At 40.5% G+C, this 117,725-nt stretch overlaps 2 protein-coding genes across 9 annotated transcripts; both read right to left on the bottom strand.

Annotated features, from left to right (window-relative positions):
- Positions 1-361: 361 nt before the first annotated feature.
- Positions 362-40,831, bottom strand: LOC102689806 (ubiquitin carboxyl-terminal hydrolase 15). 5 transcript variants are annotated; one of them, XM_006633818.3, is made up of 22 exons: positions 40,705-40,831; positions 37,174-37,301; positions 35,723-35,853; positions 31,288-31,414; positions 28,626-28,771; positions 23,266-23,327; positions 19,532-19,618; positions 17,000-17,144; positions 16,144-16,317; positions 14,927-15,085; positions 14,366-14,590; positions 13,836-13,919; positions 13,653-13,747; positions 12,875-13,063; positions 11,142-11,254; positions 8,714-8,989; positions 6,788-6,858; positions 6,431-6,546; positions 5,240-5,389; positions 4,759-4,862; positions 3,590-3,678; positions 362-2,268 (listed from the first exon to the last, which is right to left on the bottom strand). In XM_006633818.3, exons 1-22 carry the CDS (start codon positions 40,791-40,793, stop codon positions 2,053-2,055), a joined length of 2,976 nt encoding a protein of 991 aa, XP_006633881.2. In that variant the 5' UTR covers positions 40,794-40,831; the 3' UTR covers positions 362-2,052. The 5 variants fall into 5 exon arrangements, with proteins under 5 accessions (XP_006633881.2, XP_015208775.2, XP_015208777.2 ...); XM_015353289.2 differs by lacking the exon at positions 19,532-19,618; XM_015353291.2 differs by lacking the exons at positions 35,723-35,853; positions 37,174-37,301; positions 40,705-40,831 and adding an exon at positions 32,456-32,563.
- Positions 40,832-43,656: 2,825 nt separating this feature from the next.
- On the bottom strand, positions 43,657-91,523 carry slc6a13 (solute carrier family 6 member 13). Of its 4 annotated transcripts, XM_015353286.2 has the most exons (16): positions 91,287-91,523; positions 90,371-90,532; positions 80,741-80,979; positions 76,455-76,589; positions 71,672-71,812; positions 70,535-70,622; positions 69,353-69,485; positions 68,251-68,385; positions 63,465-63,568; positions 62,793-62,917; positions 61,911-62,023; positions 60,919-61,056; positions 59,620-59,722; positions 58,667-58,767; positions 57,734-57,904; positions 43,657-54,035 (listed from the first exon to the last, which is right to left on the bottom strand). In XM_015353286.2, exons 3-16 carry the CDS (start codon positions 80,934-80,936, stop codon positions 53,871-53,873), a joined length of 1,848 nt encoding a protein of 615 aa, XP_015208772.1. In that variant the 5' UTR covers positions 80,937-80,979; positions 90,371-90,532; positions 91,287-91,523; the 3' UTR covers positions 43,657-53,870. The 4 variants fall into 4 exon arrangements, with proteins under 4 accessions (XP_015208772.1, XP_006633882.1, XP_015208773.1 ...); XM_006633819.3 differs by lacking the exon at positions 90,371-90,532 and having other exon boundaries at positions 91,287-91,522; XM_015353287.2 differs by lacking the exons at positions 90,371-90,532; positions 91,287-91,523 and adding an exon at positions 81,196-81,539.
- Positions 91,524-117,725: the final 26,202 nt, after the last annotated feature.

Genomic DNA, 117,725 nt, shown 5'->3' with positions numbered 1-117,725 from the left:
CTTTTCAAAAACAAATGCTTCTGAAATGTATAGTAGGAAAGTGATTACCATGAGTACTGCTTTACTGTACATCAGGTCAGCGGTAAACATGAGACAATCCTATTTCACATTTCTAAACCAAATTAAATAAATGCAAGGTCAGCAAAAATACATGCTTAATACTGAATACTTGAATAGTGATCTGGCTAATTAAACTCAGAATGGATTTGGTTTTCCGTCAGAGAAACCCCTCTGTACCAACCAAGATTTTCTAAAGAAAACCACGTTTTTTTGTTTTGGTTTTTTTTTGGAATGAAAGATTCTTTACGGTTTGTGGGAAAAGAATAAGTAAATAAAAGCAAATAAACAAACACACAGGAGCAAGGCTTTGCATAACTTTATTGAAGTCTGTATATAAATAAACATGCACATTTCAAATGTAAACCCAAGTGAACTCAAGTGCAGCCAAAATATGCCACCCCTGTCATGCGGGACAATTTTTTATTAACTATACAAAATTTTCCAAATCAAACAGCATCCTCAAAACACCAGGAAGAGAACACTGGCAAGACTTATGAGCTACAGAGCAAAGCCTTATATCCCATACATCTTACTTTTTCCCCAGTTTAAATACATTGCTTTTTTAATGCTAACATATAAATAAATTAATTTACCAAAGGCGCACTCACAGAGTGAACTCTTTATATACAATATTTATAGCCTGTTGAATTTCACATCTCACTCAGTCAGATAAATATTTGAATTCCCTCCCAACAAAGATCACTGTTCAGAATCTTGCAAGTGGATTACAATAAAGCATTTACTTAGGTATAAGATACATTAACAGTACCCCAGCATTTGTATAGCTACTAATAAAGGCAATAAAATCCCAAACTCCACATACTGTCCATCCAGCCCCCACCCAAAAAAAAAAGATCTAGACTTACAGATGTATGGAAGGCATAAATCAAAACAGATAACACTTCACACATATTACCAATATCCTGGACCTCCATTTCATGACTAATTGATACTAAATATGGAGCTAAATGAGATTTGTGTGCAACGGAGCATGCGGATGGTACTTTCACAATGCAAGAGCTATGGTCTGAGATTACAGTAAGGCTTTGGTGACTTCTAGTAGGATCGCAAAACAAAAAATCTTGTATATCACCACCATTTATAATCTCAAAGCCTCTACGCTGAATGTTTTGAGGGATAAGGGTAACGGAGCATTTTGGATTAACCACATTTATTTCGCTACACCTCAAGGGTGTCATATACTGTATGTAGCAGAATCAACTTCTACGTATGTATAAAGTACACCGGGCATAAGGGGCCAGTTTGGGTAGAGGAATTTGTTTCAGTTATAACAGCAGCTTATACAAAAGAACACAACTGTAGTAGCATACACAACACAGCACTGAGCAGCAGTGTCCGATGAAGCACACTTTCTACTACAGTTTAAAGGCAGCTTTCCTTAGCACTAAGCCTGAAGGTGGGTGAAAACCCTCTGAGTGTAAAACATTTGCAGTACGCGTGGCACTGGATTACCTACCAAATGGGGTGATTGTGCAAATCTAGTTTCTGTTTGACAGTCCAGCAGTTTCACCACAGTAAGTAAGAACATTTCTCAGTGCTCAGTTGGAGTATTTACAAGGCAAAAATAAAAAAAGCAATATGCAAACACCTGCCCCTCCCCTAGAGACTGTAAAATAATCACACTGGTGGGGGGAGAAACGCACAAACCTGCCCCCATCTTTGAATCGGAGACAGAGATGTATGCAGCGTACACCCTGTGTGTTTGTAAGTGCTCTGCGGGCTATCATTATCAGCGCATCTTGATGCAGACGATCTGTCCACTATTGAAAAGAAACGTATGCATTCTAAAATCAGGGGGGAAGCGAAACAGGAACGGGCACCCCGAATGCCCAGATTGCTCAGTGTCTCTTGGCTTGTCGCACTGTTGAGGGAACATTCCGGCGTCAGGGCAGATATCTCCCGGCGGTGGAGGAAGGGGGGTGGGAGGGGCATTCTCCGACTGTAGCTCCGGAGGCCCCCCTTCCCACCCCCTCAGTTGGTGTGCATACAGATTTCGTTGTTGAGATCGTGCTCGTCGTTGTCGTTGTCATTCTCGTTCTCGTTCTCGTTGTCGTTCAGGTCCTCGTCGCTCTGAGCAGCGGCGCCCAGAACTGGGGGGGCCGGCTGGTCTTCGCGGTCTAGTGCAAAGTATCCAGTGCCACTAATCGTGTCCTGCCTCTGGTAGAAGAGCACATAAGCAGCCTTTGACTAAAACAAACGCACAAAAAAAAAAACATTAGTTTTTTGACAGATTTTTTTCCCCTCAAAGTACAGGAAACAGGTATTGTTTAGGTGGGTAGCTGCGTCAGCCTTCTTCAGGTGTGAGAGAGACAGGGCAGTAAGCAAAGGTAATGTAGCGGGAGAACAAAGGCTGGGAGAGAGGAGGAGCGAGAGGCGGGAATGCTGGTTTAGTGAGAGAAGTGGCCCAGGGATTGTAGGTATTGTTGTATGCTAGAGACTGCACTTTGGATACTAAATCGCCAAAACCTTGTTTTTATGCATGTTAAATCTTAAATTCAGGATAAAGTGAATGTTTACCTATTTCACGTGATGCTAATTTATCAAGAATCGTGTATTACACCGACAATAAATAGGATATTAAAGGGAAACTCCTATCAATGGAAGTTACACCCCATACTGGCTGATATGAGTCCATTGGTTAGTTTGACCAGAAAACGTATTGGGTTGGTCGGGAGTGTTGAAATTGCTACGGTGCATTTTCACATTGCTAGTCACATGGCAATTTTTTCCATAATTGCAGTGTGGGCCTGGGTTGTGTCACGAGGCAACTGTAACCCAAATTCCCTAAAAACAGAGGAGAGTGAGATATGTAGATCTCTGGACACAGTTAGCCATCAAAGCCAGGCATTTTTGGACATATCGAAAGACCCATGGTGCAAAAAAGTAGCACCAGTCAGAGGAGCAGCATCTATCGCTGACGTCACTACAAGAATCACTATTTTGCTAAAAGCTAAGACCAACTAGGAATGGCATGGTTGTGCAGTGGTTAGCATTGCTGCCTCACAATGCTGGAGCCCTATTCCAAATCTGGGGTGCTATCTGTGTGGAGTTTGCATGTTCTCGCTGTCTGTGCGTGGGTTTTCACTGGGTAGTTCAGTTTCCTCCCACAGTCCAAAGGCATGCCGGTAGCTTAGAGTGTGTGTGTGTCTGTGATGATCTGTATATGTCTGCCCTGTCGTGGACTGATGTCCCATCCAGGGTGTATCCAGCCTTGCGCCCACTGCTTGCCAGGATAGGCTCTGCAGTTGTAAGATGGATGGATAAGACCAATGTACTGCAATCCTACTCCCAGAAGCTTGCTTTCCAATAAGCACTGCTGCTTAGGGATTCTCCATTGCAGTTAACTAGTGACATGACCCCCTAGTGGCACTTGGTGATGATCTCCCTTTATTCTCACGTCTGAGTGCATTTTCACCTTGTAAATGCATGTCCCATCTGGGGCTTTGTGAAACAACCAAAAAAATCTATTATCTCGCCTTTTATGTAAGGAAACCCAACAGAAACCTACCACTATCTGCTCTTCAGATGCAGGTGAAACACTGCTGTCATCAAAGTAGTACCACTTGCCATCATCCTTGTTTTTAGCAAAAGCAGTATCTGAAATAAAAACAAATAGTTAGCACATCTTTCAGTTCTTCCTATGTTACAGGCAACCTAGATAAGGGCACAAATTACATCTAGTGACTGACTACTGTAGATTAGGACGCTATTATAGTAAAATAGTATCTGGTAGAATATGTGATAGCTTGGCTATGTGCAACACTCATGTTGATCCTGATGCAAAAGCTGCTGTTGGAAAAGACTGATGCTTACATCACGGACATGGACGCACTGGGGGGAAACTGGAAAATTTATTTTCTGGGGGGATGGGGTGCTCATTGTATTATGTCAAGCCCCTGTACTTCAGTTCTCTGAGGTTAAATGCCAAGGACAATCAAAATGGAGGACACAAAGCAAAGCCTGAATCAAGAGCTGAACCACGGTAACTAAGGCTGATATTCAACCACAGCAACGTCTACACTTCGTGTTTAGTGAACGGAGTCAGGGTTTTGCACAAACTGCTGAAATGAATGTCTGGAACTAGTTGTACATCACAATTTGGAAATGCAGAAAATTGAATTCTACTATTATGTACTGAATTTGGCATGTTTAGTAATCAGAGGGTAAATGAATTGCACAAACTGAACTAACAGTGCTGAAAACCTGAAAACTATGTTTCTATCAACCGCTGCATCACCTACACTGTGGAAATGCATAACTTGAGCCTGTGTGTATTTAGCATTTTGTAGTGTAATGTCAGGTAGTCGGGAATAACAATCAGCTAAATAGCAATACATTTGTTTTTTCCAGGAATGCAAAATGATTAGCAACTGTTGTTCTTAACTAATTAAGACTTACACATCTCTACAGTTAAAGTTATTACAATATTCTTCCAACAGTATTACACTTCTAAACTTACTTGTCTATACCAACAAAAACAGGAATACCCAAAACACATATGTATTCTATTTTTTTAGGTACCATATAGAAGATTGTGTCAGAACACACTTGAAACTGATAGTGACCTTTACACAATGTATAATCTTGTCTGTGGAAATGAAATCAAAAAGTGATGATACCAGATTATCTGAAAAGCAAACAAAAAAATCGAAAAAGTTTGAAATGAAGAGGTCTTACAGTGTCCACCACCCATTCCTCCATAATGGTTAGAAACAGCAATCAGATCATAACGACAAGGACCAGCATTCGGGTTGATCAGGAACTCCAACATATCCAAATTACTGTGTAGGAATAAAAACGAGTGTTAAAACTATCTATAAACCAATATGTACCACCATTTTGTGTTTCATTTCTTTTTGGCTTCTATTAAAACATGGTTATTTCATAAAGGGGTATTTGCTACTATAGATTTTGGTCACAGTAAGATTTCTTGTGCATTCAGCCCGATACACACTTATACAATAATTTTTGTAATACAGTCTTTATGTTTACTTGAGTAAAATACCTGCCAGGGTGCCAGGTGAACTGAAAAACTGCAACTCTAGCGGACAATCAGTCATGAGAGAGAAACGAGCTTCATGCCATACTTTAATTCCAAAAGATCTGCATCAAACCCACACTGTAATACAACAAAAGAGAACTGTCTCCCGTTCAATACCTTATAGGGAAATCCACCAGGGAGTCCAGCTTGTCCCTCATGTAGCGGCTATAGGAGAAGCGCTTAAGGTGCACCACCAGCACAGGAGGCAAGGACCATAGATCCAGCTTCTTGGTGGCTTGCTGATGCTGTTTGCAGTTTGGACAGTACCTTTAAAAGAATAAGGCTGAATTTAATTTAGCCTTCATTCCACTCATGACAGAAAAGAACTCAGATTGACATACGCAGCCTTATTTTCTTTAGGGAAAGCAACAAATTTGCCATATAGCCCTGCGAAAGCTTTCTGAATTTAGTGCGCACGTATTGACTGCGCTCCAAACATAACACACCCAACAGAGCAATTCAATGTGCTTCTTATAACACGCGCCCCTCGTGTCACCCTGTATATAACCTGCAATTTAACTCGTGATATAAGATAAGGAAGCCACTGGAGATGTTTTAACCAGCAATATGTGATGTAGTACTGCTCCCCTAAGTTACAAAAAGGATAAGGGTGCAAATCCAAGCCTGAAAGCTGCAGAATTCCTGTTTGTTACGGCTGACGCAGCTTTTAGTAAAGGAACAAGCAATAGGTTTATTACAAGCTGAAAAAAAGAAGAAACACAACGTTTCGGCCGTGGAGCCTTCTAGTAGAGCACCGTCTAGTAGAGCAATTTTTCCTCAGGAGCCGTGTTCTCTATATTTGGAGTGGACTCAAAACTCAGAAAGCTAACGTATGTCCCACAGGGATAAGTCGCTTTCACGCGGCTGTATGGCAACTATGTTGGTTTTACTAGAGAAAATACCACTAGCTTTTGACGTTACATACCAAATAAGACACAGTGGCTACTAATGAGCTCTCACCCTGCGGGGTCCAGAGGTGAGGTTCTCACTATCTCACCTGCAGCCTGACTGGAGAATTAGTCGTGTCTGTGTCATTTTCAGGCTATCTATAATAACCGTCTATGTCACATAGACTAAACTAGTCTCTTAACTACTACCTTTTGGATTGCATTAAAATCTGCAGTAAGATCTTCACAACATAATATGGGAAAAAAAAAACAGGACTGGGGAAGTACTGTAAAAAAGCTAACAGATGCAGCTAATCAACACTAAACGTGCGTTGTAATAGTTCCTATTTTTCCTTTGAAGAAATCCATATGACAGGAACGACGGAGATGTCAAAATCTACACGGCGCAGTTTGAACTCACCACGGATCTTCTGCGCCTAGTTTCTCCTTTGTAGTGAAAAGCTCGATGCAGTCTTTCAACCTGAAAAAGGCCTTTTTCTGAGGCTTGTATTCCATGCTTTCGTGCTTCTCAAAGTCCTTTCAGCAAAGAAAAATAAAACAGACTTCCTTTAATTTTACAGTACAATGTCACTGCCGGAAAAACACAAAAATAAGCCCATCTTAGGAACTTTCATATTGTTTGGTGTGCTGACTGGGGTGTGTGTTTTTTTGCCATTTTAAATTATAGCTTAATGAACCTTTGCGACAGTAGGCCTCTTGATTAAAGAGAAAATGAAAATCTTTCCCGCAGAGCACATGTCAGGTTCTCCGTGCTCACCTCTGCTGCACACTCATCAAAGTATTTGCTCTTCATTTCAGGTTCCCAGTCCAAAGAAAGATATGACCTATCTGTTAAAAGAAAAGAGTGGGGTGTAGATATAAGGTCTCGCATTCAAATCTGTGTCCATTCACTTAATTAACTTGAAATTGACAGATTACGCAGATCAAGGACATTTGGCAGTATAGGAAGCACTACCAAATACGTGGTGCTGTAGAAACTGGTGCATACTACATCAAGAACACAATGGGATATTGGCTGGCATGCCTCTAGACATGTATTAACAGCACACTGAATTATCAAGCAGTCAAAAAGAAGAATAAGAATAAGAATAAAGCCAAAGTGCACCAGTAAACTCAGATTAACGAAGCCAATTCTGAGATATCTGAGTTTATTAGGAGACCATGACTGGTAAAGGCCTGAGGGAAATTTGGTCAGGGCACTGGGGTTAATATTCCTAATCTTTTCACCCTTGGATATTTAATCTTCAAGTCAGGACCTTGGCTTTAAGTCTCATCCGAAGAACGGCGTCTTCTTTGCAGTATATTTGCAGTCCCCCTCACTACACTGGTTATTAGGACCCACACAGACCGCAGGGTGAGCACCCCCTACTGGCCCCACTAATGCCTTTTCCAGCAGTAACCTTAGTTTTCCCCAGGAGGTCTCCCATCTAGGTACTGACCAGGTGCACACTTGCTGAGCTTCAGCGGGTTGTAACTTGTGAGCTGCAGGGTGATACAGCTGCTGGCCCTTAATTCCTATTCAGTGCCGGCAGACTTCCCTGCTACTGGAAACGGTCACTGCTGTCTATAAACTGTTTTCCATCTCTTCTGAAACTTCCCGAAAACCGGAACAGTCTCTCACTACCACAGGTCGGCCACACAAACTCCTTTTAAAGTGATTGCTGATTAGGCAACCATTAATGAATGAGGGGTATCTAGTGCAACTCCCCCCAAAAAATTCCATGGAGCACTCTTTATAGTGTTTACACTACAACCTATCCAAAGTTGCCGACCATGACAATGCGAAGCTCGATCTTGATCTTCCCCATACAAAACTCCTTCCATCCTCTTTGAGGCGTGCGGACGAAGACACATTTTTCACTGTCCCTGGGACTGTGGACCCACTACAGTGTCACATCCGAGCCCAGGCATTCACCAAGTGCGATTTATGCTGTGTGCAGTCCTGCATTTTGGTTTCCTAATGTTTGCTGAGGTTTTGCAGCTTCAATCCTGAGAGATCCAGGCTTCCTTGAAGAAGCTGGTCCACACGGTTTGGAGACACGAATGATATAGTGAGCTCCTGGCAGAGCCTGTCAAACCCTTGTAGCAATGTGGCACTCTCAAGGTAGGATGGCACATACTCAGCACAGACCATTGCATTCCGGCTCAGTTGACTATAAAATCTCCTGATCTTATTTTCTGGCTATATGAAGAGGTGAAGGATCAGGTAAATCACAGCATCTCTGCTCGAGCCCAAAGGCGCAATTTGCGACAGTGGCCATTTCCAGGGCCACGCTGATATCCGATTCAGTTTTTGGATGTGAGGGCTCATATAACATTAATGCAGTGCCACCTAGTCAGGACCTGATTTCCCTGATGCTATTCACATGCTTGCAATCCCATCTTCATGCTGAGCACTGTGAAGTTCAAGGAAAACTGGACAAATGGCTAGCAATGTCTAGTTAAAAAACAAACACTGACAGGGTGTTAAAACATCAAAGTCCTTATTCTCCTCCCACAAGGAATTAATCACATATCCAACCTGCCCACAGATATAACAGCATTCCTGATTACCCGATATTTCGGTCTGAAAAAGAAGTTTGAACATAAGGCATTGTATATCATTTTCTTTTACTTAAAGTTTCACCTAAGCCTGGAAAACCAAAACATCATCTTTAATTTTAGACTTAAAAAACACACTCACCACTTAGTCGAAGATGCCCATCATCAAATCTAATCTGCCTGGGCTCTTCCTTGATGTAGGTGAAGTCTGTTTTCCCCATGTTATTAAACTGGAATGTGAAAAGTCGTTTTTTGTGCCCCACGAACTGTTGGCCTTTGCATATCTGTTCTGGACCAATCCCATTCTCCAAATCATTGTCTCCGCCTACAGATTCCTCCGATTGGCTGTTGTCATTTTCAGAAGGAAGCTCCTGATCTTGGCTGGATTCGTCATCCTGTTCATCCGTCTCCATCTCACCTGCAGTTTGACCAGGGAATCAGTCTTTTCTGTGTCATTTCCATTATACGTCAACAGTAGCAAAGAAACAAAGAAAAACTTCAGCGTAACTATCACCCTCAGAAGCTGGATGCAAACACCTATACTTTGGAAAATGAAATAATATAATATAAATGATATATAATTATCATTCTTTACAGACATGCAGCATAAAAGCAGAAAAAAAGGTTTTGACATCACTCTAGCTTGGTGTTAATCTTTTGACTGTTCCAGTCTCAACGGAAACAGGGAAACGTAGTTCAATATTCCTTTTAACAGTCATGAGATAAAGGCTGGAGAAAAACTTTGAAGCTTTGAAATGCTTTGATTACAGCAAAAAAAAAACTAATTATGACTCAAATGAACTTAAAAAAGTTCTTAAAACACCCCAAAAAGTACAGTTCACAGGAGTTACTCGAAGCAAATCTCTATTGTGCATTAAAAGGAAAGTGCACATGCATTTAAAATATTGCAGGAAAACAAAAGCTTTCAAATATCTTATTGTTTGCGTTTCTAGTCTCTTTACTGAGTGTATGCCTTGCAAAACATTATTGGACATTTATTTTGTGACATATAGCCAATACCAAAATAACCACTCTGGCAGATTCTATGGAACCACTTGGGAATCCAAATATGTGATACTGTTAACACATTTTGTATATACAGTACTAGCAGCTCTGATTTAGTTGTGGATGACAATGTATTATTACCACATCTTGAACCAAACCTCTAAATTCACCCATGAGCTACCTGTAGATTCACATCTGCTTAATGCAGGTGTTTAGCACAGCTCTAAATTTTAATACCCAACTCTAAACATAAAAAAGCTCCTGGCAGCACAACAACAAAAGTTTAGGTACTGCCAATGAAGGGGTATGGATAAAAATGTGGCGATAAACAGAGAAGACGACAAGTTATCTCTTGAGACCCAAGCCTTTGCAAGATCCATAATACATAAGACTTCATTCCGGTTTCATCACTGAATTTCATTCTGGCTTCATCACTGTCTAACTCCAAAATTGGAGTTCTTGGGTCATGAATGATTAAGTGTTACTGAAGGAGTAATAAGTAAATAAGGTGTAAGTAATGAGTAAAAGTCAAAGAGAAAAGAGCATGATGACCTGTGACTTAACGTAAATGACACAAACACATTAAAGATATTAGAGATAGTTTGCCCTTTTTAGATCATTTTCTGAAAATGCAAGAATTTCCACCATTACAGTAGATAATTATAGTGAATATAGTTTCTCTCTGTGGTGTTTTCTTTGATGTGTTGCGAAAAAAGTGCTCATTAAGTTTCAGGATCTTTTTTTTTGGCGATTTTTCTTTTTTATTATTAAAACACCTGAAACCATGTTCCCCTTGCCATTTACCCAAGGTTCCAGATTTCAGAACAGAAAGTCTTTTCTGTTTTTGGATTCCATTTACCACCTGCATTTATTGTCTTGATGTACTGCAAACAATCCCACTGGTATTTAACAAAACTGAAGGATTTTCTCATCAAATAATCGGTTTAAAGCATTCTAAATTGAACCACGTTCAATAATATTACACAACAGGACCCTGAAGGAGTATGGAATTGGCTCAACAGCCTTGATTTTGAAGCTGAAACCCTTCCTTCCTTCACGAAACAGCTGGAGGAGATCCTTGGATCAATTAATTACTAATTACCAAACAGGCCAGATTAGCCGAATGGCTTCCTCTCATTTACAATTGTTCCAATGTCCTAAAATGTACAACAAAAAAAAAAAATACCTGGCTCATGGGTTTCAATTACCCAAAACCATTCCAAGGACATTTTAATTTTTTCTTAAATTTCTTGAATTTCTACTTCAGCCTTACAATGGCTGCACAGCCCCTGAATACCAGATCTCTGGTCTCTGGTCACACGTCTAGGTACAGAGGTACCTAGGTACAGAGAGGTGTTAAGCGCACTACCTAAACAGAATAGAAGCTCAGACAACAAAACGAAAGCCGTACAACCTCACAAGTTCAGCCCTACAAATCATGAGGGATGTGGTGCAGTCGGCATACAGGCAGTGCAAAAAAAGAAGTCAGAGAACTTAAAAGACTTGTTACACTGAACCATTCCACTCAGAATGGAGCTTGAACGGGAGAGAGAAAGAGCACTTACTCGGAGAGCCTTCCTCAAGTAAACCATTAGTGCCATTGCTGTTGATTCCATGGTCTTTGCAACAAGAGGTCTCTTCCACCTCCTCGTGTTCAGGAGAGGTTCTAACATAGCGGCTGTAACAAAAACACATTCCTCTCTTTAAAACTTCGCTGCCACGCCTCAGGCCGTCCCTGACAGAACAGCTTGAGCTGTGGTTTGACAGCACAATCTCTTGAAAACAAATATTCCGGGCATTACCCATGCCCGGTATTCACCAGAAATGTCCAAAATTGCAACTGCAGCTGCCTTCCAATACGTCTGCTTTTCTCCCCCCAACATTAATAATCTGTTCCTATAAAATTTCATATAGTTTACTGTTATCTAAGAATAATTACAATAAAATCTAGTAATGTTTTGTTGGAAATGTGAATGGGGTCACTTGTATTCGCTGATAAAAAAATTTTTTTCTTTCACATTTGTTCCCCAAAGATGTCGGAAAACTGCTGAAAGTGAAATTCTGTATTTTTTTTGCGTTTCTGTATTTGGCTACCAATGAAATCAGCTTTGCTACGTTTGAGCGAGTGCTAGGCTTTCAGTGCTTCTGCAACTAAATGGAATGATCCAGCGATGTTATGATGACTGTTGGATGGTTTCAAACGAAACGTCTGTGTCAGACAAAGTTAAAATTTTCTCGATCGCAAAGAAATCAAATAATGCTGAGACATTAAAGTTTACAAAAGAAGAGGAAAGTTAACTGAAGCTTGAGTTACAAACTTCTGTGCCTCACAGCTGCTATAGACGAGCATATTTGGGAGTTTCTTCAAATTTTTAGGGCACAAGAATGTTCTCTTCAGAGAATGAAGTACTGTGAAGTTTGACAGCCTCATGTTGTAGTATCATATTGTATGTCTTTTTTTGCTTTAGTCTGCATAACCTTTCATCTACCGAGAAAATCTTGCAATTTTGTATTTCTGTTTATTGTTTGTGGTCTTGATCCTGGTTTTCTGACCCGACATGGCTGCTTTTCTTTTCATCAATGTCTTCAGAATATTAGAAACTGCAACATGTCGCAATATGTTAATGATAAGCTCCAAATAAGAACTTCAAGAACCACATTTACTAATAAATAAATCCTTCTTCTTTTCACCAAACATTGTATATAAATTATCGGTGTTTAAATTACAGACTAAAGTCATCTATTTACTTCTAGACAAATAATCCATCAATCCATTTTCTAACTGATTCTTCTATTTCAGGGTTGTGGGAGAGCCAGAGCCTATCCCAGCAAGCAACAGGCACAAGGCCAGGTACACCCTGGATGGGACGCCAGTCTGAACTAATCTTCCAAAAATCATCAATCATAATAAGCTTCTGGGCTAATTTTCCCAGAAGCCAAATAATTCAATTCAATTCAATTTTTTCTCATATAGCGCCTTCACAACAAGGTTGCACCAAGGCGCTTAACAAATAACCTACAAGCATGTCTTTGGACTGTGGGAGGAAACTGGAGCTTCTGGTGGAAACCCACAAAAAACTTGGGCAGAACATACAAACTCCACACAGATAGCCCTACCGGAATTGAACCCCGGGGCCCCAGTGCTGTGAGGCAGCAATCCTAACCACCCCCAGAAAAATGATCATCTGACAGAATGACCTAAAAGTACATAAAAGGCATGATACCACCAACCCTTTGATCACAATGGTGGAGAACGAATTACTATCAGCAATAACCATAAGATCCAGTAGGCACACACCACATTCTCATGAGCAGCATATTATAGAGCTTGTCTTCACTCAGGTGGCGTGGCACAGTGATCAGAAATGGCTGTCCAAACAAAGGCGAGCTGGTGTGGTTGTAGCCTGACTGTCGGTACTTCTCCCGCAGATGAACAGGGATGACAACGTGGTCGGTGTCCTCGGCCCGATTGATGGCTATTTCAAAGCTACAAAGAAGAAAAACTTTGGAAGAAATCGCGCTGACAGAGCATTTCAGAACAAGAAAAAACAAAACACTCATCTCGTCGCACAACGCAAACAATACATAACCGGGAAAAACGCACCAACCCATCACAGCAAAACTGCAGTTCTCCCTCCCTCTCTCCCTCCTCCCTTGCCTAACCCCTTCAGCGGAAAAAAAACAGCAATGTGAACGAAAGACGAAGGCATTATTCTCCTAATCCGTGAGGAGCTGAAGGTTTTCCAAATCTGGCAGCAATTAAACAGCTCCTTTATGAGATACAGATGATTAAAATCCAAAGTAGTAAATTCTAAATCTGAAACAGTCAGCATTCTCTAAAGAACAGCCTTTTGTTCTGTCAGAGCTACCGTAAAATGTGCACAGGCATTAAAATACCAAAATCAAATAACTGCACATCTTAAGCTGATAACCACAAGAAAATCCGCAGAACACACTATGGCTGATGCAGTTTTACACACACAGGCGTCAGATCCCCTTTTCTTTAATATACGATTCCTAATTTTTAAGCAGTAGCCTTTAATTCCTTAATAAAGCACAAAAGCTCCCATACTTACACATAAATGTCATCCCGTTCCATGATGCTACTTAGATTCTCATTCATAGCAAATATTCTATGAAATCGGTGGTTGTAGATGTCAGTTACAATCATCTAGAAGGAAACATGGCAGAGTTACATTAAAAAGAGGTGGTTTCCAATTCCACTTTATTTCACCCAGAGTAAAAATGCCAGTTCTTACCCTGTCTGAAGGTACACCTGATAAAGCTGAGAGAGCAGTGCAGAGGTCAGAAATGTACCCAACTTTAGGTACCACAAGCTTGTACTAAAAAGAAAAAAACAGAAAAAGAATTATGTCTATTTATGCCTGATGAAGCATTACCATATATTAATAAGCTTTAGCCAGAAAGTGCAGGACAGTTTTAAAAAACGGTTTCTTCTTGCCTACAAAGAACATCTTCAGATCCAATTGACAGAATAGATTTCAAAAGAAAACAGACTGCGTTAACAGATAATCTCTCACTTCCTCTTCAGTCTTTTCCATTGCTATATTTTATTGACAGTTGCATCCTTTACAGCACTAATTTAGTAACGGTAGATCGATGAGAGACACTGGGTGCTCAAGAAGTTAGTTAATGGTGGGTGAATTGATGAAGGAGAAAGAAAAATATTCCAAAATCGCCACATATTTATTATACAGCAACAGCACAACAGGCTAAAGACTCTGCAAACATTTTATCAAGATTAAGACCGGAAGGTGTACAACTGTACCTGCATTATTTTTGCGAGGGGATCCAATCGCACAAGGTAGACTTCAAGAGTCCGTTCTTTCTTCATGGGCAGAGGGAGTGTCAGGTAACAGAAAGGGTCAAAGGTCACGGAGACCTTGGCGCACACGGGACAGACTAGCGTGGATTTGAAGAGCCCATGAAATATATCCACAATGATGGAGTCATTCCTCTTTATATGATTTTCCCAGGCTTCTTCAGCAACAATCTGTAGAACCACACGGAATGTAATTACCAACCTTTTTATTTATTTTACTTTATTGGCCCTATACAATTTCTTGCATTAGGAATTTGTCTTTTCGCAGACCCCAACTTGCTCTCCATGAGACACACAGACAGGGAGAGAAGCTAGGGGTCAGAGCACAGGGTCAGCCATTTATACGGCGCCCCTGGAGCAGCTGGGGTTAAGGGCCGTGCTCAGGGGCCCAAGGGAGCAGGATTCCTCTTTGAAACCGGCAACCTTCCAGCCACAGGCGCAGATTCTTAGCCACAGAGCCCTCGCACCGTATGTTACATACAATGAAAATATTTTACATAAGGTCACCTTATCAGGCCTCCCCTCTGCATCCTTGAGCTGGATGTAGGGCTTTTTTCTTATCCTGTTAAGATCTTCGTGTAATCCATCAAGAAGGAAGGCCAGGAGCTCGTGGGAATCTTGCTGCTGGTATCCTGAAAACTGAGGTGCAAACCCGCCAACTTGAGTCTGCAATGAAAATGCCGAGTTTGCTTTCACCGATCTGGGTGTATTTTCAATGCCAACATGAGAACCGACCCTACAAGCTAGGTGTGGTAAACGAAAAGTGGAAACGTGTGACACTCTCCGAACGAAAACCTATGCAAACAAAAGTATTCGTCTGGAAGGAACATCAGAAGCAAACTATGTGAAACAATTGCAAGACCACCTGAAGGAGTCTCCGCCTGCATTCATCGGGACAGGATCGAGTGAGGTGATTCAAAACCAGGTACGGTATTCCCCCTCCCAAGCAAGCAACTGGACACATCACATCTGTAATCATTTTCATCGCAGGTCCTCAGCCAATATAATTGTACTGGCAGAGCTGATGAAGCCTCCCAGGTAAATCATTCACTTTGAAAACTCATGAAACAAGCTACTGTAAATGAAAAGATGTTTACTTGGCCATTATATTTTAGTGCTATTTTTTTTTTGTTTCCCATAATACACTTGTGTGCTCATGTACTCATTTCTATCAGCTACTTGACACTTAACCAGGAATTCCAAAAACTACAACACGGCACTTCTCAGATTGGATTGTTGAGTGTTCAAAACAAACAAGGGTTATATATTTGTGATATGTCCACTTGGAAAGTATTGCGTGTTTCACTCCAACATCCCCGTACAATATTCGGGTTGGGGACACCATACTGTAAAAAGGCACTGTGGCGTCCTTTCTCTGGTCATTAAAAATCCCAAGAAAGTTCTCAAAAAGAGGAGGGGACCTTGGTGCCCAGTTTCCCCCTGGCCTTTACCAATCATGGCCTCCTAATAATCCCCATCTCTGAACTGGCTTCAACACTGAGTGGAGTGTCCAGAAAAGCATTATATAAGGAATACTACTACTACTCATAATAATAGTGTTGGATCTGTATAATCTGATCCTCTGTAACATGAGTGCAAATTCAAAACACAAAATAAACACAACACAATACACTGGATAATACCCCTTGGGTCAACACCTAACAAAACGGAATAAATTCCAACCTCTAAGGTAAGCATTATATTAACAGAAAAGAACAAAGCACCTTAAAAGGCCTTGGAGTGACATAGCTGTATTTTCCTGACCATATCTGCTTGATCAGCTCGGCATACACTTTCGCTATTTCGCCTCGCATTCCTAGAGGGTTGTCGATGTTTAGCTCTTCCTGGTATTTGTCTTTTAAAAAGTATTCAGTGAGCGGAGGTATATTGCTTAAACACTGCACAGAAACAAAAGAAAACAGGGTGAGAAAAGACATCAAATAATTCTGCAATGCAACAAACACACTGCACCAAAGCTCGAATTAAATACCTTTCTACCCTAGAAAGAGATTTACGGTATTTCTCATGTCCGCACAGAAAAGGAAGACACATAAGCACGAAAACTAAAATGAGACATTTGGATGTATTTTGCCACCTACAGTAAATATAAAACATGCTACTACTTCAGTAGTTCAAATGTAATTATCTGGTAACTTCAGAAATCTGCTGAATTCTACTCACGCTGAAGGGATTTACAGTTCAATGGCAAATGTGATAGACTTTCCAGGAAGTCTGGTTTGGTCTAAATTTCCAGGAAAATCCTATGCCTGCTGAATGTTTTAATATATTATGCCAATAAAACTGGCATAATCACAAGTAAACCAAGTAATTTAGCAAATCCCTCCTGGGCCTAAAGAATTTCTTCCTTCAAGGACATTTAATAAGTGAATTCCAACATAAACATTCTACTTTTGCTAGATGACCACAGAATATTGTCAAGTAAATATGAAAAATTCAAACATTTTCTGCATCTATTTTACAATGAATTATCACCGTTTTTGGGTTTCTATCCCCGAACAAGGTAAGAACTGTAGCAGTTTAAGTCAGAAACTCGGAGGCTTTAAAGACCAAAACACCTACCTGGACTGCCGAGTTCATAAAGCACGTGTTCCCCAAGTTACACAGGCCACACAGGCCAGGCAGCTCATTGTGTCTTCCTGGCTCTGGGTAATCATAGCTGTTATATGGAGGATATGACGGGATACAGTAGTTTGAGTTTTTTACACTGCAAAAAGAAGGAAAACGGCAATTGACATTCAATGAAGGCCTGGAAAAAAAAACCCATTAACTAAAACAAACCCAAGACATCTGACATGTACCAGAACATTTGTTTAAGACCATTCAACCATTTTACCACAACACTATTAATAATGGACACCGGCAAATCTGCATTACAAAGACAGGTGTGATGCAGGAAGCAGAACTCGGCTGAGAACATGGAAAAAACAAGGCAACATATCCAAAGATGGTGATAACCACAGTAGAAAAGACCTAGATTGAATACCAGACCTCAGATAACAGTGCAAAGATCTCTACCATTGATTTAGAGGAGTGGCTTCACAGCCTACTCTGTTCTCCCTCCGGCCATCTAACTGTAAACATTCTGACTTTAGGCACCACCAGCAGCATAAGAGCATCTCATTTCAGTTCTCTTTAGGTCCTAACATAATCAAAGAGTCCCAGCTGAGAGACTCCAGAAGTGGAGAAAAGAGCGTGCCTCGGTTACAGGTGAGACTGTTGTGAATTCGAGGCCTGTGTGACATCACTGTCCTAATGCACTAAAGATTCTATTTATAGCTGTACTGCTAAGACAGCATAATCTAGCACTGCCTTGCAGGAGGCAAGCCTGTGACGGAATGAGAGACTCGCAGAGGGAGAAAATGAGCAAACATAGAGCCGGGAATACCAGATCTCTGCATCCCCCTGCCTTTAGGAAAACTCATTTTTCAGGCATCTTGCAACCTAAAATAAAGGCTGCCTGACATCCGGTGATTTATACAGTGCATTTGTAAACCCACATAATAAGAGAAAATATTTTCCACTTAGCTCTTTATTTTGTGGGTTCTCAGCAGAAGCCAGTTATGAAGCTAAACACAAAGTTGAAAAAAGGTGCAAATTGAAAGCATCCAGCCAAATTTTAAATGTGTCGCATTTTTCTACGAAACGCACTACGGTTTTATGGCAGCCTCTAATATATATTGAGCAGAAGGGCAAATAAAATATTCTTTGAAGGTCACAGGCACTGCAGAGAATATTCAGTAGGATGGGAGAGAGAGACCAGGATATGGTGTCAGGTGTCAGAGAAACAGGCTGAGAAATGACCAATCTGGCAGGAAAACTACTTATTCTGCAAAAATTCTGTTGTGTTTTATGTTAATGTCACAGGTGTTTTCCTGTAACTTAAATTGTCATAATGCCATTACATTTATTTTAGGTTTCATAAATCATATTTTATGTTATCACATATTATTAAATGTTAAGACACCAGATTCAATTATAAACCATTGTGTATCTCATGGTTTGCAGATATCGATCTTCCTTACTTCAGATCACCAGTCCTTGTGGCAGATTCCCGAAAAATTCATTTTTGAAGGCAGAAAATCTCAAGAATAAAATCTAGATGAAATGTGTGTCAACATAATGGTGTAATATTAACAATGCTCCTCAATCTGAAAATAATTTCTACTAATGAGCAGGGAACAATAGCATAATACCAACTCTGTTCAATATGAAACTATTAGGATGTAAAAAAACATCAGACAGTATAATAGTCTGTACAGATGAATGAAGTGAGGGAGTTGCACAATCTGAGCAGTGACTGAGCAGTTTGGTACCCTAAAGGACATGTTCAAATTCTAGCTCTCTCATCTCAAAGGACATACCCTGGAAAGTATTTTCCAATGAATAGATGTTAAATGTTCTGTGGTACTGTTTAAAAAAAAACTATTTATTACAGAAGCCAAAGGAAAGATAAGGAAACCAGAACAGGATAACTCAAGACAAATTTCAGTTCAATTATGTGATCTAAAAGATACTGCCCTTACATTTTAACCGCAATCAAGAAACACAGGGACAGCAACACTTTTAAATACTGTAAAAAACAAAACAAAATAATATTGTGTAGAAAACAGTAACGCCAGCAATCCAGAAGTAGGATGTCAAGGACCTTTTTACTCTCCTGCTCATGTTCAACCAACTGATATTTAGATTTTTGCTTGTTCACACCTTAAAAAAAGAGATCTTCCTTGCATTCGTTCTGACATCCCAAAACAAACCAGATGCATGAAAGAAAACATAAAACATCGATGGACATGCCTGCTGACGCATGCTGGCTGCAGCACTATGTATGACACAACTAAATCCACACACACAAGTCACACATAGACAGCAAGCAGACACTTGAAAGGCAAGTGAGAACAATCCCAGACCAATGTGAATGACTATCAACATGCGCGCAAAAACAGCAGGGGACCACAAACACCAACTCAGGCAATGTTCGGTTTTATACTCCAGGACCAACGCGGCGCTTTTGTAGAACGCAAAAGTAAAAACCATGCTGGCGGCCCACTACAATCACACTGCCCCTTCATGCCGGCTCTGACAGGTGCTTACTTTCTGTTGTTGAAGCTGGCATAACTGTTTGTGAGAGATGAGGGCGAGATCTTTGGTAAAGTTGAAAGATTGGAGGCACCTGAAGCCCTTCGAAATAATAAAGATGTTCAGTCAGTGACGTCCTTCGAGCCATGTCGACGGTGAGAGAGCTCGTTCACACAAGTTCATGAAAAGAAAAGTGGCCGTCACAGCAAATGTTCAGGAAAATGAAAGATGGGGTGACAGAGGGATCTATTTTTTTGGGGGGTACATTCCCTTCTTACACACAAGCGACCTGGACAGGCCCATCGTTATCAAAGCTCTGTTAACTTAGCGTACAGACCACAGATCATCTGGTACAGGTGACTCCTAGAGCGAGCTTGTTCGATTTCTTGTTACGCTTTTAAGGATAAAGGCTAAAGGTAGGGGCAAAAACCCAATTTAAAAATCTAAGTTATGGGGCTTCTGGGTGGCTCAAAATAACAAAGGCCTTAGCTCTAAATGCAGGCTATATTGACTGCACTGAGGCTATATTGAACCAGATGACTATACTGGCACGTCTATACTGAGTGTGTGGGAGTGGGAGGTGGCAGGGGTAGCAATCCTGAAACTTGCCAGGCTCTTGCCGTCTAGCATTCCTACTACTAAAAATAATATAGAGCTTGGATGATGCAACAGCAGCCAAGGTGCGCCAGTACACTCACCACACTTCAGCTATCAGTGGGGAGCAGGGCAGAGTGAAGATTCATACCCGAGGATTATGAGGAGGCGATGAGTTATAAAGGCTAGAGAGACATTTGAGCAGGACACTGGGGTTAATACCACAAATCATTTCAAGAAACACGCCCCGGGATTTTTAATGATCACAGAGAGTCGGGACCTTGGTTTTCCATCTCATCTGAAGGATGGTGCCTTTTTGCATTTCAGTGTCCCCGTCACTATACCGGGGCATTAGGACCCACATAGACGTCAAGGTGAGCCCCCTGCTGGCCCCGCTAACACCTCTTCCAGCAGCAGCCTTAGTTTTTCCCAGGCGGTCTCCCATCCAGGTACTGGCCGGGTTCACACCTGCTGAGCTTCAGTGGGGCTGCCAGTTGTGAGCTGCTGGGTGATATACCTGCAGGCTATATGGACATCAGTACAAGATGCACCACTCCCCCGTGTTGGCACTAACTCTCCTGCCAGGCACTATAGAGCTTGCAACATGACAACGAATGGTTCTGCAGGCCTTTGTGTTAAAGGAGTATGTCTGCAGGAGCTATTTTTACCCCAGCAGGTCTGGGAATCAGAACTGGGTCCTAAAGCAATTGGCGATTCCACATTAGGTCGTGTATGTCAGACAGAAAACGACTGCTGATTGCAGACCTTTCAAAAATCATTAAATCATAACATCAGTGAGGAAGTTTGAATTTCAAAACGCATTACAGAAGTGATTAAATAATTTCCACATTATTCTGTTATGTAAAAGTATTTGATCACTTTTGTATACAACAGCTTTGTAAGAGAGATCCCAATGGAACACTGGAAAACAGCTTCATGTTCCACAGACTGAAGGATACTGATAAAAGGATTGAGATGCACTAAATGGCTTCTCTTTGTCTGAGAATTTGGGTTCATTAGAACATCAGAAAGGCTACAGTGCCACCACACATGAAGATCATCTGGCTCTATTTCTCTATAGCCAATACTGAACGTTCAGGGGCCAAACTGAGCACTGAAAAGTATGAAATCTTCATGAAAGCTACCCCAACAAGAAAGGGAGAATTTAGATTAGATTAGAGCATCTATGCATGGTACTGACTGACAGGAAAGCCTTCCAGGAATTAACTTAACCTCCCTACAGATATAAACCTAAATAAGGTACATTTTTTTAGGTCACGTCCCTGGTAATAAACCAAGAAATCGAGAAAACGTTTAGGATTTTTTATTTCAAAATATGAGGAAAACAGTACATTTGGTAGGTGGTGCCAAACAGGGAGATCCAATATATTATTCTAACATTTAACTGCTATTCCCTGTTGTACTGAATGAGGAAACGATTCTACCGGTGAAACAGAACTGCTTGAAACATTGTTGATAATGTGGGACTAATATGTATTTCACTGACAAAAAGTCCTGGAAATATTCTATTTTCTAACAAATCCTTACGAGTAGAAATATTGTACAAAAAAACTTGCTCTCATTATATAAATGAATCCTTTTGATGGTGTATGACAGAAACTCATCATCTTTCAAGAGTTTCTAGAACTGCTAAAAAAAGCAATTTACCATTTCAAGACAGGTGACTTCCACCTGTACATTCCAGTGCGCATCTCATTTTACTCAATCTCATATTATGTTACCTTGATATCTATGAAATGAGCTGTATCAACTCATTTTCCCTTCTTGTCATATCACAAAAAAGAAAGATCAGAACCAACCGTTAACAGGAAAATGTATGAGTTACTTCTAAAGTTTGTGAGATCTGAGCCTATTCAGTAAAGGTCTGGCTCACGCCAAGATCCAGAATGGTCTCTTATCTGTCTCTCATGAATTCCACACACCTGCTTCTTAATTCTATTTTCAACAAATGGAGATAATGGTTTCAGGAAGACCCAACTTCTTTTTGAAATAAAACCTGTCTAAAACCTTCTCAGTCCACATATGATGTAATGCTGCTAATGAATGCTCAGATATATCGTGATTCTCATGCTATGTTTTATTTGATTAACCCTAGGTAAATGAATCTTTTACCTGACAATCCTAGAGTAGGAACTTCAGTGGGAATTCTGTCTCTGTAACTAAGAACTTGTCAACCACTTTGGTTTCATTTTGAGACGTAAGCTCCCTTCTTGGGTGTTCCACTACAAATGCTTACAGAGTGTCCAACGTAATAGAGATCAATATATTTAAATGCACCCTTGATCAATACAATGTAAATCTTTTGCATTACCCACAATTGTGGATTGGGTGTGGCTGAACTTACAGGATGTTGAGCAGGCATGAACTGTTAAGCAAGATCCAATCAAATCAATCTGAAGTGCTTTTACCAGTTTGTCTGGACAAACCAAGAAATAGGCTTACGAGCTTGGAATTATACCCAACAATGTCCCCCAAAACGGCAATCACTAAAGCAGAATTTAAAACGAAAAGAAAACCAACAGTGGTGGACGTAAGACTAATAGAAACAGTGAACATCATTTTCAGAGACCTAGTGTAGGACAGTCTAAATGGGAGTTACTTAAATTATAAGTTAAATAATAGTTAAATTAAGTTAATCACCATAAACAGCGGGCAGAGCAAACAACCTCACTCAAGGCTCACTTCCTTTTCATGAAGGGCAACTGCAGACTTGTTTCAGAGTGTTAATGAAGAAACACATCCAGGCTTGGCTGCCAATTAGTAACCCATTTCCTTCAATAAAACAAAGGTTTAAGTGTCTGGTCAAAGCTGGTTTTGACTGTGGACTGATCGGATCAACTGGTCTTTCCACAAGTTGTAGATTTAAAAAAATAAAGTCCGATAAGCTAACAATTTCATGTTGCTGTATGTGGGGTCAAACCATCATTAATAAATAAGAATAAACCCAAGACACTGAAAATGTGTTCCTTGCACTGTATCTAGCGCTATGTATAATGGAAGAACCTATTTTTTTCTGGACCTAGACAGTATCCCAGATGTGAATCCAATTAGTGTCACTCTGTTGGACGGATGTGTGTGTTTGTCTCATCAGAGATGTTGGAAGCTGTACAGCAAAACCACAGTCACAAACTCACTTGGTTGCTGAAGAACCTCTCGGCCACGTTCCATCCTCATTTTTTTGCTCTATAACAAGAACCTGCAAGGGAAATCATTACTTCATAAATCTTCCACAAGCATTCGTCTGTGTTGAGAACGCATTTGTGGAAAGCAGTTCACTTTGAGCTTAAATACAACAGGTACAATATATGGACAGTTCCTCATGTTCAGTTTTTTATATTTTCTGCCAGTTCACCCACCTTGAAAAGCTACAGAGTGGAACAATTTGTTACTAGTTGTAAGGATCGAGTGCTGTTTCATGGCTTAAACAAAATTACTTTTACTTTTAGGAGATGACTGATTTTCTTGAAATCCTGAAGCTGTCTATTAAACCAGCTGTTGACATTAAAACAAATTACTTATTTTGGCGAATGAAGAAAAGGTCAAAGTTAGCTGAAGCAGTGGACTACAGGAGTAATGAACAGTCATCTTGTGATCTCTCATTGTACCATGAACAACCTTGTCTTAAGCTGAATAAACAACATACTAGCTCATGAGCTGGTAAAAAGCTGGCAGGCCAATCAAAAATAACTGAAATTGAGGAACCTGGAATCCATTATAGACCTACAAGCACCAGCACAAAGTAAGCCTGGGTACAAACCTACAATTGGCACAAAAACATCAAACAACCGAAAGCTTTGCCAGCTTACGTTCTGTAAAAATACACTATAAAATCTACTTTCAGACCGACAAGCAAAAGAAAAAACAAGATTCTACCGCGAATAAACTGTAAACTTCACCAAAATAAGTTTGCAAGGCCACCTCGTGTGACTGGAAGCCCAGCTCTGCTTTCACACACCAGGGCCAGCTAGCAAAGCCATAGGCTGCATGGTCTTCCCTCCTGTAAGTTTGTGCCAACGAGGCATGATTTTCACTTTCTTCTGCAACACACACAAGCCATGCAAACAAACAGTGCCCCCTAGAGGCCTGGAGAGAAAGTACAGGAACGGGATCACTTGGGCAATCCGAGTTCTGCGAATGAAATCAGTGCTTTCAAGCTACTTTAGCTGTAAGAAAATAAAGTGATAGCAAATTCGGCTGTTTTGAATAGTGCATTAAAAAACAATATGTTATACAAAAGCAGTCTCTACCTATCTGAGAAAATGGCATCAGATACATTCTAAATAAGCAAGACTGCCTTTCAACTCATCTGCTGCAGGTGGGAGGTTTTAGAAACAGATCAAGTGTATATGAAACATTTAATGTACATTAACTTAAGCAATAAATACCTTTCACAGCATATCACTCTGCAGTTGTCTTTCAATTTTTTTCTTGCCACTGTATACAGTATGTAGGGCCTAATCTCTCTGTTAACAGGTACAATTGATGTGCAATTATCAACAAACTACCAGAAACCACAGTGAAAGGCTTTTCCCGATTAGGCAATAATTAGGCTAAATCAAATCCTAATTTGCAAAGCCAATACATTTTGTTTGAATTTTTTTTGAATGTTTACATTACAATATGGATCTTACAAATGCGATATTGTCTTTCCCACAAAGGCCTGCTGTCTGCTCAGACAGAATAGAAGCCACAGTGTTCCAACACGGCATACAGCAGACATGACTTCATTTTTCATGAAGTAATCTGAACACAACTACGTATAAAGTAATACAACTATAGATTCAATTGTCCAAACAACACATTCGACATACCACTGTTCTTAAAAAAACACAGCTATCTCCTTCACTCTTGTCCAACCAGTCCAGAACAGTTTGCAATTTACTTGGCCTCAGTTTTGTGGAGCTGAGCTCTTACTAGGCTAACCAGTTCCCTCATTTACAGTAAATACTGACATAATTTGGTTTCAGAAACATTGTGGTACATATAGCATGCAAGGCTTCAATGAGTTTCGAGTTTCGCTTCCCCTGTGGCTGTTTGACCAGCTCTTAATATGTTATTAGTTAACAATGCTCACGCACATGTGCCAATCCCTCTTTATCAAACAATACAAAGAACAATCTGAAGTTTCTCATGAGCCCACAAATATATAGTCTGCAATTCTATCTCTTCCTTGTCAGACCTATACAGAAGTCATTTTGGTCAACTGTGCAAAAGCCTAATGGTAAATGCTCATTAACTTTAAAATGTCTAAACGAAAAGAGTTGGGTGTCAAAACCCATTATGGCTGTAACAATAAGGATTTTTTTTTGCTTTGCTGAACTGTTTTTCATTCATCGCTATCAGTGGGGATATTCTCAAATGTAAGTCCGGTACAAAGCAAGAGAATCAAAACACTTTGTTTTTGTGACTTAAATTTAAAAAACTCAGACAGGTATTTGTCCAAAACAGAAACAAACACAGATGGAAAGAACCAATTTTGTTTTAAAAAAAAACAAGCCTACTAGAAATGGGAATTTAGGAATGGCAAACATGAAGAGATAAAAACAACCCGAGGTTTTTACAATGGAAAAAGTAACATACTGTACAGTATGTTAATTATATATCAGTTAATAGAATATTTTGATTATCAGAGATACAAATACAATCACGGGAATGGAGACAAAGCAAACTACGTTCACACTAAGAAGAATTCCTCAAGTGAACTGCCAGGCACATACAGAAGGCTAAACAATTAAATGGGACCACATAAGTCTCATTCACTTGCCTCTCCGGGCTTGGTTATTCCACCAACAGCTATGACTGTAGTCACGGATAGCCATCACATCCCACTGACACATACCAATTCCCAATTAATACATGACAAAACTAAATAGAAATATTAAATACGACAAGAGCAATGTACAGTTTTGTAAGACGTCATGCCCGAACAGAAGAGTATTTGCCCTCTTCCAATGATGTCCCATTTTGCTGAATTACATGTTATATTTAAATAATAAGTACACATGATTAAATTGAAATCAAAACCTGAATGCTCATACTGAATACCTTTAAAAGAAGTTAAATATCCGCAAAAACTGCAGGACAAATCAAGAACTGTATGTTGATTGCTAGGAGTATGTTTGTAATGGCAAACCTAAATTTGTTCAGGGGCGCAAAAAATTCTTTTACAATTCGTTTGTTGAATGATCTGAGTGGAATAACAGAGATTCACAAGATGTCTGATTCTGTAAGATCCCTCGGTCAGGCAGGGAATGTCAGGCACAGATTCAACCATTATTAAGAACTGGAAGTCGTACCCGTCCACCCTGTGTCAGTCTGCGTGACTAATTCTGAAAAAGCTAAGGCATTCAGTAGCTGAGTGGGAGTTGTCCACAAGTCACCACTTAAGTGATATAGCAAATGTGGCTAAAGGTTTTGTTTCAGATGACACCAGATTGGAACTTTGTGGTCTAAATGCAAAGTGGTACATTGGGTGCAAAGAATCACCCAGTCCTCAACATCACTGCTGTAAAGGCATGATGGTGGCAGTATTATGTTATGTCAGCACCAGGGCGTGGGAACCATGAGGGGAAAATATACAGAGCGAAGAACAGGCAAATTTTAGAGCAAATCCACTTTCAGTCTGCAAAGGAACCACAAATGGACAAAAAATTACCTTTCAGCAGGACAATGACTCAAACCAAAGGGCTGAAATTCTGACTTTAATTCTACTGAAAATCTGCGTCAGAATTAGGAAAATAGCTGTCAATCAACGACCCCGAAACAATGTGACAGAGCTTGAGTAAGTTTACACAGCAGAATGAGGTGCAAAATTGGTAGACTTTTCCCCCAAAATACTTACTATTCCCACTATGTATGCAAACTGCAGTTTTCCCTATCATTTAACCCACAAAAGTGTTTAGTTTGAACATTGTTTTTTCATTAAATATTTTCACTTTTCGAAATATGTTTGCACTATTTGTAATGATTTGTTTTTTGGGGGGCAGATAAAGAGTGTTTGGAGTTGCACAGGAAATAGAGCTCCTCTTTTACCATGCTGTAATCGAGAGCGTTATTAGATATGGTATAACAGTCTGGTCTGGTAATTTATCAGTCCAGCTAAGATAAAAAATCACCCATCTTGTCCAAACAGCAATGAAGGTTATGAAAGTGAAGCAGCATTCTTCCTTGAAGACAGTTTTTGAACAATTCGTGATTGGACATTCGGATCCTTTTCATATCCTTCATTCTGAATATCAACTTCTTTCCACTGGACACATTTTAGAGTTCCCAAATGTAGCTTAAATAGATCAAAATAGTCATTTGCTCCCTTATCTATTAAAACCGTTTATACAAATACATAGCAATTGGATCAGTATAAGCTGTTTATGCTGTAACAACTACAGTACGTGTGGTAAGGGCTTTTTTTTTTGCAATGAGTTATGCATGTGCAATAGTGGTGGATAGCCTCGATGTTTGACGTGTCTAATGAGATGTACAGAAGCAACGTGTCTCCATACGACTTCCACACTAGGGGACAAAGCTTAGCTTATCTTAATTCAGTAAATTGGAACACCATTGATAGGGGGTGAATACTATAATATACAGTGCATTGAAAAAGTAATCAAACAAAGAACGCATTATTTCCAAGGTACAAATGACATGAAGAACCTTTAAAGTTCAATTGTTTCTGAAATTGGCTAGCTAGCTCTCAACGATGGGGAAAAAAGTGTTTTCTTGTTTGATTCAGCTTGCACACTTAGTACTGTATTAAAATCCGCGATCTTTGTATGTCCTAGGTTGCATGCTTAAAGTGTTTGGCTAGTAATACACTAAAATACACTATTTATATCAAATACACTATTTTAAAAGTTCAATAGCAGATTTGCCAACCACTTCATCCAATTCAGGGTTGCAGCAAACAGTAGGCGCAAGGTGGGACACACCCTGGATGAGACGACAGTCTACCACAGGGTCCACACAGACAGACACAAACACAGGGTGACGTACCACCATGTCTCTGGTCTGTAAACCAGAGCACCCTGGGGAACCTCACGTGAACATGGGGAGAACATACTATAGAAACCCCATGCTGACAGCACCCCAGGCCTGGAATTGAACCCAGGGCCCCAGCACTGCGAGGCAGCAATGCTAACCACTGCACTACCATGCCGCCCGTATTTAGTATCATGATCTTTTTTGTTGCCACAATTAGTGTCACGTTCCATCAAGATTTACTTGACCTAATGCATGACAATGTAACTTCCATTCACTTTAAGAAATGGTATTTGTTAATACTTCTTATCTTATACAGTCAAAACCCTAAAATAGCAATATCTATTAATTGTGTAGTAAGCTTTTGGAGTTAAGTTTAGCCTTGGGTTTCCCTTAGCGCAAAGCATTAATTACCATTAGCGTTTTTCACACTAATACGTGATGAGACTGAGACTGTAAGCAAATGCCAGACCAGTTAAGCATGCAAAACGCTTTCTGAATGCAGCGCGGCCTTGTTTACCTGTCCTTGGTAAAGACCAGCGTCCTGAATAGTGCTGTCAGGCTTGGTGAGAGGCTCAAACGTGTTACTCATGTACTTGTTCCACAATCGAGTTTCCTTTTCATCGGGGATGCTAAACATTTTCCTCATCTCCTTTTCTATAGTGTCTGAAAAACAAACAACATTTCCAATGTATTAGTTATTGGGAATTATGACATCTCAGCGCTTGGATATCCCCCTACGTACAACTGTTGAGAGGGTCTTCATGAACTTTGTACACACTTTTCCTGCTGACACTGCGGTTTTTTAGAAGGTATTTTAGTAGTTTGAACTGGAATGGAAGAATGCTGCACGCCAGACTTACAGTACTAATATAATTCTATACTGTGTTATATTGGAACACGCGCTGCAAAACTAAGTAACCAGTTGTGTTTAAAGAAATTATCTTTGGCAAATAGGGAAGATGAAGATGAGTGTTATTCTGGAATCCTGCCAATCTGATAAGCACAGGGTAGTGTGATAGATAACAGAAACATATTTAAGGACTGTAATCTCTATGAGAAACACCGAGCATCTCTGTGTGTTTCTCTCCCATGCACATGGGAAAAAAAAATTACCTTCTGAGACGGACTCCTGGTTGTCTTTTAAAGGGGAGCAGAAACGTTTCTCTGACAAAACTCATTCATTTGCTTTTTAATGCTCCAACAAACATATTAGCCCGAAAAAGGGGGATTTATGAGCACGCTAGTGTTCATGAGTGTTTCGAAAAGGGGTCCATAGATCCAAAGATGATCTTGAGTAGTTAAAAAATAGGTATGTTTTTATTAAGAATGTCAAAAGTGTGTAGTAAGTCACTGAGAATGCAAACCAAGGGAAGATGGGTATAGTGTTTAAACACCAGTTGGAAAAGGTGGAATTGGACACGCTACCGATGGGCTAAACAGGTTTGATCAAGCCCTTGTCGAGACTCATCAAATACACAGCATAATGATTCAGAGGCCATATTATTTGGATTATTTTACCTGCTTCCACTCAGTTGACTGTCACCATTGTCTGGCCATATTCTGTATAAATGAAGGGTGTTGTCTGTGTACTAATGCTAATAAAAATTAACAAAGCCTTAGCATCACCACCTGAAGCCTTATTACTGCAATAGAGTTGAATTTCCAGATTTTAGCAGATTACCAGATTTTTGCTGTGCTCAGAGGGCTTTTACAGTCCTACAACTGGGCCAAACCACACGCTCTGCACCACACCTTCATGAAATGTATCTGAGGCGTGACTCGGGCACGCTCCAGGAGTGTCCCAGAAACATTCCATTACAGTTATTCGGAAGTGCTATCCAACATGATGAATCGGGAAATTGAAATGTCAACGATGCTGTGCCCGGATTAATAGTTACGTTGCCACTGTTGGCCTTCAGAAGGATAATGGATGGGGCAAAGTTAAGTAAAGGTCCAAGGTGAACAACCAATGTAATTTCATCATCTGAAAGTGTTTCTAACAAGAACGTTCCCAGGTCAGAACAGTATGGGTCCATTCAAGTAAGGTACGCCTGTGTATGTGAACAGAACCTGGTGAGTCCACATCTACATGTAGCTCTAACTAATATGAAAACAACAAAGCACAGACTGGCAGGCACTGTATCCGAAAAGCAGGTGCCACATAGAGGCTGGCATTCATATTCACATGAATCTATCTCATTATACACCTGTTGAAGTGGGATGAACATTCTAGCGTATAACCTGTGGCTGACCCCTGCCTACACAAAACTGCGCTGAAAGAAATTGCAATCATGCGTGTGCTACCAAGAAGAGGTCTTTAAAAGGGAACTGCAGTCCCAATTTCTCAGATTGGTTATTAAATCTCATTGATGGCATAGAAAAAAATGTATACATTTCAAATGAGGCAAAAATATCGAACTTTGTGAAAGTGCTGGAAGTCGCCATGTTGGCACAGAGATTAAAGCTAGAACTGCATTTCTGAAGTGTTTTTACTCATACTTCTAAATTCTAGCTCATAACTCATATCAAACAAAGGGGCATTCTTGCCTTTTTTGGTATTTCCTTAGTAGAATATGAATGTATTTGTCAGCGAAATGCAACTGCTGTTGAATTTTCATGCAAGCATTAGTGTCTTTAAATCTGTACCACATAAAAATGTTCTAAACAGGTCATAAGAAATTAAACATGAGAAAAATGTTCAGCCATCTCTTTTGTCATGACCTTTTTAGAGCTTTTTAAAGGTCTGCACCATTATTACTGGATGTGTTTTTGTCAGTTGTATCAGGAGAAATCTGTCCGAATTTGACAACTGTAGTTGTCATCAATGTAGCATCTGTTACAGGGCACTTACAGTACCAAGTCATACTTGGTAGTGGCAGTGTCTAATTTCCATTCCACTTGGGGTTTAATGACTTCATCTGAATCGACATTTCACCAAATTAATCTGTTACCACTGCTTTCAGATCTTGAAGAGTTAAATGTAAACTTTAAGAGTCATATACTATTCTCTATTCTTATCTGATTGTATGGTAATTGTATCGAGAAATACACTACTTAAATTACAGCAATTTTCCTCTAAAACAGCTTATTGGAGATTTACAGAAAGTTGAATTTATTCTAACTTACACAGACATGATATACTGCATATGCCACCATACCTCGCAAAAGATCCCTCTTACCTATTGTGTCTGCTTTGCTAAATCGTCTTGTTACAACGTTGTCCATGTGGCCATCTTCACACAATTTCAGCTCTGTGAGATATACCTCGACTTTGCAGTGCTTTACAAACATACCCTGCTCAACAACCTGCAAAAAACACAACACCAACGGGAATGACATGAGAAAGAAAATAAAACTCTGTAAAACTGCAAAGATTGTGATCTTTTCTCCTGCTATTGACGAAGATTTTGTACCCCCATGTCAGAACAAATGTTTTCTAAAAACATTAAGTGTTTTGCACATTGAGTCTCAAATGTAGTGCAATTTGGCACTTTAGATGTTCTAGAAAACAAAAGTGTAATATCTCTTTAACACAAAAATCTATTTAAAATGACAACTACAGCATCAAAGGGATATAAGTGCTGTAAGATATATCATAAAGCAGGAGATATCTGATATACCAAGACATCAGTATATCAGTAACTGAGGCAAATTTTCCTCATGAGCCATGCAAATCTGATGTACAAAACCCCTTATGTAACTCAACCCAAGTTCTCACATACCATACAAAATGGCAGAACAAATGTCAAATTCACTACTTAAAGGCATAATAGTTCCATTTCCCCATGATGATATGAGTGTAATTGTAAAACATCCAGCTCAGTGCCTAACATTAAAAAATACTTTATTAAAATTAGATTCTTGGTGAAATTTAAGGCACACACAGCTTGATCCTACCTGGTTTTAATTTAGAAAAGAAAAATACATCAGTCTTGGTCTTTAGTAACGTGTTTTCGATCCTTTTCAGCCAACGACACTCCCCTGATATAGAAAGTCTCAAGATACTTAATTTAGCAACTTAGAATGAAGACAGCTGTAAGGGTCAACCCAACCTGGTCCATTTTAGCAAAGGATTACAAAGCAAATGAAATAAAATCAGTCAGACTTACACCTACTTGCCTGCCTGCTACAGCTACACGCCAAGATTTTAGCAAAACCCTCAAAAAACATGACTGTCAAACTACAAACCCCAACGCACAACACTTAAAAACACATAACCTCTAACGCTCATTTGAGTCTGTCCTCAGCTGTTGTTTCACACCAAAACAAGGTCACTGAACGACCTGAGCAGATCAGGTTGCTAAAATCCAAACAACAAACATGGAAATTAGTGCAATGAGCTGTCACCTGTGTTTATAAGAACCAAAAAGGAAAAATAAAATACACCTCCATGGTATCTTGTAGGTTATTCGGCGTAGCTTTTCTGTCATCTAGACTGCTCTGAAAATAGAAACATAGCAGCTATCTGATACCCCTGACATACATGGCAAAGGGGGAGGATCAAATTGACAGAAAAAAAAGAAATGGCTACAAATAATACAAACTAATCACGCTGCCAGTATAGAAGTATCATGAAAATTCTAAGGGGCTGGTTCAGTTTATATGTTGAAAGAACATATTTACACTTGCCAATTTGAAAGTGGGGGCCCTTTGAGGAGACCCCCTGTATAAACTGTATGATGGGTAGTACAGTGATGCGTTTGTTGGCAGTGCTGCCAGTCAGTGTTGGGACCCTGGTTTCAATTCCTGGGGTTCTATGTGCCATGTGCTGGGACGAGCTACGTGGGACGAGCTACGTGGGACGAGCTACGTGGGACGAGCTACGTGGGACGAGCTACGTGGGACGAGCTACGTGGGACGAGCTACGTGGGACGAGCTACGTGGGACGAGCTATCTGTGAGGAACAAAACCAGGTACTCTGGTTTCGACAAATAGTCCAAAGGCATAAGCATAGGTTAACTGGCTTCTTGGATAAATGCATCATATAGGTCCTTTATCAAACTGAAGATTTTTTTAAAAGATTTACTTTAAAATGGCTTATTTTTCTAGAAAAATAAGCCATCCATCCATTTTGTAACTGTTTCTCCCAATTCAGGGTTGCTGGGGAGCCAGAGCCTATCCTGGCAAGCAATGGGCACAAGGCAGGATACACCCTGGATGGGACACCACAGGGCACACACACACACCAAAGCCAATTTTCCCAGAAGCCAATTAACCTCCCAGTATGTTTTTGGAATGAGGGAGAAAACCAGGACAAAACCAATGCAAACATGGGGAGAACATACAAACTCCACACAGATAGAGCCCCAGGTTCAGAATTTAACCAAGGGCCCCTGTGCTACAAAACCCACAATGCTGCCCACTGTGCCACAGTGCCACCCACATATGGGGCTGAAACAAAGTTGTAAATAAAACTACCCAAAAAGCCTGAGAATCACCAAACGTATGTTTGAATAGCTTCCTTCTCGTGCGTCTCTTGATGGTGCTTTATGCATTATAATGTTATGAATGCCTGCAGTTTTCATGGGGAAAGTAACCTTTTAAATGTCTGCGATTTAACTTTGAAACCTCCTTAACAGTACAAATCATATTTTCCAAGGAAATGTAAGTTACAGTTTTCAGCATTATGAATTTTAATTGGCTTAAAACCACTAGCGTGGAGTACAACTGACACTTGATGTTACTACTAAAAGTATGTTCCAACTGCAGTGTAGTGCACCCTCTATTGGTATCAGAATATGTGACAAGGCTAAAGGTACTATTGTTAAATATAGTGCTTAATTTGGCCTGCCAAACACTTTTCAATTAGATATTTGACAAAAGTTATGCTATATACTGTAGTATACTGAAGATGAAGGCTAACATGTAACATATCACAATTATCCCCTTCTTACCAAATAAGCAAGATTTAGAACACGAAATTCAGTCCTACTTAATTTGTAACTTTGCTGACTGGTTTGGCCAACTGAAATGAACACAATTTCAGCTGCACATTGGCATACTGAGAAAACGATTATTAGATTAGGTGCACGGCAAGATTTCTAATGAAACAGTTTAAATTCACTTCATTAGATACGCAAATACTACCTCTTTTAATTACACGCACAGTCACAAAGCCTGCTCCACTGTGTGCTTTTTTTCCCCATTAGTTCCGAGAATCTGATACAGCTAGCTGACAGTATTGAACCAAATACATCTGCTGTCCTAAACACAGCATATATCATTTTCTGGATTAACGGAATAAAAACTCAAGCTTGAAATAAGAAACAGAAGACTGATAAATGGAAACTTTTACAAGATCTGTAGGTTATTTGTTCAGAACATTGCTGAAGAGGTGTTCAGACAGGAGGGAAAGTTCTCCAATATTATAACAGACTGCAATGACCACCTTGCTACGTTTCTACTATTTATAATAATAATAATAATAATAATAATAATAATAATAATAATAATTGCTTACACTTATATAGCGCTTTTCTGGACACTCCACTCAAAGCGCTTTTCTGGACACTCCACTCAAAGCGCTTTACAGGTAATGGGGACTCCCCTCCACCACCACCAATGTGCAGCCTCACCTGGATGATGCGACAGCAGCCATAGTGCACCAGAACGCTCACCACACATCAGCTATCAGTGGGGAGGAGAGCAGAGTAATGAAGCCAATTCATAGATGGGGATTATTAGGAGGCCATGATTGGTAAGGGCCAACGGGAAATTTGGCCACTACGCCGGGGTTACTCTTTTCGAGAAACGCCCTGGGATTTTTAATGACCACAGAGAGTCAGGTCCTCGGTTTTACGTCTCATCCGAAGGACGGCGCCTGTTTACAGTATAGTGTCCCCGTCACTATACTGGGGCATTAGGACCCACATGGATTTATTGTAAAAAATAAAACAAAAACGTTAACAGTTCCATAAATTGAAATGTTTCTTTTATGATTCGGATCCAGATAATGTTTATTTTTTCTTTACGAGTGTGGCAAGCATGGTGTGGCCAAAAATGCATTATTAATATAATCTAATAGGTAGGGAATCTCTGTTTATTAGACAGATTAAATACTGTATTTACTCGAGTACGGATCAAAAAGGCTTACACATTCATGACTGTATCGAAGAACTTGATCTCAGGCTTTCATTTTTTTTTTACTTTGAAGGGCTTCACTTGAACGCCTGGTTATTTCTATACCCTGCTGATTCAATGGAAACATCCGAATGAGTATTTTTTTGGTATTTACTCAGGATTTACTCAAGACCTACCTTTGAGGTACTTTGTACATGATCGTATTATGCAGCATCTCCCCTGAAAGAAGCCACATCAGACCCAGACTTTCTCAGAAAGACAAACGTGAGAGAGATCAGCAGATAAAGACTAACAGGATTTGAGCGGTTTGCAATGATGGAAAGGACAGTGGACAGTGGAAATGTTAAATGGCTGTGCATGTCTCTGAGAGAGAAGATAATAGGAAGTGTGCTACATTCTACAAACCTTACATATGCTATGAGGTGCCCCAATATAGATCAAATGCATAATTAATAGCAGCGAGTATAAAATGTTAGTCTGGTGTTTAAAAACAACAACAACAACAACAACAGCTCCGGGGTAGGTATACTGTACCTTGCGTGCTATTGGCTCTTGACTCACAGTCAGTCCATACCAGCTCACTAACTTATTCCAGCCCTCAGTGGGCACCAGGATGTAGTCCAGCTCATCGATGAGGTGTTCCTTAAGGGCCTGGGAGTCGCCATCTGTACGGCAGAGGGACAAAGATCAGATCTCCATCTTGGCCTAGTCTTCAATTCAGTTCACTGGGTTCATAATCCAAGACAAAGAATTGGGCGGAATTGAGTGGGCACTTGGCACTCATGGGACACATTGAAAAGCACATTATAAGAACGTACCATTACAATGGTAATCTGGGTTCCCCGAAATTGTCACTAGTACCAAAATGGGGTTTCGCCCCCAAATGCACCAGAGGCCCTTACACCACAATCCAGGGAAACAGGTATACAGTACATTGCCCACTCAAGGGCTGCACAGGTTCAGATGCTGGCGCACCTCTGATTGTCCACCTCTTTCCCAGTTCCCTCTGTTCTGGATGCACAGAGAGGGAGGGTTTAAACATTCTCTCGGGCATTGCTTTTGTGCATTCACCTAGCCTGGAAGGTGTTAATGCCTTTATACAAGTTACTGAGCACCAGTTAGTGTCCTCTGCTCAGTCCACCTTGTTAAATCCTTTCCCCCCTGTATAAAACGTCACTCACACTTAACAGGTAATGGGGGACTCCCCTCCACCAACACCAGTATGTAGCCCCACCTGGATGATGCAACAGCAGCCAAACTGCATCAGGATGCGCCCCACACATCAGCTCTCAAGGGGAGGAGAACAGAGTGATGAAGCCAGATCAGAGGTGGGGATTATTAGGAGACCAGGATTGTTAAAAGCCAGTGGGAAATTTAGCCAGGACACCGGGACAACACCCCTACTCTTTCGAGACAAAACAGTCAGAACCTCAGTTTGATGTCTCATCTGAAGGACAACACCTTTTTTACTGTACAGTATCCCCATCACTACACTGGGGCATTAGGACCCACACAGACCACAGGGTGAGCGCCCCCTACTGGTGCCACTAACTCCTCTTCCAGCAGCAAATTTAGTATACATTACCATGTTGTATTGGTCAGTGATTACTCCAATAATGCATGAAGTGCGTCTCCACCTGCCTGCAAAGTAACTAACTCGTTAACTAACTCATAAAGGTAATTTTGCGCACCAAAATTCATTTAGGGTGGTCGTAGCAAGAAGCTCGAATACTTACGAAGTCATACCCTTTCCATTTTTCATCCAAGTTAAAGATTTACTTCTTTGTTCGTGAATGTGCGGACTAGATTGGATATACAGTATAAGAAATATTCTCAAGAGTCGTGACCGCAAGATTTTAAAGCAACAAAACGTGAACACTGTCAGAATACTCCTGCAAGGCACTGTGTAAACACACTAGGCCACACGGCTAATTGGGAAGCACATCTCTGAGGTAGCCGGGAAAAGAACCGAAAGCATGATGTACCTTTGAGGAGGCCAGAGTTGTCAACGGGGCCAGGATATACATTCTGTTCTCCCATCTGGTATTTGTCCCAGCTGTCGAAACCAACATATTTCTTCCACTGCTTGAACCAGCGGCTATCTACTAAATACCTGTTAAAAAAAAACACAACATACTTATAAGTATTACACATTATTTTTTCCGATTATTACTTTGCTTGTTGAATATATTCGTTCAGCAACAGGATACTTAACCCTCCTCCTTCATGGTACCGTATGGACATCCTCCTTATTGTGCCGAAAAATCTAAAGATAGATACCAGTAAGAGCAAACTATGTTCTCTCTTATGGCTAGTAGTCCTCTCATTGTGCCACACTTTGATGAACACTGCACTTTATGTGCGTCCAAGTTAAACATAATCTGAGTTGAGATTTGGATTTCACATCCAAACAAACGATGTCTAGCTTTTCAAAGCGGTAAAAAAGTTAATTGCTGTCTCCCTCAGACTAGTTCAGCTCAGAGAACCAGTTTATTTCATTGAGCCCAGAAATGGCTCATGTCACGCTCTTCTTAAAGAAACATATCATTGCCACTGTGAAGAAATGATTCTACCGGTTTTAAGCAGATTGCCTGCATCAAACAGCTTGACTGTGCAAATTCCCCAGTCTATTGATTTTCAAAAGTCGCAGCAAATTTGGAGAATGTTAGGCAAAGCTCTGCAGCTTAGCTCTTAACACTGATTGGTTAAACTACCCTTGTCATAATGCTTACAGCACAATTTCAATTGGCATACCAGTAACTGGTATGACCACTGAAGAAGGAATTTTAACTGATTTTACTTGCTCTTATTGCATCAAACATGTATTTTATGCAACTCCATGACCTTTGCTTTAGGTGTTATGTGCAATACTCTATGAACAAGAATTGCTTCTGAAAATAATTCATAAAGCTATTATTGTATGTTTGGAGTACATCAGCCTAAAGGTATACGAAAACAGAGGAATTTTCAGCAGCCAGAGTTTTTGTCTCTGAGATACAGGAATCACATTTTCACAGGGAGTCAAGAAAAATATGTAAGGCTTGAAATAAGCAATCAAAAGTATCCAAAATGCAAAAAGTCTGTAGTCTGTATAGCTTCCAGCACATGTTGTTTCCCTGTGGCTGTACAGTATGTGGTTCAGATGTTTACATGAAAAGTGTCCTTTTCTCAAATGCACAAGCATGAAAGTAAGGAAATTAACTCCAGTTAAAGTTTTGTAAAAAAGTTTTTTTTTCCCTTTTTTACAAAAACCACGGCCACGAAGAACCACAGAAGCAGCTGGATTAGATCATAGGCTTGTAGAATGAGGCTTCCCTGTGCTTACTGAACTACAGTACACTGGAGATACAGCCCTGACTGCGCTAACTGCTGATCAGGAAATAAAGCTCCAATGCCTTCTATGACAGATGATGAGATCATCAGAATCAATACTACTTGAGTTACTAATTAGCTGTACTTAATCTCTTTCAGTTAGCTGCTCTTTCAAGGCAGTTGTACAGATCTGAAAACTCCTCATCTTTTCTTAAAGTATAAATGACCATGATGGTAGCTGTAAAAGGTGTGGATTTAACAGCAGCCGGTACAAACATTAGTCAGTGAATGATCATTTACCCAGGAACAGTTTGCGCCCAGGAATGATGTGTTGGGTTTGCACTAGACATAATGGTCAGCTGCTGGATCACAAAACCTTTTGCCCCATGTTTGCAGGAACATGCTCTGCTGAGATGGTTCTGCCACTCTATCAAACTGGCCAGATCTGTGGAGGGACTAGGATATGGAAACCCATGGACGTTTTGTCTCATCTCAGCCCCTGAACTCTGTAGCTCTTCCAAGGCTGTCGGTGGCTCACCCTGCCACCCAGTGATCCTGCATTATACAATACAGGATCACTGGGTAACCAATACCTAACCTGACAAGCAACAAGTGTGGGGCAGGGTACACCTTGGATGGGACACACACACACACACACACACACACACACACACACCAGGGCCAGTTTTCTCAGAAGGCGCAGTCTTTGGGCTGCGGGAGAGAACTGGAGCACTCAGAGGAAAAACCCACATGAGCATGTGGAGAACATACAAACTCCACACAGATAGAACCTTTGGAATTGAACCCAGGGCTCCATACAGCCATGCCAGCTACTGGCTCACCATGCTGACCCTCCATTCAACCAACTGTAGAGAAATTAATGTGTGCACTTGACCCAAATGAGGTTTGCCACGGCAGAGTGTGAATACTTATTCAATCAATACATTTTTTTTTGTTTTTGATTTTTCTTTGCACCTTTTACTGACATTTATTTTTTTTATTTTTTTTAGCTCACATATTTGAGCAGTCTAGATCAGACATACTGAAATACTGTCTTTAAAACAACATGCATCCATAATTTGTAATTCAAATAAATAGGAAGGGGGAAAGGAGGGGGTGAATAATTTTGCAAGGGAGGCTTTCCCACCACTGACAGCAAAATGTGCCCTAATAATAAGACTGCAGAAGAGCTCAAATGTAATGAACTGAACTTCCAGTTCTATTAAGATTATGTTCAAAGGGTCACAAATAAACACAGTATTTGAAACACCCAGGAAGTTCTAAAATAGTATGGATTATACACAGCGTTCAAAAATATCAGTTAAAAGTATTTAATACAAACGAAAATGACTTTTTTGGATGTATTTGCTCAATTCAAAACACACTAAGGCTGCCCCTTTCGGTATTCCAACTCGATATTTTCAATTCGGAATCTGCACTTTCATACTGACCATGTGCGACCTGTCAGTCAAAATACAAAACTCGGCACAGATCCACAACTGTGCAGAACCGATGACAATTACAAAAATCTCCACCTGCGATGCGTACTTGACGAGCGCTTTTAATTTGATAGCTTCTGAGAAGGAATTAGGGAAAGACACATACGCACAAATGTAGAAACTCGCTACAGTAGCTCGTATTTATCTCCTAGAACACAATGAATGACCAGCAAGCCGCAGCTTTCGTGGGAACCGATGGACAATCGAGCACCCTGTTCTGAAGCTTTCCTGAAACGGGGCACACGTTTTTCATCATGCAGGTCGTCGGACCAAGTGTGCGTTTTATGCTTATTGGTGACACTTGTAGATCCGATTGCGAAGTATTTCTGACAGGTGGCTGCCCTCGGCTCTCCGCCTCGCTCCTGCAGAAGGCGAGCAAGCTGATTCACTTCAAGAACCTATTTTAATCTCACCGGCCTCTCTCTGACAGCTACGGAGCCCCCAAACAGCAATCACGTAAGGGAAACTAAGATGTCACTCGGTGGCATTCCAAATGTGAACGACAAGGACTTTTTCACACCGGAGAAGTCCTAAAAGTGCCGGTCGCACTGTTCCCACAGCTAATCAGCTCCAGTGAGCCTCTTAAATGTCTGAGAACAGGGGCCATGCTTGCGGGTTTCCCACGGCCCCGTTGAGATGACAGCCCGTGCCACTGCTGTCTATCGCAAGCCACAGGGCTCCCATACAGCAACAGCCCCCTCTTACCAAGTGTCTCCCTTCCGCAGCTGTGTTTTCAGCAGCGCCGCGATCTCAGCTCGCTGGGTTTCTAGATCAGCCGCTCCGCCCTCGGCCATCTTTCCCTAGCAGAGCCCCGCTGCATCATGGGAAGGTCGACGTCACTGGCGTACGTAAGGCGGAAGGGGCTTGGAGGTTCGTGATCAATCTGCGACGGGGCTCTTGCAGGCAGTGACCCAGGGTGTGGAAAGTTGAAGTTGTGCCTACTTGATTTGTAAATCTTGATCACAGAGGAATCCTGTTAGCCGAATGTCCGTCACAACTTAATCTAAAAGTCTCCGAGAACATTTTGATGCAGTAAAAAATTGAACACCCCGCAGGGCGTTGAAATAGTTTAAAATTATATGGAATATCGCAAAACAGCTCTGAAGCCCCTCCTAAAAACATTAGTGAAGAGTGGCTGAACCGCTCAGCGAAGCCCAAACGAAGATTCACCTCCACCTAGTGCTAGAAAAGGGCATAACATAGGTCTAGTCAAGCCATTACAATCCACAAGAAAACTGATATTGGGTTGTGGCAAAATATTCAGACCCTCATACTGGTGAATTTCATGCCTTCTTAAATAAGCACCAGGTGTTTGACAACATTCCTTATTAATATACTACTTTGCAGCCCCAAAATGTCTCTTTGGTGAATTGAAAGGGGGCTAAACTTCACATTTAGAAAGTATACAGCTACTAAACCTTTAGCTGTTGTAATTCTTTTGATTTATGAATGCAAAAGCAACACAATTCAATTGTTAAGCGAATGCTTTGTATGCCAACTACAATTATTCGCGAATGTTTCTACAGTCCCACTGAGGGGTATGAGTTTCTGAGTTGATGGGCAATGACTATTTCAACCCAGCAGTAGGAATCACTAAGTGACACCATAAGTCTACCATAATGTAGTCATATGGTAATTGTAAGTAGTATATACAATATTAAATACCAGATAATATTAAGGTATTTTTCAGGGTGCAGTGGTCAGTGTTGCTGCCTGAATTCTATTCCGCACCTGGGGTCCCATCTGTGTGGAGTTTGTATGGTCACCCCGTGTTCGCATGAGTTTCCTCTAGGTGCTCAAGTTTCCTCAAGTTGTATTGGGTATTTAATCGGCTTCTGGGAAAACTGGTCCCGGTGTGAATGTGCATGTGAGACTGGTTGTGGTTGTGTCTGTTTGTGCCCTGCAGTGGATGGACATCCCATCCAGGATGTACTGTATCCTGCCTTTTGCCCGATGCTTGCTCTGATAGGCTCCGGTTTCCCCATGACCCTGAATTGGGAGATGCAGTTAGAAAATGGATTGATGGATTAAAGTATTTTCTTTTAGAATATTGCTCATCACAATTTTGTTATCCATCCCTGCTTTCTTCTGTTTTCTAAACTCCTTTATCCAGTACAAGGCCACAGGGGAAAGCAGAGTAAAACCCATAAACAGTTTTTGATGTTGATTATTTCTGCTCCATTTTTATTTGCTAAACTACAGTAGATTATTTTCAAAGCATCATGGATCAAGCTAAGAATGTATTTCACTTTGAGGTTACTTCACCAGCTCCACGTATAACAGCAGTTTATGTCCCACAGACATGTTACCTGTCAATGTATACTGATGGAAAAAAGAAACGCAACATTTTCTGGAATGAGAATACTGTAACGCATACGGCCACCATTGCAGGTTGTGCGAGCCGGCTTACTGGCGCGGTGACGTCACCGCCCTTCCCTGTGAATAGCAGGGACCACAGCCGTCGGGGTAACAGGAGATTTCCCTTTAGCTCAACTGGCTGGGTCCCTGTTGAGTGATGCTGGAGGCCCGGGTTTGAGTCCCCAACGGTGGGGGGCCGACCTGAGTTGGCAGCGGCGAGGGCGCATACCCCCGTGAACCCGAGAGTGCTACAATACTATAGTTATAGCTTATATCCTTTCACAAAAAGTTGCCAATTTGTTTTAAGCCCTCTGACCAGCAATACAGCTTGTGCAGTGAGGCATTGCAACTTGCCAATCACACGAAAGTTCGTTAGGTGCACTTTTACCCAACAAGGTCCAGGTGGAACAATGCCCGATCAGATCACCTTTAAAAGGGCATTAATTCAAAGCTTAGGTCACTGCAAGAAAAGGGCCACACTCAGTCAGTTTTCTGTGAATTCCATAATGCCTCGAATGTCACCAGAAGCAAGGGAGAGGGACATTGGCATGCTGCAGGCTGGCATGTCATGTGGCATCGTTGCCAGACACTATGGAGTAAGCCGCTCCACTGTGTCCCGACTGCAGAGAAGGTCTCAGCAGACCAGCAGGACAGATGACCATCCCAAGATCCGGTCGCCCTCGAGTGACCACACCAGAGCAGGACCGACACTTCAGACTGGTCCATCTGAGAGATCGTTTCAGATCTGCCACCCATACTGCTGCTGAAACTACTGGCAGACACAATGCCCGCATCAGTGACAGGACAGTGAGGCTCCATGCTCCTGGTCTTGGAGCAAGGCGACCTGTCAGAGGCCCTCTGCTCACACCTCCTAGACGTCACACCCGACTGGCCTGGGCCAGACAGAGGCTGCAATGGACTCGTCAGCAGTGGCATCAGGTCCTCTTCACGGATGAGTCACTCTTCAGCCTGTTCCATGCAGACGGGAGGACCAGAGTGTGGAGGAGGAGGTGTTGCTTTTCTTTTTGCCATCAGTATATATCTAATTTGTTTTGCAAGCTTACATAAAAGTCTGTTACTTTTAACCTTTTTAGGTTTTGCTATTAATTTAAGGAAATGTGTCGCAGAACCTACTCAGAAGCAAACAGCTACGAAAAGCTACCTGGAATTGTGTTTTTACGACGACTTATGTCACTTATTCTTATTCTAATTATTTTGAGTTGCAAATGTGTACTACTGTTGAAAACAGAGCAGGGTGTGGGAGGAGACGAAGCCAAACAAAATTCCACACACAATGAGTTGTTTTTAGAAATACATTTGTACATCTGCATAGTTTTCATTACACACTGTACAAATTCACAACACTGAATTTGTCATAATTATTCTGTTACAAAAATTAGTACAGAGTGCTATGCCAAAGAGAAATAAAATTAATCAACAGAGTTAATGACAATGGTGATTTTCACATTGAAAAGTTAAATAGGTAACTAAGTACACGAACTGGAAGAAGAATGTATAAGAAATTATTTTCCTAAAATCTGCATTTACACTTTTCTAAAATACAAGACCCATTTGTGCACAATTTTGTAAAGATAAGTTTGTAAAATTATAGAAAACCAAATCACTTGGAACTTTCCACAGGATATATCCACAGTGCCAAGATACAGTAGAGTGTGGGAGTCTGCAACTGTCCTAGTTAAATCATTATTTTATTTTAGTTTTTATATATAATATTCAAATATGTTTTATCTCTATCATACTGTAGATGTTGCTGTAAGCTTTTTGAATACTCTCCTCTTCAGGTGCAGATTACTATTTTGAATAGTAATAGGATGAAGGGGAGATCAGTTTTTATTTTTAATGTTTCCAAAACAATAAAAATCCATTAAAAAAGCAACTAATGCATTTGTTTTCTTTTCCTTTGCAAATTAATCATAAAAAATACTGACTGCTCTTAACACTCCCAAACACACCTTTTCTGGGATTTTGGCTTTGTTATTGTTTGACTACATTGTACAATATTAACTATCAGTAAGCAATGCCAATTAAGATAATACATTATTGTAAACAATCATGTCTTTTTTTCAGTTGATTTTTCTGTGTGCGTTTAACTATGTACATTGATCCTCTGCACAATACTCAGAAACAGACACAAGAGATCATCGAACTAATTTCCAGTTTAATATATACCGTAGTATTAGTTTGAAATATCTATTAGAACTTTTTGAACTTTCTATCACTATATATTAATAAGGTAAATACGTAGTAATGAAACGAGTTTGGATAAAGGAAGCTAGTGAAGTCAACTTCCTGCTGAGGATATGACTTTGGGGCAGCACCATAGCACAGTGATTAGCATTGCTGCCTTGCAGTGCTGTGGCTCTGGGTTAAATTCCTGGAATGCTATCTGTGTGGAGTTCTTATGTTCTTCTCTTGTTTTGTGTGGTGTTCCTCCGGGTGCTCCGGCTTACCCCCACAGTTGAAAGACATGCTGGTAGGTTAAATGGCTTCTGGGAAAACTGGAAAAAATTGTGCTTGTGTGTGTCTGTGTCTGCCCTGCATTGGACTGGAAAGGTAAAGAAAAGAAATACAACATTTCCCACTGTAGAGCCTTCTTCAGGTCTTTAACATCATTTGGGTAGTGTAGTATTTCCTATACTACTCTTCCTTAACTTCTGTAACATTTGCAACAGCTGTTGCTGGTAAGACCTAAAGTAACCTTATAACCTAAAAACAATAAGAACACATAACACAAAAACTATACCTTCTGTATATTTTTCAAACATTACTGGTCGAATGACAGTACTGCCTAGCTATGAAATGAAGCTGAATAAAGGACAAGAAAAGATTTCAGCAAACCAGACAGCTCCCAAAACTATTGAAAACCGGTGTGTGAACTCGTCAGTGTGGTTAACAAAAAACACATAAGCTGAAGTAACAATAGAGATATATTCACAGGTAACTGAGCAAAACCTGTGATTCTAAACATTGACGATTAAATTTAATTTGAGAGGATCCACACAGGATGTTTCCTTTGTAATGCATAATCATCGTGCTTATGTACTGTTATTAGTGTTGATTAATATTTCTTGATTCACCACACTGTTAATGATATTCACTTAAAAATTAACAATGTTTAACGTTAGTTTGCACTGAAACCCTGCTCAGCTAGCCACAGAAATGTTATTTCTTTGCTTCGTGCTGATGAGGGTGCTTTCAAGGCTGGTCATGTTTTGTACAGTACATCACCAAATACAATATACAGTAAAGCAATTCGCTACAGTTTTGTCACAAACTGTCCCCACTTCACATTTCAAAAGGTTCCTTTCCCAACTAAAGTCAAAGTGTAAAAAAAAATCCATTGCCGCGTCATGGAACACTTTTGGACAATTTTGCAAGCCCGATTTCCAAAATGTGTGCATTTTCTGTGAGGAGGCCTTGAATTAATCAGGGTGAAGGCCCTGATGTGGGTATTACACACAACGCCCAGCCGAACAGAGTAGGACTTTGTAAACCGAACCAACTTCCTGCCACTGAAAAGGCACGCTGGCCTAGGTGTGGAAGAGGAGGTATGGGAAAGCAACGACGCTGATTTGAATAGAAAATCAACTCATTCAATCCATGTGCCTCTTACCCTCTAAGGTCTTTTTCACAGCCAGAAGATAGTCAAAGAGGTTAAACTGCATTCAAAGCCTCGGTCCAGCAAAGGGTTTCATTTGCTCAGTGAGATTGAATGAAGGCCTGGCATTGGTGCCAACAACATCAATCTTGCTTCCATTAATCTTGGCCAGACCTTCAGATCTGGTAGTTCACAATTAAAAGATCAACAGGAAAAGGCAGTAGACCTACTGACTCGGGAAGAATGCTGTGGTTTACAGTTTTTTTTTTCTCCAGTAATTCATCAAACAAAAGCTATCCTCAAGGTTCCATCTTGCTTACTGAGCTTAAGGTACTTATGAACCCAGGGCTGCAGTCATAATTGAATTGAACCTGTCAGCTGTGTCTTCTATTCTATGTTTGATTTTTTTTTAAAAGCACAGATGTTTCATTTTTAATTCTATTACGTAGGTCTCCCATAGTATATGAAATATAATAAATATTATTTTTATTTTTTTTTAGCGATTTTGCAATATTGCTACTTCTTTGATTTGCTAGGCATAAAACATTCTTGTTTTTTGTACAGTATTTTAAAATCCTGGTTTTCAGCATGGTAGCAAATATCGCAAATCAGCACTTTTCTATTGGAATTTAATAGAATTATCATTTCATCATTCAATTCTTTTCAGAATTTTACATTCTAAACTACGAATGCTGGACAACTGGAATTCATTGTTACCCATGGTTGGGTAGGCAACAGTGGAATTGATTTTTAAAACACTTTCAGTGGAGTATCAAAGCTTTGAATGAAAGTAAATGTCCGAGCACAACTTCAGGAACAGATATACAGTACAAGGAGTTCACATTATCACTGTCAAACATCCTGATAACACCTTTTCTGTACAAAACTACTAAAAAAGAGGCTGTCTTACTAAACACAGAGGCTCATTATCTTGAGACATTTATGAACCAGACAAGGAGTTGGCAAGTAAAAGAGCTTGGATCAAAATGCTGTTCTACATTTATAGTACTATTTCACTGGATGTTCTGAATTGAACACATTGGTGCATCCATGCAGTAATTCTATGGTTAAATATGCACTGGCTTGCGAACTTACATATGCTTGTTTCTTTAAAAAAAAGTTTCAATAATTATCTTCCTAACCTTAGTAATTTGTTCTTGGTATGATAACCAAAAGGATAAGTAATTAATAAAATAATGATGTTAATAAAAGTAGTTAACAAGTAGTTATGCATTAGAAAGTCTTCAGAGAAATTGAACAACATAAAAACCCAGGGACCTCCCAGAATTCACTGCAACCATGCAAGAACAATACCAGACATCTGTGTGGAAGTTTCAAGTTTCAAATGGCCAAGTGGCCAAGTTTTGGCAGAATTGAAAGTGGTACCTACAGTAGACTTCCTCTCTAACCTGAATATTGTATGTGCATATTTGATCATGGGACTGTTTGGGAATCTCGTATTTGTCTCTGCAACAGCCAGTGGTACATTCTGACACATGTCCACACGTGTCAGTGAAGTCAACAAGTATCAACAGAGTATTATGTGTTGCATGTTGCTGTTATTTTATTTTTTGCACACAGCTGCTCTGATTTTCAGTACACTATGTCCAGGGTTCAGAACAATTTCAGTGCTCTTGCTTAGATGGTTGTTTGCCATGTCAGTTAACAATGCCAGTGGATTCAGTAGACTCAGGCAACCTATAGCTAATCAAAAAAAAAATTAAGCCATGACTACCATGTCTGTGGATTTGTAGACACTGTCCTGTTCGTATGTGCTTTCCTTCTCTCTTTACATTTTCTTAAGGAATCTTTTCAAAGCCATTTTACTGGGACTGGCAAGCAACAAAAATTGCACAACAAAAGAAAAATACAGATCCGGCCAGTCACAAAACCTTTACAACAATGTTAAGCTGAAAGTATCAGTTAATATTTTGGGATGATATTTAAGAGCCCCTTTTAATAGACCCTCCCCCCCAAAGGGCATAAACATCATATTATAAAACAGCTTTTCAAAGACAGATAGAACTATGCAACAAGAAAATATTTATCATTCCTTAATATTACAGTATGCATCATGAACCTTTCCTTCATTGTGCAAGAGTATTAGGAGTATTTTATTTAAAAAAAGAATTTTGCAAAATTATATTCAATGCACATTTCTCATAACAGCAGGGAACTAAAATTATACTTATGTTGTAAATGCACAGGTGAACACTGCTATTAGATGATTATAATTTGGTTTGTGTTATTAACATAAACGTTCTTCCCTATGTCTCATAGATTTATTATTCTGTTCTGTGGTTTTGAAAAATTACTCTAATGAACATTCTACTAAGCTACGTCTACTTAGTTCTTAATTCTACTGTCATTTTGAAGGTGGCAATGTAAATAATATAATTTCTTAAACATTCCATTGTACTAATAAACAACTTCCCTTTTATGAAGCATAATTTACAGATAAAATCCCTCTCCCATTCATCAGTTTGGAAAAGCTGTCCTCAGCAGAGAAAACTTGGTTCATTACAGCTACACTCTCACACTGACTTTACACTCTCTTGGAGGAAGGGTACCTAGTAATAACCCTAGTTCACAGACATGCATGGAGCTTTTGGGGGACTTTGTACATTTTGAAATCGACGGACACTTTTGTTTATTTTGAAATGTGATATAAACCTCGCTTTCAACTGCAGACAGACAGCTGGGGGTTTGCAAACAGGAAAACTGGAACATAAGTCACGATGTTTATTTTATTTTGAGGGACAAGCCTAAGACCTTTCAGCGTGTCAACAAAACAACACATTAGGTCCTGTGTTGGCAAGCCAGACACCTGTTCTTCATTAAAACAGCGCTGTGCTGTTTGTTGCAAACGTGATGAACTGAACTAGCCCTCATGGACTGCCTGTTCATTTGCTCCGAAAATGCATGCAAAGTCAGGCAAATGCTTCTTTTTGAAAGTGTCTCTTTCTTGAATTGACTATAAAGTTTGAGATCCACAGCCTTCAGTAGTTCTGCGGGTGAAGAAATGGGGCTGAATTCATTTGAGTTGGCACAAAAAATGTTAAAATCCCAGCGCTCACATTTGTAGATCTATTTGTCACATACTGTATGATGTCTCTTATTGAAATTCTATCATCATAGCATATGTTCATAGCAGTGTGTGGACTAGCCTATAGCTTGATCAGTCAGTGACCTGTGTCAATTAAAAGGGACACAGACACTAGATTTCTACTTACTGTTTTACAGAGAAAGTGAAGTAGCTCATGCAAAACATTAACCCGCTAAATCACATATCTGAAGTGGAAAATATATTTTTTTGTTGTTTTGTACAAATGCTGCAATTTAACCACATCCCTGTTTCTGATCAGTGGTTATAGTCACACAATCTAAGACAAGCAAAGACTTTTTGCATGGAACTTGAGAACTGTGCTGATAAATTCTTCATTTCAGGGGCATTTGGAGGTGATAAATTCCCAATAAGAAAAGGAGTAAATCTTTCACTCAATAATCACCATGCCCTGTTCTGTTACTGCAGTTCCTTGTATTTTGCACAAGGTCAATGAACAATGTGCAGTAGCCTAACTTATTCCTTCAGTAGAACTCATGCAGGTACAGTAGGTGTTTTGTATGGGTTGCAGTTTCACATTGCTTCATTGGTCTAAAGCTCCATGCTTGTAGGTACTCCTGCCTCTAAGCTACACTTTCAAGAATATCTTGCCTGATCAATGCCAATTTTGGGACATGAGAGAAGTATGTTGCTCCTCCTCTCTGTTAAACGGAGACATGAAAGCAGGTAGAAGAGATGAAAAACTCAAAGGAGCGTGACTGATAACAAGAAATTGCATTCATTGTTTATATATACATTTTATATATACATGTGTTTTTACATAAACATTCTGTAAAAGTAAAACTAATGAAACAGTAAACACATCAGATTTGATGCTGCTTTCTGTGTACTCCAAACTCAAGAAATTCAGAAAATGCTCCAAAATGCATAGTTTGGCTTTTTTAAACTAGAGCAGGTAGTTCATCCAAGTTGAGGCAGTGACTTTCAGTCTTACCCATCAGATAAATACCTGGTGAGTCACAGGGTAGAGGTGTTAAAGTAAAGTATTAGCTGTGAGTACCTTAAAGGCAGGTTCTTCTTTGTTCAAACTAGCTTTCTTTGACTGTAGTGAGTGTGTTACCTAGCTAAGAGATGTCTCAATTTTAATTAAATGAATTATGGAGTAAGCAGAAGCTGGCTTGTTAGGAAGAAATTAGACGGTGTTGGGGGAGTTTGTTTTAGGTTTTCAATTACAACTCCAATATTAATGAACAATGCCAGATGGAGTGGTCACAAGATATTAATTAATGGCATAGACATAGCTAGCTGAGAGCCTTGGAAGAATGAGATGAGGTTATACAAACATCCCTGGAATATACCAGCACACAGTAAATAGGTATTCTGGGATTTGACAAGGCTAGATCCAGATAGCAAATACTCCAAGATTTTCACTAAGTCAGTTCTTAAGGAAGGTTCAGTGGTTGTGGCGGTCTGTTCCATCTGTACGCAGTAGCTCCAGGTTACAGTGATAAATTTTAAAAATGCACTTTAAAATGATTAAAGTGCATTTTAAACAACCTTCCTTCCATATTTTTAGAACATTATAAAAAATCTGGGGAAGTTTATTTTCGTGTTGTTGTTTTTGACTGTCGGGTGTAAGTGGCCCCTCTGTGTGTAAATACAATATGACTCACATTGCAGTCAAATGATGTGGCAAACTTAATAACCTCCTGTTGATGAGTTACTGTATGTGGCTGATATACTGTAGCAGAGCTGCTTTCTAAGCTTCAGATGACCTTCTCTCCTTATGAAGAAGATAACGACTGCACCAGCACTGTCACCATATCAAATCCACACTGCCTACCATATTTGAGAAAAGAATTATCAGGTTTCTCACAGGTGAAATGGCATAATAAATGTTGAAAGCAATGAATGGGAGAGAGTTATTGCACAGGGCAGCTCTTGTAGTGTAGCACTGATTAAACTGTAAATTTACTGAACTATCACTGTTGTACTGTATTCTTTGTTTTTGGTTTACCTGTCTGTGTTGTGCTGTTGTGTTGGACCCTGCCCAAAAACATTGCCCTAAGGGATAATAAAGCTTGAATTGAATTCAAGCAAACATTCTGCTTTGTGCAGTAAAACGTCAATCTTTCATGCTAAGGCACATTTAATTTATTTCCAGACAAGTGCATTTGCTAGAATTCGTTATAATGGACTACTCATCCTCAAGCAGTGGTCAGGTGATGGGCACCTGTGCATTTTGGTACTGAATGATGTCCATTTTATCAAGGTGCAACCTTTGGTCGGTTTGCCATTATCACAGTCACTGGGTTGGCCGGCTAAGCAACACTCTAATCAATGTACCATGTTTGAAGAGCTATAGTTCTAAAAGATCTGTGCACCATTAATGACTCAAGCTGAGCAGAAGAGATATTCTAGAGGGGATTCTAGATCTTAACCTTCACTATCTTGAGAAAATACTTTCCATATGTGTCTAAGAGGGACACTCCAACTGTATACTATAGCTTTGTTGCCCGGACTTGTTACTCCATTGGTAGACTTGTGGACTATTTTACTACACGGTCGGGCCATAGAAAGGCACTTGTCACAGGCTCCACCTGTGTTTGTCTGACCGTTTCTCCCCATAGTCCATTTCTAAATCAGTTAAAGAGGAAAGAGAGGTTATCTAACCTCTAGAAAGGCTGGGATTCTGGGTTGGGATATCTTTTTCTACTTTCTTCTTTTTAAAACCTGCCCAGAAGCTAGTCTTCTCCTACTGAGACTTCCCAGTACCAAATAGTACCACATAGTACCCAGTCTGCTACGGACGCAAGATGGCCCTTATTCAGCACCTGTTTTAAAAACTGTTTTAAAAACTGTTTCAGGATTGCGATACACCAACCTAGAAGTGCCTCCAGTCAGAGAGCATAAAAGAGATAATCCCTGTAACACATGGAATCCGTGCAAAATGTGAGCATGAGATGTACAGGGATTGTTTACATTCTCTCACTCTTGTAACAGCTTCCTCTGGACTGGGATACTGGACCAGGTGGCTAGAATTAGGATATTCGCTTTGAGTTCTGAAAAGGGAAGAATTCAGGCAATGTGAGAGAACACGCTAGGGTACATCAGCAAGGAGGGACACAAGAGAACAGACAGTGGAGTCATCTAAATAGAAAAGTTTAAAACAAAGTTGTTTTGCCTGGTGGTTTTTTTAGCTTTTGTTTAAAAAAAAACCTTGGTTTTGGGGAGCAACCGGGTGATTTAAAGCTCCTGCTCTTTCGACATCCAGAAAGCTTATTTTAAGCCTTTGCTCCTGAACTGCGGTCAAAGTGAAAATCTCACGTGATATTCTTTTCTTGTTGCCTGATTACTGAGTTGGCTGATTCAGCCTAAACAGTAAAATGTCCGTTCCTGCTTACTCCTGATTTTTAAAACTGTTTTTAAGATGTCCTTGGCTCTTGAGATATTTGCTTAAATTGGAGATTCTTATTTACTTCTGTTTTTCCATTATTTACAATTTTGTGGATTCTTACATGCTATATACAGTAGAAATGAAATATATATACTTTCACTGCCACTTTTTTCTAGATATTGGAATTTCATATTGGAATAGCGGAATTACCTCTGGATTAGCATTCTCGGTAGGATATTTTTAATGTTTAATTTGAACAAGCAGTTTATGTGTTTATTCTGCTCTTTTTTTCTGGTAATGCCAATGATAATGAACTCTCATTTACAATGATGACTAGCACCCATTAAAAAAGACTGGGAGACCCCTTTACATACAGCAGGTGGGGCAATCTGGCAATCAGTGGATCAACCTAAGTGAAATACCTTGCTTACAGCTAAAACATCCCACCCAGGATCTTGAAGACATTTTCTGCTGATTCACAGTTAGCTCCATATGTCCGCTAGGGCACTGTTTCATTAGTGGCTTGTTTCTTGAGAACCTAAAGGCTTCTGAAGTCACCTGAAGAGACAACTTTTCCTTCCTCAATCAAGAAATATTCGTTAATGACTATTAGCAGGGCTTTCTTGACTTAACAAAAAAACACTACTCTGTTTTTTTTTGTGCTCACGCCAATTAGTACTTAAGCATTCCGAAAATGGATTAAGGTACTGGTCAATTTTTTTTCTTCTTAAATTTGTTTTGCTTTGTCATATGAGTTGTTGGAAGTTATTATCCCCAGTATAAATGTCAATATTCCATGAGTTCTGCCTCTTTAGTTTTGGTTACTGTAAACTCTCACACAGATGTCCATTTATGCTGCCTGACACAATCAAATTAAGAAAGCTGTTAGTATGCTTTACATAGGAAATTAAGGATTAATGAAAACATTTTAAGCTTGTAAAATCTTTTAAGGAAACACATTCTTGGAAAAAAAATGAAGAACCACCTGATTCTACACTGCTGTACAAAAGAAAACACAGATAGTTTGCCAGGAGCATTCCTCAATGTCAGGTTAATTTTGCTGGTGATCTTGTCAGAATACCAACATCCAACGCAATTCAGTTCACGCCTAAAATCACAAAAGAAACACCAACTCCAACCAAAGTCCGAAGAGTTAAAGAAAACAAAGCCAAACAAGAACACCGCAGACTTCCAAGAAACCAAACTGGTCCAACGTTGAGCTTCCAGACACTGGCAGGTTACGCCATTAAAAATTATCAGTTAATAGAAAAACAAGGACAACAGTAATAACGTGTGCTGCTACAAAAGTTATAACAAAACTTCACAGGTGTGGTGCGTTTGTTTCTGATTTTTGGATGGCAAGTTTGAGGTATCACGTGGGTGCAAATGGACCCCTGCCCAGCAAAGCCAGGATGGCCACAGTTGACAAGAGTCTAGCAGACGGACTCCTTTTCGGGAACAGGGAAGTACCCCTCCCGCGTAGGTTCTCCAAGGGGTTGCTGCAGGCCAGTCTCGGGCGCGAAGATGGCCAGGAGCTTCTCCTGCTCCTTCTTCGTCTTGGGAAGGTCGTCCGAGGGTCTGATCAGCTGCTGGATGCGCTGTGAGGAAAACGGAGAGGAGGGCTTTAGAAAACCCGGGGAGGGGGAAATACGCGCCGTTTTTCGAGGCCGCCAGTTGACGGCAGCCGTGGGCGTGTCTCAACCAGAGTTCTCCCGGTTCCTCCCACACGTTGTGGGCTTGCGTGCTTTTGGTGGCGTTTTAAAGGGGAACTGCTGTCCCAATTGCTCAGACCGGTTAGTAAATCGCGGCAAACATGCAAACATTAATGAGTTGACGGTACTGAAAAAATTTCAAACTAAGCACAAAATCATGAACTTTGTGAAAGTGCTGTAAGTCGCCATGTTGTTGGAAAGCCCTGGTCTCGCCTCGGGTGAGAGCAAGAGTTTGTGAGAAGTGTGACGTGAAGCGGCCCTTCCTGCTCATTAGTCACTCTAATAGGAGCACACTAGGAATGCGAGGTACGAGTGAATAAGTACAGGATGAGCAGCAGACATTTCACTGCAGAAATTTTCCAACGTGATCTGCATGCAGAGTTAACAAGTAAGTAGTATTTGTCGGCAAAACCCTCGACAGAGAAATTTCTATTGGACTAAAAGAGGGGTACTGTATTCACAAGCCTGCTTGTTTACACTGTAATAAGGCCTCTTCATGTCATCGGACGTTTTGTTGCCTTATTCTAAATCACAGAATATGGAGCTGTGCATAGCTGGAAATTTCATTTATTTTGTGATGTAAATTGACAGTTCTACAAGTTACTACAGCATGTCCATTTTACTACTATTGCAGTTTTAAAATGCACTGCTGATTCTTTCTAACCCCCGAAATATAAAAATAGCACCTCTGAGTTCGGGATGTTTTATTGAACAGCTCTGACGAGCTCAGACTTCCACTGGGAGACCGTACAACCTATGGTTCCAGCTCTATAGTCTCCCTGGTGTAACCACTTTGCCCAGGAGTTGACACCTAACCCTTTCTACGGTTTTTATACAACCACTATTTTCACATCTTTTTCTGGTTGCTCCTCTCTACCAAGATTATTATACAGCCCTTTCTGGGTATGCTAAGGATAAGAAGATTTTCTTATGCGACATGGCTCTTTCGTAATGCACATTACTTGTCTTATCACAGTTGCTTCCTCATCAACAGGGCCAACGCCTCAGACTACACTGTTTTTGCTGACTCCATCAAAGCAGGACTTACACTTCAGATTCGTCTTATCGGTTCCTTCCCTGTACAATAGGATTTCAACACAGAGTCTGTATGTTTAGCAGCCAACTTTATCCAAATAACTTTCATAAAATACCTCCTACTTCTAAATATGCACCGATAAACTGGATAATAAACCTCTTTGGGATTATAAAATAAGATATAAGATGCTGTCTATCTTTCCATTTAAAAGGGAGGAAATTTGTCTTTGGCATCACAATACAAAACAACAAATAATGGCACTCAACATAAAAAAATATGAAAACAAACAATAGCTCTAGACATGTGACAATATACACACATCTCACACATCGCCCATATTACACTACCTTCACATACTGTATAAACCGATAGCTCTGTACAGGAAATTTAGTTGTGTTTCATATATCGACTACACGGGTGAAAAAGGATTTCTTCTATACCTTTTTCTTGGTCCCGACTTTTTGAAACATTATACCAGAAGGTAGCAGTTGGAAATGGGGATTAAGGGGATGGGAAGGGTCATCAACGACCAGCTGGTCTTTCTTTTTCCAACTTGAAATATAATACAGCTCTTTAATCTGTTTCTGTGGACGACAATTTATTTTACTAGCAATATTAACAATTCTGGCCCATGGTACTTTACTCTTAACACTCAGGCTGCCATACCACGCCGTGATACCAAAAATAAGCAGCTTTCTACTAACGCTCTATAAACTCTTGCTAAAATGTTTTGACTCACCCCAAACCCCTTCAGGTTCCAGAACAAAAATATATGCTAACTACCTTTCTTAATTAATTGGTATTCTCTGCCAAGTTTAAAATGTTATCTATTACTGTTCCTCAGTATCTAAGACACTGGCCAACCTCCTCAAGCTGATTAATAAGGGGAAGAGGCTGAGAATATAAGATACTACTATCACAGGTAGCCAGTTCTTTGGTTTTATCTACATTAATATGAAGCATGCTTGACAGACACCACCTTTCCAGTTCACTTGTCCGTTCAAAGTCATTCTCCACCACTCTTATTGTGCTTTTGTTCAATTACGTGGTGTAGCAGCACTAACAGCGTGACTCTCATTTATTCCCAAAAATAAACTCCACTCGCATCTCTCCTCAATGGATCCACAGTCTGTCTTGATTGGGTCTCTGACTGGTCATCTACTTACAGAGCTGTCCTCCTATCGTTGCTCTGTAAAGCCTCTGCCAGCTACTCCTCACATAGTGCAGAAGACAATCCTGCTTTTTAACCCAACTCTCGTACTGGAGAATTTTCTCATTTGGTTGCTGCCTCTACTAATCGAGGTTCCTTCCCATGAATTCTCAAGCTCGCCTCTGCTCACTGCTGTTTCCCAAGCCAAATAGCCCGCCGCAGTTTTAAGCGGGAATATGCCTTTTCCCACGCTTCTTGATCTTTGACTCTGCGTTTTTGGAGGGTCTTTCATTTTCTTTTCCTCCGAAACAGCATTTGTCAGAGCCTGACAGAGCCCTATTCAACCTGGATGGTCCTATTTGGCCATTTTTCAACACAGCCATAAAAAAAAAAACTTTCTCTTGCACAGCCTTGACTTCTCTGACAAGGAAGCAGTCGCTATCACGATTCTGTCTTCTGAGTGTACAGTAGGTGCACAGAGAGGATCTCCTCTCTGGGAGCCTCCTAAATACTCTTAGTGAAAGGAGAAGCACCTGAGTGGTGATTTATTTTCAAGTGAGGTATTTCTTTCACTGAATTCTCATCCATAAACGATCCTTTTACATCCATAAACATGTGTGCCTTAATGTGGGGCCACAAGTCTCTTTATGACACTGTCTTGCCACACTAAGGCAAAGACAAAAGCATTATTTTCTCATCCTGAATGAAATACGTAATTATTTTTAAACATGATGCACGTGTTAATGTAATGTTTGAATGAATAAACTGATCGATGGAAAACCTCTTTTTAGATTAAGTAGAATTGATGATACCACCACAATAGTCAATGAATCAGGGATAGTAGTTTCATCACATTGGTGAATGACATGCACAGAATAAGGCAGAATAAAGGAGAAATAAGTACGGCCTGTTGCTTATTTGGCTTGATAATGTTTATTCGTTTAATTTTGCTCACTTTCCCTTCTCCAAGCACGGGTGTGGTTCAATTTTGAAAAATACAGCACTTTCACAATTTTGAAATTTTGACTTTAAATATTGAGATTTCGACATCTAAAACTTGCTTAAGCATGGCAATTTTTTTCGTTTGCCATACTTAAGCAAGAACGAATGTCTGGTATCGCATTTAAATCTATACTTCTGTATATATTTCTTCTTAACACTACATTCACAAAATATTTTGATACTCTTTTCTAAACCTTTCTGAGTGACATGGTATTTCAAGGGTCATTTTTATGCTCAAAGACATGAGCCATGGGATCATCAATCATGTTTCTTGGAAAATGAACTACAGTAATCTCTTCAACAGATAATGAGGTGCTTGGTCAGTTTCATGCGTTAAGGATCTGCTGAGACACGTCCTGGCAATTTGACTTCGATCACATCTCTTCTTGTCCTTACCTGTCGGAAAGTGCCCTTTGTGGTGATGATTTTGAAGATAATCCACAGTGGGATACAGACCATTGAGGAGAGGGCTAAGAGCCAGCCCAGGCCATACCCCCACCATGGGTAAACATACACATTGTTGTACTTCAGAGGTGTGTACTTGATAAGGGAGAAAGCAAAAGTACCCTGGAAAAAGAGAAGAACAAGTTGTTACAAACCACTTGTTGGTAGGTTGGCTAACTTGGTCTCTTATTTGGTTTTAAGCAAAGTCCGTGCTCGCTGTTGGTGGTCGTCAGGCAGATCTTATCCCACTTTCTGTAGTGATAAATGGACAGTAGAGAGTACATAACCTCCTATCCCCACTCGAATTCCAATACTAATCCGTTGCAGAGTGACCCACAACCATGCTAACTGTTTAGTTTTAGGTTAAAAAATACTGACCTCATCTACATATTATTGTCCTGAGAAAGGGAGCTGTGAGATTTGTTCATATTGACATTTTACGACGTTTTCTACCAAAATGGTTACCCCAGTTGCTCACCATCAGACACAATGGTTTCATGTTTTTTGAAAGATTTTTTTGATATGAAACCTCCTGCCAGTGGATGAACTCTAGCTGTGGTTTCTCAAAAAAGCTACATACTGTACTGTTTGTCTATACAGACATACTGACAAAAGGCACAGATTTCAGAGTTTCTATACCATAATTTTGATAATTTCTGAGTTCATTAAAATGCTACCCAGCACACTGACAATGGCCTTGAAGATTGGTTTTTGCTTGTTCATTAAATGTTAAACCAAGAACTGTTAGGTTGATTTTTTTTTTATTTGTTTAGCAGAAATGATCACCCACGACTGAAGATCTGGTGTCTTTTTGTTAAGCAGTTCAGAGGCATAGGTTTGTATAGCTGTACAGTAAAATTGAGCCAAGCTCCAGAGCATACTCACAAAACAGACTGCAGGGGTGAAAAACAGCCAGCAGTACTTAATCACCGAACTGGGCCGGTAACCAATCATGTCCTCAATGTTGTCATAGAAACGGTCTGCACCTAAAAACAAGAAAAAGTAAATGTATTAGAACGACACAACCAAATTATGACACATTTTTTTTAATTGTTAATAATAGAGTGAAAGATAAAACTGTGAATTAATACAATGCATATTTTAACTTGAATGAACTGTAAATACAGGGTGATTCTATTAATTAATACCATTTTTTTCTGTAACATCCCCAAAGGAATCAGAAGAGGTACTACTCTCCTGAAAACTGCCAGGCCAAATGCACGTCACCACTAATTTATCCTTGTAGAGGATATACAGTACATCTGTAATACAGTACATCTGGGATAATGTCACCCCTTCAAAACCACGGACTCAAGGGAGCATTTTGGTTGGGTTTTATAAATTGATGTATACCTAATTATCAAGGCTAGTGAAAGTGTTATATACTGAGATAACCTGCAGCATTAATGCTGGGCTCCAATATTTCCTCCTTCAAAACAAAAAGAGCAGAATTTGTGTTCTGCCCAGGAAAAATGTCCAAAAGTGCTGTTTTACTTCCTTTTACCATTGCATAAGCTTAAATAGCCATACAGGCGGGTGGGATATAAGGAGATGGCTTTTAAAATCACTGCAGCAAACATAAGGGCACCGATAACTTCAAGAAAAAGGAACTCAGGTGACACAAGGCAGTGTTCAGTCAGCCGTGAGACAGGATTGTGGGACATTTCCTGCCACATACTGCGTTTGAGCACATGAGTTGCGCAGTAATTTAAACTATCATGTTTCACAGGGCACAAGTGGAGCGGGAAGCTCAGATTTCCCCCTTGAAAATAATTCAGTTTGCTCTAATAATTTTTTTTTACACATTCCCACATAGTGCAACGCAGCGAAACACTCACCATAAACCCACGCAATGCACACAGTTTCAAAAATTGCCACAAAGAGGAGACACATCCCACTAGCTGCATAGTAATCAAATAACTGGAAGACATACATTCCTCCCTGCAAAGAGAATCACACATCAGTGTAGCAGTAGCAGGAATTGCAAAAGAAATCCAACATACATACTGTAGATATTGGGCAATAAAATGGAATAACTTTAATTGCTGTAGCATAATCCCCTATGGTTCTCAGTACTGGGTCTGGAGTACTCCTGTTTATGTTGGTTTTTGTTGCATCTGGGCCCTTAATCACCTGTGCTATTTGCTCTGCTTGCTTGTTTGTTTAAGCAAGGTTTTATTTTGCACCCAAGCCTCAGTTTCAAAAATACTCGAGTCTAGTGCCTCTCTGTCCTGGCTCTGAGTAACTTCCAGGCATTTTCTTAACCACAGGCAAATTTGTTCCACTATTCCCTTTGAGGCCTTTTTCCATTTTCCTTTTAATCTCTTAAAGAGCTGAAGGAGATCTGTAACTGGTAGAAACCCCTGTAGTAATTAGCGGGTTTAAGGACTGCTGCCGCTCCGGAGTGTTAGCTGAAATATAACAAATTGGGTTTAAGCAGGAGGAAAATCATTGACTCTCTGGGAGCTGTCTGATACGGTGTCATTCATACCTGTAGCTGTTCGTCACGGACTGATCATCTATTAAGAGCTGTTTAAGGCAAAGGCATTATTTGCAAGTAAAGGAGAGACTGTTAAAGTTTGGTGTGCAGAGCTCGTTGTTTACACTGTACCTTAACTACAATGTTTTTGAAACCACTAAGTGCTGAGCAAGCAGGCAGTTTCAGACACTAATTAGCACTAGTGATTAAGGGCCCAGCTGGAACAAAACTCAGCAGACACATGGTCACTACTGGACCAGGATGGATGAATACAATGTAACCAGAAAAACTAGGTTTCCAGACGTTTCCATCATTTTACAGCAGACATTTCTAAATTCAGCAGCAATTCACTTTTAAAAAATGCATTTCGGGAGATAATAATACGTCAACAAGTAATGTGCTTTTCTCAAATGAAACTAAGCCTCAAGAATAGGTGATGAAGTTTTCCGAAATGATCATCAATGAACTCCATTATACATTAACACCCCCAAAGTTACTATACATGACACGAAACTCAAAAAGCAGCTTTTAGCGTATTTTGCAACGTAGAGAGAAGTCAGAACAATTAGGGAGAAGCTCACAGGGACACAGACTACCTCTTGCCTTATTTATGCTTGGAGGCAAATAGCTTCTCTAGTAGAGGCAAGCAGGACCCTACCTCAGTGAGCATGATGAGGCCCATGATGAAGGACACCACAGCCACGGCTAAGATGAAGAGCTCTCTCCGGTGCCTGCGGCGGAAGACTGATGGGTACATGTCCACCATTGCCGTGACCAGACTCTCCACGCACACGAACTGCGTAAGGGTACCAAACAGAGGGATGAGCTCCATCGCCACACGCAGGATGAACACAAAGTGAGTCCATGCCTTCGACTGCTAATGACGCGCTCAGAATGTACCACTTATCGGTCAAGGGAAGCAAGCAAGGGGTCACTCCCAGGAGGCTCTCCATGCCTGCTGTCAGACTGCACTTGCGCAGAGCGTCTTCCCAAGATGCACAGCATTTTTTGAAGGTGAGCTTTGGACAAGCGGCGGGGTTCTGCGCTCAATGTGGGCTTTAGGTAACTGCCTGTGAGGGACGTGCATACTTTGTTGTTGAACCCACCTCCCCTCAAAGACTTGATTGGTTATTCTGTCCCTTTCTTTGTGGCTATCTGATGGACTGCTGTCCCATTCAGAAGGCGAGCAGTTGTGTGCTTTCAGTCCTTTCCTTGAGCCCTGTGTTTTTTGGGGCAGGTTCTGACTTGACGTGAACCTCACTGGGATAAGTGACATTCTGTAGATGGATGGATGCATTTCACTCCCATTAGGTAAACCGAGGAGCTCGGGCGTCAGCCTTAACTTAATGTCACGAAGACGGCTGCTACAGTTTGAGTGATGTTAGCAATACCCTAAAACAGTATCCACACTGAAAAACATAAGAATTACATAATTCAGAATTCAGAATTCAGAATTAGATAATTCACGTTGAAATTGTGAGTATGCCCAACTTTAAAAAAAAACCTTAACGTCTTAAATGAAAGAATCTATGGCTTTAAAGCCAGCAAAATGAACAAGCACGAGCAGTGAGGTGAAATTAGGAAAAGTATCAAGGACAAATATATCACGTCCGAAAAAAATGCCTCATGGGCACCTGGTGGGCATCTCACCTGGCTGTCGAGCCCCAGCAAAACAATCATGATGAAGAAGAAGCAGGCCCAGACGGGGGAGAAAGGCATCATGGAGACAGCCCGAGGATAGGCGATGAAGGCCAGACCGGGACCTGGGCAGAGGAAAAGCAGGAAGGATACAGCTGCAGTCATCAAAAAGAAAATGGCCCCAGAACTATCCTGCCTTTGATCTGGGCCGTTCAGCATGAGGATACCCTGGGAGTTAGTGGTTGCAAGGAGAGCCCATCCCAGAATGAACAGGAGTCCCGTTCTGTCATTACGTGTGCTTGGGGAAATAAATAGGATTTTACGCATCAGTGGACCTATCCAATAACTGAACTCTTAGACACTTGAAAACAGTTTTATCTTGGATGCGACAGAGTCAGGGCATCAGCTTTTAAAGTGTGAAGATTGCTTTATTCAATTAGTTGATCTTGAGTTACAGTATTCTTGCAGTCAGAAGAGATATTTCAATGTTTTGCTCTTCAACACCTTTCAGAGTGTTTCCATAAGAAGACTCGTAGTTTGTACCACGACAAAGCAATATTTCAACGGTTATATTTTATGTATATGTAGGCAGTAGTGCAGCATGGCCATTAACAAAACATGCAGTGTCTGAGCTCAATTGTCAAGGAGTTTTTTGGTTTCCCTTCCTAGTTCTAACTCACAAGATGTTCCCATGGAATTCTTTCTTAATCTGCAATTTCCTCAAGAAGATAAGTGGCTGAACACACTAAGATAAGGTCTAAAATATCTGCCGGATAACCCAAGTTAATGCCACCGTTATCCTTTCTGTATCTTCATGGGCCACCAGACAGTTCAACGTGTCACTGTTTTTAATAGATTCCAATTCTGTGTTTTTTCTTTCGGGTGACTGCTTACCAGATTCAGCAACTTCTGAAATTGGCACTTGCTGTTCATAAGACATGAAGCCCAAGATCGAGAAGATAGCAAACCCAGCGACAAAGCTTGTTCCACTGTTTAAAAAGCACAGGGCTAGGCAGTCTCTGTAATAAACAAGAAATTGGTTCACTTACATAAGAAAACCCACGGAGAATGTTTAAAAACATCTACTGTATAACATGCTAGTGATATTTAAATGTTCTAAATGTATACAGAACACCCTATGCTAAAATGTAATTTAAGTGGTAGGTAATATAATTAAAATGATGTCAGGACATTTGTCAGTGAAGAAAACAAAGTGCTGAAATCTCAGCAGTTAAGTTTAACATTGCTCATTCAACTGCTCAGATCGACCAAATGTTGTACAAATAGTGACAATGAGTCATGGACAAAGAATCATTTGAAGCTAATGAAGCTATTATAGTATTTGCATTTAATTCTAATTTTCTGACAAATGAGAGAGTGAAATTAGACTTATATCCCGTGTGTAATGATGTGGATGTTTTGCAGTCTAAGTCAGCACTCCAAACACCACTATTAAGATTTTGTGTTTTGTTTTCCATAAAACAGAATGGACGTGACCTATGCAATCCTAGGTGAGGGGCATTAAAAGACTCCATCTCTGTGTTGTGCGTTTTCCAAGTCTCCTACTTGTAGCAGTTGTTGCTGTATTTATTGTAGCTCCCCAGAGCAGTGAGACACCCCAGACAAATGGCATAGGAGAAGAAAATTTGAGTCCCTGCATCCATCCACACCTGAAAAATCAAGCAAAGAAGAACATGTGATTGTGCTCAGATGGCAACCCTCCTTTAGTTGTTTGTTTGGCTATGTTTTGCGTATGCATGTGTATATTGTGTCTCCAAGTAGGAGCCAGACAGAATAGCATTGGGAAATTCAATACACTTCCACAAAGCTGCAGAGAAATAGACAGAGCACTCATTTTAAGGGAACAAAAGAGTAGTTCAAGCTCCAGGCCCTTCAAACCTTGGTCCTTTATCAAAACTCTGTCATGAACAATACTGAGCTGTGCAGGATTTCCTAAGACTGAGAATAGGTGTTTTCAAATAGAGGGATACCATATTACGTCACCTCTGCAGACTGATGGACAAATGCGTTACTTGAAAGAAACTTTCGCTGTTTCGCTAAAGTGGTATTAAAAGACTTTTGCACATTTCCAGTAATTCTACTTGATATTTTCTAAACAATTACACTTCTTTAAATACCCCCAAGTGAATACTAGGCATCGGAACATAACCCCCGTTGCACAGGGTGCTAAACGTAGCTGCAAGGTCTTTCTGCTCTGCAGATGGACTTCCAGGTGGACAAAGGCCACTTGTCCTGACTTTGAACTCATCCCTCCACTTTCAGCATTACAGTACCAAGAGCTCTTGGGAACACTAGCACGACTGCGCAAACAAATGAAACAAACCACCAATTATTTGCTCCTTTTCAAAGACAAGAGGCGATTCCAAGAAATCTCACAGGCTGTGCACATTACTATGACAGAACTGCCTTTTTTTTCCCCATATACAAAACCTGGCTTCCCGTGCTCCCCACCGTACTGAGCCAAACAGGGTTTTTCCACTGGGTGTCTGCAGTCTGGACTACATGAGCAGTGCCTTTGTTTTCCCGACTTCTGCATTGAGATGCTGAAGAGACAGCACATGTTCACACCAGTGACTGCGAGTGAGCTATGCTTCAACCCCAAAATGAAAGCTCTAAGAATTAAAAACTAATTGAACTATCCTTGTAACACCAATATTATCATCAGTTCTTCCTGCTGTACTTCCTCCCAGTTTGTAAAAAATGTCAGTTAGTAATCAATACAGTTGTAGTGTGCAGTGTGACCAAGGCCCAACTGTCAAGCTATTCACAGTCTGACGCACTGCAAGTTCCACTGTGCTGTATAGAAGAGTGAGCACTGATTGGAGGACCAGAACATCTCTTACTGCTGTCACTACAAGCCTGCAGATGCCATTAGGACTCTGGAGTAGCTGTTGTGCAGTTAACTATAACAAAGTCTCAGTAAACCATGAAAAGACCACACCAGCTCTGTTTTGGACCAAGACTTGGGGAATCCCAGTCAGATAATGACACTGCTCAGGGTCAAACCAGTAATGTCCAGATTATAGGGCTCTGCTTTCTCTCTGAGTGAGCAAGTTCAAAGAATGAGCCACCTGAATCTCCGTTTCTGTATCCCATTTTAAAGTGTAAGGAAGCATGGGACAGCATTTACTTCTTATAGAAGTTTAATTGGAATTTAGCACCAGTCTGCTAGACATAAAAATCATTCTTCCCATTATATGCACTGAAGATTACGACGGAGCAGACTCTGAACAATTACAGGCACATTGGTGCAAGAGATAACATCAGTTTCTGTCACAAAAAAATATGTTATGTCATTATGCCAATGTGCAACACAATCATAAATGGTGTTGTCTCTATGAATTTTGTTAATGTACAAGAAATCTGAAATCAGTTCTAGGCTGGTATAGGCGTATAGCTTTGTTCTACAAAAGAAACATTAAGAGACCAGTTAAGATTTGTGAACACTCAGCATAACACAAAGTACAGTATATCTGGGATTTGAAAAGACTGTTCAGAAGATATTTATGAAAGGATTAATGTTATGCTAAAACAAGCAATTAACCATTAATTAACTCTTACTAAGTAAAAAAGAAAATGAAGATAGCATGACAGTGCTGTCACTGAAATCAGTACCATTTAAAGAAATAAGGGCAACATCACTGATATCAATCAAAACGACTCATCACATTTAAGAAAGAGTATATACAGCCCCTGGACATCTTCTCTGTGAGCGTAGGACTGCAAAATAACAAGGACAGCAGTCAAGACATAGAGTCACATAAGAAAATTCAAAGGATAGAAGACCAAGTCACCAAGTCACCAGCAGCTATTGGGCAAAACCATCTCCCATGGTAATCATAGACAATTTTGTTTGAGTATTTCTATTCTCTGGGGATTCAAATCCAATCCAGTCTGGAAATCCAAGTAAAGCAAGATATTCTCCTGGAAAAATGCAAGTATAAAGCACTGGGCCCTTTTTCTATGAAAGCCTCTCGGTTAACTTCATGTTGAGTGTCTCAAAGTACACTCACTTCAGCAAGCAGCACATAACGTACCAGATAATTGCACTGTATCCCATTGCTGACCACCCTGCTGTCTGGAGGCTGACAGAACTCACGCAGAGAGGGACGGCAAGTTCTGGAACACTGCCCAACAAAGGCAAAGGTTGCAGCTGAAAAAGCTCTGCACCAAGTTTGTTTCCTGTGTTCCTTAGGATCCTGCTATTTTGGACATCAAACATCAGTCACCCTCAGTCGATTTCGTTTGCTCTGAAGTGCCACGTGCTCAGCCTACACCACAATGAAAGAATTAGAGAGGGCCTCTCTCTTGGCCAACCCAAACACCAGATATGACAAAGCTGAGGTATGTGTGAGCATACAATGAAAGGACTTTGCCATTTCAGTACAATTTTCATCTCATCTACACGTCTAAATAATTCCACTCTGTGACATACTGTATACAGCACAGTAATTCCACTCAGTCTTCTCCAAAAGCAGTGTCTCTTCCACCAGCATATCCAACAACAACAAAAGTCAAGTCACTCCATTCAAAACTCTTTCATACACTCCTGTTTGCCCACCGTTCTTCAAACCTTCCAAAAGCCAACGTGTGTGAAAAAGACGAGCACCAAAAGAGAACTCAGTGCTTCCATACGGTTATCCTGAAAAGTGATCGGCACCGACCAGCTGTTGGAAACATTATACATTAAGCTTTTCCCAGTGTTTTCCTTCAGTTTTAAGGTAGAGGACAAGGAAAATTAAAAATGTTCTTTTCAGCACTTGTGTTTTGAATTGCTACAAGGGTAACGATACCAGGACATGTCTGGTCTCCTCCCAGAAAGGGTCAGTGATTATGTTGTTTTGAGCTGGGGAGTCTAAAGCAATTTTGTCCATTATTTTTTTACCACAGGAAACGTAATTCACCCATGCTGGTTGCCTTTTTATAAAGAGAAAATGCATTGACTTTTCATACTAATTTACTATAGCCCTTAAGGTATTTAATCAGACCAGCCCCAGAGCTGACATGACTCTAATGGACAGAGGTGTGAATGGGTAACTGCCTCAGCAAGTGTTCACTGAAAAAGGTTCCACACTGAAAAGGAGAAAGAAGTAATGTGTTTCAGCTGTTTGGTCTTCTTCAGGTGAAGATTAACTCAATTGGCCATTGATTCAGCAATGGGTATGACCATATTATCAAGAAGACTGGCAGCAAGAACAGGCTCCCACACAATACGATATATGTGGGTGGGCTGAAGATAGATCATTTTCAAAGAGCAACTTTCAGGACTATGGTGTCTTAAATGAAACAGCATTATGAATTAGCTATTGTTTATCTCTCTGGGTGGCATGGCGGTGCAGTGGTTAGCGGCCCTGGGTTCAATTCTAGACCTGGCGTGTTATATATGTTCTCCATGTGGTCACATAGTTTACCTCACATAGTCCATAAGTCCATAAGTATATAATGAATTGGCTTCTGGGAAAAGTGGCCCTAGGTGTTAGTGTGTGCATATCTATGTCTCTCTCTGTGTGTGCCTTGAGATGGACTGGCGTCCCGTCCAGGGTGTATCCTGCCTTGCGCTCGTTGCTTGCTGGGATAGTCTCCACGACACTGAATTGAAAGAAGCAGAAGATAGATGGAATAGCTTTATTTCAAAATATTAGAAAGCAGGAAGAAAGGGGGCATAACCCTTTGGTATTTTGTTTTTAATACATATCAGGTAAACAAAAACACAACTTTCTCTTCTTCAAAAGAATGTGCCTTCCTAGGAGTAACAGAGGGGGCATTTATTTGCTCTAAGATACACTGAACTGAAAGCGATAGCAGTGAAAATAAACGACTGAAACACCAGGGAGATGTGGGAGTCAGTCAGTCAATTGGCCCCCGATGGAAACAATATTTTTCTACACTGTGGGACCTTCCTCCCCTGTGGGCTGCCAGGCAGAGTTACAGATGGACCTGGTCAATCTGTCCCAGCTGGCCACACAATGAATCTCACAGCCAGGTCTTGCGCTAGGAAGACCTTTACCACTGAGCAAAACACTGGGACCACAGAGACGAAAGAGAAAGAGCACATATTTGAAAAGCTAGCCCCCTCGCTGGGTCACATCTGCCCAAAGCCGAGACAGGAATCTAAGAGCCTTTCTCCATGAAAAAGAAACAGGACAACCACGTCACTGGAGCAGTTTATTCCAATTCCGGCAGCAACCCAAGCTGCAGTTGCCTTTACAGAGCTGATATCCACTCTTTCCTTGTCAGAACCATTTTTTTTACATGACATAAATGACAACACGAGATGCTTTTGCTGTCAAGCGTGGAAACAGTTTGCACAATGAGGGAAAGCGGTCCTCACCTGAGGGTCAGCCAGACGTCCAAGGTCTGGGTAAAGGTAGAACTTGATTCCCTCAGCAGCCCCGGGCAGAGTCACACCTCGAATCAGGAGGATGATCAGCATGAAGTAGGGAAAGGTAGCAGTGAAGTACACCACCTGGAGGACAGCGCATACATTACAGGTTGAGATGAGATCTGCTCCTGTCTCGTCTCTTCCATTCATCTTCCATCCAGCAGCCATATCTCCTTGCAACTCATGACTGGCAGCCCCACTGAAGCTCAGCAGGCGTGAGCCTGGTCAATACCTGAATGGGAGACCTCCTGGGAAAAACTAAGGTTGAAGCTGGAAGAGTTGTTAGTTGGGCCAGTAGGGGGTGCACACCCTGCTGTCTATGTGGGTCCTAATGTCCCAGTATAGTGACGGGGACACTACACTGTAAAACAGGTGCCGTTCTTAAGATGAGATGTAAAACCAAGGTCCTGACTCTCTGTGGTCATTAAAAATCCCATGGTGTTTCTTGAAAAGAGTAGAAGTGTTAACCCCGGTGACCTGGCCAGATTTCCCATCATGGCCTCCTAATAATCCCCATCTATGATCTGGCTTCATCAACCTGCTCTCCTCCCCACTGAGAGCTTGTGTGTGGTGAGTGTACTGGTGCACTATGGCTGCCATTGCATCATCCAGGTGGGGGCTGCACATTGGTGGTGGTAGTGGGATTCCCCATTACCTATAAAGCACTTTGAATGGCGTGTCCAAAAAAGTGCTATATAAGTGTAAGGAATTATTATTATCTCTGTTCCAGACTGATTGTATTGGTATATACCTCAGTTACGCATTAAAGCTAGTGACAGATAGGCTGTTTTGTTGGAATTGTGTGCCAGAAACCATGAACACTAAGAACAAAAAAGAAACACAAACATATACTGAGCGGGGAGCTGGGTCTGCATGTGTTGGCTGCAAAGGAGCAAGTGAAGGTGAATTCCACGTTGAAAAGTAGAAAAGAGAGGGAAAGCAGAAACTTTGTGAATGAATCAAAAGCAAAAAGATTCTCCTTTTGCCCGACATATTTCAATGATTGTAATCTGAACCTGGGCAGTTTGCTGGAGTCATTGCTAGAACTGACCTTTCCTGTGGACTTGACTCCTTTCCATATACAGAAGTAGCAGATGATCCAGGCTGCTAGAAGACACAGAGAAAGGTCCCAGTGAAGAACGCCAATGTGATCTATTCCTGAGGATATCCTCAGCACCCGATTCCTTTGAACAGATACAAAAGGGAGAAAGAATACAGTGCAAATTGAAGACAAGACAACCAAAGTGATGACTATCCTGCATGAGACCTTTATTTGACTTTAAGTAAAAAAAAAACATTTGCTTTCTTCTGTAATCAGAAGAACATTCCCATTTTCTTGCCTCCATTGAGCAGCTGTGATTAGTAATAGGAGTGTCAGAGTGAATTTAGTAAAATCTTTACCCTGGTGCCTCTTGGTGACAGTTGTAAGTCATTTTGGTGCAGCGATGAAATTCACCAAACTAGGGTTGTTTACACACATGAAATAAATTGCAGGATTTGATCCTGGATTGGCAAGGAAGAAGTCTACTGAACCCACCGATAGCTTACTATATAACTTACTATGCCAGAAGCCATATCACCCTGCAACTCACAACTGGCAACCCACTGAAGCTCAGCAGGTGTGAGCCTGGTCAGTATGACTCAAGTCTATCACGGTTAGTCGTGAGCAATCAATCTACCAGTTAATCAAGAAAGATGGCAAAACATTTAATCAATATCCAGATATTGTGTGCTTTAGTTTTCTAAAAAACAAACATCCATAACTTGAGTGATATGTTTCTCTTGGTTCTTGATATACTGGTGATAAAAGAGGTGATGAGAAACAAAGCATGCAAATTATTGCATATTTGCAGCACTTTTTTGGACACTTTAAGGATATAAAAACTCTTTTGCAGAAAAAAGGGATTGTTCAGAAAATCAATTTATTTAGCCGATGCTTTCGTCCAAAGCAACTTGTATTTGTACTGATTTATACAGTAGTATTTTAGATTGAAACAATTTTGGTGAAGATCCGTGCTCAAGTGTACAACAGCAGTATCTCCTACTGTGTATTGAAGAGAATCATCAATAGTGTTCCATACTGTAGATTGGCAAGTAGCAATTCCAAAGCCTATAAACAGATCTGGTGCATAGAGGAAACCTGAGTTATGTGCCTGCTCACAAGGAACAGTAGCTGACTGAAATACACACACAAACCCTCTCAGAAACACACACAGTGAAACACAGGACTTACTCCCAGTACTCGATGACAGGGGAAGTGGCGTTAGCAGCAACCGTGGAGTTGAATGACTCATTTCGCCTCTGAAACTCCACACACGTCTCTGGGAACAGAACACAACCGTGGGTCAGAAAAGGGCGATTCTCTCTCAGTGCAGTGAGCTTTGTGTCTCTCCCTGTATAGGGATTCCATTGCATTTGTAATCCACTCCTGTCTCCTGTGGTTGCACTCATGACAGAAATTCATTCTGATACTTCACCACCCCTTCCCTTATGAAAATGATGTTTAGAGTAGGTAAGGGATGGACAACCTGGAGCCTACTGCAGAAACACGGACACAAAGAGGAACTACATCCTGGATCCAGGCAGGGATTGATGGGATCTTATCCATTGCGTGACACACAGCACAAGCATGTAGGGACATTATAGAGATACCTATTAAGCTACAGTAGAGCTTTATAAGACCTTTATAAGATGGTATGAAACTAGAGTACCTGGAGAAAACACATGTGAACTTGAGGAGACCAAACTCCAAACTCAAGACCCAAACTGTCATTACTTTTACTTAAATATATATTATCTGGATGGGCACAAATACCATTCTTATCCATTTGGAAGATGGATTAAGTAATAATTACAATTTCTCTTTTTTTTTTGGGGGGGGGGGGGGGGACAAATCTCAATTGAACTAAATCTATTTTGATTTATTTGATAAAAAGAGGCTGAATCCTAATTCACCAAATTCAGTTTTGTTGGTCCAAGAAATACTTTAACATTTTGAGTTCCATAAGGTTGAGAAATTCGCAAGAACCAAGGTCTAATCAGTTGTGTAACACGAGCAAAAACAGCTTTGATAATGTATTGTAGTGAGTGTGTCGTATATTCAAGGTTTTGAAATATTAGAGCCATATCTCATCTATTCTGGCTGGGCTGCCAGCTGAGGATGGCTTGAGGATAATTGAATTGCAGCACTTTGGTATGTTCAGTGATTGTTCTGATCAGGGAAGGTCTACTTTATGCTCTTTGAGTCAACTGCATACTGCTTGCCACTGAGAAGCCCTATTTAATCTGCCTACGGGTTTCTCGAATTTTAATCCCTAATCTTCCCAATATTAGAAGCTGCAGGGGTCTACCACCAAAAATATAAGTCTACCTGTATTCCACGTGTTGTTGCAGGAGGACCAGGGTAGATCCCATGTGAAGGAATTACACAAGTAGAAGATGCCCCAGGCCAGTACGACGATGTAATAGAAATTCAGAAGAGCTACAATAACTTGTGTAGCATAGCCAATACCTGCAGGGAAGGAGAGAAACTCGATTGAATACTGCATACTAGTATACTTCTTTCAAAACATAATAGTCACCAGCCGATATGGTGTTAACCATTGGTCATGAACCTAGACCTACAGTAACAAAACACTAAATACAGTAAAAATTCGTATGTGAGGTGAAACATAGACATTCTGGGGGACTCAGAAGGCCAGCATGACCTTTAACAAAGAGTGAAAAATTGAACTGAAGTGAAGGTGAGGCACTGAAAGGCTTTGAAATAGCTACAGACATTAAAACGTTTAAATAAATATGTACAGCAAACCCAAAAGCCAACAGGTAAATAGCAAAGAAAAACGGTAAAAGCATGAAACCTAAGCAATGCACTGGCACAGACACCAGTCATTAAGATGCTTCATTAATAAATTGAACTAAGTTATCTATTTGTTGTACTGTAAATACTTGATACAATCTATCAGTACGGAAAACAAGTCGTTCTTTTTTTATTTTAATCTCCTTCACACCTCTGAGCCTCGGTGGTATAAAACATGAGTTCAGCGCTGTAAACAGGAGGAGACCCACTGTGGTACATACAGCATAGCCGTACTACAAATTTCTAACCAGTGCGCTCTGCAGACATTTAAATAGAAAGAAAAGGGAAAAAATGAATAACTGTCAAAAAGAGGTGACTTTGTCACCTCTTTTCAAGGGTGGAGCGGTGGCTCTGTGGCTAAGGATCTGTGCCTGTGACTGGAAGGTTGCTGGTTCAAATTCTGCACCCGGCAGAGGAATCCTACTCCGTTGGGCCCCTGAGCAAGGCCCTTAACCCCAACTGCTCCAGGGGTGCTGTACAATGGCTGACCCTGCACTCTGACCCCAAGCTTCCCTGTCTGTTTGTCTGTGTCTCATGGAGAAAAGCTAGGGTATGTGAAAAGACAAATTCCTAGTGCAAGAAATTGTATAGGGCTAATAGAGAAAAAAAACATTATCATTTAGTTTTACCTACAATTAAGGAATTGGATCTTTAAAAGCTCCAATCTAAACTGCTGTTTGTATACTCATTTCCACAAGGTAGAATTACTGTTCTGTTAAATCAAAAATGTGCTGTGGATGAGAACAGTGTGAGAAAGAGAGAGTACCTGAAAATTAAAGTTTTGCAAAGGGGCTCAAGAGGTGACAGCTTTGTGATTTTCTTAAGGATGCAAAACTGAAACTCACGTGAAACTCAGTACAATTGCAAAGCAAAGGCTGTTCACGTAAAGGTAATACAATTTTTTTTTAAACCCCGGGTAAATGAAGCATTGTCACATTTATTCTTAGTAAATGTTAAATAGGCAGATCAATATTATACTGTACATTTTTGGGCAATAGAAATCCATTGCCAAACCATTTTTGGATACAAACACTAAAAAGACATAAAAGAGGTTAATTGCTTCATTGCTGGTGTGGATTCTTTTATTCTAAGATCAGTCTTATTGGCAAGTACTATGTACCACCCTGTAGCCTGATCTCTTCAGGTCTCAGAAACTAAGCAAGGATGGGGCTACTCATGACTGGGATATCAGGTTGCTCCTGGAAGGTTGCTTCAGGGATATCAGGTTGCCCCTGGAAGGTTGCTTCAGGGATATCAGGTTGCCCCTGGAAGGTTGCTTCAGGGATATCAGGTTGCCCCTGTAAGTGGTGTTGGTTTCTGAGTCAGAATTTCCAATTTAATTTCTGGAGCTGATGTGTGGTGAGCGTGGGGAAGAGTAGAATAGAATTAGTGGGGAGGAATTAGTGAGGAAGAGTAGAATTAGTGGGGAGGAGAACAGCATAATGAAGCCAATTTAGAGATGAGAATTATTAGGAAGCCATAATTGGTAAGGGCCAAGGGCCAGGATGCCAGGGTTACACCTCTACTCTTTTCAAGAAACGCCCTGGGATTTTTAATGACCACAGAGAGTCAGGAGCTTAGTTTTACATCTCATCTGAAGGACAGCGCCTTTTTTGTCTCCGTTACTATACGGGGGCACTAGGTCCCATATAGACCGCAGGGTGAGCGCCCCCTGCTGGCCCCACTAACACCTCTTCCAGGAGCAACCTTAGTTTTTTCCAGGACGTCTTCCATCCAGGTAATAATAATAATAATAATAATAATAATAATTGCTTACACTTATATAGCGCTTTTCTGGACACTCCACTCAAAGCGCTTTACAGGTAATGGGGACTCCCCTCCACCACCACCAATGTGCAGCCCCACCTGGATGATGCGACGGCAGCCATAGCGCGCCAGAACGCTCACCACACATCAGCTCTCAGTGGGGAGGAGAGCAGAGTAATGAAACCAATTCATAGATAGGGATTATTAGGAGGCCATGATTGGTAAGGGCCAATGCAAAATTTTACCAGGACGCCGGGGTTACACCCCTACTCTTTTCGAGAAACGCCCTGGGATTTTTAATGACCACAGAGAGTCCGGACCTCTGTTTTACGTCTCATCCGAAGGACGGCGCCTGTTCACAGTCTAGTGTCCCCATCACTATACTGGGGCATTAGGACCCACATGGACCACAGGGTGAGCGCCCCCTGTTGGCCCCACTAACACCTCTTCCAGCAGCAACCTTAGTTTTTCCCAGGAGGTCTCCCATCCAGGTACTGGCCAGGCTCACACCTGCTGAGCTTCAGTGGGGCAGCCAATTCTGAGGTGATGTGGCAGCTGGCCACACAGTATGTCAAGTTCCTTGAGATCCTTCGGGATGAAAAGCACGTGATAAATGTAAGGAAATATTCACAAAATTCAATTTCATAGAGGATGGGAGAAAGTGGGAGGGTGCAGTTGCAACTACATTGAAACTCATTGATGAAGACTTTAACGTAGGTTAAATGAAACAAAGCATCCTCTGTCTTGTCTCATACTGGACGTGTGATTTTTGGATTGGGCTGCTTTAAATAAAAGTTGTTGGGTTTTTTTATTTTAATCTGGGCCTTGCTTTTTGAGAGTCGAAATAGAGTCAAAGGTTTCCAGCTGAAGCACTGTATGCAATTAAAAAGGTCAAGTGAGTCGGCTCTTAACATCTCTAACAACCTGCGGAAATACAAATTAAAGCAATCATTCGGACGAGTATGATGTGATTTGGGAGGTATAAAAGGGATTGGCTGAAGCTAATGATTTACTGCCTAAAACACAGAGCTGTTTTCCTTTAAAAAGGGATATAACACGTTGATCAATGCTGACATGGCTTTAAGGCTCTTGTAGCCTGTGGAAATCTTGGTGCCTCTTTCTTAGCCTAAATAAACACATTGCCAACACATATAAGGCAATAGGAAGTAACAGAGTGGCTGAAACTTAAAAAAAATAAAAGACACTTAAATTCCAGATTTGAACACATCATCCTATCCAGCAGAGTCAATGAAGAACCCGCTGTAATGTGAAATGTGTCCCGTTTTCTTCCTCCCAGCCACGCCTTGCTTCATATTTTGCACACTTCATTTCCAAAGCTACTGTATAGGCTTTGGTGGTGATTTCTGCAGCCCAGCACATTGGGGACCTTCCAGCTGGTGACGAAAGCTGTCTGGATAAGAGCCAGGGACTGAGGGTGCCAGGCTGCCGCTAAGCCATTCCATTCACAACGCCGAGCTCCGAAGAGTGTCATCGGCACCAAAAGAATTCCTCTCAATCACCATCCCCTCCTGTAACTGTGATCACAGTAGCATTAACTCCCTTCCTTTCTCCTACTCACAGTGCCCCTTTATTTTGGAAGATTAAAATGCCACATACAGTACTCAAGAAGTGATATTCATCCGTTCATCCACTACAGGAAGCTACTTATTTCTAGCTGTGGCAGCCTAGAACTCTTAAAAGTTACCCCCATCTTTTCGCCTCCTTTCAAATATACTACTGTTACTTTGTAAGCATTAAGCTCTCGTCCCACCTATAGGGATGTAAGATCTAGTCTGCCCATTGGTTTAGTGATGAGTAAGCAATGCTAATATTTATTTTAGCTGTGCCACTGCACTGTCCATGAAATGTTACTGCTGAAGCCAGGAAATAAAAGAGATAATAGTACCAAGGTTTGCTTGAAGGAACTTAAACACTAACTAATCCCCTCATTGATTTTGGCAGCATAAAGATTTGTAGAAGATGATCAACCAGGAGCCAATATGTAGGCCAGTTTTATATGGCGTTTAGCAATTCTAGGTTATTATCAGCATTGGAGATCCTCTTATATAGTGTACACAAAAGATCTGTTTGTAATGGTAATCCTGGGTGCCTGGGGAAATAAGACAACAGTTACTACTAAACTAGTCAATACCAAAAACATCCTTCAAATGGAACCATAGGCAGTTACTTAGGAGGCAGGATTGGCCATATAGCTCCATGAGTGCTACTGGAAATCTAGAAAGACTTGCTGAGATCTCCCAGTGGTCTCCATCAGGGGCTGACAGCTATGTACGGACAGCAACCCCATCCGAGCAGCCCTGCATGTGTGAGTCAGCCCTCTGTGTCAAACAAAAAGCATGCCGGTACAGTCTTGCAGTGTGAAAAAAACGAAGCAGGTGGTTTTGAGAGCAAACATGCGTGTCGTTGTCAATCCTCACCCAGGGCAGTGGGGACGTCTCGGAATTGCGTTGGGGAATTTTGCAGTTCCACAACGAAAGAACAAATCAGACAAATTTTCTTTCATTACCTTCGAATAGCGGGCTGATCTTTCTCCAGCACGTTATGCCCCCCTCGCTCGTATACTGTCCTAGCGATGTCTCCAGAAAAAACACTGGGATACCACAGGTAAAGAGGAAAATGAGGTATGGGATAAAGAATGCACCTGTTGGAAATAAAAAAAGGTGATGTTAAATTGAGCTCTGGGATAGTAATTCCTGTTTCCGTGTTCCAAGGTGACAATGTAGTAATGGGGTCCATTAATCAATACACATTACTTTGAATCGAAACGGTTTCCCAAGAGACTGTGCTTCAAACTCACAACGTTTACTTGATTTTAAAGCCAGCTGGTGTAAGCTAGTGAGTTCACAGCACTGAGTCCACACATCTGCCACAGTCTGTCTCTGATCTCCCAACACCAACAGATTCCTTACTGCTTCATTGGCTGAGCCCCAGACGTACAGTATATGTAACTGCTTCAGTCTGATTGACGCATGTACTGTAAATTAAAGCACAGACTCTTCTGAATCCCGATTTCAATATGAACATATTATGAAATGTTATTCACATTTCAGATTTTTCTACGTGCAAAGCATGAAGCACAGAACAATAATGTAGTTACCAGCAATTGCAAGTAGTAGCATTTGTGAAGGATTTGGCGCATGTTGGTATTGTCATCATTTTTTTTTTTACATTTTGAGTTTGGGAAAGACTTGCCCCATGAGCCAAATGTATTGGATCTCAACAACAGAAAATGTTGAGTTTTGAGGGCTCCTGTGTGTAGAAAATGGATAGCTGCTATCCAGTATTGGTTTTCAACTACCATATGTGATTTTGGGGTGAGTCAAGATGTTTTTTTTTTTTAACCTGGGACCTTGAGTCAGTGAAATCAAAGAAGACTACAACAACAAACTAGTTTAAGCTCTCACTTAAGAGATTTTATTAGTTTTAAAAAGGCGGAAGCTGACTAATTAACATCAAAGTGAGCCCATGAGACTTAATATTGAATCTGTTATTTTTATTGGATTTTCTTATATGTCTGAAAGAAATAAAACATTAGAATTATGGGCTCATGGGTTACAGCCCTCTCAGGCACGTTCTGTGTACATCTCGTAGACATGCTCATTACAGTCAAATTTGTGTTTGCACTTCCTTTTCACACATTCTTTAGGACAACAATCCAGTGCAAGACAAACCCCACCAGTAAAATGTAACCTCACCTTGGATCCAATCCACAAAAGTCTTCTCTGTGAAACTTTTCTGTTTTGGAAAATGAAACTCTAATTGTATATTGCTCACAAACATTTCTGTAAATATACTGCAACATATGTCAGTGAGCACTCATTAGTTGTGATGGGGCAAAATTCATTCAAATTTGGGTATTTAAAGTGGGGAATAAACTGGGATAAGGGAAAGTGGGCATTTTTATGTTTTGCAAAGGTGAGGGACAACAGGAAAATAAAATACTCAAGGACTCCAGACTCTTGTGACACGACTATTAAGCCCACAGATCTGAGTTGATACCAAAGCCATCACAGACCTACTATATTTTACATGTGTATTTTATTTTTGGATCTTTCTTTATGGTTTTTGCTGCCATTTAGCTTCTTTCACCCATAAACGTGTTCCGTTTGAGCATTCATGTTTTGATTAACATTATTCCCTTTAAAAAAAGCACACGTATCATTTAGAATTCAACCAAATGAGACATCAGTGAAAGCAGGTGAATACTTTTGCAAGGCCCTGTAGTTCTTTTAGAATTCCTAAGACCAATATATTACCGATGACATAAGAACAACACATGTTTGTAGGCTGTGTTTTATTATGTTGTGATTTCTTATTGTATAAATGGTTTGTTGTAGGACCCAAAGACAATATCAATTCTTAAAAACATGAATGCAGTCACACCTAATCAAAAACACCTACTGTATATTGTATAATGATTTTCTACTTGATTGAATTCCAAACCCACTGCTGGGAGTTATGTAACAGCCATCTGTACAGACAAGGTTGCACAAGATTTTTATTTTTTCTCGTTTGAAACTAGAGCAGCATGTCTTGTTGTTGTTGATACTCCTACAGGCTGTGATGCAGGGTGTGAAATAGCCCGGAAAGAGCCAGTACATTCATTCTATGTCATTAACCTTTTTAACAGCAAGAGGACACTGTTGTGTCCGGCTGAATATGAAAGTATGAATTCACATAACATAGTTAGCACCAGAGGGAAGCACAATGACACAGTGGTTAGTATTGCAGCCTCACAGCGCTGGGGCCCTGGGTTCAATTCTAGACCAGGGTGCTGTCTGTGTGGAGTTTGCATGTTCTCCCCGTGTTTGTGTGGGTTTTCTCCAGGTGCTCTGGTTTCCTCCCACAGTCCAAAGGCATACAGGTAGGTTATGTAGCTTCTGGGAAAATTGTGACAAAATTGTCTTTGTATCTATGTGTGCTGTGCCAGGAAATTACATCTCATCTAGGAATGAATCTAACGGGATTCTTATAATAAAATACAGAACTTTCTTGTTCTTTTACAATTTCCCATCGTCTTAAAATTGAACCTGCTAGCTCGTTTTTGTTGTGGTCCAGGACAAGCATAGCACATGTGCTGAAGTCTTTTGAGCAGACTCGTCAGTACCTGTATATTATGCGCACCTCTACATAATAAAATAAAATAAAAATTGCGCTGTAATTCTTGTTTAAAAGGATAAATATTGCTGGTCCTGTGTCTGAAAGGACAGTCTTTTGGCACAGTGGTGTTTTTTTTTTCTAACAGATAAGAAATTACAAACAAGAAAAGAAATTAGCTTTCTTTACAGTTCTGGTTGTAACTTTCATCGCTTAATTTAACTAATTATTTTTTTAATTGGTCTTAGCAGGTCAGCAGGTCAAAAGTTCTTATCGGTGGAGAAAAACCTACAAATCCTGTAGGAAAACTTCTAGTCTTCCAGCCAGGATGACAGTGACCCATCTCTAAATTAAACCTTAATGCAAGGAAATCTTCAGTCTTCAGTTGTGTTCCAATCCAGCAAGATAATGCAAAACAGACAGTCAGTGTGGTATGAAGGTTTATTTGGGTCTGTTAAGCTACTTTAATCATGGACAAAAGATGTCATTGAAGAGAACAACTTGTGTAATGTGCTGTTTTTGTCCAAGTATTTCCTGATACACTACTAATTTGTGCAGATTTTATTTCTTGATTTGAGTTCAGTGCTTAATACTATCCAGATCAACATATTTTGGGTTTGGATGTTAATGGAAGGTCTATAAAATACATTAAGGATTTTCTAACAGAGCGTCCACCGCGAGTTCTTATGAACAATGTTTTCAAATGAAATTGTTTTAAATGTTGGTATTCTCCAGGGTTTTGTTTTTGTCACCTTAACTATTTCCCATCTATAGGAATGAAATGAAAATGCTACTTTTGTTAATCTATTAAAGTATGCAGGTGGTATGGCTGTAGGATTATTTACTGGGAATGGTAGACAAAGGTGGAGAATTACTTTGAACAGATAAGTACATTGGAAAGGTGATATCAGTCATACGTGCTTCATATTAATGTTGATAAAACCAAAGAACTGGCTACCTGTGATAGTAATATGTTAGATTTTCAACCTCCCTCCCTTATTAATCACCTTGTGGAGGTTGTTCACAAACACCTAGGAACAGTAATAGGTGAACATTTAAACTTTTCAGAAGATAACAATTCTACTGTATGTTTAAGAAGGCTAGTCAGGGTATACTGTTGATCAGGAAGCGGAGAGGTTTTGGGGTGAGTCAAAACATTTAAGAGAGAGTAGAAAGCTCCTATCTTTTGGTATCACAGTGTGGTATGGCAGCCTGAGTGTTAAGAGGAAAGGGAAACTGGCCAGAATTGTTAATATTGCTGGTAAAATAATTGATCGCCCACATAAATAGCTTAAAGAACTGAATTATATTGAATTTGTCAGGAAAGATTAGCTTTTTGTTGACAACCCCTCCCACTTATAACTGCTACTGTACCTTCTTGGAGGCATCGAAAAAATGCCTGTGACCAAGAAAAATGTTTAAAAGAAATCTTTTGTTCCCTGTATGTCCTGTATATCAAAGGTATCTGAGTGACTATTTTCTGTTTGGAGCTATCTGATTAATGTAAAAAATGCAATATGGGCAGAGTGAGATGTGTGTAGGAGTGTTGTTCATTGGCTAGGACTATTGCATGTTGTCAATGTGTATTCACTTCAGGTTGAGTGTCATCTGATTTGGTGGTTTTTCACAACGATGCCTAAGACAAATTTCTACCCCTTTTGGATGGATAATAAAGTTCTTTAGATAAATACTCACCCCCGCCATTCCTGTAGCAGAGGTAAGGGAACCTCCACACATTGCCCAGGCCAATGATCTCTCCAGCCACTGAGAGCACAAACTCCACCTTGTTATTCCATTGTCCTCTGTCCTTAATCTTCTCCTCCTTCTGAGCCACTATCTCCAGGGGGCGGCTGTGGCCGTTGGATGCGTCCACTCGAAACCTGTTTTCCATATCGCCCCCACAACGGCCAAACAATGCCGGCTTGCCAGAAATACTTGAGGAACAGAAGAAAAAGAAAAGAACAGATATAAAAGAGAGGAGGCCATTCTACCTCTCTAGACCGTCTGATGGGTAGTATTTAACTGATCAAAGGGATCTCCCCCCACCATTTCTTGAAAACAAACCAGGGTATCTCCTTCATCAAAATGGCTGAGTAGTTTGTTCCATACTCCCACAACCCTGCGGGTAAAGAAGCACCCAGTCTTCTTACTTCGTAAAGCACCTCTTGTGAAGTTTTGAACTCTTGTGCCTCTTCGTCTTCTCTGTTCAAGACTGAAAGGGTTCCGTTCTTTCAGCCTGTCAGAGTAGGACATTCCTTTCAGCCCTTGAATGTATCTAGTTGCTACTCCCTGGACCGATTCCAGAGCAGCAATATCTTGTCCTATAATGTCTTGACCTGAATTGTACACAGTATTATACAAGTGTATTACGTAAATTTAACTTAACGTCTCTTGATTAAAGTTGCACAGTGTTAACTACATGTGCCTACAACTACACTGACATCACGCTTGATCTTTTTATGACTTCCACACAAGATGTAAATGATCTATCAACATAAACACCGAAGCTTTTTTTTCCATAAGTCAAAAGAGCATTTGAGTTGCCGACAGCTGTTTTTTAGGATATACAGTAAGAATGAATTCTGCACTGCTTCAGGTGAGACTCAGACCCATCACCCCCAGCAAGGTAAATAAAGAACCAAGCCGCTGTACATCAATGTAATTTTAGAATGTATTTTCTTAATTTACAGAGTAATTTGAAGCTAAGGAGATTACTTAAACACAATGATGCTCAGTGGATATTTCACAATTGACAAGATTTACAGATAATCACTTTCATTTCACTCCATTACGAGAATCTCCTTTTGACCTCATCGCCCTGTGATATACAATCTTCTGTGCAGGTTGGTGGGTAACAGGGGCATTGGACACTGGGCTGAAACAAGACAGGCCAGTAATATGGCCTGAGTCACTTGAGCTTTGATAGAACATGAGAAGGTCACAATGTTAACCCTCTGTACTGCCTCTCCCTCATTCTTTGAAAGTGTGCTTCAAGAACGATCTCACACTTTCTCAGTATAAACTCACTTTCTATGTGAGCGATCTGTGCTTCCTACAGAACAGTGAGCCCCTTGTTGACATCACAGCAAGGCAAGGGTAAACGCTACACATTAACTCCTCCTTCACCAACACTAGCACAGCAACACACACAGTTTTTCGCAGTTCAACACACATTTTTTCACAGTTCAAGCACTGCAGCTTCTTAGGAAATTTATATACAAAGGAGCAGTGAGCAGAAGCATTGTCATAGGGAATGGAATTTGACAATCCCTTAAATATCTTTCTTAACTTAATATCACGCATAAATACTCAGGAATGAGATTTTTGTGCTGCACTTTTGATTATACGTTGATGGTTTTATGTTTTCCTACTGAGTTTAGGGTAAGCACACCTGGAGCTCTGAAAAGTCACTCTTCAGTGGAAACCACAGAACTTCAGTGCTCAGAACTTCATCCATTCCATCTGTTTTATAAGCACTTTATCCAATATGGGGTGTGGGGGAGACAGAGCCTATGCCAGCAAGCCATGGGCACAAGGCATAATAAACCCTGGACACCAATTCATCACAGGACATACAGACATGCACTCAAACCAAGGCCAGTTTCCCTAGAAGCCAGTTAATGTATCAGCACCTGGAGGTTTCCATGCTAACACAGGGAAGACACGCCAACTCCACACAGATAGCACTCTGGGAACTGAACCCAGAACCCTCATCTAGTGAGGTAGCAATACTAACCACTGCGCCATCATACTACCGCGATGTTCATTAACAATATGCAGTCTCTCGTGTGGAATTAATAAAGCCCCTGCTTTACTTTACCTCTTTTTCAATGAACTATCCAACAAATCCACTGAAATAATAATAATAATAATTGCTTACACTTATATAGCGCTTTTCTGGATACTCCACTCAAAGCGCTTTACAGGTAATGGGGACTCCCCTCCACCACCACCAGTGTGCAGCCCCACCTGGATGATGCGACGGCAGCCATAGTGCGCCAGAACGCTCACCACACATCAGCTATCAGTGGGGAGGAGAGCAGAGTAATGAAGCCAGTTCAGAGATGGGGATTATTAGGAGGCCATGATTGGTAAGGGCCAATGGGAAATTTGGCCAGGACGCCGGAATTACACCCCTACTCTTTTTGAGAAACACCCTGGGATTTTTAATGACCACAGAGAGTCAGGACCTTGGTTTTACGTCTCATCCGAAGGACGGCACCTGTTTACAGTATAGTGTCCCCGTCACTATACTGGGGCATTAGGACCCACATGGACCGCAGGGTGAGCGCCCCCTGCTGGCCCCACTAACACCTCTTCCAGCAGCAACCTTAGTTTTTCCCAGGAGGTCTCCTATCCAGGTACTGACCAGGCTCACACCTGCTTAGCTTCAGTGGGTTGCCAGTTGTGAGTTGCAGAGTGATGTGGCTGCTGAAATCAGATTTGATGGTCTTATGTGCTTTTTCCTGATAATTCAAATAACCATAAATACAATTTAAATAACCATCAACCACTCCTGGAACACTACATCCATCATCAGTTTCACGCTCTTTGAAGGCCAGCCCGAAACCCATCAGAACTCAGTAGAGCATGAATCCAACCCTGAGGTAAGATTCAAATTCTGATTAGGTTATTAAGTCATCAGTGCAAAATAATTATTGTTGCAAGGGCTGGATGTACAGTGTGTGGTATTAATACTGAGGCTCCTTTCTTGGGCAATTGTCAAGGACAATATTGAATTTGAAACTAAATGTGAATGATTGTAATTTAATTGACTTAAAGAGATTTAAACTGCACTGACAGTACAGTATTATGGATGACTATTACAAATTAAAACCCCCATTACATTATGTCACACGTACTTTTCTTTCCTATCATTTGAGTGTGTTGAAGCATTGTTTGTCTTCCTAATCAACTTCAGAGTGGATTTCCCCTACACAATACACAGTATGAGGGCAATACAGTGGCGAAGCACATCCAGGGGTCAAGTCCAGCTCTGTCTGCATGGAGTTTGCATGGTGTGCCTGTTTTCACTGGGTTTTCATCCAGGTACCTCAGCTACTGTATTTCCCCCTAGTTGCAAACATGCTGCCCCTAAGTTAACTGTTATCTCTAAAACTCCCCCGTGCGACTAAATGCTTCTGAGTGTTCACATTCTAATTGCCTGCTGTGTTAGGCCACAGGCATACCACAATCCTATTAAGGACAATGGGTTGCTGAAAATGGAGCATACAATATTTTCCAACTTCTTGAATTGTTGTACAATGATACTGATTGTTCGATTTGTTCAAAACTTAAAACTTTCATCCCAAGATCATGCCGTATAAGTGTAGGGCTTCTTGCATCTCTTTTCACACTTTCTTGGATATATATCGCTCCTATTCCCCATAGCCAAAGCTCTCGGTTTTATGTCAGTATTGCACAAGATTGATTGAGTGTTTTCACAAGTCACAAGGTACAAAACTCCTCTTGCACTGGAAAAAAAAGGGTGAAACTGGCATCTATTGACAAGACGCAATGTGAAAAAGATTTTTTGCTTGGAGCTTAACATTTCCAAATAATTATGTACTTAACAAATCTAAAAAACTATTATTATAGTCCTTTTAGCATTGTGAAATAAAATACTTTTTTTGTCTCAAAAGTAGACACTTAGTTTTTAATATAAACACACACATATATATATAGTTTTATCAGTGCTCTCTGCTGTAATTAGTAAGAAACATCCATCCTCTGTCTGAAAAGTTCCCTGGTAAGTGTCAAGGCATAGATTTAAGTAAAATTGAGTTAAAACATTGTCTCATTTTATTTAACAAAACACATCTCCTTCACTTAACTTGTTCCCTGTATGGCTTGTTAAAAAAAGATCTTAATTTTTATGTGACTGCAGACGTGAGCTATAACGAGAGAGAAAACAGGAAATGTCCCCTGGTGTCCAAAAGCACTGAATGTCCCATTCCAGCTGCCCTTAAGCAATGAAAAAGTATGTCCCTCGACATACTTGAGATTTGTAACAACAAGCATAATGGGCATCCTACCGAGATAAGAGCCTTGGGAACACATTTTCGCTTGCTGAGGTGAAGTTGCTACATCGTACATTACAGAGAAAAGAGCAATAAACCCGGAAGCTTCAGATTTAAAGAGGTATTTGGTGGGAAAGAGTGCGTGACTTCCGAAATAAATTTAGCCTTTTGCTGCAGCTCCATCGTACTTCAGGAAACGCTGCTATCTCTTGCCAATAATATTGGTTTCTGATTTATATATTTTTTATTTATTTCTATATTCTTTACAATAAACTGTACTTCACACAAGCATGCCGCACCTAGCTTTCAGTAAATTAACGACGCAAATTCTTAAGATTCTTACGAGCTCTGGTACGGATACTCAAAAATGTGACAGCTGTCATGATCTGCCTGGAAGCAGAATTCCCTAGCGTTCTGGTCTGAAGGCTAGTTCTGATACAGTGAAAACGGAATATTCTGGGCAAATTCCCTTGGATTACGACCCTCAGCCTGAAAAGGGTTAGAGCCTCGTTCAGTATGTTAAACAGAAAAGCTTGTTTCCAAGAGATTCCAGCAGTTATTTGTCGGTTTTTACTTTAAGCAAACACCTTTAGTGTCAATTGCTTCCTTTCATTTCTCACTGTCATAACAAAATAGGAAATGTCTAAATCCAAGTTATATGGAATTTATATTTGATGGCAGATTAAAAGTTCCAGGGTGGCATGGTGCCTCAATGGTTAGTATTGCTGTTTCACAGTCCTGATGCCCTGGGTTCAATTCAAAGGATAGCATTTGTGTGGAGTTTCTATGTTCTCCTCATGCTCTCATGGAACATTAGCTCCTTGTATCCTGCCTTGCACCTGTTACTTGCTGGGATAGTCTCTGCCTCACCTATGACCCTGAATTGGATACAGTGGTTAGAAAATGGATGGATAAAAAGTGCTGTACAGTTTTGTCCATTAATATATGTGATATGTTCATTTGTCTAATTTCTTTGAAATTTGTTTTGCATCCAAGCAGCTGTGTTTCAAACACACAGAGACTCACGGTATAAACAGTACAAATAAACATTAAGTTAAAAAGAAATCTAATATCACATAAAAGACATGAGCCCATACAGTATACACCACAACAACTGGAATCCACACAGACAACCTGAACCAGTAAGTTTAGTTCACCAACAATCACCCTAAGCCCCTGTAAATTCACATTGCCTCTTAATTTTGCCCTTAACCACAGAATGCACTTGCCCATATCCAATAATCAATCACTGAGTAATTTGATTGAATGTGGGATAAAGGAATTGTGAAATGTCTATTTGAAGGCATCAGTTGGTATTCTTCCTGCAAAACATGTGAGGGATCAGAAGAGATAACACCAACCAGTCTCAACATACAGTACTCTTAATGTAGCCACATACAGTGGCTGTCCCACTTATAGCACACCTCTTGGTTTTCTCGTTGCACAGAAAGACTGCTACTGTATATCAGACAGTAATTCCATGCTGCATGACACTTTGTACCACAGAAGTGACAAACATAAACAGGATCTGACTACTAGGGCCAAAAGTCCATAATCTGTGAAGAAACTAAATTTCATGATATACTTTATTACAATTACATTTGCCTTCCAAAAAGAAATTTGCATCTCTGATGCTCAACTCTAGCTCCTTGGATATTCAATTTTCATGGGGTTTATTTCAGCACAATGCAATATACAGTATGTACTGTATACCTCACAATATTAAGCCTGACTGTTCGCTTCTTGACCACCTTTTGACTGTAGACAAATTAGCTGTCTATGGTATCTCAGCTCTCAAATATATCCTTCACTAAATGTTACACGACATTGCGTAAGGAAGAAGTAATAGGTTGATTCCATGCTGAAAAGAGAAGAAAGAAAATACGACATTTCGAAGAAGTCTCCACAGCTGAAACGTTGTGTTTTCTTTCTTCTCTTCAGCCTACGCATGCTGATGCAGCTACCAACTTGAACTACATTGCGCTAATGACTTTGTATTTACCGGTTGGGTAATTCACTAGGTGCTGTTATACGACACCAACATCGCATCCACATTGCTGCATTGAAACCACATTCTACACCTGCTGGGTGCAGTTTTGGTCATCTTGAGCACCATTTGCACTGCATTTTCCTTACCAAAGTTACCGTGCTCGCTGCTAGGCTGAAATTGTATTGTACTTGCTGTTACTATGATCTTTTTTCTCCTTCGTATCCGACATTTTATTCACACTTTTGTCTGTTGCACAGTTAAGCAATAACTAAGAAATAAGAACATGTGTGGGAGAGAGGTAGAGAGTTGAAGAAAGGGCTGCGGGAAATGTTGTTTGAGACAATAAATCGTCTTTTTTTTGTCATCTCCTGGTTATGTACAAATAAGCATGTTGAAGTGTCTGCACCAAGGGTGGAGAGAACAGTATCTGAAAGTGTTCATTTCAACCCAGGTCTTAAGAACCCGAACCAGTCTGTTATTGGCGTACTGGTGACTATTTAACAGCCTCTCCCACTACCTGTAGCTGTCAGTGCTTCTCTGCTGTTTAGTCATTACGTTTATCCTAATTCTAATCTCGCACTTTTGCTCTCAGACGTATCTGCTCTGGTGCAGTGTGTTTCAGAAGCAGCTCAATCTGTGCAGCTGTTGAAGCCTGTGGCTACTTGATCTGGTGCTGCCTGGCCGAGTTCAGATGGAAAGCAAATGTAGACAGCTTCTGTGCAGCATCTGAGCAAAATCTGGGACAGTTGCAAACAGCAGCCCCTGTAGTCTTTCTATACTGTATATATGTGCATAATAATAATCCTTACATAGCACATTGTTTCTGGAAACTCTACTCAAAATGCTTTACAGTAGCCCCACCTGCATGATGCAATGGCAGCCCAAGTGCACCAGTATCCAGACTCCACACACACCAACAACCAGTGGGGAGAAGAACAGAGGTAAACAACATGACTGGTAAACAACAGGAGACGTTTTTGAGAAAGGCCTTGAGATTTTTAATGGCCACGGAGAGACAGGACCTCGGTTTTTCTTCTCATCCCAAGGACAGCGCCTTTTTTAAAGAACCGTAAAATTTGGAAATTAGGAGATGACTCTTGCATCAGCCATCAGGAGATATCGGAAACAGGTCGAGCAGCAACCTACTAACATGTTCTGCTCTCTCGGTTACAAAATAAGTCTTTAACCTACCAGACTACAGCGTTCTTCCTCTGGATGAACAGTTATGTTTTATTGTAAGCTCTCAGTTATTTCAGTTTCTGTACAATATCTCACTAAACGATAGAAACACTGCAAGTGTACGAACGTTAAAAGCTTGGCTGCTGCTTCCTTAAAGGCAGCAGTGAAAGATTTAGATTGGAAGTGTTTATGATTTTCCCCTATAATGCCTTCCTCTGTCTGCTTGTCTCTATTATTTGTTCAGAAGTACAACAGGTCTCCCCCACGAACACTGCACCGATAGAATAAAACAAATAAAATCACATACAAAATGTAATTTTTAAATGCTATTCATAACCTGAACCCTACCTCCTAAGAGTTTATTTACATGAAAGCAGTGATTCACAGCCACAGCTATCACGGTACAATAAGTGCCATGTTATGTCTTGTGGCAGGATACAGTATGCAGGTACAGTAGCAGTTATCTATTTATACAAGTTAGCCCTTGAAGCTTGTTGAAATATCATTTGCCTAGATTGAAAAATGCCAAGGCTTTGCAAAGAACACCAGTACCTGTTATCTTCACTAACATGTGTTCTTCATACTCATCTCTTGTAAGTTGAACAGTTCAAATGGTGTGAAATGGCTCTTTAATAGATAAATTATTGCAATCAACAACACTATGTCATGCTATAAAGTTGGTTTTCTAAAATAAAACATACAAGCACACTAAAAATGAGGCTAAATACGTCATCTGATAAAATAACATGCAGACTGGTGGATACTGAAGAAAACATCTCAGTTCTCACTTCACAAAACACATAAAAACACACTGTTCACCAAGAGCAAAACTCGGTGTGAAGAAAAAGACAAGGAAATGTTTGGGAAGAAAAAAGCGGAATTTAAAAGCACAGAGAAACAAAAATAGTAAACGCATGACAGGAATGGTCAAGCATAGAATCCATGACGTACAGGGGATTCCTTTACAAGAAATATGTAGGTTCATGTCCGAACAGGTCCGAACTGCTTCCAACCAGCCAACAGCAATGAATTCACCCCTTAATACTACGCTGCCGTTGGAAACCGGTCTGTGATAAATGCCCAGACATACAGCACCTACTGTAGCCATGCCACTGTAGAACACGTGCTTCAGTAATGTTGACTTTTAAATATGTGTACTGTCAGACCACACCTCTCTCCTGCCTTTTGCTGAACTCGAAAGCACCTCTGCCTTTCAGCGAATGATAACTTGCAAAGCCTGGGGACACTTGAGAATTGATTGGCTTAGACTGCCGATCAGTTTGCTTTAAAACAATTATCTGAAAAAAGTAGTGGCTGTGATAGAGTATCTGCTAAACAGCCTGGAATGATACGACCACATCTTTAGTAACACTCCTCTGGTATTGATCTCTATGGATGTAGCAATGTCCTTTGTATAAGATGGGACTTGGGTTTTTAAATTTCCTCATGCATGTGATAGGTTTAACGCAACAATGTTAGATTTACAATTGCTTTGAATTATGTCCTATGTCTTTGGATCAATATAGTTGTGCAAAATATTGTGTATGGATTCCTTATTTATTCTATAAACACTTCCAATTGGCTTCTGTTGCCATTACCCTTCCTTGTAATGTGCTTTCGAATGGGGCTCACTATCATAATATGGCACTCCAACCATCCAGGTACTGTACCTATCCAATACACCCATCCATCACTCTACACATGATCAGAAGTCTGTTTATTCTTGGCGAGAACTGAGACAACCCGAAGCCTATTCAATCAACATGGCAAAGGGAGGTCTATAAACTGAAAGATCATGTGGTTTTTAATATCTTCGTCCGGCACTATGCAAAAAAGATACTTCAGTCTGCGTTTTAGACAAACGCTCATAACTTTCATTGACCCATTAAGATTGCTACATGTAACATCGTTCATGTCAGAGAATGAATCTTTATTTTAATTGCATTCCAGGCACCAGCATAAACGCTTGGTGAACTCGCAACTGCACCGTTTCTATAAAAATATTCACATAAGCATGAACCTTTTTATACTTTTTAACTAGTGCATTTTCAAAACCTGGCTAAATGATTAAATATAGTTTACATTGTAATCCTCTAGTAAATGATTTAATTAAATCCACATTAGTATAGCAATTACCTTTATGAAGATAACATTCTGCGAGCTTCTGAAGTAATTTGCTTCATTGTGTCTACTTGAAGTCCTGTTTCTTTTTACGTTTGGTTGTTTTTTTTAATGGTTTTCTGTTTTGATCTCTGTCCAACTATTTTAAAAGGGATCCCTTCAAATTAATACAGCTACCTGTCACAACAGAAAAGTAGCAAATTAAAAAGGCTGCTGCCAAGAACTGTTATACATCAAATCTAACTACAACATATTGCAGTTATTATTTGCCCACTTAAGAAGGAAACATTTTGAAGAACTTGAAAAATGTGGAAAAGTATTCCAGCACAGGCAGCTGCCTTAATTCTAGAAGAGAAGTTATTAAGTGGCTTAACAATATGTGATCACTTCTGTGCAAATAAAGGTAAGCTATTACACTTGTCCAGTCCTATTAATGTACAGCTGGGTATCCAAATTTGAAAGCTTAAAGTTTAAGGGAATGTACTTTACTATAGTTCAATAAAAGAGACCAAAACACTGGGAAGAAGTCAATTCAGATAAAAAAAGAATGAATGCTGTTCAAAACTGAAGTGGACAATAGGTAAAAATAGGTAAAAATGTTGAAAAGGGAAAAATATATTTAGAACCAAAGACACTCAAAATAGCAACACATTTGGTCTAAAAATACTTCACATTATGGACTATCCACAAGCATGCTTTACACATTTTCCTTACTGGTAGTGAGGGTACAGTTTTATTACTAATCCATGTAAAACTACAGACAGCAGGTATGGCATGTGCACTTACAGACAACCACCTTCATTTTTAACAGCGTGAGACTAAAACAGGTCAAGAAAAGTTAAAACCAGCAGAACCAACCAGTAAAGTAAAGCAATGCCTTATTTTTCTGTGCATAGGTTAGACAAAAAATGCCGTGAATCAGAAGTCTTACCTTTTGCCCCGGGCGAGCAAGAAATCTTCCCCTTTCGTTTGAATTTGCCCAAAATATTGATCCGTGAGCCCGGCGGATTGAGTATTTAAAGTGTGTGCAGAAGGGAGGGTAGCTGTGTAATTCTAAACTTGAACCAACCCCCACTGAGCCTCCCCTCAAACCCCCCCCTCACCACCACCACCACCCTCCCATACACACACCTCACCAGTTCCATTCAGAAACACACACACACACAAACCCCCAGTCATTCTGAACCTCAGACGGTCGCTGCTGCGCCCTCAGAGAACACACTGGAGGTCTGTGCAGCCGGTGGTGTGTCAGAACGATTGCATAACCCAGGGACACTGCGGTTGCTGTGAGGAGGAGACGAGAGGAGGGGAGGGGGGCGGCTATTTTCACAGAGGCTTGAGCTCGAACTCAATCCCTCCTATCCTGCTTCCTTCGCTTGGTGAGGTTTGCAGAATATCTACTTATCATGTGGTTGTCGTTTGGACCACAGGTCCAGGGAGATTTTAAGAGCAAAAGAAAAAGCAACAAGTTCCAAACTGACAGCTCCATTTAAAGCAGGTCTTCAGACAAATTATGACCACATTCCTGAAAACCTTAACCTAGAAAGAAAAAAACAGCTTAATTCTTCTGAAGCTCTCCTGGTGATCTTGACATACTCTGTTTAGACCGTTTTTTGGACATTTTTCACAAAAGGGTCGCCTGGTTTTTGAACTCTCATCCGGAGGTCATGACCCTAACAATCCATTCACGCTGACACAAGGGCCAATTTCCTTCCCAAGAGATTAGAAACATTTTTCAGCCAAAGAACCATATTTGGCATTCTCTGAAGAAGCAACTCATTTTTACCTGAACTGGATGACAAAAAAAAAAGATATTCTGAGTAAAGTCAAAAATATTTGGGGTTACAACCTGTTAAAGCAATATGTCAAATTCCGAGAAAATGTTTCAGATTATGCTACTGATCTGATCCGTTGCATCACTGTTTAATGCAAAGGCGCGAAACTGAACGTTTCATCGGCTAACACATCTTGTGGCCTTAACAGTGTCTGATAGGGAATCTCAAAAACACAGATTGCAGGAACAATTTACTTAATGTATTTTTTATTCATATTAATACAAAATAAGACAGGCCAATTACAGTTCAGAGGAATTTACATCGTGGCTCTGTAGAGGAAACACCTAGATTGTGACAGGAAACATCATTCTTTTAAGGATATGTGAAATGTCAGAACAGGTGACCACTGAGATACTTGTTCTGTACTGACCCCACGTGATCAGCAAATGTAAGTACAAAAGCAAATTTTGTCAGCCATTGGGAATGACAAATCACCTATATTCAGTATCTTTACATGGGTGTAAGGTATTTATTTTTGCATGACTTGGGTTCAGTTGGGAGCATATTATAGAAAACAGAAGGGAAAATATAATCACCTTCCTATGGTATATTAATTTATCTTAAGATATCAGATAACTCACCCACTATTGCTGTGAATGTGAACATCCCACAAGTACAGAAGACACGTGTTCCTGGCACAGTCAGGTGAGCACATTCTTAAATTATTCAACACAGACAACCAAAATCAGATATTTACAAAAGTGAGGTCCTAAGTTTCATTGCTGCTCCAGTCCACTTGTCGCTTTGGGAGTGAACCGCACTTACTGCATGTAATAGAAACAGGGCATCTTATGTTAGAAGGTTTCCAAACAACAAAAAAACCTTTACGGGACAGTCTGATCTTTAAAGTAATGCCGGCTTGTGACGCATTTCTTTAAACCAAATACTGCATCCCAGAGCAGCTATCTTTAGCTGAGGAGGAGGCTCAGCAAAATAATATCCTGATATTATAATAATAATAATAACAATAACAATAATAATAATAATAATAATAATAATAATAATAATAATAATAATAAATAATAATAATAACAATAATAATAATAATAATTCCTTACACTGATATAGCACTTTTCTGGACACTCCCCTCAAAGTGCTTTACAGGTAATGGGGACTCCCCTCCAGCACCACCAATGTGCAGCCCCACCTGGATGATGCGACAGCAGCCATTGTGCACCAGTACTCTCACCACACACCAGCTCTCAGCGGGGAGGAGAGCAGAGTGATGAAGCCAATTCATAGGTAGAGGGGGATTATTAGGAGTCTGTGATTGGTAAAGGCTGAAGGGAAATTTGGCCAGGACACCCCTATTCTTTTCAAGGGACACCCTGGGATTTTTAATGGCCAGAGAGAGTCAGGACCTCGGTTTTACATCTCATCCGAAGGACAGCACCTTTTTACAGTATAGTGTCCCTGTCACTATACTAGGGCATTAGGACCCACACACACCACAGGGTGAGCACCCCCTGTTGGGCCCACAAACACCTCTTCCAGCAGCAGCCTTAGTTTTTCCCAGGAGGTCTCCCATCCAGGTACTGGCCAGGCTCACACCTGCTGAGCTTCAGTGGGATGATAGTTGTGAGTTTCAGGGTTTTATGGCTGCTGTCCAAAGTAAATCTTTCATCCCCTCTGCAATCTCCCTGTCAAGCAATGCAAAATAATTCTCTCATTTTCTGAAGCTTGGTTGTCCTGTACTCTTTGCTGGTGATGTTTGTCTTTTTTTGTTGTTGCATTGTTCTGTTGATCCTGCCATAAAACAAATTTACCCAAGGGGATGATAAACCTTGGCTTGAAATGAACTACAAAAAGAAACCGTGTCCGTTTTTTGGCCCTTAAATTTGGTCTGGTCTCTTCCTCAGTCCAAAACACCTGTGCTGTTTCAGTTCCCCAAAAACAGGCTGAAATGCAAGTTTCTTAGCTGTATATGCAGGTGGATGCTCACTCACAACACAACTCACAACAGAGTGAAACCCCTTGTGTCCTGAGGGATATGAGAGCTTTTCAAGATCAAAGAAAAGAGACTGGCTTGACTTTGTACTGTATACTTTGTACCTAACTGATCCCACAGAACCAGCAAAATCCATTATCTCTAGTCTAGGTTGTGCTCTAGCAACACGTTCTATTGGTGGATGGTGGACAATTCACTCATCATCTGCAGTCTTGTGCTGTTTTTTCAAAATGCTTGCATTTTTGACGCAGACCAGAATTTGTCCACACTGACACCATACATGCAGTACCTGTTACTGGTATCTCTCCAGTTCCCCCAGCAGGTCCACGGAAGGAACCACCTGTGGCTTCTCTCAAACAGTGGGGCACCGCTAGCAAAGTTCTTCTGGGGATGGTAGAAGAGTTTGACTTGGTCTGGATTTTCCCGTTTATTGCTATGGTGTTACAGAGGATCATACTGGCTACATGTGTTGCATAACTGAATGCCTCTCAAGCACTTTTATTGAACATCTTCAGTATTCAATATTAGAAGTTGTAATAAGAAATTAATATGCCTCATTTTTTTAAATGAACATGTTTTTGCGACACTGGCGTCATACATTCTGCGTGGTAGTTTGGTGTGGTTGATGTTTGATTGACCCCTCAAAGTAGGAGTGTGACAGGAAACGCCATTCTTTTAAAAGATACGAGAGATGTCGGGACAGGTGATGGCTGAGAAACTTGTTCTGTACTGTGCCTTTAGCCTTTTAACCAAGGATTTGGAATCTGGCCCCACGTGACCCCAGTTCCAGATCAACTAAACCTGATGAATGGCTCTTCTCAAAGCCTGTACTGGGTTTCTCGATCAATGTACTGGCCATGGCTTCACAGTAGGTCATTCTTCAAGGTCAAGGGTCGAAGGATGACAATGGTGGGAAGAATTAGCATGGTAGTTGAAAAGTCCACAGAGCCCTATTACAGTAGTGGCAAATTCCTTACACAGACGTTTGAATTAAAGCCGTTCATATCTTTATTTTGCAGTTCAAATTCCAAGCTGTATCAGAGGTATTATAATATTTTAAAGCAAAAAAAAAATGCTACAAAATGTTTATTCCTTAGTTTTTAAACATGAATACAACATATATCTTATAAGGAGCAAATGGAGGTCATTTTCACTCTGAAAAATAGAAAGAACCCGATGTTTCTTCAGATGTAGTGTTTTTTTTTTCTACTTTTCACTGAAGAATTAACCTCTGCTTGCTAAACTATTGCTTAACAAGCTATTTCCTTCTAGCATTTCCTTTCTTATACTCAAAGATGAATTCAGAGAAGAAGACTGTAGTTATTTAGAACTAATGTGTGTGTTAATTAAGCTTCACGGAATTGTTATGTTCATTATCCCTTGTTTATTGTAAGTAAAAAAATGTGGGGATGAGAATGAAACTACAAAACAAGGGTTGACATCAAGATAATCTTATATAATCTCTTAATTTGAAATGCTAGTCTGCAATCGAATGAGCAAGGTGGACAGCTTCCTCGCTCATTCTTTTGTCCTGGTGAAGGGGAAGTTGTGACAGAGGTGAAAGGGACAGGCAGGCAAACAAGTAATTTCTAATTTTTTTCCGACTGGTGCTGGACTGACAACTCTAAATGTGAACTCCTAGCAAATAGTGAACAACAAAGTAGCCTTCTTCGTTTTCCAGAGAAAAGCAGGGCACTGACTGGTTGTTTATTCCAGCCAGAGGGTTGCTGTGTAGAACCTGACTGGAATGTAAACTGCATCCATTTTAATCCTTCCGGGGTTTTTTTTTTTTGTTCTGCATTTGTGTTATTTGCAAAAGGTTAATAAGGTCTCCCTTTTCTCTTAAAGGAGCGGCTGAAGGTTGCTTTCAGACCCCTCTGTCCCAGGATAACATAGTGTAATGTCTGCAATTTAAAAAAACAAACACACAAAAATGGAATTACAGTTTTTCTCTCTCTATCCCTCCAATTCATAGATTCTAGTTCTAAATCAGGGCAGCTTCAGTAACTCGATCCCATTCGAGCTCAAAAAAAGGATCACCTTTTACTCTTCTGAAATGTATACATCGTCTGCCATTTTTCCCCACTGTGAATCTCACTTTGTCCATAACTGACGTTGCTCAATTGTAGGAGTGATGTGACTCTCCCCAACAGCAGTTCTAGCTCTCAGACTAGAAGGAAGCCAAGCCAAGATTTCCAAACTTGGTCTTCAGCAATTCATCACCCCCTCAAGGAAAGCTCAACGAATACCGTCTTGACGTTTTCTCTGAGCACGCACCTTTACCTTTTCAGTCTTTTAATTGTTTCAGTTCTTTCTGGGTTTGCAGTGCTTTTTTGTAGGCACCTTCAAATTAAAGTCACCCATACTAGAAAGGAAAACTGACAAGAAACCTGAAGCTCAGCAGGTGTGAGCCTGGTCAGTACCTGGATGGGAGACTCCTGGGAAAAACTAAGGTTGCTGCTGGAAGAGGTGTTAGTGGGGCCAGCAGGGGGCGCTCACCCTGCGGTCCATGTGGGTCCTAATGCCCCAGTATAGTGACGGGGACACTATACTGTAAACAGGTGCCGTCCTTCGGATGAGACGTAAAACCGAGGTCCTGACTCTCTGTGGTCATAACCCCGGCGTCCTGGCCAAATCTCCCATTGGCCCTTACCAATCATGGCCTCCTAATAATCCCCATCTATGAATTGGCTACATTACTCTGCTCTCCTCCCCACTGATAGCTGGTGTGTGGTGAGCGTCCTGGCGCACTATGGCTGCCGTCGCATCATTCAGGTGGGGCTGCACATTGGTGGTGGTGGAGGGGAGTCCCCATTACCTGTAAAGCGCTTTGAGTGGAGTGTACAGAAAAGCACTATATAAGTGTAGGTCATGTAGGGTTAAAATGTAAGCAATCATTAATTATTATTATAATTATTATAAACCACATAAATATATGCAATTTTGTTTGCCAAACGTTTTACAGATCTCATCCAGTATTATACTTTGAGGAATTTGTGAGGATTGTCTCCACAGACCCTGAGGATCTGTAAGTACTAGAAGTATACAGTATGTCCTAAAGGACATTATAGTGTCTATGCCTATGTTCTATGAAGCATAATTTTGCATATATACAAAGATGGCAGCACAGTGTTGCAGAGCTTAGCATCGCTGCCTCTCAGAGCTGGGGGCCTGAGTTCTTGGGGTGCTACCTGTATGGAGTTTGTGCTGCCCGTGTTGGCGTGGTTTTCCTCCAGGTGCTCTGGTTTCCTCCCACAGTCCAAAGACATACTGGTTGGTTAATTGGTTTTTGGGAAAATTGTCCCCGATTTGAATGTGTGCCCTGCGATGGACTGGAATCCTATCCAGAGTCTACCCTTGTGCCCGTTCCCAGCTTGGCTAGGCCTTGGCTTCTCCATGACCCAGAATTGGATAAAGCTGCTAGAAAATAAATGGATGGATATTTCCAAAGAAAGCATCATAAATAGGCTGATCCCTCTCTATTATTGTTGCAGTTTCCACATTGTAAATACGTGAAGTAAAAAACATTGCTCTTATCAAACATTGATCTGACTTACTGATGCCTGGGCTCTGCTCTTTGGGCTATCTCTAGAGTTCGCAGGCAACTCTAAGTGGACGAGTGACGGGAAAGGAAAGATTTGTGCATGTTTGGAATATCTGGGGAGATAGGTTTGGCTTAACTAGCTTGGTTTTTTTTTTTAAATGTTTTTGAAGATATCCACTGCTTTTAATTTTTTCTGTAGAACAGAACAAAACAGAAACACCAAACAACTCTTTCATTGTCCTCAACCTCATTAGTGGTGCCCCTCCCAAAAAAAATCTGTCAACAAAGGCATACCTTTTATCTATGTATCTAACATACATATAAAATAGTTATTCAATTCATAATTATTACATATAACAGTAGCATTTGTTGTGGTATTCATGACTCTCAGAATATTATTGGTATTAAACCACTGGTGTTAATGGGTAGTCTTCTGGCCACAGGATGAGGAGAATCGAGCTACAAGGTGGAGATGTGGTGAACATGGGATGCCTGAGACAAATGCAAAGGTTTTTTCCTGTTCAATGTATAGAGCTTCGTAATTGTGATTATGAACAGCTGTGAACAATTGTCGTTGTCACCCCTCCTGAACTTCAGTTTATAATTTCCACTCCTGAGCCTTCTTCTGGACCAACTCGAGCTGAACTGAATAAACTATAGCCAAGATACGCAGCAGATTCATCATGGCTGATGTTACAAGTCAGAAAGCGATCATTGTTGCTTTGTATTTGCTGTCAGTCATGTTTTAAATGTCAAACTACTGTACATGACATCATACGAGTACTGAAACATGGGGCTTACACCCTTCAGAATGATATCGGATCTGCTGTTCTCTGTTTGTAGCAGGTAGGAGGTTGATACTGATAAACACTAAAGGAAAAATCACTCATTTTAAATTTGGCTTCAAATTTGGTTTGAACGTGTTTTTCAATACTGGTTATTTCTGCATGTTTGCAGTCGCTCCAGTGGACAAATTCCTGTGCCACAGGAGGGGAAGAACATTAGGAATCTGGTGTATTTCCCACTGCAAATCATTTTGGTGGCAGCACAGCATTTAGAGATCAATGAGGCTTCCTGTTGTGAACTCTTGAACTAGAAATATTGCTAGGAGCTGCTGTCAGCTTGTTTTGCCACTAAGCCTTTCCCTACTATGGGGTAAGTACCTTTGAATGACATTTAGACGATCAGTGTGGGATGAGACACCGATTAGTGATGAAAATAGCACATGCAATGTATTTCAAAGGTTTAGGTTCTTCGCTTCCAGCAACAGTAGTGTCATCTGAGTAAAATAAATGATAATGCACACAGGACAGATTCTTTCTTCACAGTAGTACCCAACCTGACAGGGAAAGCTACACTCACACAGTGCCTATGATATGATAATGATGATACACAACCTAACACGCACACTGCTTCATTTGAAAATTGCCCACACCAAACACTCCATCTATCTATTTTCTAACCGTTTCATCCAATTCAAGGCCATGGGGGAGCCAGAGCCTATCCCAGCAAGCAATGGGAGTAAGGCAGGACGTACCCCTTGACCAAACCCCATCACAGATAAAGAGACAGACACACACACATTCACACCAGGGCCAATTTTCCCAGAAGCCAATTAACCTACCTAAGAGACAGGACTGTGAACATGTTAACACATGAACATGGGGAGAACATGCAAACTCCACCCAGATAGACCCCTCAGGACCAGAATTGAACCCAGCACTGCGAGGCGGCAACAATCACCACTGCGCCACCATGACACCTCCTATTAACATCCGTTGGATGAAAAATAATAGCATCATAAATATGAAAGTTTGAATGCAGCCACATTCCTTGACTAGAACAATTCCCAAATGGCTCCAAAACTGCTGACACTTCACGTCTTTTGCAGTAAAAAAGCATCAATTAAAAAAGAGTTCCCTCCCCCAAGACTTCAGTGCACATTAACTTCACGCTGTTGCCCACTGGAGTGTGTTGGATGCAGAACTGATTTTAATCAGTCTATATCCCATTAAAAAAACGTGTCACTTTCCATTAAAATCTTTAAGTGTAGCTGAAAACCAAAAGGGTGTTAATAATGAGACGTACATCTGATTGTCGAACCCCTGTAGTGTTTTTGTTGTTGAGGTAGTGAAGTTTCCAGTTGCCTGTTTTACCTTTGACCTCGGTTTTATCTTATTAGATTCAAATATTTAATAATTGGGAAAAGGTGGTTTGATTTCAACAACCACAACAGATTTGAGGCAGTATATAAGGCTTAAGATTTGTAAACAGTTTTAACACCCAAACAGAAATTAATAAGAAACACACCACCAGATTAAGCTTGGCACCTCATATATCCCTCGCCTTTAAGTGTTTCAAACAAGTTTGTAGAAGCACTTTCAGTTTAGTGGTGCTTTAGGCCGCTGTGAAAACGCCTTTGTCCCCTGTCCATTCCAACAGCTCACTCGGGGCTAACGTTGACAGAAGGAGGGAGAAGGAGAAGGAAAAAGATAAAAAATAAATCTGGGTTCCATCTGATGACACCAATTTCTGGCCAACAGCAACAGTCAATGCAACTGTTGACTAAGGAGAGCATCAGTAGCTGTATATGACATTATAACAATGTCATTAAAACATTATGGATAACTGTACTTATATGTATACTGTATCTAAGAATTAATGCTCTGTATGACTTCCAGGAAAGGCTGGATGGTAGCTGAGGAAGATCGGTGATGCTGGAAAGACAGATGACCTTCAGGACAGACTGGTGTGGGCGTATACGACCAGCAACCTCATGCTGTCACTCTCGTCTTAATTAAATTAAAATTAAGGAAAAAGCCCTGTGCTACAAAACCAAGAACACATTACAAATCTAAGTCTTGCACTATTTCCAGCTTTGTATTGATCTATATTACTCGATTGCCCTTATTTCTTTTATGACTATCTATCCAATCTTTTTCTAATCTTCTTAGAGCTGGAGCCGGAACCTATCCCAGCAGGCCACAAGCACAAGGCAGGGTACACCCTGGACAGGACGCCGGTCTATCACAGACACAAACAAGCTCACACTCACAGCAGGGCCAACTTTCACAGAAGCCATTTAACCTACCAGTGTGCCCTTTGCTCTTTGGGAAGAAACCAATATCAACCCAGGGAAACGTGCAAACTCCACACAGACAGCACCCCAGGAATTGAGCCCTGGGCCCCAGCCCTGCGAGGCAGCAAAGCTAACCACTATGCCACTGGCCCGCCCATTAAAACAACGTCATTAAAACATTATGGATTACTGTACACCTGAATTTACAATCGCTGGGCCCTATATTTATATTAGCAAGATGTGCAAATCCAGGAAGAGGACCACAACAGGAATGCATTTGCATTATTTTGTAAAAGAAGGAGATGTGGAGCAGCCTACGCTCAGACACTAGCAGGATTGAGTGAAATCTCTGAACCTGTCAGCGATCAAAGCCTGTAAATGTAAAAAAAAGGCTCACCTGCCCTGTCATGGCTAAATGCTGATTACCTACCCCAGAAAAAACATCTAGATGTTTCTCTAATGTTAAGCAAGAGTCTTACCCCTCAATGCCTTGTGAAAAGCAGCTACCGTTTCAAAACTAATCTTTTTTTTTTCCGATCTTGATGCACTGGCAGTATATTGGTACTTCTGTTAAAAAAGGTCAGTTATGTAGAATTCAAGGTTCTAAACTAAGTTAAGTTAACATTTTATATACTGTTTTTACAAATAATTTAGAAATATAATTGAAAATATTTGCTGTCAGGTTTTGGGACAACCATGTCGCACTGTTCAGAAGACTGGAGGAATGTGGTGGCTTGAAAGAGATAATTACTAGCACAGCTTCATTCACGTGAGATCAGGATATGCTTATCAGTCTATTTAATTGTCTGTAGATTAACAAATTTATTTCCTGCTAAAATAAAATCGCAAAATGAAAGCACAACCTATTATGTGAGGTACATCTAGCATATTAAAAATGGAGTATTTAAATCAAATATTTTCTTTTGGCATAATTTCTTTGTGTTATTGCTTGGTGTTAGTAGCATTGTAGCTTTGGTCAATCCCAGTTGCAATCTGAGTCCATATTTCTTGACCTTTTAATAAATACCTTAATAAAAACTAAGGTTCCTGCTGGAAGAGGTGTTAGTGGGGCCAGCAGGGGGCGCTCACCCTGTAAACAGGCCCTGTCCTTCAGATGAGATGTAAAAGCGAGGTCCTGACTCTGTGTGGTCATTAACAATCCCACGGTGTCTCTTTTAAAGCGTAGGATGTAACCCTGGTGTCCTGGCCAAATTTCCCATTGGCCCTTACCAATCATGGCCTCCTAATAATCCCCATCTATAAATTGGCTTCATAACTCTGTTCTCCCCCCCACTAATAGCTGATGTGTGGTGAGCGTTCTGGTGCACTAGGGCTGCTGTCACATCATCCAGGTGGGGCTGCACATTGGTGGTGGTGGAGGGGAGTCCCCATTACCTGTAAAATGCTGTAAATGGAGTGTCCAGAAAAGTGCTATACAGTATAAGTGTAAGCAATTATTATTATTAATGTGCAACTGTGGTATATTGTACCCATGAATGTAATTAAGCAAGGAGTAATGTGCCTGTTACAGCTGCAGATGTGCATGATCACACCAACAACCAGAAGCAGTTGATCACAGAACATGCACACTATGGTCTGTGTTATTAGGACAATTCTGCAGAATGTTTTGCCTGAGGCCATGCAGTGCTGTCCTGGGAAGCATATGGGAGACTCAGACATTTTACACAGGAATGCTACAGCATCTAGTGGTCAGTAGGGCACACGACATGTGGAGTTGAACGTGAATCTACAAAGTACACTGGGGATTTGACAATAGCGCGTTTTAATGACTTTGACCAGAACTGGATTTATCCAGATAGAAATGCCTGTAAGTAACTGATTCTCCAATGTGTAGTGTTTTATTGCGTTTAACTATAAACCTGTCTCAATAAACAGCATCAAAATCCATTTTGTTTCCCAACAGTCCTAAAACGAGCAAATAACTCGTACTCAAATTTTTGTTTCATAACAAAAATAACCACAGGTAGGCAAACTCATTGTGACTGAATTATGAATTTGAAAACAATTATACAAAAGCAAAAGTTATGTGAATAAAATGTAAATTTAAACCAAGCAGTCTTTTCTTAAATTCAATATCATCCCATCTGTGTTCACTGATAAAGTGTGTAGTACTGTAAAAATAATGAGTTTTCTTTTTCATCGAATTTATTAGAATAAATGTAAGTAGGACCTGTTGTGAGCATTTCACTAATGAAATATTATGATGTCACTATTATTATTATATTATTATGTCAGTATTATTATGCAGTTTTGTAATGCATTCATCTTTGAATTCTGCCCTGTTCTGTTGCTGTAGTCACACCTGATATTAGTGTCGTATTATGATATTAGTTTATTAGTGGTCTAAAAGGATGCCTGTTTGAATAACGATGTCAAGGACTGGCATGTAACAGGACCCTAGCAATAAACACTTGGTCAACACTGGACAATTTAAAAGAGTTTACTTTTGGACTCTTGAACTTTTGGACTTTTCTTGAACAAACTATCCTAAAATTCTTGTCAAAAACGAAATCAAACAGCACTTGCAAGACCAGTGCTAAATTATGCAAATTCTCACATTCCACAGCATCTTTCTCCATGCTCAATTAAAATTATCAGGATGTGTTTTATGCTTTGTTGGTCATCAGTACCTGTTAGCCACCATGTACAGCAAAATTAATTTTAAAGTAACTATAAAATGGTTTAGACTTTTTACAATATTTAACAAATTTATTCTGCCATCTGTTTTTACCAGTTCATCAAGTTCAGAGTTTTGGGGGAGCAGAAATCTATCCTGTCAAGCACCGGGCACAAGGCAGAATACACCCTGGATAGGATGTCAGTCCATCACAGGGGAAACAGACACACACTCACACCAGGGCCAATTTTCCCAAATTAACCCACCAGTATATCTTTGGAATGTGGAAGAAAGCCCAGGCACCCAAAAGACACCCATCCCAACACAGGTTGAACATACAAACTCCACACAGACAGCACCCCAGGACCAGAGTTGAATCCAAATCTCTAGCACTGCACAACAATGCTAACCACTGTGCCACCCTTAACAGATTTAATTTGAAACGCACTGAATTGAAGTCACTTGTATTTGACTGTTTGGAGAAGATGAGGGTATCAGGAGGTTCACATACACACATAAAAAGCTAAAGCTAAAATAAAGTAATCAAAGTAATTAAAAGAAAACGTCTTCTGACTTAGGAGGAAGCAGGAGAGAGGAGCAAGCGAAAAAACAATGAACGGAGTAAAAGCCATTTTAACGTTCTGTAGAATGACCATTAAATTAGTTATCAAACCAAATTCACTGGACCACAAGACCAAATCTGGCTTTTCAGATTACACAGTAACATTCCTGCCCTTCACAGACAGTTTTCCGCCTCAGCAGGGACTCAGTGTTTTTCAGCTGGTGCCGTCTCTCATGTGGAAAAGTCATTCCCTTTCCCCCACACATCCAGCAGAGTTAATAATTACTCGGATGCTTCTGAGTGCTTTCGGTGGGCGTTGAACGGATCTTGAGCCTATCAGCTTTTTAAGAGCCCCCCTCCTCGTACTGTATTCAGACATTCAAAGCAGTTTTGAGATTTCACTGGACCTCATTCACCGCCCATAGCAAACGTACACAATGTTATAGGTCAGTCATTGGGTTAGATCCTAATGAATGCGACAGATGAAATATGTACACTATAAGAGTAATTAGCGCGACTTCCCTAACTGAGGGAATGGTAGTCTAGCTGAAAGGACTGACTGCCCAAACCCCCTTCACTATTGTGAAGAGTGCGCTTGGAGGTGGCTTCAAGGGTGTATTTGAGGTGGTGAAGGACTTCGAGAACGATACCCGAATGAATATCCCGGTTGCGATGTTTCATACATAGCCGAGCGTTAGTGTGCGAGATTATGATCTAACCCTCCTCTTGAATTTATGTTACAAACTCCGTTAATGTTTGTATTTTGATTTTGCCTTTATTAAAAAAAATATTTAATAGAATAAACGTGTTGAGTGGTTTCCGTTGATTACTAGATTCATCTTTTGTGTGGTAAAATAATGTACATACTGTATTAAACAGATCACCGTTAAATGCTAATTTTACAGTTTGTTGTCCTAAGCCTTAGCAGATACTGAACTGCTCTCAGCAGACACACTCACCTACAGTATGACTTGAACTCATTATGTGGCCATGTTATTTAATTGTGAGGTTTTTAACGTTGATTTGAAACTGAATATATTCCAAAACTTACAGCACAGTTAACATTACATATTCTACATAGAAACCTCAGTATATGTGACAAATGTTTATTGCTCGAATGAAGAATACTGCTATTCACGTATTCAATCAATTTTTGAATTTGCAGTTTCACATCTGATAATTGATACTTTGACTTGCACCCAAATTACCGAATAAAGCTGATCTGCTGTGCACCGCTCCTGACAAGCTGAAGGCTAAAGCCGACAAAGAATAAATGCAAAGCAATCTTTTCAAATCAGATTCCAAGTGTTAAAACATTTTTCAGCGGGTGTCACTTCCACGTTATGACCCCAGACAGGATATACTGTACTTCTGTTGCACTGGGGAAAAGAGCATGGAGATGACATTGGTATGATTATAACAATGCAAAAGCACTGTAATTAATAAGGAGGTTGTGTTCATTGAGTGATATAATATTGATAATTGGTACAGTATGTTGGACACTGTCAGAAATAATAACTAAGTTTGTTGTTTGCAACATTCTTGTAGCACTGTCAGATTTTATTTTCTTTCTACCTCCCCTATACTTACTCTATATACTACAAGTGACCCAGGTTAGTGCAGAAACCATATAGTGGAGGGCCATTCAACTCATCTTTGTGTTCAGCACATTTATATTGTAGCCTACAGTTAGAATTGCCAAACTCAACTCTTCAGGAACAGTATAAAAAAGGTGACAAATGAACAAAGGAGAGGAAGTCATTTGGCCCATCTTACTCAGTGATTGTTTAGTAGGTAAAAGGAGTCTTAAGCTAGAGTCTAGAAACCTGTTCGCTTCTCTTTGTGTAGTGAAATGTTTCCTGTTTGGTATCCTAAGCAAATGCCCTTCATTTCTAATTGTGACCCCGTGTCTTTATTTCTGAGGACATACCCTGGATTGCCCCCGTCTCTGTTGCTCAGGATTTATATACTTGGAACAACTCTCCTCTCCACTCTCCTGTTCTAGATTGAAGAGATGGTAATTTCCCCTGACCTGCCTTCATATCACAGTTCCCCCGAGATTAGAAATTTTTCTTCTTACTACTTTCTAAATTCTAAACATATACAAACACAATATAAGATAAGATCACTTCATTGGCCATAAACAATTCCTTGCATTAGGAATTGGTCTTTTTGCATATCCCAGCTTGCTCTCCATGAGACACACAGGCAGGGAGAGAGAAGCTTGGGGTCAGAGCACAGGGTCAGCCATTTATACAGCGCCCCTGGAGCAGCTGGGGTTAAGGGCCTTGCTCGGGGGCCCAACGGAGTAGGATTCCTCTGCCAAGCGCGGGATTTGAACTGGCAACCTTCCAACCACAGTGCCACTGCTCCGACCTCAATATTGAGAATGAGATCCTACTAATGCATTGCAAAGCTTGACCATATATTTTCTCTTATGTTTTCCTAAACTGTATATTCTGTGCTTTTTTCTTGCTTCCCTACATTGTCTTGATAAGGACGTAGAAGAATCTACATAAGTATTCAAAACTTGTCCCCGTGCCTCGCAGTTTAGATACACCCAAGCGATATGCAGTGTATGTTTCTACTTCCTGTTTGGATCACTTTCCGTTGCCAATATTAAATTTCATATGCCAGGTTGTCGGCCCAATGAGCTGCTTCTATATTTTCCAGTTCAGCTATTTAAAGTGTAGTGAAAGAGTTAACCCCTTGAAAATATATGGCTTGACATATTTAGACATATATGACCTTCACCTTCACAGGTCCTAACAGAAGATAAAACTAACCTCATTCGACAAACGCACATACAATGTACATGGCCATTATTCATTTTAAGCTTTCAACTAACCTTCAATTTGTTTGTGTGAGAAAGTAAAAGTTTTACCATCTCAGGTAAGAGGGTATGCAGACACAGGAGCTCCAAAACCTGCAATGACTCGTCAATCACCAGAAAGTGATTCCACCTGTATACAAAATCAGGTTTGTGGTAAACACATCATGGCCGGATCAAAAGACATCTGTGACAGTCTTAGAGTAAGAAATGTCACAACTTAATCTGGGAAGGGCTGCAATACTATTACCAAACAACATGAAGCCTGTCATTCCACAGTAAGAAAGAGACTGTTGTCAACCTACCCAAGAGTGGTTGCCCTCCCAAATTCTCTCCAAGACCTTATGATGCTCTGAGATGTTTCAAAGACACTCAAGGTCACAACCAGGGATCCACAGGACTCTCTCTCGCTGGTAAGTGGCAGAGTGCATGATGTCCCCCATCAGGAATAGATTGAACAAGAACAGCTTTCATGGAAGGGTTTGCCCATAGGAAACCCCTGTTCTCCAGGAGGAACATTGAAGCATGGCTTATGCATGCAAAACTGGGCTTGAACAAAAACACAAGAATCCTGGAACAATGTGCTCTGGACTGATGAATCAAAAGCACAGTTGTGTAGACATAATGCAAACTGTCCTGTTTGCTAAAAGCCCAAACCATTAACCAGAAGAACCTCATCAAGCACCATGGTAGGGAATGATGGTTTAGAACTGCTATGCTGCTTTGGGAACAGGACACCTCGCTATCTTTGAGTCTACAATGAATCCCGTACTATACCAGACTATTCTAGAGCAAAATGTGAGACCACCCATCAGACAGCAAGAGATGAACCCAAAGTGGATCATGTAGCAGGAGACAACACACAAGCAGACCAATGACAGAATGGCTCCACAAAGAAAGAAAGTTTGGAAGGGCCCCAAGTTCAAAATGCAGACCTAAACCCCATAGAGTTGCTGTGAAGTATACTTCAGGTGAGCTGTGTACAGTATATAAGAGAGTCCTCAAACATCACCGAGTCAAAGCAGTTCTGTAAAGAGGAGTGGGCCAGAAGAATTTAATTTAAAAAAAACTAAAGATGAGAGACCGAGGAAACATTTAATTCAAATTATTGCATTTTCTAATCATTTTGTCCAATTCTGGGCTTCGGGGGAGCCAGAGCCTATTACAGGCAGGCAATGAGGACACACCCTAGATGGGATTCCAGACACAAACAAATGACCAGGGCCAATTTCCCCTGAAACAAAGTAACCTACAGTACCAATGTTTTCCGGACTGTGGGAGGAAACCAGAGCACCCGGAGAAAAGCCCATATAAACACCGAGAGCATACAAACTCCACGCAGCTAGCACGCCAGCTCTGGAACTGAGCCCAGGACCCCAGCACTGTGAAGCAGCAACGCTAACAATTGTGCCACCCATACCAATCTCTACTGTTGCAAAAGATATTTGTTTTTTCTCCTAGTACAGTTTTTTAATAACCTTAGTAAGCATAGAAATTTCAGGAAACACTTCCAAAAGTTAAGAGGTAGTGACATTGGTGATGCAAGCAAAAATTCAGCTAGACACTTGGACCTTACTAACCCCAAATTCTGAATGGGCATCAATTATATATATTATTTTGCCCATCATAATTAATAGATCTTCAGATACTTGATCGTGCTTGACCTGGGAAACTATCCAAGAGAAATGTTACATTTTTTAAGTGCTATACTTTAAGTTATGGAGAACACATTAAGGCCTACCTCCTTTCTACAAAGCTGGATGAGCATGCTTTTAATGGTATGTGATAGGCCCTATCTGTTCAATGTTAAGACACGAGGTAACCCAGCAAACCACAACTTACTGATCCCAACCCACAGCTGACAAAACAGCAACCCAGCAGTCTGCACCTACACATACCGGTCAGTGCTCCAGAAATAAGCAGGAAATCATTGCAGGCAGAGGCAGAATAAACTTCTAACAGGAATTTAAATCCCAAATTCCTCACTATAGAATACATTCTGTTTGCTTATACATTAGTTGATCTCCGGTCAGATGCATGTACGTGTGGAAGCCAATATCCAATAGAAACATTTCTAGTGACAACACAACTGGATATTGCATTCAAGTACCAAGAAAATGCTGAAAACTCCAAAACATATGAGATTTCGTATGTTAGAACTTGCTACCGATTTCTGTGGCCTCAAAGAATCTTTTAAAGGCATTTTAAAGGCAGCGTGAAGTTGAACTTGAATCTCATGCACACTTAGTCTTAAGTCTTTTGGTCAGCATATGTTTTTGGAAGAGTTACAGGTCCAACACATCAAGAACTCTACATATACAAAATATACATAGTAGTGGGAGATCCAAGGAAATAGTAAATTAAAAGGAACTTCATGGCACAAAATGCATCTTTCTTTTCTAGTCATTTATCATTGACTGAATTTATTTGTGTTTATAAGATCTAAAACGCTGAAACGCTGCTCTCATAGGGCTGGGCATTTTTTCAAATGATGCAACGGGACTTCTCGTAGACTGGAACATTCCTTAATGACTGTCTTTGCCAGCACTGGACTGGACTCGCCATGACCATGTGCACCTTGAGCTCCTGTGTACGAGTACAAAGACTGCTTATAACCAGCTAAAGAAGAACAATTATCAGGACATTTTTTAACCTGCCATGCTGACAGAACTTGATAATTATTTTAACAAGTCCGTTACTTTTTACTAAAATTAATTATTGTTTCACTCATTAGATAGTGATTCCGTACGTAGCACAGGATGGGATGAACGGGTAGCTAGCTGTGAGAACCCTCTGCTCTTATTGGCTTTAAGCTGCATTTTTTGGGTCCGTTGCCCAGCGCAGCCCTTCATAACCTGGGCAAATTCAAATTCCCTTTTCTCGGGGAAAGGAGTCACCAGTTCACAAGGGGACACCTGCTCTTCCAGAGCTGTTCATTTCAAATAGGAATTCTTCCAACAATACTGTACTGTTATAAAATAACAAGCTCAATATAACTGAAATTACATGTATATGCTCTGCCTCTGGTTGAATGCAGAGCTTGGATGCCTCTGTATGTTAAAAGCAGTCATAATTATAGTGTTACCTTAATTTAGTCACAACCACGAATGAGATGAATTTGAGGTGACAGTTGGGCGGCACAGTGTTTAACAGTGCCTGACATTGCTAGGGCCCTGGGTCCAATTCTGGACCTGGGGTGCTGTCTGTGTGGAGTTTGTATGTTCTCCCATTTCATGTGGGGGTTTTCTCCAAGTGCTCCAGTTTCCTCCCACAGTCAAAGACAGTGGCTGTAGGAAAACTGGTCTTGGTGTGAGGGTGCACGCGTCTCGTGTGTGCCCTATGATGGACTGGCATACCGTCCAGGGTGTACCCAACTTTGCGGCTGTTGCTTACCAGGTTAGGCTCTGGCTGCCCTATGACCCTGGCTTGGCTAAAGCAGTGTAGAAAATAGATGGGATGGATGTTATACGGTTTCAGCAAAAGAGCTGAAAACTTGGTAAGAGGGTAAAAGCCCATCTAGAGCACCCCGAATGCCCTTATTTTACCGTTTTTTCTTCACAAAAACAAACACCACTGCCCCCACCCCTCACTGGAGCATGAACACACCCCCTCTCAACTCCCTCCGATCTTGTAGTGGCCACAGATCTGCGTGCGGCCGTCAGAGGTCGATCGACGCTCATCACTCTGTACGTGTCTGTGCTTTGCCAACACGCCAGTCAACGCCCTGTTCCACCTGTCGTCAGAGCTCCCAGGATTCCCTGTTAAAGTGTTGTGTTTGCTGAAAGAGCCTATTTGTCCATCTCCGTCCACAAGCAGCATTCCAGCAGTATGGTGTTACATTGGCACCTCTGCGTGGCTGCTCAGAGCCTGCTCGCCAGAATGATATCATCCTCCAGGATCTGATGTCCTTCACATACAGGCTCTAAAACCCGGGCACACTTCTAACAGGCCAATCGGAAAAATCAGCACACCTGTACAGATACACTGTGGCCCATGAAGGAAACACCAAGCCTATAAACAGCACATTCGTCACTAGGAGTAAAAAATGTGCCAAGTGTATAAATATACAAGTTGTATGCAAACGTTTGGGCACCCCTGGTCAAATGGCATGTTTGACTGAATCTCTACATGAAAAGAAGTTAACACAACAGTGTACGCAGTGTACAAACCGAAACATGGCAGATTTCTGCCCATTTTAATACAATTTGAAAAAATACAGTTTGACCAGGGGTGGCCAAAAGTTGCATACAATTATATATACATTATGTCCAGTTTACATATTTTAATGTAACAACCCAAGGACTTCCATTCTTCAAAGACTTTAAAAGGAAGGGATTTAATCCACAAACTTATTTTAATATTAACTATCAAACCTGCTTCAGAAGTTGCTTCATATTCAAATTCATATTGGGACAGCAAAGTCAAAACTCTTATTTGTGCTTGAAGTCAGGCAATACGCATTTGTGACCAAGAGATGCAGAACATAAAACATTATTTTTAAGTAACACCATGGATCATCTAAAGATCACATTAGAACAAAAAAACATTTTGTGATTTTAAATTATCATAAGGACTTGATCACGTTCACTTTTAGCATGTGCGAAACACTGTGAATTCAGAGTGCAAAAGTCAGTATCAGGTCACTTTCCTTTGAGACCAATAACTGCATGAAGTCTGTGATATTTGAGCTCCTCAATTGTGTGATCAGATGCTTTGCCAAGCCTGTGCTGTGGCCAGTTTGGACAGTGAAGTTCCACTCAACAAGTATGGAAGCATTTTCTTTAGATAAGCAATCAAAATATTTCTGTGAACTTCAGAATTCATTCTGCTGATGTTATCATGTAAAGCATATAGAGCATGTTTTATAATGATGTGTCTGTGCTAGTTACATCGATAAAGATGAATGAGTCAATTCTACAGCTAACCAGGCTTGCCCAGGACATGACTATACCTCCACCTCTCACAGATAAGATGGGTTTCTCTGGGGCACCTGCAGTTCATTGTCTTTGTACAACTGAACCTCTATCATTTTAGTAAAATGATATCTTGGTCTCATCTGTCCATACAACTGTGTTCTAAAACTTACTTGTTTCATCTTTGCAAATTCTGACTTTTCTTGATGAAAAAGAAAGGTTTGCACCTTGCAAAGCAGCCTTTGTAATTCTATTGTCTTAATCTTCTGAGAACTGTGGATTTTGAGAATTTTGTGAATTCACCGACACTTGTTTTAGGGTTTTCCTGGATAGCTCTAATCATTTTTCTTTCATCAATTGCAGACATTTTACCTGGCTGACCTAGTCTTAGTTGGGTGAAAGTTATACCTGCGGTTCACTTTTTCAATACATTTCAAATGATTACTTTTGATCTGCTCAATTTGTGCTATGGGTCTAATCTTCTTTAACAAGATTATTTTATTTTTCTTATGACTACAGACTCCAAAGATTGCAGTCAAAGCGAGACTGCTTGGCAGGATGTTCAGATCCCTGTTACGAGTCTCCTTTTCCACGAAACACCTGCCTCTTCTCTTCCAAAATAGTTTCAACACCGTTTTAATTGATGCAAACCCCTTTAATTGATAGAAAAGCAGAACTGAACTGACTTTTTTTTAGAAGTCATTTTTCCATGAGAAATGGAAATATATTAAAGTTAAAACAGAAAATCGGGAGGAAAGTTGGATAAATAAATCCAATACTTACCCTCATACATGACTCCGACAGTCAGCTTCACTTCCTCAGGCATATAATTTCTCACCATAAAGTCATTACTGTCATCTACGTTTATGATATGCACACTTGAGAATCTAGACCGCTGCAAAATCTGATTGGAGACCACCTGGGAAAAGCTAAGCTTGCTGCTGGAAGAGGTGTTAGTGGGGCCAGCAGGGGGCGCTCACCCCACGGTCTGTGTGGATCCTAATGCCCCAGTATAGTGACGGGGACACTAGACTGTAAACAGGCGTCGCCCTTCGGATGAGATGTAAAAAAGAGGTGCTGACTCTCCCTGGTCACGTGGTCGTGATGCTGGAAAGGCCCAGGGTGTTTCTCGAAGAGTAGGGGTATAACCTTGGTGTCTTGGCCAATTGGGCCTTACCAATCATTAAATAATCACCATCTCTGAACTGGTTTCATCGCTCTGTTCTCCTCCCCACTGATAGCTGGTGTGTGGTGAGCGTTCTGGTGCACTATGGCTGCCGTCGCATCATCCAGGTGGGGCTGCACATTGGTGGTGGTGGAGGGGAGTTCCCATTACCTGTAAAGTGCTTTGAGTGGAGTGTCCAGAAAAACGCTATATAAGGAATTATCATCTTCTTCCTCATCAACACCTCGCTTTAACTCTGCAAGGTCAGAAAGAGATTGAGAAAGTTGAACCAACTGTCTTCACTAAATAAAGACCAAGCGAAAAGGGGGACAACACACTGATCGTTCAGAATTTATAAAGCATAATCAGTTTAGAACTCTGAAGTAATCCTGCAACTTGAGCAATGCAAATCAAAAAGGAAGGTGAGAACAACATCATTGAAGCTGGAAAAGATAATAACTGTAGCGACTTAATGTACCGGCATCTGCATCTAAAATCTATAGACCTCTTTAACTGGGGTATTATGAACTTTTTCAGCTCATCATTGTTGCTATGGAAAAAAAGACATCTAACTAGAATTTAACTTTCCCATGTACAGGTTTTAAAAAACATATAAAAATGAAAAGATAAAATTAGGAAATTCTGTTGCATATCCATTTCAGACATCTTAAATAGCTATAAAAATGAGGACCTGGGTTTTGCTGTAACATTTTTTAGGTTACGGAGAAACAGAAATGAAATGTTACCAGTGGACCCTATGTAAAAATAAAAAAAGGTAACAAGAGGTCAGCTTTCTTATCCTTCATTTAAACTTCTCTCAGCAAAGAGGTACATCCACTTACAAATATGAGTATTTCTTAGAACGTGGGGAAACTGAGTGCTCACCTGTTTCAATTTTTAAGACAGTCAAAACAAGACAAGAAAAAAAAATTAGTTATATAAAAAAACAGAACAATTTTGTTCGTGTATCCTGGAAAACCTCAAAGCTATTACCTGCCTCTGATAGCTCTCATCTAAAATGATCAGTCATCGTCAGAACTGTGCAACTGTAAAGCAGAAAAACAAATCTTTATTGTTTTGACAACCTTTCCTCAATGAAAGAAACGACTACAATAAATATGATACAACTACATTACAGTATGCTATATATAGTAAGCATATACAAATTAACAAAATTTTATATTACAAAGACACGTCCCATACAAACAGCCTTGAAAGACTTCTCTCTGCTTCATCAAATGTCAAAGGGCAAGGAAGGAGAGGCGTCATGAAAACATTAATCAGTGGTGGACTGTACATGTTATTTGTTGTTTTTGCTCTTTTTTTTTGTAGTCCAGAGGCAACGATTTTCTTCCCCGTTCCACTAAAGAAATAGTCAACAGTGGCTTTGGGAATTCCAATACTTTGCGTCTATGGTCGTTTTCAGAGGTCAGAGTCAGAGGGACGCAGGCATACGCAAATCAAACACTTGCTTGCTCAGTGGCTGGAAGAGGCAGTCGGTACCAGCCCGTGTGGATTCCACCAAGTAGTTCTGCCACGTTCCAAATTAATTCCTCCTTAAAGACGGGGGAGAGCTGGCTTATTCCAGAGCCCTTGCCTTGCACAGGCTCTTCATGAGATGAATCCCGCAGTGCAGGAATAACGCAGAAGAACTCATTCAAGGAGTTGAAAACCTACCTGGGGTACAAATACAGCACAGTAGATCCATGGAACAGCGTGAGTGGTGAAAACAAGAGAGTAGCGATCTAAACCGGTGAGGTTTTTCCCCATCTCGGAATCAGGCTTTTCCTGAAGACCCCTCACAATCATGTTCTGTGGTAGAGTACAGCTCTATACTCACCCAAATGAAAGACAAATCAAACTGAAAGTTGGTTTTCCCATCACTAATCTCTTCCACTTCAAGCTATGTTTCTTTTATTTAAAAGTTACACAATTTGGAGTTGCAAACTGGAAAAAATACATTTTTCACAAAGACCCAAAGGAGCTTTCAAACTCTGACCTATAACAGGACACTCTTTGCCTCCCACATACTAAGGATCCAGATCTTAAATACATCCATTTGGACCAGAGGAGGGACATCTTCCCCAGCTGCTGAGGTTCCAATGACTACAATACCCACATACAGATCACATTAATTCTTTAAAACAGCAGATTTGCTCATTTCAGTTTGTGTGATTGTTTTAAATTCCTCCCACATTTAAAGTACACTCTTCTCTGGCGTTATGAAGATCAAAAACTTTAATGAGCCAAATGGGATTTTAGCCTGTTTTAATTATATCAAGAGTAAATTAATAAATGAAAATCTGAATGCACCAAACATATCCAAGATCCCAAAATCTGGAAGTGCTCGTTTTTTGTTTTTTTTTGCAGTGGGGGAAGTGGGATATTTATATTTTACCTCTACTACAATGTGTTGATAAATTTAAAATATATATAAATGTAAATGAGTGCACAACAAGGAACTGATACATCCACATGAAAGATGACTTGTGGGCCACACTACTACCATCAGTTGTAGTTGACATATTTCAGGATGTATTTGAATTATAAATTAGCATGCTAAATTATAAATGCCTGATGCGACTTCAAACATTTCTGGTTTTAATTTTCTTTTAAGTGGCAGTAAATGGGCAGGTGGAGTTCAAGTATGCCCCCGCACCCCTGACATTTCATTGCGCAAAACTCTCTAATACACAGCACCCATGCAAACTGCAAGTTTAACAGTTTTCCTGTTCAGAACACGCGAGGCCAGTAACTGACTTTGCCTCTGAACTGGTCCAAATGAAAATCCCAGCCTAGCGTCTGCAATACCCTTCCAAGCTTTATAATTGCCAAAAGACTAATCAGACGAACACTACTGATGCACAAAGTAGGATTCGTAGGATATAAATAGGAGGGGGAAATCTAAACGATGCTGTTGCACTGGATCGAGGGACGCATATCCCTTTCAGTCTTACTCTTAGTAGACTGTGCCATGTTATTGTCCGTACTACAATGAAGGCCCAACACATCATGCATTCTCCAACACAAAACAAGAGCTGAAGGCTCTCACTAAGAGAAAACTATGCTGTTACTGTACATGCCTTCACGTTTCCATGCACCACTAACAGCAGAAACGTTTTTAATTGACCCTAGACAATAAAAGCAGTATGGGCTAGTTCAAGGGAATGAACTGCGAGATCCTGTTTGTTATTCCCTTTTGCATTGTAAAATGCCTGGAGATAGCTGGAATGCTATTGAGAAAATCCCTTCCAGGACTAGAATGACTTGGGTTTCACGAAGCTGTTTTTTTTCTTTGTTATTACACATGACTGGATGAAAGCGGATCTCGCAAACGCAACAGGATAATGAGTGCCGACCCAATCCAGCATTAACAGAAGATGTGTTTATAGTTAATTGCTATAACTTTCTCAAACCGACTTGGCAGCCGCGGAGGGGACCAGAGGAAGGAGGGAGATGAATCTCTGATGAGCCTGATGTTTCACTAAGCTTGCTAAACTCTAATCGAGGACAATAGCTGGTTTCCATAGAGAGCAACGCCAGTCCTTCATATTGAGGGCCTAATTGAGAACCCTGCAATGGATGATGAAGCACAGAGCAAAGGAAAATGAGAACTGGACTGAAGATTTTAGGCTTGGTCAGGCAAATTAATGACTGTTATCACTAATAAAATGAGCAACATAAATGGAGATATGGGGTTATTTATTTCAAACTCTTTGTGATGTTCTGGTCTTTTGGCCTTGCAATTCATCCGTTTTCTAGCTGCTTCATTGAAACACAGGGTCGTGGGGGAGTCTGAGCCTGTCCCGGCAAGCAACAGGCGCTGGACACCAGTCCATCTCAAAGTACACACACACACACACACACACACACACACACACACACCAGGGCCAATTGTCTCAGAAGCCAATTAACCTACCAATGTGTCTTTGGACTTTGGGAGGAAACCAATGTGAACAAAGGGGGGACATCCAAACTCCACATGGATAGCACCCAAGGGTCCAGAATTGAACCCTGGGCCAACCACAAACCATATTAATTCCTCTAATATAAACTGGGCGCCTCAAACGTTGGGACATTTTTTGTGTGTGCTGGAGGGTGAAATGGGTAGTCAATGGGTATTTCAATGCCCTAGACTTGCCACCCACTGCACACGAAAATGTCAAAATTGACCACATCTTTAATTTATGCACTGTATGGACCTAGTGATAATCCCTCTTACAGCCCTTCTCATTTACATGCACGTCAGTGATAGACAGATGGAACATCATACAGCGACAATTCACAGAACAAAACCTCAGCAGAATTATAGACTGAATTTAACAGGAACAAGTGAAGATTAATTGCACACTGAAAAGTCGAAAAAGACAACACTGGCTGGTGAGTCTTTTTCAGGTGTAAGGGAGTTGATTCGACAGCTGAAACATCAAATTTCTTCTTTATACTTTTCACGGCTTCTTGCTACATCATCATGAATTCAACAGACTTCAGAATTCAGATGACGGAAACCACCTGCTATCTCAATTAGAGCAATGAGTTTACAGACAAAAGTGCCTACTGGGTTTTCTCTATGGGATGCAACATAAATGGAGAGGAATTAAAAATAACCACTTTTTTCCATGATCTATATTTATGTATTGTATAATATGTACCTGTATTTAAAAGAACAGATGCAAATGAAAGCTGAACTGCTTTAGTCTCCTTGTGATGCCAGATTTGAAAACCAGTTTTCCCAGTGCCAATCCCTTCTTGCAAACCAGTTCCCCACTAGAAACCACCCTTTTCTTGCTTTTGTAGAAATGAAACTGGAAATTGGTTAAAAGTAGGTACTGAGGTTGACACCATACCTGCTGAAG

The sequence above is a fragment of the Lepisosteus oculatus genome, chromosome 7 (assembly GCF_040954835.1).
Source record: "Lepisosteus oculatus isolate fLepOcu1 chromosome 7, fLepOcu1.hap2, whole genome shotgun sequence".
Lineage (NCBI taxonomy): Eukaryota > Metazoa > Chordata > Actinopteri > Semionotiformes > Lepisosteidae > Lepisosteus > Lepisosteus oculatus.
Note: the sequence above shows the minus strand (reverse complement) of the source record. Positions and strands in the feature narration are given on the sequence as shown.

What these genes read in the sequence shown, in the direction of transcription:
- LOC102689806 (XM_006633818.3), bottom strand. Translation starts at nt 40,793, where the DNA reads ATGGCCGAGGGCGGAGCGGCTGATCTAGAAACCCAGCGAGCTGAGATC. An exon ending in ACTTGAGGAAGGCTCTCCGA is followed by an intron (nt 8,990 to 11,141) that starts GTAAGTGCTCTT and finishes GTCAAACTGCAG; the next exon opens with GTGAGATGGAGACGGATGAA. An exon ending in CTAGGCGCAGAAGATCCGTG is followed by an intron (nt 5,390 to 6,430) that starts GTGAGTTCAAAC and finishes ATTCTTTTAAAG; the next exon opens with GTACTGTCCAAACTGCAAAC.
- slc6a13 (XM_069192056.1), bottom strand. Translation starts at nt 81,126, where the DNA reads ATGAAGGAGATACCCTGGTTTGTTTTCAAGAAATG. An exon ending in GTGCATTGCGTGGGTTTATG is followed by an intron (nt 58,768 to 59,619) that starts GTGAGTGTTTCG and finishes TCTTGTTTTTAG; the next exon opens with GTGCAGACCGTTTCTATGAC. An exon ending in CAAAGGGCACTTTCCGACAG is followed by an intron (nt 54,036 to 57,733) that starts GTAAGGACAAGA and finishes TTTTCCTCACAG; the next exon opens with CGCATCCAGCAGCTGATCAG.